At 44.4% G+C, this 144,179-nt stretch overlaps 3 protein-coding genes and 1 long non-coding RNA gene across 10 annotated transcripts; 3 read left to right on the top strand and 1 right to left on the bottom strand.

Moving 5' to 3' along the window:
- The first annotated feature begins 5,658 nt into the window (after positions 1–5,658).
- On the top strand, positions 5,659–28,248 carry CCDC92B (coiled-coil domain containing 92B). Its single transcript, XM_069542761.1, has 4 exons — positions 5,659–5,907; positions 16,406–16,558; positions 21,153–21,200; positions 24,368–28,248. The coding sequence occupies exons 2-4, from the start codon at positions 16,429–16,431 to the stop codon at positions 24,967–24,969; spliced, it is 780 nt and encodes a 259-aa protein (XP_069398862.1). The 5' UTR covers positions 5,659–5,907; positions 16,406–16,428; the 3' UTR covers positions 24,970–28,248.
- Positions 28,249–37,462: 9,214 nt separating this feature from the next.
- Positions 37,463–58,871, top strand: CLUH (clustered mitochondria homolog). 6 transcript variants are annotated; one of them, XR_011247018.1, is made up of 27 exons: positions 37,463–37,713; positions 45,022–45,224; positions 46,155–46,326; positions 47,294–47,437; positions 47,633–47,757; positions 47,839–47,993; positions 48,075–48,200; positions 48,466–48,613; positions 48,773–48,865; positions 50,212–50,906; positions 51,621–51,844; positions 51,943–52,047; positions 52,167–52,267; positions 53,028–53,180; positions 53,288–53,350; positions 53,431–53,675; positions 53,857–53,941; positions 54,061–54,214; positions 54,322–54,461; positions 55,272–55,352; positions 55,447–55,572; positions 55,655–55,776; positions 56,060–56,153; positions 56,234–56,368; positions 56,444–56,517; positions 57,400–57,868; positions 57,977–58,871. XR_011247018.1 is itself a non-coding variant. In XM_069542759.1 (26 exons), the coding sequence occupies exons 1-26, from the start codon at positions 37,614–37,616 to the stop codon at positions 57,584–57,586; spliced, it is 4,047 nt and encodes a 1,348-aa protein (XP_069398860.1). In that variant the 5' UTR covers positions 37,463–37,613; the 3' UTR covers positions 57,587–58,871. The 6 variants fall into 6 exon arrangements, 5 of the variants coding, with proteins under 5 accessions (XP_069398860.1, XP_069398859.1, XP_069398861.1 ...); XM_069542759.1 differs by having other exon boundaries at positions 51,946–52,047; positions 57,400–58,871; XM_069542758.1 differs by having other exon boundaries at positions 57,400–58,871.
- A 9,377-nt stretch (positions 58,872–68,248) lies between these two features.
- On the bottom strand, positions 68,249–130,334 carry PAFAH1B1 (platelet activating factor acetylhydrolase 1b regulatory subunit 1). 2 transcript variants are annotated; one of them, XM_069603125.1, is made up of 12 exons: positions 129,896–130,324; positions 129,068–129,341; positions 100,515–100,735; positions 82,291–82,375; positions 81,934–82,008; positions 80,834–81,040; positions 75,992–76,160; positions 74,018–74,120; positions 73,073–73,301; positions 71,790–71,891; positions 69,330–69,486; positions 68,249–68,430 (listed from the first exon to the last, which is right to left on the bottom strand). In XM_069603125.1, exons 3-12 carry the CDS (start codon positions 100,544–100,546, stop codon positions 68,357–68,359), a joined length of 1,233 nt encoding a protein of 410 aa, XP_069459226.1. In that variant the 5' UTR covers positions 100,547–100,735; positions 129,068–129,341; positions 129,896–130,324; the 3' UTR covers positions 68,249–68,356. The 2 variants fall into 2 exon arrangements, with proteins under 2 accessions (XP_069459226.1, XP_069459225.1); XM_069603124.1 differs by lacking the exon at positions 129,068–129,341 and having other exon boundaries at positions 129,896–130,334.
- On the top strand, positions 130,335–131,803 carry LOC138447364 (uncharacterized). Its single transcript, XR_011259808.1, has 2 exons — positions 130,335–130,488; positions 131,308–131,803. It is a non-coding gene; the product is annotated as an uncharacterized lncRNA (long non-coding RNA).
- The last annotated feature ends 12,376 nt before the right edge of the window (positions 131,804–144,179 follow it).

Below are 144,179 nucleotides of genomic sequence, written 5' to 3'. Positions count from 1 at the left end.
TGAGTGAATGAAAACGTGTAAATGCTTCTGTAATAAAACACAATATTTAAAAGAACTGACAGGACTTCCCTGGTGGTCCAGTGGCTAAGACTCCACACTTCCAATGCAGGGGGCGTGGGTTTCATCTCTGGGCAGGAAATTAGATGCCACATGTCACAAGTAAGAACCAGTGCTCACAAATAAATGAATAAATATGTTTTAAAAACCTGGCTGAAGGAAGTGGTACAGTTAGGCAAAATGTGGAGCATTACATGTGGTAAAACTAATACAAAATTAGGGGAAATAAAGGAAAAGAGGGGCCACAATTATACCAGATCACCAAAGAATTGGGGAGCTCATTGCCCAACATCATGGAGAGCGATCTGGAATGGAAACATTTCAGGCACAGGCAGTAGCACCTCTCAGATCCCTTCAGTGAAGCCCGCCAGCTGAGTGTCTGAGCGTTGTGCCCTAGAAGGATAGGAAGTGGGCAGGGTTGAGGCAGAGGTGGTAAGCCTGATCCTGAATTGCAGCCTAGTGTACACACACACGCACACACACACACACTCAGAACTCATTCTTGTTGCCACTCTCGTGGTTTAGGAATGGTCTGAAACTCCAAAAGCCTGCTGACATGTCAGGGACCATTTTCTCCAAATGAACAGAGGAGCCTGCACAGCAGTCCACGAGGTCGCAAAGGAGTCAGAGACGCCTTAGCGACTAAGCAACAATTGATCCGAATCAGCCATCTGAGGAGAGCGCAGCCTTGCCCCAGTTTGATCTTTCACTTGTTAGGTAAGCTGACTAAGAAGCTTATCCACAGTAACCTCTGGTTGGGTCTCCAGTCTCAGAGCTCCCAATCCTTCTAGCTACCACATCCCAAGGGCCCCAGATCGGGTAGTCTTTGGAAGTCAGGACAGATGGCCAGAGTCTTTGAAGAAAAGAGGGTATCCCTGTAACACTGCCACCTGACCCCCTGTTTGGAGCATCTTGGTGCCCACCATCGCTGGAGTATTCAGCGGGCAGCAGCCTGGCAGAGAACAGCAATTGGGACCCAAGTTGAAGAACATTGTACCAGATATCTCCTCCCTCCAGAAACTTTCCACACCTTTGTCTACTCTGCTTGTGTCCTGGGAAGTCTACCTGTACAGGCAGTGTCAATAGACTACTTTAACTGCTGGCTTCTGATTGGGATTGGCTGGAGAAGGCACCAGAAGGAGACTGGAAGCAAGAGGACAGTGAGGTTGCATATTGATTCCTTAGCTCCCTCCCAGGTCCCTGTGGGTCACACATTTCCTTTTTGAAAAAAAATATTTATCTGGGCTTTCCTGATGGCTCAGATGTTAAAGAATCTGCCTGCAATGCAGGAGAGCTGGGTTTGATCCCCGGGTATTCCCTGGAAAAGGGGATGGCAAGTCACTCCAGTATTCTTGCCTGGATAATTTCATGGACAAGAGGGGCCTGGCGGGCTACAGTCCATGGGGTTGCAAAGAGTCAGACGTAACTGAGCAACTAACACCAACACATTCAGTCTTACCTGTGGCATGCAGGATCTTTGTCACATCATGCAAGACCTTTTTCATTACGGTACACAGTCTCTCTAGTTGTGGCATCCAGGCTCCAGAGCAGCTCCAGTAGTTGCAACACACTGGCTTAGTTGCTTTGAGGTGTGTGGGATCTTAGTTCCCCAACTAGGGATCGAACCCTTGTCCCCTGTATTGCAAGGGGACCCAGATGCTTAACCACTGGACCACCAGGGAAGTCCCCCGATACTTTCTTTTAAGGGAAGCCACAGCTCTTGCCAGGTAGCCCCAAACACATCCTTTCTGAAATCTCATCACTGCCTTCTCTTGTCCCTCTAAGCCTAAGGATGGTAATAGCTCTTTGTATCCTTCTTTCCTAAACTCTGGCCATAGCCTTGTAGACAGTCTCTTAACTCTCTTCAAATGACTCATTTTAAATGTGCTGTCTGGGACTTCCCTAGCAGTCCAGTTGTTAAGGCTCTAAGCTCCCAATGCAGGGGGCACAGGTTCAGTCCCTGGTCAGGGAACTAAGATCCTGCATGCTGCCTGGCACAGCCGAAAAAAAAAAAAAAAAGGATTAAATGTGTTGTCTGTTACTTTCCAGGACACCAACCAATAGCACTGTTACCCAAACAGAACTCAGAAAGTCACTATTCCACTGTCACGAAGAGATACAGGGGAGCTCCAAGGCTTCTTTGCCAGCCAGACCTCACTCTCCCCACTGGTGTTCAAGGCTTTTGCCTTCCACTAAAGCCCATGGCAACTGTGGGTGCCTTCTGCTACAGCTGGAGTCACCTCCTCACTGAGGGGCTTGATGAAGCCCACCTCTGATCTTCATTGGGCTGGAGTTTGAATCCTGACTCTGCTGCTTACAAGCTGGATGGTGTCAAATATAACCTCTCTTGAGCTTTATTTTCTCCACCTACAAACGGGAATAAACCTTTCCTATAGGATTTCCCTGAAGTTTCTTATTTTTTAATTTTTTACATTAATTTTTTTTTTTGGTTGCACTGGGTCTTCATTGCTGGGTGCAGGCTTTCTCTAGTTGCAGCGAGCAGAAGCTACTCTCCATTGTGGTGCACAGGCTTCTCATTGCAGTGGCATCTCTTGTTGCAGAGCACAGGGTCTAGCCAAGTGGGTTTCAACGGTTGCACCTCTCAGGCTCCAGAGCTTGGGCTCAGTAGTTGTGGTACTCAGGCTTAGTTACTCCTTCGCATATGGAATCTTCCTGGACCAGGGATCAAACCCGTGTCCCCTGCATTGGCAGGTGTATTCTTATCCACTGTCCTACCAGGGAAGTCTTCTCTGAGAGAGATTGTATGGGTAAAGTGCTCAACTCAAAACTTCTGAGGCCAGACATTCAGTTTTTATACACTTTAGTTTTCTTTGACTTGGTTACAAGTTTAATTTTGAAAATAGAAATAAGATTTTTTAAGTATTTAGCAGATGACTAAGCATATAGAAATGCTTAATAAATATTGTTATTATCAACATTATCATTTGCAACATCATCTCTATATGTCATCATATATCTCTAAGTGTCCCCATAACATCAGATATAGGGCCATGCAGTTCGCTTTGCTCAATATTACTTCAGTCTATGTGCTGACTGACTGATTGCTAACCTCCCAGGAGGAACCCCTAAGTCTCCTTCCTGGCAAGCCCAAGCCCTAACTCTGCTGGTTCATCATCTTCAGTTAGTCCTTGGATGCTTTTGTGCACATCTTTTGTTGTCTCACACGTGGATCTTTTTCCAGCCAAAGATGTTGCAAGTGTCCTATGGACAGCCCTAGAGGCCCAGCTGGGAGCTTGGCCCAGGGCAGGACTCTGCCAGAAGCACTTACTATGGCAAAGCTGGAGGCCCCCAACCCAGGACCAGGCAGGGCCACCCCTCAGACAGGCATCTGGAGCTGTTCCCTCCAGCTGCCAGAGTCCCAGGATCCATCTTGATACTGATCAAGGAGAAAACCATTTGGTGTCCAGTTATAACAATTCCATCTGCACACACATTAACATTACAAAACCCTTTCACTCTCACCTCATAACAACCCCCATGATCCTGTTGGCAAAGTAGATGTTGCTTTGCTTTTCCTTTTTTAAGACTTGCCCAGAATTACCAACTAATAAGCAACAGAGCTCAGATCAGAGCCCAAGTTTTCGGGAGACAAAACACACCTTTCATCCTTCTTGCCAATATCTCAATTAGTTCATCAGAACTAACAAATCAATGGGTTAGCAGACCCATAGCCCTGCTGGAGACACACACACACACAAACACACACACACACAAACACACACAATACATGGCACAGGAATGCTGCCCCAGGAGGGACATCAAGAGATGAAGAAGCAGGACTGGGCTGGCCTTTCTGCTCCTCTCCTAACGGTTTCCTTGGAGGAGAAGGGTTGAAGAGGGGCTACCCACAGCACAGCCGGAGGCTAGAGTTCCCACAGTGGGATTTGAGATGGCTTTAAACACTCAGATGGTAAAGTGTCTGCCTACAATGCGGGAGACCTGGGTTCAATCCCTGGTTCAGGAAAATCTCTTGGAGAAGAAAATGGCAACCTACTGCAGTATTCTTGCCTGGAAAATCCCATCGATGGAGGAGCCTGGTAGGCTACAGTCCATGGGGTCGCAAAGAGTTAGACACGACTGAGCGACTTCACTTTCTTTCTTTCTTTGAATACCACTGCCTGTCAAGCCAACTAAGAGGGTGATTTCTTCAATTTTGGGGGCCAAGACCACCTAAAACTTTCATCCACTGACACCCAAGTCCAGTTAAGGTTTAAAAGTTGACTAGGGAGGGGGGGACTTTGAAGGAGGATGGATACATACATATATATGGCTGAGTCCCTTTGCTATTTACTTGAAGCTATCAAGCATTGTTAATTGGCTTTACTCCAATACAATATAAAAAGTTTAGAAAATAATTTTTTTAATGTAAAAGTTTTAATGTGAAAAAAAAAAAGTTGACCAGAAAGGAGACGGAGCAAAGAGATCCATAGAGAAAAGACAGGATGATCTTGAGGCCAATGATTTGTTGGAACCTGCCCCAAGGCCCTCATGCAAAGGTCCCACAATTCCAGAGACAAAGGCAGATTTCTCTGGACATTTGGCCCAGGAGGGTAGGGAGGAAAGGTCTTGGCTGGCAACAGAGTGGGACAAGCTAGATCAGCCCTTTAGTCTGAAGCCCCTCAGTGCCTTCCTCCAGTCCCTTAAGGCTGGGATGGAAATGACTTACCCAGAGACAGTTCCGAACCACCTGCCGCTCACTCAGTGCCACCTGGTCCCTTGCCATCACAGCACGAAAGCATAATGAGCGCTCAGCGCTGTTTCAGGCACTTACCATGTATTAACTGATTTAATTCTCAGGACAACCCAGAGATCTTATCAGCTGCATAGACCATCATCATCCCATACAGATGAGGAGACTGGGGCCCTGGAAGGAGAAAGGTATTGGTAGACCCAGAAATAGAAGCCAAGCAGTTCAGAAGCCTCCCAAGCATAGTGAAAACGGATCAGCTCCAATCTTCTGGACTCTAGGGTTTCAAAAGGATCCTCTCTCTTGCCTCTTGGGACCCGCAAATAGAGGGAAAGAGGATGTCTCATCAACTGAGGCCCGGAGAAGTGATGTGACTCACCCAAGGTCACACAGCTAGTAAGAGATCTGAGGCACAGGGTAGATGTTCTGACGCTTGGTCAGTTCGCACCCCCAATCCCAGCCCTTCCCTGGACTGGGCGCGGGGAGTGCGGTGGGGTGGGGTGGGGTGGGGGACTGTCTCAGGTTTCTACGCCTGCGGGTGGGCAGAGGGGCGGAGCGGAGCGCGGCCTGCCGGCCTGGGCGCTGTCCACGGTGCTGATACGCCCGCCGCGCCCTTGCTCTCCAAGTGGCCGGCGGGTTCCCCGGGTTTCCCTTCCAGCTTCAGTCAAAGGCGGCTCCCAGCGTTCGGCAGCCCGCCGGGGTCCTCAGGCCTGGCTCCCGGGGCTCCCGGGACTCCCAGGATTCCCCCTCCCCCGGCCGCGCTCAGCCTGCGTCCCCTCCCCCCGCCCCGCCCACGGCCCCTCCCCGCCAGTCCCAGGTCCCTCCCCTCCCCCCTTATCTCTCCCGCCCCCCGCCTTCCCCCCTACTGCTCGTTCGCCAGTTCCGGTCACGTTGCTGGGTGTTTACGCCTGGAGCCCGCCCCGGACCCCCCCCCACGCCGCCCCGCGCACTCGGCGCCCGGGAGCCCCCCGGAGCCCGGGCCCGATCGCCCGGCAGCCTCGCAGTAGCTGATGGCGCCACAGCCCCGGCGGGCGCTGCGGAAACCCGGGCGCAGCTAGCGCGGGGAAGAACAGCGCCTCCCCGGACACAGCCTGGCCCGGACTCGGGGCCCCGCTGGCCCGTCGCTCCCTTAGGTCCCGAAGGTGAGGAGGCCGGTGGGCGTGGGGGGTGGGCGCCCGGGTGGGGAACCGCACGACCCGAGCTCCTGCTCCCCCGGGAGGGCGGGCGCGGGGCTGCGCACCGCAGCGCGGGAGGCGGACAGGACCCGCGGGCTGCTGGCAGAAGTTGTCCTCCGCCGCCCAGACTCCGACCCTTCCTGGCCCTGGCGAAGAGTCCACAGCGGCCCGAGGTGGAGCGACCGCCACCTCCTGCCCTCTGCCACCGCACACATCTTTCTTTCCGCCTGCCTTTCCCTGTCCTCCCTGGGTACCTCTCTTCCCCGTCCTCCTTAGTCTCCACATCCCCCCACTGCCTTCGCTGGGAGTCATATGCGAGGCATAAGCAGGGCAGAACATTAAGACTGAGGGGGTGGAGGCTCCAGTTTCCCCGGGCACCCCACTCCCCGTGTCCCTGGATCTTCAGCTCCACCGAGGTCGGAGCTCCAGGGATCTTCAGTAGAGAGAGGAGCCATAGCCTAGAGGTTTGCGGGGAGGAAGGGCCCCGGAGTGGGGAAGATCACAGGACCTCCACCCCGAAACTGTGGCTCCACAACTGGCCAAGTGACCCCCACCCTGCAGAGAGTCCCAGACGTTTGTCAAGGGCTGACTTTTTGTTTCCAAAGCAAGTCCCCAGGAGAGCCAAGGACTTGGGGGGAGGGGGAGTAATTATTCTTTAATACGTGTACTGCCTTGGCTTGGTGAAGCCCTGCCCTCAGGAAGCTTATGGCTTAGAGCAGAAGCTAGGTTTGCATAAGCACAGGACCACACACACACACAGTAAAGTGTGATACAAGGCAAAATACCCGGGAACAGAAGGAAGGAGAGCCAGCCTGGTGTGGAGAGCCAGGGAAGGCTCCATGGGAAAGGTAGCACTTGAGCAGGGCCCTGAAGCATGGGTCAGGTTTCAGGAGGCAGCAACAGGGTGGGGGATAGTGAGGGGATGTCCATGGCTAGCAGTAAGAGGTAGAATCTGAAAGAAGAGTTCAGACTGCAAATGTGGACTGAGCTTAGACTGTGAAGGGTCTTAAATGCCAGGGTGAACCCCCAATAGGGTGCTCCCAGTTAGTTACCAGGCACTGTAGTTGTATATTTTGAGCAAACTGCTTAACTTCTCTGAGCCTCTGCTTCCTCATCTATGGAGGGGATATACTAATAGAACCTTCAGTGCAGGGTTAGTATAAAGATCAGTGAATTAGGGAGTTCGGGTTAGAACTCAGTCCTGTCACTGCAGAGGGCCTCGGTTCAATCCCTGGTGAGGGACCTAAGATCCTGCAAGCCGGCTGGTAGAGCCAAAAGAAAAAAAAAAAAAAGATAAATAAGTTAATATTCATAAAATAAAATAAGAGCAGTGTCACCCATTTTTCGTTATTATATAGGTATTATTACCTATGCACTGATTTTTTTTTCAACTTAGCCACATGGCTTGCATGGTTCCTCGACTGGAGAGCAAACCCAGGGCCCTTCCAGTGGAAATTCAGAGTCCTAAATGCTGGATACCAGGGAATTCCCCTGATGATTATTATAATAAATATTGTTACCTGTGTATCCATGTCTGAGAAAGATTTCTTGAGTTCCTGCTCTCCTTCCTACTCCAGACCTGAGAGTTGGGTAGTGAAGAGGAATGAGAGCCAAGAAAAATAAAGAACATACTAATTCATTTATTTATCCATATATTACCATGCCTATCTTATCTAATATGCCTGCCCGGACTATAAGAATGATAAACATAGTTTAACATTCTCCTCAGTTGGAAAGATCCCCTGGAGAAGGGAATGGCAACCCACTCCAGTATGCTTGCCTGGAGAATTCTATGGACAGAGGAGCCTGGTGGGCTACAATCCACGGGTTCGCAGAGAGTTGCACATGACTGAGCAACTAACATGAAACAGGAGTGCATACTTAAAGAATCTGAACAAAATATGGGTATTTGAGTGTTCAGAACAGTACAAGGATATGTGTTGACTCAATAAATATTTTCAGTCCCAAAGAGAAAAGAAGCCCCAAGTATGAAATTGAAACTGGGACAAGAGAAAAAGTCAGAGGCTGCAGCGTGGCAGACAACACAAACTCCATGTAAGCAGAAAGCAAGAGGCTTCAATTCTGGTTCCTCTCCCAGGCATGGTGTCTGCCTGAGAGAGAGATGGGGGCAGCAGAGACCAAGGGGAGCAGGTCTAAGGAAAGGAGGAAGTCAGCTGCTCAAGGAAAAATTGGGTGGTATAAGTGGTCTCCAAACTTTCGGTTAGTGAAAGCCCTTTCTCCAATGAACTTGTATGCACAAGCCCATCACATAAAGAGGAATAAAGACAGCAAAGCTTCCAGTCCTGTCTTCTGCCCTCAAACCTCTTGGCAACATCTGAGATCCCTTTACAGAACTCAGGTTCTATGGAGCAAAGTGTGAAAAACACTGTTTGAGATGATTCTTTGAGCCCTGAGTGCTATGATGCTGTACTTTCTGGAATTCTTTCAACTCAACAAGCTCTAAGAACTGAAGAGGAGAGAGAACTACAGTTTCTTCTTTGTCCAGTCTGTGGTAGGCAGATAGCTGAAGAAGGAAGGAATACCCATAAGCTCCACAAAGGTAAGCAGAAAATGAAGTCATTTTCAGAGATCAGGAGCCCTGGCCTTAGAAAGTTAGAATTGTGCCAAAGTCACAGAGTTCCTGGGCCTCACACTTTGTTGATGATTGGGGACCTGAGAGATTTCTCCCACCAACTTCACCAAGAGGGAAAAATATTTGTAACTTTTAAACAGAGAAGCATGTCAAAAATACTTGGAATCTGGTGGCTCAGATGGTAAAGAATCTGCCTGCAATGTAGGAGACCTTGGGTTCGATTCCTGGGTTGTGAAGATCTCCTGGAGAAGGGAATGGCAATCCACTCCAGATTCTTGCCTGGAGAATTCCATGGAAAGAGGAGCTTGGCGGGCTACAGTCCATAGGGTTGCAAAGAGTCGGACACAACTGAACAACTAACGCTTTCACTTTTTTGGCAGCCCAGTGGTTAAGACTCCATGCTTCCAGGGCAGGGGATGTGGGTTCAAGCCCTGGTCAGGGAACTAAGATCCTGCATGCTACATGATACGGCCAAAAAACAATTTCTCTTAATATAGTACTTGGAATTAACTCTGTAAATGATGAAGCTTGTATTACAGATCTGCTTTTATTCTTGATGGCAATTCTTAAAAATGAACTTTTTTAGAAAATCAAACTAGAAAATTCAAAGAAAGAACTAGGTGCACTAGGAGAAGGTGGGCAGCAGAAACAATGCAGGCCCTGAGCCAGTCAGGATGTTGGGCAGACGCCAGGGACCCTTCTCACCAAGCACTTTAAATCCGGGAGTTTGAGCACCTCAGGCTGGGTGTGGGGAGAAGATGGCACTGAGAACTCTAACTCTTCATCCGCCGCCACTGGCCTGGACCAAGTCCTCAGGCAAGAGCATCTTCTGAAATCTGGAGCCTCCAGCACTGCGTATCTTTGCGAAAATCTGACATTTTCCTGGCTTGGGCCTTCTGAAGCGCCTGTGATTCCCCAGCAACACAGCAATCTGTGTTGTGCCAGGTTCCTCCTTCCTCACCCTATCCCACACCCTCCCCCAAACAAACCAAACAATCACGTCTAAGAAAGAATATTTGCCAAGATCGTTTGTGACCCAAATATCTGCCCTGAGAAGAACAGCCTGCCTGGTTGGAAGCAAACACTCAAGTCCTTCTGGGAAGGCGCAGAAACAGCTGGCTGGTTCAGTCTCTCACCGTGGCCAGGGTCTGCTCTCCAGGGCTGTGTGAAGAGGGCTTTACCCTCCAGAAATATTTGCATTTCAGCAGCAGGGAACAGACATTTTTCTCTCTTCATCCTAAGCATAGATCCCCACACCTTTCATCTTCCAGGTGCATGACAGTAGAGAGACAGATGCAAGAAAAGCAGGAACCCCCCAACAAAACACACACACACAAATATGCACACATACTTGCACTCCTGGAGGCATGCACGCAGGTTCAGGTATACGTGCAGACACAGCCACACACATCACAACAGAGATATACAATAGCACAGATATAGTTCACCTGTTTCTCACCAGTTATGCACCAGATTACTGACTGTCTGCTTGACATCTATTTCTCCTTGTTTGAAGTCTCCTGAGCATGTCAAATCTAACATGTCTCGGGCTGGAACCCACCTTTTCTGTAAATCTGCTTCTCTATCAGTCTGTCCCAGCTCCACAAATTCACTCACTCATGGAGTCTATGTATACTTAGTAAGTAGCTCCTATTTGCCAGAGTCTATGCCAGGTATTAGGGAACAGGAAGAAACAAAACAGTCCTTCATCTTATATTGCCAACAATCTGGCCGGGGAAACAGATAATAAGCAAAAATGTGATATATTCTTGTGATGGTAAGTTCATGAGAAAAAAAAAATGGAGAATGACAGCGGATTCTGTTTGCTTGTTTGTTTGGGCTGCAACACACAGCTTGTAAGATCTTAGTTCCCCCATCAGGGATCAAACTTGGACCCTAACCACTGGACCGCCAGGGAATTCCCAATGGTTCTGTTATAAATATAAATGCTCTATCATTTTATTTTCCTTTTTTTTTTTGGACTGTGCCACTCCCTGTGGGAGATCCTAGTTCCCTAATCAGCAATCGAACCCACACCCTCTGCTGTGGAAGCCCAGAGTCTTAACCACTGAACCGCCAGGGAAGTCCTGCCTAACAGTTCTGTTTTAAATCAGGTAATCAGAGATGCGGCTCAGCAGTAAAGAATCCACCAGCCGAGGCAGGAGACCAGAGTTCGATCCCTGGGTCAGGAAGATCTTCTGGAGAAGGAAATGGCAACCCATTCCAGTATTCTTGCCTGGGAAATCCCATGGACAGAGGAGCCTGGCAGGCTACAGCCCATGGGGTCAAAAAGAGTCCAACATAACCGAACAACTAAACAAAAACAAGTCAGAAAAGGGCCCTGAACTAGAGTCCTGAATGCAGGGAAGGAATGTGCCTGCACATATCCTGGAGAAGCACCTTTCTGGAAGAGGGGACAGCACTGACAAAGTCCCTGCGGCTAGAGTGTGGTGGGCAAGTTGGATAAAAAGGAAGGAAGCTAAAGGGACTGGGGTGGAGCCAGCAACGGAACAGTGCGAGATGAGGGCAAACAGAGCCAGAGGCGACTGGGTTTCAGGAGAACTTTGGGTTTGGTTTTAAGTGAGATGGGAGGGTTTTGGTTGAGGGCAGAGAGATGTCATCAGATTTGCTGAAGGAGGCCATTGCAGGGGTATACCAGAGGGATGGTGGGATTCTCTGGTAGCTCAGTTGGTAAAGAATCCGCCTGCAATGCAGGAGACCCCAGTTCAATTCCTGGGTCAGGAAGATCCCCTGGAGAAGGGATAGGCTACCCACTCCATTATTCTTGGGCTTCCCTGGTGCCTCAGCTGGTAGAGAATCTGCCTGCAGTGCGGGAGACCTGGGTTTGATCCCTGGGTTGGGAAGATCCCCTGGAGGAGGGAACGGCTACCCATTCCAGTATCCTGGCCTGGACGTGTAGCGTGCCAGGCTCCTCTGTCCATGGTATCCTCTAGGCAAGAACACTAGAGTGGGTTGCCGTGCCCTTCTCCAAGGGATCTTCCCAACCCAGGGGTTGAACCCACATCTCTTGTGTCTCTTGCATTGCAGGCGGATTATTGACCCACTGAGCCACCTGGGAAGCCTCAAACAACAACAAGTGCATTTATTTATTTATTTGACTGCCCCAGGTCTTAGTTGCAGCTTGCAAACTTTTGGTTGGGGCATATGGGATCTAGTTCCCTGACCAGGGATCGAACCTGGACCCCCTGCATTGGGAGCATGGAGGCTTAGCCACTGGACCACAAGGGAAGTCCTTAGGCTTTTTTTTTTTTTTTTTGAAGGTAAAGACAACAGGATTTGCAAACAAGTTGGCTGTAAAATATAAGAAAGGAATCAAAGATGACTCCTAGGTTTTTGGCCTGACCAACTGAGTTCCCTCTATCAAGATGGCAAACACCTGGTCAGGGCAGACTTGGAGGAGGAATCATAAGAGTTCAGTATTGAGACTTGAGGAATGGTCTTGAGAGTATTGAGAGTTAAGTCTGAGGGACCTATTAGACACCCAAGTGGTGGTGTTAAGAGATTTAATTTAGGGGTCAGCATATAAATATTGGGTTGGCCGTAATATTTCATTTGGATTTTTTCATTCTTTTTTTTCACTCAGTTCATTTGGATTTTTAGTAAGATGTTATGGAAAAACCTGAACAACCTTTCTGAACAATCCAATAGCATTTACAGCCATGGGATTGAATGAGATCATGGAGGGAGATGAAGAAATGAGGAAAGATCCAGTAAATGTGCCTTCATACTTGAGTTTCCCAGACTGGAAAGCTGGGAGACATCCTGGACAACGTTCCTTTCCCCATGAGCATGATCTAATCCAGCCTGTTCCCTCATCCTGCCAGTTCTACCCCCAGAATACACCTGGACCTTCTCTCCACCTCCACCTCCATCATCAGGTCCAGGCCTGTATCATCTCTCACCTTGGCAACCGCTCCATTTGCCAGCTGACCTCGAGTCTGTCTGTTCTGCCCCCCCTAATCTGCCCTCCAATGGTCTTTTAAAAACACAAATCATATCATGTTCATTTCTTGCTTAAAGTCGTTTAATAAAGTCCCAATTCATTTAGCATTAATCCACAACTCTTAACATAGTTTACAAGTCTTTGGGAGATCTTTCACTTGCCAAACCTCGCTTCCTGCAACTCTCCCCTAATACTTTACACTTCAAAATTTCACCACCAGTGGCCAGGTCTCCATTCCTCAAGACCACATAAAACACTTAAACACAAAGCTTGGGGACTTCTCCAATGTGGTCCAGTGGCTAAGACTCCTTATTCCCAATGCAGGGGACTGGGTTCAGTCCCTGGTCAAGGAACGAGCTCCCACATGTTGCAACTGAGTTTTCATGCCTCAACTAAAGATCCTGCATGCCACAACTGACCCAGCACAGCCAAATAAATGAACCAACTTTTTTTTAAAGCTTGGCATATAATAGGCACTCAGTGAATGTGAGCTGTCATGATTATTCCACCTCTGGGCTTCACAGATGCTGTTCCCTGTTTCAGATGTTCTTCCCTTTACCCTTCTAGTTCCTCCTCCTCCTTCAAGTCTGTATTAGTGTTCTATTGCTGCATCAATTTATTATCTCACAGTTTCCAATGATAGGAAGTCTGGCACGTTCTACTTGGGTCTCACTCAGGGTCTCCCAAGCCTGAAATCAAGGTGGGCCTGCATCCTTCTCTGAAGACCCATCTAGCGAAAGATCTGCTTCCAAGATCCCATTGGTTGTTGGCAGAATTTGCTTCTTTGTAGCTGTAGGACTGGAGTCCCCGTTTTCTTGCTTACTGTCAGGGACCATCCTCAGCAACGAGAAGCCTCGCTCAGGCCCTGCTGTGGCTGCCTCCACGGGCTCTCTCACAGCTGGGCAGTTTTTCCCTTCTAGTGTGCATGCCTGCTCTGTCATTCAGCTGTGTCCGACTCTTTGTGATCCCATAGACTCCTCTGTCCATGGAACTTTCCAGGCAAGCATACTGGAGTGGGTTGCCCCTTCCTACTCTAGGTCTTCCCCTCCCAGGGATTGAACCTGTGTCTCTTGTATCTCCTGCATTGGCAGGTGGATTCTTTACCTCTGAGCCACCTGGGAAGCCTTTGCTGCTTCTAGGCCAGCAGCCAAATATCTCTCAGGCTTCAGATCTCTTCCTACAGCAAGAGCCCTTTGAACCTGCCTCACCCAGAATAATCTGATTTTTTTTTTAACTCATAGTCAACCGATTGGAGATCTCTGTAAAATTACATCTGTAAAATCCTTCACCTTTGCCATATAACCTGATCACAGGAGTGAAACCTGTCGTTTTCACAATCCCACCCATACCCAAGGAGGGGGGACAAGATAGGAGAGTGTGTCTTCCAGGGGCTGGGAATCTTGGGGACCATCTTGGAATCCTTCTTGCCACAAGGTCTCAGCCTAAAATCATTTCTACAAGGAGACCTTCCTTGACTCCTAATTTAAACTAGGGCCCACTGTATATTCTTACACATTACTCTGCAGATTTCTTTCATGGCTCTTGTAGGTTGTCGTTTTTAACTTATTTGTATTGTTTGCTTGATATTTATTTATTTGGCTGCATTGGGCCTTAGTTGTGACAGGCAGGAACTTCACTGCGTCGTACGGGATCTTTCATTGCAGTGCACAGACTCTGTGGGCTTAGTGGGTCCTTGGCATGTGGGATCTTAAGTTCCCCGACCAGGGATCAAACCTGCATCCTTGCCATTGCAAGGCAGATTCATAACCACTGGACCACCAGGGAAGTCCTTATTATTTGTTTGTTGAATGCACCTATTTATATGTTTGATTCTCTCCTCCTCACCCTGTGAGAATAGAAAGCAGGAATATTGTTTCGTTCATCACTGTGCCCCTGTGCCCAGCACAGTGGTTGGTAATGTTAGGTCACTGAATGAATGCATGATGAGCAAATGAGCGGATGTGGGCAGGGATGAACCTCCTCACACATTAGACAGAGAGGAAAAGAGATGAAGTGTTGACTGAGCCAGGTCCTCTGCTACATGCTCTAGAATTTCTATTTTCATTTAACCTTCACAGTCATCCCAGGACTGTTACTATGAGTAGCCTCATCTTATAGAAAGGGAAAGCAAGGTTCAGAGAGGTTAACTTTCTTGCCCAAAGATACACAGCGGGGAACCGAAAGACCTAGGATTCAAACCCAGGACTGTTTTCAGTGTAAATACTGGAAAATTTCTTTGGATTCAAAAGACTTGGTTGGAGAACTGGATCTGCTGTTGCTCACTGGCCGCGTGAACTGGCACAACTCACTTCCGTTCTGAGTCTGGGTCTTTGTGAAACGGAGGTGGTGGTACCTACTGAAGAGCAGTTGGCAGAAGTAAAGTCATGTGCACGACGTTCCCTAAACATAGCAGAGCGGTCAGTAAATGTAACCAGTGATTCCCACAGACCAAAGAACGCCCCCACCCAGCTGAAATGAAAGCTCACTTGGTTGGATTAGGAAAGCCTTGGAGGTACAAGGAAAGGGGGCCCCAAGAGAGGAACCTGTGAATGTGAGGTTCTCATTCTCAGTCCTGCTGGCTGTGCTTCTACCAAGGACAAGCTGGATTTGCAGAGGCTTACCAGCAGTTCTGTATGAAGGAACCGCTGCTGGACAGAACAGTCCATCAGCTGGTTCTCCTCTCCCCTGGCGAGGCATCCCTAGGGCAGGTGGAGGAAAGGCCTCCACAAGCTTTGGGAATCCCTGGCAGAGGAGGCATGAGCTCTGAGTCCTGGACGTCAGAGGTCTGGGCTTCCGCTGCCCTCTGCCTCCTGTTTTTGCCCTCTGCCTATGCTTTCCCAAGATGCTGATCATCACAGAATAGACTCACGGGGAAAGGGGCAGGGTCAGAAGAGGGAGCGCTAGAGAGCCAGGCCATCATTAGGAGTCAGGGATGTAAGTCTTCCTCTCCCACCAGAGTGTCAGAGCTTCCACCAGGGATCTACTCCTTGGGTCTCCTTATCACACTCCCCCACTCCCCTTGGGAAAAGGGCTTCTACTACCTGCCTTCAGCCCATGGAATTAGTGTCAGTGAAACATTCATCAGACCTTCCTCCTCTGTGACCTGGAAGAGCCCAGAGCCCTGGGTTGAGGTTAAGTCAAAGAAATGCAGTTGAACTGGAGGAAGGTTGTGCTGTAACCATCAAGCGTGTACTCAGTCGCTCAGTCGTGTCCAGCTCTTTGCAACCCCATGGACTGTAGCCTACCAGGCTCCTCTGTCCATGGGATTTTCCAGGCAAGATACTAGAGTGGGTTGCCGCTTCCTCCTCCAGGGGATCGTCCTGACCCAGGGATTGAACCCACATCTCCTTCATTAGTAGATGGGTTCTTTACCACTGAGTCACCTGGTAAGCCCTCTAACCATCAGTCCTGCCAACTGATGGTTGCCCTTGAACAACCATCAAGGGCAGAGCTGGAGAGGGTTCAGGATTCACCCTCTCCACAATCCCCTAATTTTACCCAAGAGAAAACCAAGAGCCTAGAGAAGGGGAGGGCTTGCCCGAAGTCACACCGCTGGTTAAGAAGCAGACTAGAACCCAAATCTCTGTCTCTCTTTACTGACTTTGCTGCTCCGTCCCTTTTCCTTGCTGAGATATAGAAGAGGCTGAAGTTTCATGGGGGCAAGGAACTAAAGTCATTCCCTCTGAGCCTCTGGTTCTTCATCTGTTGAATGGGAATAATCATACTTCCTGCCAACACACCCACTTGCTTCAGAAGTTTCAGTGAGTAAATACAGGGGGCATGACTTCAGGGGCAGAATCATCTACCTGGTACAGCAGGACCCCAGATTGAAGATCACTGAAAGGATCTGAAGGTGGACAGGGTGGATGGGCCCAGAAAATGTGGGTTCACCTTGTTATCCTCCCCAGGTGGGGCCCAGGCCTGGGTTGCCATGGACACCGTGTCCCTGGAGCATCAGATCCAGAGCGTGCAACGCCACATCAGCTTCCTGAAAAAAGAGCAGATGGCCCTGCTGCGAGACCTGCACCTGGAGATCCTGAGGCTGCAGAAACGCTGCTCGGGTGAGGCCTGGAGGGATGCTGGGGGCAACTGTCAGCAGCAGCACTGTCTCTGATGGGGTGCCCGCCCTCAGCCTCCCTAAGCCAGGCAGGTTCTCATCACCCCTTTCTCATGGTGAAGAAACTGAGTCTTGGGGAAGTGAGACACACGGAACGTTCAAGCACCTCCCAGCCCTAAGAAGCCCTCAGTCTTGAACTTCCCTGGTGGTTCTGTGGTTAAGACCTCATGCTTCCACCACAAGGGCCATGGGTTCGATCCCTAGTCGGGGAACTAAGATCCCATGTGTTGTGTGTCATGATCAAGAAATAAATTTATTAAAAGAAATACACACAAAAAAAATAAAGAAAGCTGGCAGTTCATAGGCAGGTCCATGCTCAGCTTGAGGCATAAGTGATGAGGAGGCCAAGTATCCCACACTGTCCCGAGGAGTAAGCATTTCCTCTCCCTGAGGGCTGAGTAAGATTTAGACATGCTGAGATATTATGGGGCAATGCGAATGGAGAAAACTTTGCAAAGGAACAGCATGGCAAAGTCCAGAAGGTAGGAAATCAAAAGTTCATGAAAAGTTCTATTTGACTGGATTACCCTCTACTTAAAGCTGATGAGAAATATGGCTGGAGCCAGAACATGGAAGACCTTGACCAATATCAGGATGGCTAAGAAGTTTGGCCTGTCCTCCTGGGTAGTAGGGAGCCACTGAAGGTTCTTGAGCAACCTCATGCTACCTTAAGAAACTCAATCCAGCAGTTGTATGGCAGATGAATTGGTGGGAGAGGGAGGCGGGGGAACTAGTGACAGGTCCAGGGGAGAGATGAAAGGGGATGGAAAGGGGAGTACCAGTGGGATGCAGAGGGACCTGGCAACCAATCAGATTTGTAAGCAGGTCAGAGGGAGGCAACAGGGATGATGTAAACCTCATGCCTGACCTCTACTCTTGGACCTCAGGTCTCAGCTGCATGGCCCTCTCAGAGGCTTGGCCATGGCCCAAATGCTCACCCTGCATCTTCAAGTGCAGGCCTTACAGCCAGTGATTCAGTGTCTCAGCTAGAACAGCACAATCTCATCATTGTACAAATATGTAAACTGAGGCACAGAGACAGAGAGTGAGCCTCACCATGTATCAGAGTCAGGATTAGAACCTAAGGCTCCACATACCCAGTCGTGAAGCATCTGTGGCTTTTTTTCTGGACATACCACACAGCTTATGGGATCTTAGTTCTCTGACCAGGGATCGAACCCTCGGCCCCTGCAGTGGAAGCACCAAGTCTTAACCACTGGACCACCAGGGAAGTCCCCTCTGCTGCTTTCCACCCATCCTCTTCCCAGCATACTCAGATTTCCACTTCCCTTCCCTCCCCTACTTGTGGGAGTCTCCCCCTTCCCCAGAAAGAAACTGAGGCTCAAAGGGTTTGAGTGACCCACCTGGCTTCTCACTCTATGGCACGAGAAGCCACCAGTCCTGACCTTCAGCTACCACAGTCCCCTCTAGCTCCATATATGGGTTTAGCTGCCACCTGCCAAGACCAGACTTCTTGTCATCTCCCCCAAAGCCTGACAGGCAGCAGAGGCTAGCCCTTGGGGACATGGATGCCCTCCACCATCTCACTCCTGCCCGATGCCACTTTTTTACTGTAGTAATGACATTAAAGGGATATTGACATGAGTGAACCCTAAGACCCTGTAGCTCTTTCTCTAATTTCTTTTTGCTTCATAATAATTCTGAAGACCTGGGTCCTTCCACTCAGGATGCAGGCCAGGATCCCAAGAAAATGGGTTGCTGTTGTTCCATCACCAAGTCATGTCTGACTCTTCACGACCCCATGGACAGCAACACGCCAGGCTTCCCTGTCCCTCACCATCTCCCGGAGTTTGCCCAAGTTCATGTCCATTGCATCAGTGATGCCATTCAACCATCTCATCCTCTGTAAGAAAGTGTAACGGGCAGGAACAGAGGGCCTTCAGCCCCCACCCTCCTTCTCAGACAAGTATGGGCCTGCAGCCTCTTAGTTATTGATTAAAGAGATAAAAATAACTCTGGGCTGGCCTGGAGCAGCCACTCGTGGGGCTGAAATGACTGAATAAGGCCCTCCCTCCAAGGGGTGGAGGAGAGAGTGGGAGAGGAGAGAGGACAAAGGAGATGTTTTTAAAAAGAGATTAAAGAAGGATCCAGAGAGTGCAAAAGGATAAGAGTGAGAAAGGGCTGGTATAGGAACCAGGAGGGCAGGGCTTAGGGAAGAAACTGCCCAAGAAGGGGTGATAATTCAAAATTAAAGGGGCTTGAGAGGTAGGTAGGTGTGTTCTGGTTGGGAAGGTAGCTTGGATGATGATAAGAGCTGATTCAGCTAGACTGGGCCCTTTATTTCTTTTCCCTTAGTAAAGAATCTGCCTGCAATGCCAGAGACTCAGATTCGATCCCTGGGTCAGGAAGATCCCCTGCAGAAGGAAATGGCAACCCACTCCAGTATTCTTGCCTGGAGAATCCCATGGACAGAGGAGCCTGGCAGGCTGCAGTCCATGGGCTCGCAAAGAGTCAGACACCACTGAGCGACGAACACTTTCACTTTCATAGGTGAGAAGACGGAGGCACAGAGAGGTGTTGTCACTGGCCTGCGGTCACACAGTGCGTCTGACCTCACAGTGTGTGTGCCTGCTAAGTCGCTTCAGTCGTGTCCAACTCTTTGTGACCCCAGGGACTGTAGCCCACCAGGCTCCTCTGTCCATGGGATTCTCCAGGCAAGAATACTGGAGTGGGTTGCCATGCCCTCCTCCAGGGGATCTTCCTGACCCAGGGATCGAACCCGCGTCTCCTGCATCACCTGCATTGGCAGGCGGGTTCTTTACCACTAGCGCCGCCTGGGAAGCCGGTGCCCTCATGCATACTCATCTAAACCACCGGGACTCTGGCTGGAAGAGAAGCAGGGAGATCTGATGGATGAGGGAGTGGAGCCCAGCTGGGATTCTGTCTCCCCTCCTCCAACTCTGGTGGTTAAAGGCTAAGAAGAAACAAGCCCACAGGCAGTTAGTGACAGAGCCAGAGTCCCTTGGGCTACTCCCCAAACCTAGTCCAGGGCCCCACTGGGTGTACATCCCAGGGCCGTGGAGGAGGGGCCAGGTTGGCCCCAGGAAGCCCTGGGGGAGGTTCAGGCTCTGGTCACACCAAAAGGCCCCGGCACTCCAGGCTCTCTGTCTCCTGGAAACAGCTGGCCTCCCCAGGGAAGGCACCTCCGGTAATGCCCTTGGTATCTAGAAGAGCCTGGTGAGGGCAGCGAGGAGGGGCAGGTGGAAGGCCCACAAGGTGAGTCTCTCTCTGTTGGTACTGCCAGACAGTGGACCCGGGAATCTGCTACCTTCCCCCACCCCCACCTTCACACCTTCTCCCTTTGGGCACAGACTGCGTCCCTGCAGGTACACGCAGGTGCCCCTGAGAGGTGCCCTCTGTCATAGGCAGCTGCCCCTCCTGGGCTCCCTCCTGCCCTTCTCCCAGCCCTTGAGCCCTGATGGAGTTGGGATGGAGTGGAGTGGGGAGCGGGCTGGAAAAACAATCAGACTCAGCTGGCTGAGGGGCGGGTCTCAAAGGGATGGGGACTGGGGACAGGCGGAGAAGGAGACTGCTCCTGCACTAGTGCCCTTGGGGGGCCCCTTGGCTGCTCCCTGCCCCCCCGTATGCCCTCAGCACCAGGTGCCTTTGCTTCACTAGGTGGCTCTGTCCTTGAAGCTCCTCTCCCTCCTCCATGAAATGTGGCAAAACCAGGACTTAGAAAGGGCAGGGCTTGTGTTTAGAAAAGAACCTGGGCACAGCAGTACTGGCTGTGAAACCATTGAAACACACATGTCCTATTGGTAAATAGCCACCACCCTGAATCCCCTTTTAGTGTCCCCAGGCAGCCCACCCAGGACACTCCAGCCTTCCCAGACTAACCAAACCACCACCATAGTGGGAGGTGAAAAATCTCTTGTTTTGTTTGAATTGGTGGGTCTGACTCTTTGCACTCCGTGGACTGTAGCCCGCCAGGCTCCTCTGTCCATGGGATTTCCCAGGCAAGAATACTGGAGTAGGTTGCCATTTCCTTCTGCAGGGGATTGTCCTGACCCAGGGATCGAACTAAAGTCTCCCTGCGTTGCAGGAAGGATTCTTTACCAACTATGCCAAGTCAGACCCTACCCAGACCCACCAATAGACACTGAAAGGTCTGTGCCCTGGACAGCAGGGGTCTGCCAGAATGGCTCTGATTGGTTGGCATGTTAAATATTTGTACATCACCTCTGGAAAGGGGCAAATACTCCCCCCACCACCAGCTCCAAAAGCAAGCCTCCGTCCCACAAGGGTTGAACTAATCCCCAAATTCAGGACACAGACCTTATATTGGAAAGATCTCTGGACTTAGAATCAGGCAGATCAGGTTCAGGTTATGCCTCTGATAACCTCTCTTTCATCTCTTTCCCCCTGGACTGCATTAAAATGGGTGTGGGGGGTGGTTTGAATGGTTTCTGAGCATCCTTATATTCAGTGTTACTGGGTTGTGAGTCTTAATCTCACGCACATATTCTCTCTCTGTTTCTATATACACAACTGCCTTTTCTTATCTCTGCCCCCAGAACTGACCCATGACCTGGAGGTGAGAGAGGCCCAATCGCACCAGCAAGGTAAGAGAACAACTGGTCACCATTTCCCCACCACTTAGGACCCAAGCCTTCTCCGTGCCCAGTCGAGACCTGGGGACAGCCTCATATGCCCACTCAGCTGGGTGACCTTGTGCAGTGAGCAACCCGCGCCACTGCACATGCGGGGCATCCCTGTCTCCATCCAAACTGGGAAAGTGAAAGCAGGAAGGAGATGCTTTCCAGGCAGTGCACGTGCCTAACTTCATTCCTTTGTGACCCACCTCCCCAATCTTCCCATCCTTGTGCAAGTGATTCTCACGGTCAGTGTTCACACTCGCCAAGATGCTGAATGTGAAGATTCAACATGATGGCGATAGGAGGTCTTTGACTTCAAGGAACTTAGTCTAGAGGAGGAGAAAAGAGACACGTGCACATTAGCAAATTCTTCATTTTACAGAAACAGGACTTCTTGTGAGTGTAGCAGTTCCACTAAGGTGTTTGTTTATAGATTATCACTTCATCCATAAAATGGGGAGTAGTGTGGGGAGATAGCATTCAGTGAGTGTAGAGTTTCAGTTTTGCAAGAAGAAAAAATTCTAGAGATCTGTTGCACAACAATGTGAGTATATTAATAGTACTTTAGAGCTAAAAATGGAAAAGGAAATGGCAACTCACCCCAGTATTCTTGCCTGAAAAATCCCATGGACAGAGAAGCCTGACAGGCTACAGTCCATGGGGTCCCAAAGAATTCGGACATGACTGACCGATCAAGCATGCACATCCTTAACCATTTTTAACATACAGTTAAAAATGGTTGAGATGGTAAACTTAGCTATTTGGTTTTTTGCCACAATTAATTTTTTTCAAATGGGAGGATTGCATCTTAATCCCCAGGTTATATGATCTCTGAAAACTAGGACTGGGTGTTACCCATTGCCTTCCAGTACAAGCACATTACCTGATATGGAGAGGGACTCAGTAAATGCTTGATTTAAAATGAACCACAAAAGTAGTATTTCTTTGGCCAGAAGGGTTTTAAGAATGGACTTTTTGCCATGTGAATGTGCTCCTTATAGATCAACAGCTACATGACCAAGAGTTAGGCACAGGAAAGGCTGGAAGGTTAAAGTAAAATGTTAGAAGCCCTACAAATTACCTGCATGTTCATGCATGAAGATCTAAATACTTATGAAATTGAGCTAATTCTGCCCACTATAAGTGGCAGTTGTGGGCACCCTCTTGGTGCATAGTGCTTGGAGGAAGGGGAGGCGGATCCCCAGATATCAGGAAAGAACAACTGTGTCACAGCCGTTGCTTTTGGGGCCTCCCAGGGGGCTCGGGGTAAAGAATCTGCCTGCCAATTCAGGAGACGTAAGAGACACAGGTTTGATCCTTGTGTTGGGAAGATCTCCTGGAGAAGGAAATGACAACCCACTCCAGTATTCTTGCCTGGAAAATCCCATGGACAGAGAAGCCTGGCAGACTACAGTCCATGGGGTCGCAAGGAGTCGGACACGACTGAGCGTGCACTCGTAGTAGTAGCTTTTACTCTACCTACTGTTCTTCCTCTGAAATGGCTTTTGGGATCATCTGGACCCCTGTGCCTTGGGTTGTTGTTTTTTAATTTTTTTAATAAATATTATTTATTTGGCAGCACCAGGTGTTAGTTGCATGCAAGACTTATTTTTTTTTTTAAGTTGCAGCATGCAGGATCTAGTGCCATGAACAGGGATTGAACCCAGGCCCCCTGCATTAGGGGTGAAAGAGTCTTACCCACTGGACCACCAGGGAAGAGTCCCCAGTGTCCTGGTTTTTATCCTCTCTCTCACTGGGCCTAAGAATATTTTTCTTTGTTCTCATTTTCTATGAAAATCACTTGGGGATTTTCCTATCCCCTTTAGAGTCATCTTTTACCTTCCCTTGGTCACCTTTCAGCTACTAATATCCCCATACTCACTCACATGTACCAGTCTTGGGATACGGTCCTGGCTGAGATGGAGCTTATGATTCAGGAGGCAGGAGTCCTCAACCCTGGGGGCGTATGAGAATCACCAGGAAAGATTTAAGAAGCAACAGTGTGCTGGTCCAACCCGGGGAGAGTCTGATTCAGTCCTAATTTGTTAGGGCCCAGGAAACTGTTTTTTAAAACTCTCTAGGGAATTCCCTGCTGGGACAGTGGTTAGGACTCTGTGCTCTCACTGCCAAGGGCCCAGGTTGGATCCCTGGTCAGGGAACTAAAATCTCACAAGCTACAGCTTCAAAGATCAAAATTAATAAATAAAGCTTTCTGGATGTTTCCAGTGTCTAGCCAGGCTTGAAACCGAGTGCAGTGGGCAAAGACAAGCAATAAACACGTAAAAGGGCTTCCCTGGTGGCTCAGACAGTAAAGCGTCTGCCTGCAATGCGGGAGACCCCGGTTCAATTCCTGGGTCGGGAAGATCCCTTGGAGAAGGAAATGGCAATCCACTCCAGCACTCTTGCCTGGAAAATCCCATGGACAGAGGAGCCTGATAGGCTACAGCCTATGGGGTCGCAAAGAGTCGGACACGACTGAGCGACTTCACTTTTCACTTTTATGAAGGAAGCAAGGTTCACAGCACACTGATTCCCCTTTTCCGCTCACACTCCCAGTTCTTTCAGTCCCTTGTTCCTGTGTGTCTCTCCTACCACAGGGCTTTTACACAAGCCCTTCCTTCCGTGGGAAGCATCCTTCTCTGTTCACTACTTAATCCCCATTCATCTGTCAGATCCTAGCCTCGCCATTTCTCTGCTGAGAAGCCTTCTCCGATTAGGCCACAGTCTCCTGTGACAGTCGTGGTGTTGGCAGGCGTCACTCATGCACCTACACACTCTTTTGTGATTGTGTACCGTACATCTCCCCCTGTGCTTACTGAGAGCTTCGTGAGGAACTGTTAACCACCCTATCCGCAATCCTCAACACGACGCACAGAGTCAGGGCTCAACAAATTGTCGTGGAGTGAATAATTGGTCTGGGAAGGGTTTGCTCTTAAGGGCTGCGCGGAAGAGTTAGAGGCTCGGCCACGCAGGAGGCAAGAGCTGGGAGGAGGAAAAAGGCAGGCGAAGGAGTGAGCCCGAGCGCTGCGGGACCTGCAGTCGGGGAGGTGCGGGGCTTCGCTCGGACGATTGGTGAGCGGCGCAGGTCTGGCCAGGCGGAGACCCTCACTCTCCCCTCCCTCTCCCCTACCCAGAGCTGGCGTCCCGGGAACTGGAGAGCAAGTGCCGCGCGCTGGAGTCGCAGCTAGCGGAGCGAGCAGCGGCCAACGCGGAGCTGCGGCGGGAGGTGGCGCAGCGCGAGGCGCTGGTGTCGGCGCTGCGCTGCAGCCTGCGCGCCGAGGAGCGCCGCTTCCTGGAGGAGCTGCGTCGCCGCAGCCACCGAGCCACCGTGCTGAGCACGGAGCTGCAGAAGCACACCGAGGCGGCCGCCTACCTCTCCTGCCAGCTGCATGCGGCGCGCCAGAAACTGCAGACTCCGCGCCCGGGGCCCGGCGCCGCCGCTGCCACCGCCGCCGCCGAGCCCCGGATCCGCCGGCGCACACAGCGGGCCCGCCGCCCGCCCGCCGCCGAGGCCGCCGCCAAGGGCCCCGGCCGGGACTGGGCCGCCTGGGAGCGTGCGGCCGGCGTCCCGGAAGACCTCGATGCCATGCCCGACCCCGCTCTCTTCCTCTACGCGCGGAGGCCCCAGCGGCCCGGCGGCCGCAGCCCGCGCCGGCTGCCTCCCCAGGAACCCCCGGACCAAGCCGGCTCGCCAGCCGCGCCCCGCCCGCCCAGTGCGCCCGCGGACCCGGAGTAGGCGCGGGGCGGGCGGGCGGGCGGGCGGGGAGCCGGGAAAGGCTGGCCTGGGTTTGACTCGGCTCGGGCCAGGGCGGATAGGGTAGGGGCGGGTCCCTGGGGCCGAGAGAGCCAGTCCCTCCCCCAGGGAGCGGGCGGAGGTGGCCCCTGCTCCCCCGCGCGTTCCAGCCGCCCCCGCCTTTTGTATTTCCCGAGGCTTTGAGCTGTCGCCGCAGCTTTGAGCTCTCCTCTCCCGCCGGAGAGCTCCTCCGCCGGGCCCAGCGAAGGCACTTTTTTTTTGCTTGGAGAGGACTCACAGTACCGATCCTCATCTGGTCCCCACCCTGCCACTGGGAGGGGACGGGGCGGGAGTCACGCCCTGACCCAGGAAAGTGACAATCGTTTGGCCGTAGCGGGGAGGCCGGGCTGGCCTACGGAAAGGAACCAGAGTGGCCCTTAGCATCCTTAGGCCTTCCAGCTCCCAGCTACGGCCTCCCCCAGACCTGCACGGCCGCCCTTCCCTCCCAGCCTGCCTCCGAGGGGCGGTTCGGGCTGGGGGCTAAGAGGCTGGACCTTCTCCCTCACATCCCCCCGCCCCCACCAACCTGCTAATAGATCCCTACAGGTGAGCACAGAACACTTTAGAAGACGCCTCCCCCACAGCCTCTGGTGGGGGGAGTGTGGACTTAAGGAAGTTTGAACTTCTGGAAATTAGCACCCATAGACCCTTAGAGAAGATTACAGAATGGGTTTGGTGGCAGAAAACTGTCTCCAATTCTCAGTTCTTCCCGGGTATGTAGACGCCAAGGACACGCCAGAGTCGGGCTGATGGAAGGTTAAAAACTGTGTTCAGGAGGTAGCTGGGAACCTGAAGGCTGCCCTGGGAGTTTCCCTAGTCCTGTTTATTGGTGCTAATTTTGCCCAGCTTCCTAATTAGCTGGTTGCACCCAGAGGCAGGAAGAGGGGCCCTGCTTCTTGGAAGTGGCAGCTGTTGATATAAGTTTGAGTGTGCTGGGGGCGGTGGGCGGGGGGATGAGGGGAACGCAGGTTAGGCCCCGGCCTCGCCCTCGCCAGGACTGCCCGCATCCTATCAGACCTGACAGCGGCGGGGTGTTCAGTGCCCTTTGTCTAGGTTAGGGAGTGGCAGACGAGAAGACTGCTGCCCCACCTCCTAACGCGCTTCTCCCCAGCTCCCCCTCACGACCAAAGGCGGGAAGTGCAGCTCCAGTCCGGTTCATTGCTCGCACCTGAGTCCAGCCTGGAAAGACAAATCCCTAGAACCCTGTCGTCTCGTGCCATCCCTCTTTTGTTGGTCGTGCATCAAGTCCGAAGTGCCTGTGAGGTCTTCCAGGGGCCACCAATGGAGGACATGGGGCAGCAAGAGGCCTTGACCTCACTCACGATGCCCCATCCCAGCAGGTCCTGATCCTCTGCCTGGGGCTGAGACTTCTGCTTGTTGCCCAGAGGTCTGGGAGGTCTCCAGGGGGTGATGAACCCTTTTCCCATCACGGCCCCATGAATAAAAGGGGGAAATATTCCCAGTTACACCCCCTTTCACTGTATAGGTTAGAGGGAGCAGGACACCGGTGAGCATACAAACGTGCAGCCCCCTCCCAGCTCAGGACTGCTGAGACCACTGAGCAATAAGCAGGCCTGGTCTGTGTCCGCCACTGGGGCGCCCTCGGGACGGGCAGTGCTGTCCAGTCTAAAGGGCCTCGGGAGTGGCCTAGAGTCCTTGCTCTGCCTGCTCCCACCTCTCCGCTCCCAAGCCTCTGTGGTTGGACCTCTGCCCTCCGTCTCCCCTCAGGTGTGGGTGACTCATGACCCCTTGCCCCTTGACCTGCTGCCTTCCTTTTCAGAACATGTCCGAGGAGGCCTCTTTCTCTGCTCGGGGCTGTGCTCACTTGAAGGGGCCTAGGACCCTGGGAAGGAGGAGGGAAGGGGGGTCTTCCTGGAGGCACCCACCCAAACCCTCATCTTCCACAACCATACTTTCGGGGTGAACTGGGTGGCTTTGTGATGTCAGCTCTTCTACAGAGATGGGGAAGTACTCTATCCACCCGCCCACCCGCTAAAAGCCATAGCTCCACCCAGCTGGCCTCCCCCGGCTCTGTAGCAATAGCCCTCTTCCTCCTTCCTTCCTCTGTGCCCAGGGAGCCCGGCTGGGGGCCACCACAACACCCCTGCCCCCACGGTCCTCCCTGGTGGCCTGCCCACCTCTCCCCAGGTGATGCATCAGCGCCTCCCATGCTGCTGCTCTTCCAGCAGTAGAGATGACTCTTGTTCCTGAGCTACTTGGAGATCCCTGTCCCCCGCCCCCATGAAAGGTCTTGGAGTGCTGGGGTGGCTGACTCACTGACTCTCAGCTGAGGTGTGGGGGTGCCTGGGAAAGGAAATAACGCACCCATCCCTTCCCCCCTCCACTCAGCAAGCTGGGGGAAGGTCCAAAGCAAATACAGGGTTCCAATTTTAACAGAAATGCCCCCTCCCCATCCCTCTCCTGGAAATAATAGATGAGAAGCTTTCCTCCTCCAGAACCCCCGGAGCGCCAAATAAAATGAATAAGACTGGGAATCAGTGATCTGCCCTTGGCCTCAGTGGCGGGGAACTCCCCAGCCTTGCCCTCAGCTTCTGGCCCTCCCACTCTACCCTGCCAAAGGAGAGACCCCCCTCCTCGAGCCTCTGACAAGTTTGGGTGACTAGAAAGGATATTGCCTTCCCTCTCCCTGCCCCCCACCCCACCTCTCCCCTCTTTGCTGCACGAATCCCATTGGGGGAGGGGTGTGTTGACACAGACACTCAGGGGCCCTAGTTGCAGCCAGGAGCTGCAGGTGGGGACCCCTCCCCATTCTGGAAGCCAGCCTGGGACCTGTGGGCAATACAGCCTGAGGCTTTGTGCCCTTGTCCCCACTCACAATGGCCTGCAATTTGGGGGACCAGTCCGGGGCTGAAATGGGGTAGCCCTTCCCCAAAACATGCAGCAGACTACAGGTCCCCCTGATGGAGCAAAAGGAGGTCAAGAGGGTGTGGAGCAGCACCTCCTCTTTGTGGGGAGCCAGGATTCTCTAAGCAGTCTCGCTGAGCGGCCAGCCTTGAGTAGCGGACCTGTAAGGCTTCAGAAACACCTGGCAGGAGCCCCGCAAGCACGGCAGAGGGATCCTGCTCCAAGTTCTCTGTTGGCTGCGCTTTTTAATCCAGTGCTTTTCAGAGTGTATTCACTCACCTACAGAAATAGAGCCCTGTGCTTTAGGGGTGACTGTCATATGCCTTATTCTTAATAAAATACCTGAAAAACACAGAAGTCAAACTTTTTTCTATGGGCACTCCACCCCACCCCCCACCCCCTGATTGGGCAGGTCTGTGGAAGGGATGTGGAGGAGACAGAATGGTTTGGGAGTTAGCCAGTGGAGTAGGGGGATGGTGGTGAGACTGGGAGCTGAGACTCCCGACTCCCTTCTATGGATAACCCTCACATAAGGCACAAGGCTCTCATCTGAGATGTCCTGAAGCTCAGGCTAGCTCGGTTTCTCTCCATACCACCCCAACCCAACGGAACAAGCAAGACTTTAGATCAGAGGCTCCTGGCTAGGGTTGGCAGGGGTAGATCAGAAGGGTTTTATGCCTGGAATTGCCCATTGTTCTGGCCCAGAAGCAATCCTGGGCTTCTGGATATCTTTGGCAATGCTGGTTCTCCTTCCCTGACACCCATCTCCATATGATGCAGCTACGAGAAGCCCAGCGTCCCAGAGAAGAGCCCTAATCTTATCCTCCGCTCCTGAGAGCTGTCCTGGGACTGCCATTTGGGAGCTCAGCACACTCAGCACCTTCAGGCCCACACATCTTCAGTGTAGGCCTGTGTTGTTGATGGCTCCTGGAGCAAAAGCACCAGCTCTGCAGTCTAAGGATGCAGAGGCCATATGCGTTTTGCCTGCAACCTTTCTTCTGATAACAGTACCTTCTCCCTTGTTAGTCCATGGGCTTCCTGGTGGTTCTAGTGGTAAAGAACTTGCCTGCCAATGCAGGAGAGATAGAGACAGGGTTGGATCCCTGGGTTAGGAAGTTCCCCCGGAGAAGAAAATGGGAACCCACTCCAGTCTTCTTGCTGGAGAATCCCTAGGACAGAGGACCCTGGGGGGGCTACAGTCCATGGAGTTGCAAAGAGTTAGACACGTCTGTAGCAACTTAGCATGCAGGCATGTTAATGCATGTGTTGGGGGCGGGGACTATCCCCACCCATGTGACCTAGGTCACACTAATTGGGTTAGAGGCAGGCATGCAACTCTAAGCCAATGAGAACCCATCGGCTATGGAAAGGTAACCCATACTGTTACCTTTCATTTAACACACAAGTTAGGTGTTAGGGATACAGCAGGGAAACAAACAGGACTACTGCAGGACACATTCTTAGGTGGCTAAGATGGCAGGACATCATCCTGGAAGACTGGCCATTTGCCCCAGGGATGGAGCTACCCAAGCATGAGGCTCCACAAAAAAGTAAAACCAAGAGAGACGGAGACAGGGACTTCTCCGGCAGTCCAGTGTTTAAGACTCTGCACTCAAATGCAGGGGGGTGTGGGTCTGATCCCTGGTAGAAGGAACTAAGGTCCTGCATGCCATTCCACGTGTCATGCGGCCGAAAATTAAAAAGAGAGAGACAGAGAACTCCTTTTTTTTTGTCATGAGTGTTTAATTCTACCTTTAAAAAATTTTATTGAAATACATTTGATTTACAATGTTGTATTAATTTCTGCTATACAGCAAAGTGATTGAAATATATGTGTGTGTGTGTATATATATATATATATTTTTTTTTTTTACCTTGCCTATTCTTTTCCATTATGGTTTATCACATAATATTGAATGTAGTTCCCTCTGCTATACAGTAGGGATCTTGTTGTTGGACAATTCCTGACAATTAAGTTGCCTGGACCTGGCTGTGCCTGCAACCCATATACTAGTGCCCTCTTCAGCTATATAAACCAGTAAGCTCCTCTCCCGCTTTTGTTTTTAAATGATCAGCATTAATTTGTAGGTTTTTATACTTTTTATTTTAACCTAATTTTAGACATAGAGAAAAGTTGCAATAATGATACAGATTTCCTGTATGTCTCTCACCCAGCTTCTCCTAATGTTAACATCTTCTTTTATCATAGTGCAATTATCCAAACCAAGAAATTAACATTGGTACATGGCATTATGTGAACCATGAAATTCCAGATGTTCAAGCTGCTTTTAGAAAAGGCAGAGGAACCAGAGATCAAATTGCCAACATCCGCTGGATCATTGAAAAAGCAAGAGAATTCCAGAAAAAAAAAAAAAATCTATTTCTGCTTTATTGACTATGCCAAAGCCTTTGACTGTGTGGATCACAATAAACTGTGGAAAATTCTGAAAGAGATGGGAATACCAGACCACCTGACCTGCCTCTTAAGAAATCTATATGCAGGTCAGAAAGCAACAATTAGAACTGGACATGGAACAACAGACTGGTTTCAAATAGAGAAAGGAGTACGTCAAGGCTGTGTATTGTCACCCTGCTTATTTAACTTATATGCAGAGTACATCGTGAGAAACGCTGGGCTGGAAGAAGCACAAGCTGGAATCAAGATTGCCTGGAGAAATATCAGTCACCTCAGATATGCAGATGACACCACCCTTATGGCAGAAAGTGAAGAGGAACTAAAAAGCCTCTTGATGAAAGTGAAAGAGGAGAGTGAAAAAGTTGGCTTAAAGCTCAACAATCAGAAAATGAAGATCATGGCATCCAGTCCCATTACTTCATGGCAAATAGATGGGGAAACAGTGGCTGACTTTATTTTTTCGGGCTCCAAAATCACTGCAAATGGTGACTGCAAGCCATGAAATTAAAAGACGCTTACTCCTTGGAAGAAAAGTTATGGTCAACCTAGACAGCATATTAAAAAGCAGAGTCATTACTTTGCCAACAAAGGTCTGTCTAATCAAGGCTATGGTTTTTCCAGTAGTCATGTATGGATGTGAGAGTTGGACTATAAAGAAAGCTGAGCACCAAAGAATTGATGCTTTTGAACTGTGGTGTTGGAGAAGACTCTTGAGCATCCCCTGGACTGCAAGGAGATCCAACCAGTCCATCCTAAAGGAGATCCATCCTGAATGATCATTGGAAGGACTGATGTTGAAGCTGAAATTCCAATACTTTGGCCATCTGATGCAATGAGCTGACTCATTCGAAAAGACCCTGATGCTGGGAAAGATTTAGGGCAGGAGGAGAAGGGGATGACAAAGGATGAGATAGTTGTATGACATTACCCATTCAATGGCCATGAGTTTGGGTAAGCTCCAGGAATTGGTGATGGACAGGGAGGCCTGGTATGCTGTGGTCCATGGGGTCACAGAGTCGGACACGACTGAGCAACTGAACTAAACTGACATGGCTATTAACTAAACCATAAACTTTATTTGAATTTCATTAGGTGTTCCCCTAGGGTCTTTTTTCTGTACCAGAATCCCATCTGGGGTCTCACTGCATTTAGTTATTTTTTTCTTAGCCTCCTCCAATTCGGAGCACACTTTTAAAAGCCATTTTGAGTTGGATTATAGTGCTTTGTGAACTCCGTGAGTGGGCTTCCCAGATGCCTCAGTGGTAAAGAATTCACCTGCCAATGCAAGAGACATGGGTTCGATCCCCAGGTCGAGAAGATCCCCTGGAGAAGGGAATGGCAACCCACTCCAGTATTCTTGCCCGGAGAATCTCATTGACAGAGGAGCCTGGCGGGCTACAGTCCATAGAGGCACAAAAGAGTTGGATGTGACTTAGCAAAGAAACAACAACAACAAATCCCATGAGTCCTGACAATATCCAAGAGCAATCACTGGGGGAGAAACAAGTGGACCCCAACTAATAAAGTACACTGAAGGAAATATTTGCAGAACTCTGGGGTGAGGGGTGAGGGGGAGTGACTCCTTCCAGCTGTCAGGACTGAAAAGTAGTTTAACAGACTCAGTGGTATCTGAGCTTGATTTCACAAACCTGGGACTTTCTCCTCTTTTCTCACGATGCTTCTCCCACAGAAGTTGGCACTGAGAAAAGGTAAGTAACTTACTCAAGGTCACATAGAGAAAGAATCAGGGATGGAGATAGACCAAGTCACATATAGTCATACACAGGGGATTGGTTCCAGGACACTCCCCCAAACTCCATCTCCCCCCACCCCGCCTCCTCTGCAGATACCAAATATGAGGTTACTCAAGTCCCTGATATAAAATGACATAGTATTGGGAATTTCCTAGTGGTCCAGTGGTTGAAAGTGAAAGTGAAGTCACTCAGTCATGTCCGACTCTTTGCGAGCCCATGGACTGTAGCCTACCAGGCTTCTCAGTCCATGGGATTTTCCAGGCAAGAATACTGGAGTGGGTTGCCGTTTCCTTCTCCAGGGGATTTTCCTGACCCAGGGATCGAACCCGGGTCTCCCGCATTGTAGGCAGAGGCTTTACGCTCTGAGCCACCATTCTGCAGTTCCACTGCTGGGACCCCAGGTTTGATCCCTGATTGAGAAACTAATCCCTCAAGCCCTGTGGTGAGGCAAAAAAAAAAAAAAGCCATAGTTCTTGCACATTGTAGACTGTGGACTTCCCCTGGTGACTCAGATAGTAAAGAATCTGCCTGCAATACAGGAGACTCAGGTTTGATCCCTGGGTTGAGAAGATCCCCTGGAGGGAATGGCCACTCACACCAGTATTCTTGCCATGGAGAGAAGCCTGGCAGGCTAAGAGTCATGGTGTCGCAAAGAGTCAGACACGACTGAGCAACTTTTGCTTTTTCACTTTCCCTTATGCTGGATTTATCTATTTATTCTTGGCCACACCGATGTAGGAGATAGACGGGCTCCAGGTTAGGCATTTACAACTAACCTCTTGTTTTCGTTCTCTGAGACAAGAGATAGGTGGGCTCCAGTTAAGGCATTTACAATCAGCCTCCTGTTTGTCCTCCAAAATGGAAATAATAACAGAAACAGAGTAAAGAGCCAGTGTTTGTCACTAGTAAACAACTTAAGGTAATAGTCATGGTAAGGACAAAGGAGGGGCAGAACCCTATCTGAGTAAAGGATTAAGGGATGTCCAGGCCCTCCTCTTTTAGGACAAGGGAGACACTACACATGCGCAAAAGAGGCTCCTTGTGGGTCAAAAGTCAAGGGATAACGCCAGGCCATCTTGAGTCTTGCTCCTCCCAGAAGCCTTCACTTCAAGACCCAACTTGGCTGAGGGGTGCATGTGCACCCCAGGGGAGGGTCCCAGGATAGGTCAGGTGTGGGAAAAGAAACCAGATAATTGGCCTGAAGGAAGACATAGACTCAGAAGAACTGACCTCTACAAATGTGACCTCACTGCCTCTTTACTTTGCTGTTCCCCCTCACTGGGGGGAATACCCACACACTTCCTCTCCCTCTGTGCGTCTCTGCCTTGCTCCTATCTCAACTGAACAAACCGTTTCTCCAAGTGCTCTCCCACTTGTTGTTGTGCTATGTTTATAATAATAAATTGTACCTGCATTTACAGTTTCCGCCTCCAAGATAAATGTGTTTTTCATTGGGGGCAAGGATCCAGGGAAAATTAGCTTCTAGCTCCTAGCCCTTGCTGGTCTGGTCGTTAAGATTCTTGGTTTTGATCTGGGCTACCCAGATTTAATACCTGGGAAGGGAATTAAATCTCACTTCACACCACAGCTCACTGGTGCCTCACCGAGATCAGCACCATTCAGCTTGGGGGACCTTAGTTCCCCCAACTGGGATTCAATTCAGGCCCCTGGCAGTGAGAGCTCGGAGTCCTAACCACTGGACTGCTGGGAATACTCATTCCTGCCCTATACTTTAAGTCATCTCTGCTGCTGCTGCTGCTAAGTCACTTCAGTCGTGTCTGACTTTGTGCGACCCCATAGATGGCAGCCCACTAGGCTCCCCCGTCCCTGGGATTCTCCAGGCAAGAAAACTGGACTGGGTTGCCATTTCCTTCTCCAATGCATGGAAGTGAAAAGAGAACTCGCTCAGTCGTGTCCAACTCTTAGCGACCCCATGGACTGCAGCCCACCAGGCTCCTCCGTCCATGGGATTTTCCAGGCAAGAGTGCTGGAGTGGGGTGCCATTGCCTTCTCCGAATCATCTCTAGATTACCAATAATTCCTAGTACAATGTGAATGCTATGTAGAGTTCTAAATACAAAGTAAATGTTGTGAAAATAATTGCAAGTACAAACTAAATGTTGTGAAAATAATTGCAAATACAAAGTAAATGTTGTTAAATAGTTATAAATACAATGTAAATACTATGTAAGTAGTTGCCAGTGCAGCAAATTCAAGTTATGCTTTTTGGAAGTTTCTGGAATATTTTTAATATATATATATATATTGAAGAGTTCTCTGGATTTCCCTGGGGGTCTGGACTTCCCTGGTGGCTCAGACGGTGAAGAATCTGCCTGCAATACAGGAGACTAGGGTTTGACCCTTGGATCAGGAAGATCCCCTGGAGAAGGAAATGGCTACCCACTCCAGTACTGTTGCCTGGGAAATCCCATGAACAGAGGAACCTGGCAGGCTACAGTCCATGACCACGACATGAGTGACTTTCGCTGGTGGTCTAGTGGTTAGTGTTTGCAATTTCATAGCTGTGGTTCAGTCCCTGCTCTGGGTATTCCCTCAAGCCTCTTGGTACCTCCAAAAAATTTATTTATTTATTTTTGATCCACAGTTGGTTGAACCTGCCTGTTCAACCAACTCACAGATGTGGAAGGGCCTACCTGCATATTGATTCCTACCCAGTGTATCCCAGAGGGGGAGACAGGCAGCTCTGGCCACCCCATCTCAGTTCCTAGCTCCAGCCTCTGAGGATCAGATTTGAGCCTAGGATGAGCTAAGATCAGACCTGTCGTAAGTACAGGAAGTATGGCCCAAGCCTCTATTTGTCCCTGGCCTTTTATCTCCCTAGACAGCTTGGGAAGTGACGGCCCCCCGCTGTGTAAACATCTACCCGGGACTTAGGGATCCCCATGTTCAAACAGAGAAAAAGGAGAGAGAAAGAGGAAGGTGGAGAGGGATTGGCCTTAGGGTCCTCCCAGACTACTCTGGGGCTGCTGGGCTGAGCCCAGAGTCACACCGCAGAGCAGAGACATGCAGTGTCAGCACCAGATAAATCCCAGATCATTTTTTCAATCCTTTCATTTCATAGATCTGGAGACTGACTGTCACCCCTTTCCTCCAGGCAGCTCTGCCCGCACAGGCTGGGGTTAAGGGAGATGGAGCATTTCCTCTCTTATGGGTTCCTAGAATCAGGCCATTGAGCTAGGGGACTCCTTCCTGCAGTCCAGTGGGGCCGGGTTCCAGCTCATCTCTCCACCCCCTTGGGAACTCTGAAAATGATGGGGGGAAGTAGCTATGCCCAGCTGAATGGGCCCATCCATTTTAACAATAATTAGGGAGGTGGGAAGCTTCAAACAGATTAATTATATAGGCTAGATTTCAACCTTGATAAACCTCCCTCTGTATTTACTTAGCATCTTTACCCAGGGGCCATAAAGACAGAGACAGGGAGTGCCACCCGGGCAGGCAGCCTTGAGGATGGAGAGGGAGTTAACAGGAGCCTGCCAGGGAAACAGGAAGAGGATTCATTAAAGCCAAGTTGCAGGTTCTCAGGCTGCGGGGACTGCTTAGTCACTAGGCCCTGGACTGACTGGTCATTAGCACTCTCACTGACAGCAGGCACTCACAGACCTTGAGCATAAGGAGGACGCAGGAGTAAGGCTAGGGCAAGGTAGAGGCTTGTGCTCTGTCTGGTGGGTCTCAGCTAGGCATCATAGAAATAGTTTGAAGCTCTGGATACAAAGGTCAAAACACACAGCCCATAAAAGGAATATCTGCATGAAAAGCCCAGATATTATAAATAATAAAGGGGTCGAAGGTTAAACCCCATGGAGGCCTCTAAAGGATGGCTTGATTGCCTATACCCAGGTCCTCCATTTAACCAACTACTGTGGATTAAACGCTTACTATGCAGCAAGCTCTGGAGAGATGCTGGGGATACCCAGATAAATAAAGGACAGTCCTTGACTTCAAGAAGTCCCCTGGTCTAGTTCATCTCTGATCTTCCTGTAGCATTGAGCTCTCGAAACCTTCGCTTAAAAGATACAGTGAATCACCAAGTATTTTACACTGTCTAAAGTGCTTTGATAACCATTATCTCCTCCCAACAACTAGGTGAGAGGCTAAACAAATGGATGTTTTTATTTGACAGAGGCATCTCCTGCAATTCAGAGGAGTGAAAGTCAAATGACTTGCTCAAGTTTTCTAGAAAAGACAAGGCAGAGGTTGCAAGATGCAGACCACCAATCCTCTGTGTCAGGTTCAGGTACCACCTGACTGCGCACCTTCCATGTGGTGGGCTGTAGTCAGGTCTTGCTTTTATTTCCAGCCTTCTTGTGTAATAGTCCAAACTCATCTCCCTCTTGTCTAGCTCAGTGCCCCTTATCCCTCACACCAAAGCATTTCTCATCTTCCTTTCTCTTGGTTAAACACTTAATGCCTCTCACTGGTTCCTCTTCCCATCACTGGTACTCCAGGACGAAGTCCACTTTCCTTTGCAATTTTTAAGAGGCCCTAGGCCTGCCCCAGCCCACCTCTGCAGCTGCAGCTCCCCAGTTCCCAGCAGTTCTGGAATATGTCTCAAGGGCTTCCCCCATGGCCTCCTGGGGGAAGGAAGACCCTTCCACTCTCTACTTGAAGAACTTCAACTCAATGGCAAGACCTGGTAAAATGTCACTGGGCAGCATTCTCTGACCTAACTTCTCAGTCCCCACGAGGTCGCAAACATCTGAAAACATGAACGACTGTGAAATGTCCAATCTGTGGATTTAGCCTAGCCCAGCTAAAGTCCTTCTCTCCGTGTGACCTTGAGCTTAGCTTCCTCCACTCAAAACTGGGGATAAGTACCAGCCCAGATGTGAGGACTCATCTGGTGGAGGGAGGGGAGGCGTCCAGGCTCCTGAGCCTGTTGTGGCTCAGCACAAAGTTTCGTGGGCCCTGACACTTCAATTAGCCACCTAACACCTTGCCTCTTGTCACCATGCCCTAGGCTACCTTCCACGCCCTCCTAAAGAAACCTTGGGCACCCTAGCCCCACCCCTTCGAGGGACTACGGGAGGCTCGGTGAGGGGTCGCTGAGGGTCAGGTTACCACTGCAGATTACAGACCGCGTGGTCATTTGGCAGACTTGCAACAGGAAACCATTGGGGGAGGAGACAGTATGCAATAGCAGTCCTAGACTTGTCTCCACCCAAGGTCAAGGCGCCCGCCCGACGGGCGGCGAACCGCAAGGACGCCTCTCCGCAGCCCCGCCCCTCGAGGGTGCCGGATGCCTATTTCTCGCCAAAGACAGGGCGCGTTCCCTTTAAGGCGTTCCAGAAAGTCACCGCGTTGGTACCCAGAGAACGAGGCGTGGCATATTTTGTCCCTCGCGGGCCTTCGTGGGCCGGGCCGGGCGCGAAGGCGGGGCAGAGAAGCGGCGGCGGGGTCAAAGGCTACCGCGCGCACCACGTGGGCCGGTGACTCCGTCCTTCCCGCAGCGGCAGCGGCGCGCAGGGCACTTGGGTTAGTGGCGCGGCGGGCGGCGCGGATAGCCGAGGCGGACGCCGGCTTCCGCCGCCATGGTCATCAAAACGGACGAGTTGCCGGCAGCAGCCCCGGCGGACAGCGCTCGGGAGCCCAGCTCGCAGGCCGGTGGCAAGGGGCGGCCAGGCGCGGCGGGTGAGTGGGGCCGGGGCCAGGGGGCAGCCGGGCTGGAGGCTGGACTGGGCCGAGTGCGCGCGTGGGTTTGGGGTGGCGCGAGGACCGCTGCCTTTTCTCCGCACCTGACCGGGTCGCATCTCGCCGAGCCCTCCACCGGGCGCCCCCGCCCTGAAGGTCACCTTCACTGTCGCCCCCGGCTGCGGCCCGGACTTGACACACGTGGGATCCCGGGGAGGGCAGCGGCGGCGAACACACGCGTGCCAGATCGTGGGGACACGTGCGCGCACACGCGGTTTCGGGGTGCGCCGGCTCCGCAGATAGGTGGACTTGGCGGCCCCACCCCCTACGCGCCCGGGCTTGGGGAACTCCCCCGACTGGGGTCACTTGACACTTGCTCCGTCTAGCTCCCCCTTTCCGTCAGGATCCCTAGGGTTCCCTGTGCACCCGGCTGCAGCCTTGCGAGTTCGGCTCAGCTTGGGACTTCTGAGGCTTGGTCTGTGGGAAGACCGCAAGTTGAGAGTGTGTGTTTTGAGAGGGGGTTTCTGTGGTTCATTCCCAGAGGCAAGGCTTTAACCCCTGTTATGCAGACTCTGATCTCCGCCCTGTTAGATGTCGGCCTGGTGGGCAGACTTGGAGTGGGGGGTGTCTACCTATGTATGGGGACAAAGCCGAACTCCTTGGCAGGAGGTAGTGTTTGTGCCAGAACTTGATCATTAACTCGCCTTATTGCGAAAAGTGGGTCAGCCCAGAGTTGCTGTTTTTAAGACAAAGGTCGTCAGCATGGAGTTGATCTCCCAGCTCTTCCCCGTGGAGACTGTGTGGCATTGACTTTGGGAGTGGCTGCAGTTTTTCTCTGGTCGTGTCTGCTTCTCTCCCAGGTTTCTTCTGTTCCTTCCATCACATCTTTGACTCCAGCTCTGAGGCCTGGGAGCCCCTCCCCAGCCCCTGGGCTATCTGCTTCAAATCTTTCTCAGAGCCTCAGAGCTGTGTTCCTTTCTGCCCTGGGTGGCCGTGGGAGTGCAGAACTAACCCTGCCTTCCACTCCCACAACTCTCCTCAAAAGACACTTGTCATCTTCATCTCCCTCTCCAGCTTCAGTGAGTCAGGATCAGAGCAGGGCTAGATGGGCTCTCTGGCCCTATAACGGGCCACAGCCAGGTTCGCTCGTGGTGGGGCATAGGTACTGTGGCAGCCTTGCTGATTGCCTGAAGAAGGCCAAGGTTTGGGCAGAGTGACAAATGCTGATGACTCCAACCTGCCAGGCTTCACCCCAGTGAGGCTCTGTCTGAATCAGTGGAGCAGGCTAGATAAGAGCAGGCTGATTTCCTCTCCAGCAGAGACCTGAAGAGATGAAGCGACTTGCCCAAGGTCACACAGCCATTTAGCATTTGGGTTTCCAGCTCCTGGCCAGATTGCCAAGGCTGCCTTGGCTAAGCAGGCTGACCCAGAGGAGGCTGGGAGAGGCATATGGGGTGGGCTGGGATGCTGAGAACTCAGGGCTCAGGAGAGAGGAGAATTGGAGAATTTCTCTGAGGGACTCTGTTTGCCACAACCTGGGTCAGGGACGCATCCAGCTAGCTGTTCATTTAGGGGAAACTAGAAGCCCACAAGCAGGTGGAACGTGGGCTCTCGAACCCTCTGGGAAACTTGTATAGAGCCAGGACTTGATTTCAGCCAGCCTGAATTTATTCAAAGGAGGATGGGGCTTTTATGGAGACTCTTCCCAACAGACCCTCTCCCAGGTTTCTGACCTCAGCACCCAGCTCTGGAAGACTCTTAGCCCCCTTGAGGAAGTGATCAAGGCCTTTTGTGGAGGGAGGTGGGGGGACCAAGGGTCAGTTGCCTTCTTAGGAATAAAGCTGCTTTTAGGGGTTAAGAGAACAGGCAGGTTTTTCAAGTTCATGGTGGTGTGTCGAGTTCCTTCTTCCTAGGGGAGGATTGCTTGGAGTCCAGGCCTGGAGCAGAGGGACAGGGGGCTGGCAGACTGGAGAGGAGCTTGGGGGCTTACGGGAGCTACTGGATGGTACCCCCCAGAGCTCTTCTTTTGGGTGGGCCTGAGCAGAGCAATTCAGGGAACACTAGATCCTTCCCAGGCCCCACAGACCTGATTCTGGCCTGGGTGGGGATAGGATGGAGGCAAGCAGATGCCTCCTTCCTTGGGGCTCTCCTTAGGCTGCCTGCCCCCACCCTTTTCTCTTGAAGCCCCAGGTTCCTGGGATGATCCCTTGTGAGGCCTTACTTCCTGCCCGGAGCCTTACCTGCAGAGGTTTTGGCTGGGGCGGGGCCTGGCCCTGGCACAGTCTATTGAGTGAGGCCATGCCAGGCTGGAGAATGCACACAGGAGCCACTTGGGATGGCTTACATTTCTTTTCTAACTCCTCTCTGCTGCCCATTGGATCCATTTTCTTCCAGGCCAGGGCAGGGCTGTGCTTTATCTCGTCATTCTGGTCTGGCCAGTGAAGACTTGGGGTGGGGGGTGTGCCATGCTGTTTGGGCAACCCCTTCCCCTTCTGCAAAGGATCACTGATCTCCTTCCCTACAGCCCAGATCCTGAGGGGTTTCTCCCTGGGGTAAGAAGGCATGGTGTGGAGGCTTGGGTATGGATAGAGGAAGGGGGTCCTGTTTACCTGGTGGGGGCTATAGCCTAGAGGGTGGCATTCAGGCCTGGGCTTGGACCTCTGACAGACCTGCTCTTTTCTTGACCTGGCCTGGCTGCCTGTTGCCTCTGCAACCTTGGGCAGCCTGCTCGCTCTTAACATTTTGGAGTCTCAGTTTCCTCAAGTGAGATGGGCTGGTTGAGCTAATGGAGGGACCTGCCGTGAACCGGGCCTAGAGTGAGCCTTGGCTCTGTGGTAACCAGGATGGGGGTGGTGGAAGCAGCTCCTCAGGGGTCATTGCCAGGCTGCCCTGCCCCGCCCTCCTCTCTAGAGGGTTAGGGCGTGTTTGGGGAGGGTAGTGGGAGCAGAGGGTCCCTGCCTGGCCCTCTACCTTCCGCTCAGAGTGTGCGAGCCAGAAGCCCTTGGTGGGGGCTGCAGGGAGCCAAGGGCCTGCTGCGTGCCAGCCCTTCAGGGCTGTCTGGACAGGACTGGAGGGGAGGGAAGGGGGCCAGGGAGGCCTGACTCCCCACCCCCACTCTGGTTAGTATGGATGCCGGAGCAGCCCTGCCTGGGTCCTGGCAACAAGTCAGAGGCCCTGGGAAGGCGTCCTGGCGAGGCTGGGCATGTTCCTCCTCCACCGCCACACGGCCTTGGGTCTCTTGCTGCCAGCTCTGTTTTCCCCAGGGGAGAGACTTGGTTTTCTCCTGGCAGCACAGGGGCTGCTGGGAAGGGAAGTCAGAGCCTGCCAGCTCCTTGGTGGAGCTGGAGGCCGGGGCACCGGTGCAGTTGTCCTCTGGGAGTCTGGGGGCCCCTCCCCCCTCCCACCAGAACGGGTGTTTCCCAGGAAGGGGAGAGCTGCCAGGTCACCTGCAGGGGGCAGCATGAGCCAGAGGCCCCCACCGGCCACTTGACCCAGGAGGAGGCAGGCAGGGCGCTCAGCGGCCGCCAGTGGACAGGGGGCAGCCACCTCATGGCCTGGGCCCGGGTCTGCACCAGCTGTTGCCGGCAGCTGGCGGAAGCGGTCCTGCCCACCCCCACTGGAGTTGGGGCAGAGGAGAGGACCCCCTTGCTGGGCCCTACCCCTGCCACCCAGTCGCCGGGGCCCTCGATCCGGAGGGTCCCAGGTAGCCCAGACTCCGGGTTCTCCTGCCCCACTAACTGCTTCACCAGCAGTGACCCCCTTTGGGGGGGATCTGGGGAGGCGGGCCTGAGCCCTGGTGGCAGCTTTACCCGGGGTCCCGGAGCCACCAGGGCCTCCTGGCCCACAGCCGTCCTGGCCGACCTTGAGCAGGATGCAAGGCAGGGGGAGTGTGCCCTTCCCAGGGCCGCCCCGGCAGGCCTGGTCCCGCTGAAACCCGAAGCCAACCAGAGCTCCAGCCCAGGGCCGACCAGCTGCATGGGGGCCAGGGTGGAGGCACAGCCCGGAACAAGGGACACGGGCAGTGCCGGGCCTGAGCTGCAGAGCGGTGGGCCTCACTGCTACAGAGGTCCCGTGAGTCCAGAACCCAGGAAGGGGCAGCGGCCGACCACACCAGGTGGGCTGTGGGGGCAGTGAGCTGGCCTCTTGTGGGGAGGTCACTGGGCCTTGATCCGTCGGTAGGGAGACCCTCAGGGTCCATTGGAGGAAAGAGGAAGGGCAGGGCGGGCTGTCCTTAGGGGAGTGGAGGCCCCTGGAAACCAGCCGCATGCCTTTGAAATCTGGTAGGGCATTGCATGCCCCCTGAGGGGGAACCTGTGTATGGTGCCTGCCTCCTGGGCAGGGCCCCTGGCCAGGGAGGGGGAGCAGGAGCTATGACCACCCTGGCCCTCGTCTGTCCTCACGACCCGGACTCAGGGAGCACAGGACACCTGTCTGGGTCCAGGTCTCTGGCTTCCCACCTTTGGGGTCTCAGACCTCAAAGTGGCTGTGCCGTACTGGGCGGGGGCCCCTCGTCCCAAAGGCTCGTCAGCCAGCGCAGCCTTTCTCAAGGACTCAGTGGGCGAAGGCTGTCTCAAGCCTGTCACGTCTCTTGCTGCATTTTGAAACCTGACCGGCCGCCACCCGTCTCCCACCACGCTGTTCTGTCTGCATTGTCGCGGAGCTGGCCAGGTTCTCCTGGGCTGGCTGCTCACTTTCCAGGGGCTGGGGGTTCACTCAAAGGAGAGGTCCTTGTGGTTCTTCGGGGGAGGAGGATGGGACTGTATCAGAGTGCCTGGCGGTTCTGTTTATCACTAAGTTGAGGGGACATGGTAAGAGGGAGTGGCGTTTCTCCACGTCAACCTCTGCCCACCCGCAGTGTGCCCTTATGTGCCAGGCTTACCTGGACTTTTCTGCTCTTTCCCGAGGCGATGGTGGGTCTGGGTAGAGCCCACACAGCCCTATGGCAATGTGCCCCATCTCCGCTCCTCACAGCAGGGTAGGGACGAGGAGGTGGAATCCAGAGGGGATCGCTGGGGTCTGGAGCAGGCCCGGCGAGCTGGTCTATCTGGAGCTCACAGATAAGCACAGGGCCAGTCTGGCTGCGAGGTGGACCCAGAAGGGAAGGCCCCGCGGGCCAACGGGCCTCCAGGCAGGCCTCTGTTGTGCTGGAGGGCTTCTGTGAGTTTCTCCTCTGTGCCCCAGGGTCAGGGTGGGGGGTCTCCTCTGCTCCCCCTAGTTCCTGGGGGAACTGTTCACCTGCTCCTCCTCTCCCCACATGAGTCCATTGCTATTCACAGATGTTAGGCTTTTACAGTAATTAATTCATTAGCTCAGTGCCTTTCTGTTGAGTGGGCAGGATAGAAGGAGGGAGACAGAGCTGCTAGTGTGAACAGCCACCCCAAGTGCTGTCAGGAGTCATTGGTCAGGCTTCCAGGAAGGAGATTTATTTCACCTAGGCCTTGACGGACGAGTAGGAGCCTGCCAGGCAGAGTGGTATGTAGGGGTCAGCACACCAAAGCACAGGTGGGAGGCAAGATGTGTGGCCTGTTCTGAGATTCCTGAGTAGTCTGGGGTAGCTTCACCTTGATGGAGAGAACGCAGGAGCTGAGAGGGACTTTCGACCCAAGACGTTTGGATCCTGTAAACAGTGGAGAGTGTTAGAACATTCTAAGTACCTTTTTATTGTTTTTGGAAGAGGCAAAATGGCTGTGTTTATTTGATTCTGTGGGTTTTCATTTGCTCATATTAACCATTAATTATGCAGGTTTACCATTAATTGAAACATTTTATGTTTTTACTATGGTCACATTTAACATCAACTTAAAAAGCACTGTATTTTAAAAAGCGATTATCTCTAGTGACCAGAATTTCATTCGTGGAAGCACAAGTGTTGTCTTTGGATCACATTTAAGCTACTCATCTGAGGATATGGTCATACCATGAAAATGTAGATTGCTTGTCGATTTCGAATGTAAAATATGAACAATTCACAAAGTTGCTCAGAGAGTTTGCTCCCTACAGTTTCAGGGTCCTAGTTTTCTCAAAAAACTCTTCATACATTTTTTTTTTCTAAATCATACCCTAAAATAAACACTAGTTAAACAATTGTGTCATACAGTAAGGAAAGTACAGACTTATAAGGAAAAGGTTAAATCACTCTTAATCCTATTCAAGGAAAGCCACTGAATTCTGGATCTTTTAGTCTTTCTGTTGGCAAAGATGTAAATGTGCCTATACACACATAGTTAGGACTGGTACATATACTGGGTGTTTTTGTTTTTAAGTACAATTGACTTACAGTGTTAAGGGTTTTTGTTTTTGTTTTGTTGCACTGAGTCTTCACTGCTGCTCTTAGGCTTTATCTGGCGTGACATGTAGCAGACTTTATCTTGCGGGCAGGGGCTACTCTCCATCGTGTTGCACGGGCTTCTCCCTGTGTTGGCTTCTCTCGGTAGCGGAGCACAGGCTCTAGATGCACAGACTGCAGTAGCTGCAGCTCATGGGCTTGGTGTTGTGACACACGGGCTCAGCTCTTCCGCAGCATGCAGAATCTTCCTGACCAGGGATCGAACCTGTGTTCCCTGCATTGGCAGGCGGATTCTTATCCACTGCACGACCAGGGAAGTCCCTGCAATGTTATATTAATTACAGGTGTATAGCAAGTGGTATTCTTGAAATAGGGAAAATGGCCTGCAGTCGTCCTATGATTAGGTTGGGGTGTGGTGAGGGGCATTTGCAGAGCAGGGGCTGGTTAGTGGAAGATGGTAAATTCCACGCTGACGAGATGAGTCTGGCAAGGCCTTGGGGATGGCCACACGTTGAAAACCTGGATCGAAGCCTGGATGGGTCACATGAGCTGTGAGGTGGGAGGGCATTTAGAATCACAGATAAGGGTGAGATGGAAATAAGGAGTGGCTGGGGCCCAGGACACCCACAGCTGGACTGCGGGAGAAGTCAAGCTGGAAAGGAAGGGACCAGAGTGTCCATCAGGGAAGAGGGGGAAGTGGATGTGGGGAGTGTTGCTGAAGCCACTTGCATTGGTGACTCTGGGGGAGTTGTCTGAGGAGCCTAATCACATGGATGCCAGACGGGGGTCCTGAGGAGAGATGGGAAACAAGTGCCCGGGGTGTGGAGAGTGCAGGCAGGAGCCTGCAGATGGCCAGAGCGGGGGTGCCGGGAGGAGTTGTGTGCTTGGGGTATGGTGGGCCTGGCACAGGGCCAAGTCTGGGGAGGACAGGCCAACGCCATTCTGTAGGGCGCTGCCCACCCTGGCTGGAGGCAGACCTCACCAGCAAGGCCCATCTGACTCAGCCCCCTTGTCCCCTGCAGAGCTGCCTTCAGTCATGCTGTTGAATGGGGACTGCCCAGAGAGCCTGAAAAAGGAAGAAGGGCCTGCTGAACCACCCCGGGAAAACGGGCTCGACGAGACGGAGCCGGGAGAGGAGACCACCGGACAGGAAGTCATCGTCATTCAGGACACAGGCTTTTCAGTGAAGATCCTGGCTCCTGGGATCGAGCCCTTCTCCCTCCAGGTAAGATAGCGGAGGGGTGCTGGAGGCTGGGCTTGTGAGGCGGGATGACTGTGGGGTCGCAAGCAGGAAACAGGGTCCTCTGCCTTCCAAGGTCACTCACGTGGTAGATATGGGAGTCCAGGTTCAAACTGTTGCCCCATTGCTAGAGGCCAGATCCCAGTTGGGACTGCCAGCCCTGTCTAGGGAGGAGTACAGTAGTGGCTGGCTAGTACTGGCGTCCCAGGGCTCCCCAGCTTTGGGTATGTCAACTCTCTGGCTGGAGTTTGTCTGCTTGAGAGAAGAGGGGTTTCCCTGGTGGTTCAGGGTTAAGTCTGCCTGCAATGCAAGAGACCCTGGTTTGATCCCCTGGAGAAGGGAATGGCTGTCCACTCTAGTATTCTTGCCTGGAGAATTCTGTGGACAGAAGAGCCTGGCAGGCTGCAGTCCATGGGGTGCAAAGAGTCAGACACAACTGAGCAACAAAGACTTTTACTTTGGGAGGAGAGAGGTAATGGTCGTCTCCAAGAGCAGAGCCTCCCCAGAGGCCTTGCAAATGGACTCCTTGGGGAACCAGATGAGGCCTCTTGCATCTTCTGGACCCACAGGCTTGAGCCCCAGGTCACACCTTCCTGAAAGAGGAAGTCATAGGGAAGAGGCAAGATGGCTGTTTTCTTTTCCTTGTTCTTACACCTCTGCTCAGAGTCTGCAGGAATAGTTGAAGCCTGTGGGTAATGAGGCCAGGCTCTGTCCTACACATGTATATACAGCCTGCATACATGCACACACACAGGTGCGGGTGGGCACAGTACTTATGGGCAGGTCCTGGACTTTAAAATACAAGCCACAAAGGGGAAAATGGTATTTGAAGCACTGATTTTAGGGACCCAGGTATCTGGCGCTGGAGAAACTGGTATGTTTTCACCAGGGTGGTGGGGGCCCTCTCCCTGGCAGGTCTCCCCCCAGGAGATGGTGCAGGAGATCCATCAGGTGCTCATGGACCGTGAAGACACATGTCATCGCACCTGCTTCTCATTGCATCTGGATGGCAACATGCTGGACCACTTCTCAGAGCTGCGCAGCGTGGAGGGGCTGCAGGAGGGCTCGGTGCTGCGCGTGGTGGAAGGTTTGTCTGGAAGTCGAGCAGCTCCCCGGGGGGGCCGGGACATGAGAAGGCGGGGCCAGGTGGCACTCTCCCCACCCTGCCCCTCCCACTGGCATCTCGGTATGTCTGTGTCATGGATGAGCATGTAGAGGCTTGGGGCGGTGTTGGACTTGTGGCAACAGGACAGGAGCACAGGTCTGCTTCTCTGGTCCTCTCTGGCACACCCTCCAACTTCAGGGTTAAATATCAGAGTCATGATTTAAAAAAAAAAAAACAACCAGTAGCAAGCAAGTGCTTGGAATCAGCCCATACAAATTTTATAGCGATAAAAGTTCAGTCTCTTAAGAAAACTGAAGTTTCATGGCTCGTGAAAGTTAGGCCCCTTGAGGAGCAATCAGCTGACATGATGAGGCTGGTCTATTTGTTAAAATAAAAAAGAAAAGATCCCGTAAACTTAGGTCACCTGGGGAGAGTGGCGCAGAGGTTCTAGGCATGTCACCCAAAGAATGAATGTGGGGGAAAAGTAACTCGGCTGTGCCCAGACTTATCCAATTACAGGTCCTCCCACCTCCCTCTGAAGAGCCCTCATGATTTCCTGAAATGTGAGTTGGGGAGCAGGGTTGAGCCTCTGCTGCCCTGGGGGAGGCCTGACCCAGGAGAAATGGACTGAGCATGTGGGGACAACCTAGCCAGTGTGACACTCATAGACAGAGAATTAGGGGGCTTCTGTGGGCTGCCACAGCCTGTGTGCACTTCCAGAGGTACTTCTTATGCCCTTTGGCAGAAGGTTCTTTGCAAACAAGGATCCCTGTTGATAGTCAGATATGTGTGTAGAAAGCAGATTTCCAGCCTAGGTGTTCATAAGGGAATCTGCAAGTTAAAGCCTAACATTGAAAATCAGTGCTACCCTTGCTTGTGCTCAGGCTGACTTCTCTCCACTGGGGAGGCTGTTGCCCTGGTAACGCCCTGCCCCTCCGCCTCCCGACAGAACCGTACACAGTGCGAGAGGCCCGCATCCATGTGCGCCACGTTCGAGACCTGCTCAAGAGCCTAGACCCCTCCGATGCCTTCAATGGGGTTGACTGCAACTCCTTGTCCTTCCTGAGCGTCTTTACCGATGGCGACCTGGGAGGTGCGGGAGGAGTTGGGGCTGGCGGTTGGGCAGAGGGGCTGGGAGCAAGTTGAATTGGGGCTGGTGAAGGGGGCTGGAGGCCTCAGCCTTCCCACCGGAGGGAAGTGGGAAGCACCAGGCCAGGGCCACTTGAGCTGGGGAGGGTGTTGGACCCCTGGGCCATCGTGTGCTGACCACCAGCCTCGGGTCCCTCAGACAGTGGGAAGCGGAAGAAGGGCTTGGAGATGGACCCCATCGACTGCACACCGCCTGAGTACATTCTTCCTGGGAGCCGGGAGCGTCCGTTGTGTCCTCTGCAGCCCCAGAACCGGGACTGGAAGGTGGGAGCTGGTCTCTGGGGACGGGGGCAGGGGACCGCCCACCAGGAGGCATGGCACGCTCACACTCAGCCCTCGCCACAGCCCCTGCAGTGCCTGAAGGTGCTCACCATGAGCGGCTGGAACCCGCCCCCCGGGAACCGCAGGATGCATGGGGACCTCATGTACCTGTTCGTGATCACAGCTGAGGACCGACAAGTCAGCATCACGGCCTCCACCCGGGGATTTTACCTGAACCAGTGAGTCCCTATGCGAGCCCATGGGGAGCCCGTGGGCAGCCGCCTGGGGGGCACCTGGCACAGTGATCGCCCTCTCTGCAGGTCCACGGCGTACCACTTCAACCCCAAGCCTGCCAGCCCCCGCTTCCTCAGCCATTCCCTGGTGGAGCTGCTCAACCAGATCAGCCCAACCTTCAAAAAAAACTTTGCCGCCCTGCAGAAGAAAAGGTAGCGCCTTGGCCTGTCAGTCTCTCATCTCCCAGGGTGGGTGATCTGGAGGCCTGGGATCTAGCACTTCTGTGCTAAGAAGCTGGACACGCAGCACCCAGAACCTCCCCCCTGAGGCAGCAGCCCTGGGACAGGTGGCTATGCGCCCCTGCTGGACTCTCCAGGAACAGAGCATTAGTGAGGAGACAGTGTGGCCTCGAAGAACAGGCCCGGGGCAGAGCTCTGGGCTCATTGGGCCACCCCATCTCCCCTCTGCTCGCTGCAGGGTCCAGCGCCACCCCTTCGAGAGGATCGCCACCCCATTCCAGGTGTACAGCTGGACAGCCCCCCAGGCAGAGCATGCCATGGACTGCGTGCGGGCAGAGGATGCCTACACCTCCCGGCTGGGCTACGAGGAGCACATTCCTGGACAGGTGCCTGTGGCCATCCCCGGCTCCTCTCTCCCTTCCCCTGCGGGGCCCAGGCTGGGTTCTCGGTGCCTATAGGGCTGCACAGGGTGGCAGGGGGGCGGGACTGCCCCAAGCAGGTGGTGGGGGCTCAGGCTGAGCTGGCCTATCCCTCCTGGTCTCTAGACCCGGGACTGGAACGAGGAGCTGCAGACCACACGGGAACTGCCTCGGAAGAACCTGCCTGAGCGACTGCTGCGAGAAAGGGCCATATTCAAGGTGCCCGTGGCCCCGCAGGCCTGACCACAGCCTCAGGCCCGCCAGCTGCCTCCCCACTGGTTTCCTGTGGATAAGAGGGAAGCTGGACAAGGGCTTCTGTGGATAAGGGCCTTTGGGGACCTTCCAGGCCATTCTGCTACTTTCTGCCTCCCAGCAGACAACCCCAGCCCCTTTTCCTGGCCTCTCTGAGATTTTAGAGTCTGGAGGTAGGGGTTGGGGGCGGGGAGCCATCTCCAGAATGGGCTGAGTGATGCCCACGCCCATTTCCCTCCCAACGAAGCCATATGGGGACCTGGGCACACGTGTCCTCTGATGTCCTCAGTGCTTTTGCTGACAGAGATGAGGAAAAAGCAGTGCTTTCAGGGGAAAAAAAGCTTTAAAATCGCCCGTAATTTTACTAGAGATGATAACAGTAACTATAAATGTCCTGGGTGCTCACTTTGCCAGGAGCTGGGCCAGGTGCCATGCAGGCTTGTAATCTCCCGACACCTTATAAAGGGCGATGGCTTTGTTTTGGCTGCACTGCTAGGCATATGGGATCTGATTTCCCCAACCAGAAATGGAACCCCTGGCCCCTGCGGTGGAAGCATGGACTCTTAACCAGTGGACCACCAGGGAAGGCCCCTGAAGGTCGATACTTTTATGTTATCTATAGACTGGTGGCTCAGAGGTTAAAGTGTCTACCTGCAGTACTGGAGACCTGGGTTCAATCCCTGGGTTGGGAAGATCCCCTGGAGAAGGAAATGGCAATCCACTCCAGTATTCTTGCCTGGAGAATCCCATGGACGGAGAAGCCTAGTAGGTTACGGTCCACGGGGTTGCAAAGAGTCAGACACGACTGAGCGACTTCACCTTCACCTTCACCATAGACACGAAGACAGATCTGAGAGGTGATCCAGCAGAGATCACCTGGCACATAGTTGGTGGATCCCAGACCCACCCAAGTCCTCCTGCCCCCCGTAATCACTGAGCTCTGCTGTCTCTCCAAGTATTTGATAAAAGTGAAAGTCACTCAGTCATGCCCAGCTGTTTGTGACCCCATGGACTATACAGCCCATGAAATTTCTCCAGGCCGAGATACTGGAGTGGGTAGCTGTTTCCTTCTCCAGGGGATCTTCCCCAACCAAGGGATGGAACCCAGGTCTCCTGCTTTGCAGGCAGATTCTTTACCAGCTGAGCCACCAGGGAAGCCCATAGGTGTTACGTTTTTTCTGAACTGGGGTTTCTGGCGCTTTTCCAAGTGTGGGAAACCTTCGTCCTGCTTACCTCCGCCAGCCCCGGTGAGCTTGGCCAGGTGAGATGCACCGACACCGCGGCTCCCTCACCCTCTGACCTCCGGCCCCCAGGTGCACAGCGACTTCACGGCGGCAGCCACACGGGGCGCCATGGCGGTCATCGACGGCAATGTGATGGCCATCAACCCCAGCGAGGAGACCAAGATGCAGATGTTCATCTGGAACAACATCTTCTTCAGCCTGGGCTTCGACGTTCGCGACCACTACAAGGACTTCGGCGGGGACGTGGCGGCCTACGTGGCGCCCACGAATGACCTGAACGGCGTGCGCACGTACAACGCGGTGGACGTGGAGGGGCTGTACACGCTGGGCACGGTGGTGGTGGATTACCGCGGCTACCGTGTCACGGCCCAGTCCATCATCCCCGGCATCCTGGAGCGGGACCAGGAGCAGAGTGTCATCTACGGCTCCATTGACTTCGGCAAGACAGTGGTGTCGCACCCGCGGTACCTGGAGCTGCTGGAGCGCACAAGCCGGCCCCTCAAGATCCTGAGGCACCGGGTGCTCAACGACCGGGACGAGGAGGTGGAGCTCTGCTCATCCGTGGAGTGCAAGGGCATCATCGGCAACGACGGGCGCCACTACATCCTGGACCTGCTGCGCACCTTCCCCCCCGACCTCAACTTCCTGCCCGTGCCCGGCGAGGCGCTGCCCGAGGAGTGCACCCGCGCCGGCTTCCCCCGCGCTCACCGCCACAAGCTGTGCTGTCTGCGCCAGGAGCTGGTGGACGCCTTCGTGGAGCACAGGTGGGGCACGGGCTTGCGGCTGCAGCCTCAGGCAAGGAGGGCGGTGCTGGCGTCTGACCCCAGATCGGGGAGGCTTTGGGAAGTGAAGAGGAACGAGCTCTGGGCCCATCACTGTGGCATCCAGCTTCCCCCCACAGACAGACGCCCAAGAGCTTCATGTAGATGGCAAAAAGTGAGAGCGGTGGCTTTCTGCTGCAGTGGCGCTGTTTCCTCGAGAAGCGTGTGGACATCTGCTTAGGCGTTTTTGAACCTCCCAGTGCTGTGGCCCTTGGGTGGGGGGATACAGGTGGGGTCCCCACTGCTGGTGGTCAGTGCTTAGGAGTTAGCCCATCAAATGTCCTGTGCCAGGAATAATTCTCCCTTTTAAAACGCCAGCAGGGTCCCTGGTGCTCTCAGGAGCCCTGGCCTGCATGGTGAGCCAGCCTCCCACCCCAACAGACACACCCAGCTGTCTTCCTGTCTAGGAAGATCCCCATTTTTGCTGTGACCTGCCACCACCTGGTAGGATGGCTGGGCTGGCACGTGTACACACGCGTGGACATTGCTCCCTGGACAGGACAGGACGTGTCCCCGGCCCCAACGTCCTTAAGCCCAGCAGGGCAGGAGCTGGGGCCTGGCTCAGGTCCCCCCACGGCCAGCAGGAAGCTGTCAGACCGGTGGCCTCCTAGACGCTCCTCTCCCGTCCCCTGCTCCACCCAACCCACTGTGCCCTAGGTACCTGCTCTTCATGAAGCTGGCGGCCCTACAGCTGATGCAACAGAAGGCCAGCAAGGTGGAGAGCCCCACGTCCCTGGAGAACGGCGACGCCCCGTCCTCGGAGTCCAAGCCTGAAGATCCCCCAGCGCCCGAGGCGGGGGGCGAGGCAGAGGGCAGCAATGCTAGTGGCCTGGCCAAGGTGAAGGAGCTGGCAGAGACCATTGCCTCGGACGACGGGACAGGTGGGGCTGCTGGGGGAGCCCCAGGCCAAGGGAGGCTCGGGCTGCTACCCAACCCGTGGGGGAGGCGGGGCAGCTCCTAACAGGCCATGTCTTCACAGCAGACCCTCGGAGTCGGGAGGTGATCCGCAATGCATGCAAGGCAGTGGGTTCCATCAGCAGCACGGCCTTTGACGTCCGCTTCAACCCTGATATCTTCTCGCCGGGTGAGTGGTCCTCAGGGGCCCCAGTACTGGGGGCCTGCTTGCCTACCTGAATGCTGCTGTCTGTGTGTCTGCCTCTCTTCTGCCAGCTCACACCTCCTTGCTCTCCCTCCCACCCACAGGAGTGCGCTTCCCTGAGTCCTGCCAGGAGGAGGTTCGGGACCAGAAGCAGCTGCTGAAAGATGCCGCTGCCTTCCTGCTCTCCTGCCAGATACCTGGCTTGGTGAGGGCAGGGTGGGGCAGGGGGTGGCACAGAGGAGGGGCAGTGGGGGTTACAGGCTCTGGGGCCTCATTCGCGTCTGGGAACTTGTGGAGCCTTTACCTAAGCCTCCTGACGTGCGAGGCAAACGGGGAGTTCTCGTTCCCAGAATAGGGCCACTGACACAAAGGGCCAAGGCAGGCATCAATTGTGCCCTGGGTGCCCTCCCTTGGGGGCTGGCAGCGGGGGTATGGTCCTCCAAAGACCCCGTGTGAGGGGATGGCAGACAGAGGGCGTGGGAGCATCTTTGCCCCCCCGCCCCCACCCCTGCAAGAAGCTTTGTACGGAGTACCTGTGTGTGTACAGAGAGGGCTTGCTTCCTGCCGAGGCGGCCCTGAGTGCGGCTGTTGTGATTGTTCCCCGGTCTTTGAGACGAGCCTGCCGTGCCCGCTGCTCCAGGGCCCACAAGACAAGGCTCAGTCTCAGAGTGAAGCCATGGCCCTGCTCCTTCCAGTGCGGTCACAGGGGAGCCTTGCTGCCCCCCACTGCTGTTTCCCTGCCAGTGGGCCCAGCAGTCACAGGGTGACGGTGGGCTGTGCAAAAGGCCGGGGATGAGAGCTCACATCCCTTTCTCTGCTTTCCTCTTCCTGACTGGGAGCAGGGGGTCTTAGTCCCTTCCTTCCTCAGGGCCCCAGAATAGCGGGAGCCCCCATTGGCAAGACCTGGGGCAGGAGGAGGTAGAGGGCCTGGGCTGGGGAGGGGCCTGACCTGCTGCAGCCCGCAGGTGAAGGACTTCACAGACCACACGGTACTGCCCATGGACGGGGCCACGCTGGCCGAGGTGATGCGCCAGCGTGGCATCAACATGCGCTACCTGGGCAAGGTGCTGGACCTGGTGATGCGAAGCCCGGCCCGTGACCAACTGGACCACATCTACGTGAGTGGTGCCCAGGGCGGCTGAGAGATGGAGCAGGGACGGGGGACTGGGCTGGAGGCCTGGAGCCCAACCCAGACACCCCCCCCTTTTTCTCTGAACCCGTGCAGAAAATTGGCATCGGAGAGCTCATCACCCGCTCTGCTAAGCACATCTTCAAGACGTACCTACAGGTACTGCCGCTCCCTCCAGCCCGGCTCAGGGAGGTGTCGGGGGAGCCCGGGTGGTGACAGCGGTCCCACCTCCCTTGCAGGGGGTCGAGCTCTCGGGGCTCTCGGCCGCCATCAGCCACTTCCTGAACTGCTTCCTGAGCTCCTACCCCAACCCCGTGGCCCACCTGCCAGCCGACGAGCTCATCTCCAAGAAGAGAAACAGGAGGAGGCGAAACCGGCCCCCAGGGGCAGCGGATAACACAGCCTGGGCCATCATGACCCCCCAGGAGCTTTGGAAGAACATCTGCCAGGAGGCCAAGAACTACTTTGACTTCAGCCTCGAGTGGTGCGTGCGTGAGTGGGTGTGGCAGTGACAGTCTCCGGCGGAGGAATGGGAGAAGAGAAAGGGGCCTGCGGGAGACCACTTGCTGGGGGAAAAGGGAGAGGGGCCCCCGTGCCCAGGGGCTCAGGTGGAGGGGTGTGGATGGGTGCTGGGCTGCTCGGTCCCACCCTCCGCTCCTCCCCAGTGAGACGGTGGACCAGGCCGTGGAGACCTATGGGCTGCAGAAGATCACACTGCTGCGGGAGATCTCCCTGAAAACTGGCATCCAGGTGGGCTGGGTTCGGAGCGTCCTGCAGGGTCCCCGGGGCCTCGGGTGAAGCTGGTGGGCCAGTGCTAGCCGTGTGAGCCTGGGCTGAGGCTCCCTGTGGGTGTTGGGTGGGGTCCCCAGATCCTGCTGAAGGAGTACAGCTTCGACAGCCGCCACAAACCCGCCTTCACGGAGGAGGACGTGCTTAACATCTTCCCCGTGGTCAAGCATGTCAACCCCAAGGCCTCGGACGCCTTCCACTTCTTTCAGAGTGGGCAGGCCAAAGTACAGCAGGGTGCGTGCCAGGTGCGGCTGCCGGGGGGGGGGGGTGGGGGCGTTGGAGAGGGACCCCCAGCCCAAACCCAGGCCAGCCCTGACCTTCTGCCCCCGGGTGCCCTGCAGGCTTCCTAAAGGAGGGCTGTGAGCTTATTAACGAGGCCCTGAACCTGTTTAACAACGTGTATGGGGCCATGCACGTGGAGATCTGTGCCTGCCTGCGCCTGCTTGCCCGCCTCCACTACATCATGGGCGACTACGCCGAGGTGGGCTTGTGCACCTTCTGAGGGGTGGTCAGCTGGGCCCTGGGTTGTGTTCTCACCCCGCTGGCCCAGCAGGATGGGGGGTGTCCAGGCAGGCAGAACTGGAGCCCTGTCATCCCAGAGATACTGCTTACCTCCAGGCCCCCCAGGAGGAGCAGGTGGAAAACCTGGGATGTGCTTGCTCTGCCTGTACACCCCTCCCCCGCCCCCAGTTCCCCCTGCCCCAGCAGCTGTGTCCTGGGGGAGCTGCGGTGCCCGTGGACACAGTGGGAGTGATGCCAGGGCCTTCCTTCCCTTCACAGGGACAACGAGGGGCATGTTCTCACTCAGTGCCTTGTGAGCGCCCTGGAAGCTGCCCAGGGACTGTGCTGTTGGCTGTACTGGCCAGGGGCCTGGTGGTGGTCACCCGCCTTGTTAGCCCCCGGGTTTGAGGCTGCCTCGGTGTGGGCACACTGCAGGTGCTCCACTCGCCTCCAGCCATAGGACTCCTTGTTTTTTTTCGCCTGTATATGCCTCCTTGTCGTAGTATGAATATTTTATTTTTAGTACAACTTTAGATTGCATATGCAAGTGTTTGCATAGACTAAGACAGTCTTTTAAAATGTGAAGCAGCCTCGGGGTGGGGTGTAGACTTCCCTGGTCACAGCAGCTGGATTCTGACCACTTCTTTGCCTCCTTGGTGCAAAGTAAAAATAGAAATTGCAGCCAGAGATGAAGAGTCCTGAGCTGCCTAGAGGCTCATGGGCGAGACAGACAGACAGACGGGGTGTGGGGCGGTGCCACCTGGGGATGACAGCCCCTCACCTCTCCCAGGCCCTCAGTAACCAGCAGAAGGCCGTGCTAATGAGCGAGCGAGTGATGGGCATCGAGCACCCCAACACCATCCAGGAATACGTGAGTAGCCGGCGGGGGCGGGGCCGGGGCGGGGCCGGCGGGGCCGGGGGCGGGGCGGGCGGCCAACCTCACCTGACCCGGTCTGCCCCTGCAGATGCACCTGGCGCTGTATTGCTTTGCCAGTAGTCAGCTGTCCACCGCCCTGAGCCTGCTGTACCGCGCCCGCTACCTCACACTGCTCGTGTTCGGGGAGGACCACCCTGAGATGGCGCTGCTGGACGTGAGTGCTGGGGAGGGGCAGCGGGACTAGCCTCCATCCCAGGGGAGTGGGAGCTGACCAGGGCCCTCCCGACTGCCCCCAGAACAACATCGGGCTGGTGCTGCACGGAGTGATGGAGTATGACCTATCGCTGCGCTTCCTGGAGAATGCGCTGGCCGTCAGCACCAAGTACCACGGGCCCAAGTCCCTCAAGGTGGCCCTCAGGTGAGGCTGTGCTGGGTCAGGGGGCAGGGAGACCCCGGGCCACAGGGTCCCAGGAAGCACTTGAATCGAGGGCGGGCGCGGGATCCAGCATTCTGCCCTCCATCTGACTCCTGAGGAAATTTCTCTCACCTTCCATCTTTTCTCTGAGTCCTGGACTTGACGTTTTACCCCAGGAGAGATCCCGGGGTGGGATCTAGAGTACCCCGCACACACCGCCATTAGTGCCCACTGGCCCGTTGACGTCCCTCCCTTGCCCCCCACCCCGCGCCCTGCCTCCCTATAGCCACCACCTGGTCGCCCGCGTCTATGAGAGCAAAGCCGAGTTCCGCTCCGCCCTGCAGCACGAGAAGGAAGGCTACACCATCTACAAGACTCAGGTGGGCCAGGGCGGGGCGCAGGGCGGGGTCAAGGGCGGAGCTGAGGGCGGCCCTCATCTCTCCCCGCTCGCGCCCTGCAGCTGGGCGAGGACCACGAGAAGACCAAGGAGAGCTCCGAGTACCTCAAGTGCCTGACCCAGCAGGCCGTGGCCCTGCAGCGCACCATGAACGAGATCTACCGCAACGGCTCCAGCGCCAACATCCCGCCCCTCAAGGTGGGTCTCCGAACGGGGCTGGGTGGGCTCCCCTCCTCCCTGGCCTCCGCAGCTCATGCTCCCCGCGCCCCTCAGTTCACAGCCCCCAGCATGGCCAGCGTCTTGGAGCAGCTGAACGTCATCAACGGCATCCTCTTCATTCCTCTCAGGTGAGGCCCCACTTGGACGGTGGCCTTTCCTTTCCTGGTTTATTAACCACGGGACTGAGGTGGCTGAGACTGGGAAGGACCGCCCTTAGTGACTCCTTCCAGAAATACTCTGCATTATGGTGCAAACGCAGCTCTGTCATCTTTCTTCCCCCGAAGGCACAAAATTGTAGCAAACCAGGCACATATTTTTCTCCTGCATTTAATCGATCTTGGCGATCATTTCATGTCAGTATGTAATAGAGCTAATGGTAAAGAACCCACCTGCCAATGCAGGAGACTTTAAAGAAATGCTGGTTCAGTCCCTGGGTTAGGAAGATCTCCTAGAGAAGGGCATGGAAACCCACTCCAGTATTCTTAACTGGAGAATCCCATGGACAGAGGAACCTGGGTGGCTCCAGTCCATAGGTTTGCAGATTTGGCCACAACTGAAGCTACTCAGCAGGCATGTAAAGAGCAGCTTCATTCTTTCACTGAGCTCCTGCTCTGTCCGTGTAGGGACATGCCTTAGCGCTGGGCCCTGGGGGTCTCTTGCTCTTGGACAAGCAGCCACAGCCCTGCCCTCGAAAGCCCCGCACCCCGCCTCCCTCTCGCCTGTCTGGGGCCTGGGTCTGGTCCGGTCAGCTTTAGGGCGTTTAGAGCAGACCTGCTGCACGTTGCACCTGTGCTCTGGCTGTGGCCGACGACAGGAGCGGCCAGAGTGCCCAGGGTTTAGGCGGGATGGGGGGCAGGCCTTCCCTGGAGGCTAGCAGGTATGTGGAGCTCTTACTTTCACTGCAGAAAGTGCAGAGCCTGATCTTGCCCTAAGTTGAAGCAAAGCCAGGAAGGTGACGGAGGGCCCAGGCCCACCCTGATGCCCACCCTCCACCCCATCCTTCTACTCAGCCAAAAAGACTTGGAGAATCTGAAAGCTGAGGTGGCACGGCGGCAGCAGCTCCAGGAGGCCAGCAGGAACAGGGATAAGGCCGAGGAGCCCATGGCCACCGAGCCGGAGCCCGTGGAGGCCTCAGAGGATGCGGCCACCCAGCCCCCGGCTGCCAAGGACCCTTCCTCCCCGAGCTTGCAGGGGTAGAAGGGGAGAGACGGACAGTCAGTCAGCTGCCCCCGGTGATCCAGACTCCAGGAGAAGGTGGCACGCCCTGCACATCAGGAGAGGAATCAAGTCCCTCTTCCTCCACGTTTCCAACCCCATCCCCACCCCTAGCATCCTCCTGGGACCCGGGCCTGCCTGAACCCGGAGATGTTCTTGCACTGGTTCAATGAACACACGCTGCAGGGGCCTCATGGAAGACATGTGAATGGAGTGTGTGGGCATCCCCCACAGGTGCCTCTGCAGGTACCCATCCACGAGCAGGTGTGTGCGAGTACCTCTGTGCCCACGAGTGCCCTGATCCATCCTTCCTGACTTGTACATAGCCCCGAGCTGGTCCCCAGTGAGTGACGCGCGGATGGGATTTCTCAGGTCGTTTGTATATGTGACATGACGGCTGCTGCTGCTGCTGCCACGGCCCCTCAGTCCGACGTGGCTGAAAGTCCAGGTCTGAAGCCAAAAAGAGTGGCACTTTCCTGTGTTCTGGGATTGAGGGGGCGGCCTGAGCTCTGCGGAAGGGCTGGAGGACTGGGGAGCACTTTAGCTTTGTGGCGGGGTGAGGGCCGCAGCAGCTTTACTGATCGTGGTTGGGGCCTGGCCTGGCTGTGCTGGGGGTGGGGAAAGGGGTGGCCAGGGGCAGTTCCCAGACATCCCTGTGCCCAGCCCTGGTTGTTGGCCCTAGGCCCCAGCAGGAGGTGCTTCCTCCCTCTCCCTGCACCCCAGCTGGGGCTAACCTTGGGGTCTAGTCTGAATGTATCCTCCTTGTTGAACCTCAGCTGCCTAACGCACAGTGGGGTGGGGGTGGGGGGGCTAGGGGAACTAGGGCTGAATCATGGATCCTGGGGGAAGAGTTATAAATTCAGGAGTGATTACTTGGTGGTGGAGCCTAGCTCCCTACCTGGACCTCGGCCACACTGGCACCTTTGACAGAGAGGAGCCCTGGGGGTGGCAGGGAGGGGCCTGCAGAAGGCTGCGGCCCCCACAGGCCCCAGCTCCCCCTCTGCCACTGGCCTGTGCTGCTGCTTGGCGGGTGGGGGGAGACGGCCGTCCTTCTGAACTGGAGGGAGCTGTCCCCATGCTGGGGCCTCTGCCTGGTGGCTTGGCGGGGAGCTGCTTATGGGTATGGTCTGTCCGACACCTTGTTTCAAAGGGAGTGGGTGGGAGCTAGCAAGCGAGGCATCCCCACGGCTGATCAAGAACTTTTTCTTGTTTTTAAACCATCACGTCTTCATTTCACATTGGAATAAAGTGAGTTTTTGAAACCTGCTGTCCCAGCCTCTCCTGCGTGTTTTGTACAGTCTTATTCCATGGTGAGGATTGTTGCCAGAAGTGGTACCTAGTAAAAAGAGTTGAAAGCTGTTTAGGTCAAATTCGGGGTTATCCTTATAACGTCACTTAAGTGGGAGGAAGCGGGTGGACAGAGCCGCAGGCGCCCAGCTGGGGTTTACCAGTCTGCTGGTGACTAGACCCCTAGGGCACATGGATGAACATCAGAAAGGAAACAGACTGTCTCCTTTAAGAACTCTGTGGTGCTGGCTGGGGTGAGGGGCATTTCCAGGTGAGGCCCCAGGCCCTGATGGGCTGTTGCACACCTAACTGGGCATTACCCTTGTCCCTGTGCTTGTCAGGAGGACTGGGTGCCAACCCCGCCTCCCTGCCCCAGAGGACTGGAGTAGAGAGATGTCCAAAGTTTGGCATCCTATGTAGGCCCTTGAGATCTAATGTCCTGGGGGAAGCAGAGCCCACCTAGGCGGGCTTGAGGGGCAGGACCTGTGAAGAGGAGGGAAGGGTTGTGGGGAGACGTGTCCCAAGAAATGTCTACAGCCATAGTTCTGAGCAGACAGGCGCGCAGCCTCGTGCGGAACTCGAATGCCTCTGAATACTTGGAGAGTGCTTTGTGTGTGGCATGGAAACAAAAATTCCAGTCCTGATGTCTGTTAGTTTTCTTGAGCCAACTGGAAGAAACGTCCTTGACATCCATGAGATTTCCTCCTGAGCGCTGCTTAGTGATGCTCCCTCCCGCCCGCTTCCCACCCCTCTACAGGCTCCCGGTTGTGTTCTGAACATGCGCCCCTTCTTGTAGCCTTTATCCTGTGAACACTAGTCACGTGGCTCACAGCAGGTGAACATGGGGGCATCACCTTGTAAAAGCTGAGAGGGGATCAGGTTTAATTGCAGTTGTCCAGTCACCTGAGAGGCCCATTTTTCATGGTTGATCCCTTAATCTTATTAGCGATGGCCCAGTACCTCTTGATAAGCCAAATGACAAGGGGTTGTTTTATAAAAGATGGAGAGGTGTGAAATCTACGCTTTCCCCTATTGGTTGATAGGGTTCGACGTTTTATGACAGGGTGAACAGTGGCATCCAGGAAGGGTTAGTGTGAGAACTGGCGTGCAGGTCTTCATGGAGATGAGGTTGAAGGTGTGTGAGCCACGCCCACCTGCGCTTCCTCGTGGCCCCCAGGCTGGCCTTGCACTTTCTGCTGTCCTATCCTTCCCTGGTTGCATTTCTTTTAACATGGTGTTAACTTTTGCAACTTAAAAAGTAGTTTTAAAAGACTTGTTATTAAGTTCTATCATCTGTCTCCACTCACTCCTGTCCTCCAAACTCAGTTATTTTTGGCCGCACCAGGCTCCATGGAGAACTCCCCCAGGGATCAAACCCGTGCTTCCTACAGAGGAGGGGTGGAGTCTTAACCACTAGATCACCAGGAAGACCTGTTTGTTTTTTTTCAATTGAAGTATAGTTGATTTATTAATACAATGTTGTCTATCTGGTGTACAACAAAGTGACTTATGCATAGATCTATGTATTTTTCATATTCTTTTCCCTTATGGTTTATTAAGGATATCAAATATATAGCTCCCTGTGCTACACAGTGGGGGGCTTCCCTGGTGGCTCTGAATCTGCTGGCAATGCAGGATACCTGGGTTCCATTGCTGGGTCGAGAAGATGCCAATAGGACCTTGCTGTTCATGTATTTTATTTATGATAGTTTGTATCTGCTAATCCCAAGCTCCTGATTTATTCCTCTCCCACCCCCCTTTCCCTTTGGAAACCTTTGTTTTCTATGTCTGAGTCCATTTCTGTTTTGTAAATAAGTTCATTTGTGTTGTATTTTAGATTCCACACAAAAGAGATATATGGTATCTGCTGGATTTTGTGGCAACTGTTTTACCTTTTTAATTACCACCCTGCTGTTTTCCATACTAGCTGCACCAATTTACATTCCCACTAATAGCATGGGGTTTTTTTCCTTTTCTCCATGCCCTCTCCAACATTTATTCTTTTAATCTATTTATTTGGCTGCATCAGGTCTTAGTTGCAATGCACAGGATCTTCACTGTGTCACATGGGATCTTTCATTGTGGCACACAGACCTTCTGGTTGTGGCTTAGTAGCCCCTCGGCATGTGGGATATTAGTTCCCCCTCTAGGGATCGACGGAGAAGGCAATGGCACCCCACTCCAGTGTTCTTGCCTGGAGAATCCCAGGGATGGGGGAGCCTGGTGGGCTGCCGTCTCTGGGGTCGCACAGAGTCAGACATGACTGAAGTGACTTAGCATCTAGGGATCGAATCAGCATCCCCTGTGTTGCAAGGTGGATTCTTAACCATTATACCACCAGGGAAGTCCCAGTAATCTTTTTAATGATGGCCATTTTGACCGGTGTGAAGTGATTATAGTTTTGATTTGCATTTCTATTAACTTTGTTGAGTATCTTTTCATATGCTTGTTGGCCATCTGTATGTGGGAAACTGTCTATTTAGTTCTTATACCCCTGTTTTGATTGGGTTGTTTGGTTTTTATGTAACTGAGTTGTATGAACTGTAAATTTTGGAAACTAAGCCCCTGTCAGTGGCATCATTTTCATTTTAAATGTGAATATTGTGAGAACTGGTAGACTTATGAGTAATTCCTACTTAGCCTAAAGGTGAGAATAAGGTATCCTGATGTGGCCTGAGTATTTTCTGGTCCCTACTTCCAGTGTCAACACTAGCAATCAAACAAGGCATGCATGATCAGGATACCTTATAGAGGACCAGGGGGCCTCCTCCAATGGAAACAACTACATTAAACAGGCAAACCCATTGATTAAAGAACTCACTGAGATGCAGGCCATTCAGGGCACAGTTACCCTAAGAATAGTCATTTCGGATAGAATGAATGAGGAGCCTTTCTGTGTTGCCAGTGTGGGCAAGTTGTTATCGATTCCCAGCCTCTACCTACCCCATTCCTAATGGTCACCCCACAGTGGAGTTGGCTGTATGGTGACAGAGAGGGCCTCAGGGGTGGGTGGGATGAGGGTCTTTCCTGTATTACTAAAAGTAGGTTAAAGAATGTTTGTTTGAAAGATGTCAGAAGGCCCTCCCTACACTTAGTTAATTAGATGCTTATGCTTAATCTAAGCATAACCAGTTAAGGGAAAGAGCTAGTGCATTTGGGTTCAAGTCCTAGTTCACTCTTTAAATAGCTCCAGCTCCATACCCTTCGCACATGTAAGGCCTCACCCTAAGTGAGCCTCTTTTCTTGTAGGTAAAAATGTGCTAATATGCACCAGCAGGGGGAGGTCTATGTGAGGAAGAGGGTGTGTTGAGAAGTGTTGCCACCTGACAGGCATTCAAATTTTGGATATCGTCACTTCAGAGGACTGGTGACCCGGTGGGGATGATGACAAAGTGTTTTGAGAAAGTAATGGTTTTTTTATTCTTAGTAAGAGTGATCTCAAAACATTCCTAGGAGTGTCTGCATGGTATGTCTAAACAGTTTCAGGAAAATGCAGTCTTTAACTGTGAGTATGGCAAAGTGTTGAACTTATTCACTCAAAAATTCACTTTTAGTTATGTTTCTGATATGGTGAGGAAAAAATGAAGTGTTTCCATTCAGCCCCTTCATTTACTGGATTTATGTATAAAAGATCTTGGAAAAGCAGTTCTTTACTTTGGTGTAAGAGAAAATCCTTGCCCTTTTTCCTTAAATATAATTATCCTGTGTTTACATAAGAAATAATAAACTGGAGATGGGAATGGGAAGAAAAAAAATACAAAGGAACAAACCCATGTGTCAAACCGTCAGTGAAAAAGAGGTCTGAGTTCAAACCCCAGCTGGAGGGCCCATGGACCACCAGTGACTTGTCTTAATGTTTTCTTCAATGAAAATTTCGTTCAGCCATTTAGATCAGTGGTTCTCAAACTTAGCAGAATCAGAATCATCTGGATGGTTTGTTACAGTAGATTTGCTGGATCTCACCTGTCCATTGGCTTCCCAGGTGGCACAGTGGTAAAGAATCTGCCTGCCAATGCAGGAGATGCAAGAGATCCGAGTTCAATCCCTGGATTGGGAAGATCCCCTGGAGGATACGGCAGCCCACTCCATTATTCTTGCTCGGAAAATCCCACGGACAGAGGAGCCTGGTGGGCTATATAGTCCATGGGGTTGCAGAGTTGGGCACAACTGAGCACACATACACACACCACCACCACACCTGTCTAGAGGGCCGCAGAGTCACACAACGGAAGCGACGAAGCGTGTACCCATGCACCGTCTCGGATATAGCAGGTCTAAGCTGGAGCCTGAGAACTCCATTTGTGATGAGGTCCCAGGTGACACTGGAATAGGGAGCGCAGTCACTTTCCTCAGCAGTGAATTGCCCATCTATTCGCAAGACAAGGTTCACCAGACTAATAGACAGAGCTGCCACACCCAGGATACAGCACCAGTTCTCCACCAAATCTTCCTGACCTCATCCTATGTCAGGAACACACGCAACCGTCAGTCTTGTTAAGCTTGGTGTGTGACAAACCAGTAGGTTTTGAACAGCTAAGTGCACTTCAGGATAGTTACACTCAAGCTGGAACTCCACCTTGAGGGAATGTGGTCAGGCTCATCTGAATCTGACTAGGGGAAAAGAACCCTGTGAGGAAATTGAAAAGCTGCAAAACCCAGGAAACTCTTATCTTCAAGCAAAGTTCTTGGTGCTCTTGGCCCAGCCTCTCATTTGGAGGAGCAGGGGGTAGAGAGGCCACTTTCCTAAAAGGCAGGATGACAGCTGGGGTGTAAGAAGCCACTACATCACCAACTTGTCCTTTGCTGAGACCTCACAGGTGCCCTAGACACTATGGATGCTAGCTGGGCAGTAGTACAGGGATGAAAAGACAGCGCATAGAAAGCCGTGGGGCATCTGGGGGAAAGGGTGGGGATTCTTGGTACATTTCGACCAAACTTAAACAGCATTAGAATAGACCCTCATGCTGGGAAGATTGAGGGCAGGAGGAGGGGGGTTACAGAGGATGAAATGGTTGGATGACATCACCCACTCAATGGCCAGGAGTTTGAACAAACTCCAAGAGATGGTGAAGGACAGGGAAGCCTGATGTGCTTCAGTCCACGGGGTCACAAAGAGTGGACACAACTGAGCAACTTAACTAGTTATCTCCAAGAATCCAAGACCACTGGACAGAATAAAAAGGCCCACTCATTAGCAAGCAAAAGGCAGTCGAGTCACTTCTCCCAGGGGGCCCTGACCGCCACTCCAGGACCAAATCCTTGCAAGGGGGTTTTAAAATGTCCTTCCTGGCCTCAGCTGTAGCCACTGTCAGAAACAGCTGCTGGAGGGAAGGGCAGAGCCTTAGAAAACGGCCTGAAACTGCTCAACCCAATGGGTTGTGCGAGCCGCTGCAGCTGCACTCCTAGCTCCCTCCCACAAAGCGGGTGAAGGAGGCAGACAGCAAAGGCAGAGCTGGCTCCGTCCTAAGGCAAGGCCCTGCTGCCCTGCCAGCAACTTGCTTTTTACTCTCCCTGTGACTGGTGCTGAACACAACCCTGCTTCCTACTGGGACTCAATTTAAAAGGTTTTTAATCTGTGCACAAAAAGACCGGAAAAATAAAAATCACATCTAGTTTTATAGGCATTTAATAGTTTACCAATTGGTACAATAAGATTTTTTTAATATGCAGAAAACATGAATAAATCTTGTTTTACACAGTCTGAGAGCAACAAATCTTACTGTAAAACACAAGAGCAATATTATATACATTCCTTTACTGATTTTTTTTTTAATTGTGTCAATATCTTCAGTTAACTCTTACAATCTGGGGAACGGTTTTCTCCAATCACCACCTCTGTAACTGTTCGTTCGCATGAGATCAACGTTCGCCTTCATGTCAGTGTCGGGATCAACTTCTAAACTCGAAGATTATGTGTGTGTTTCTACCATCTTCAGAGTGAGCTTTAGGGACGCCTGAAGTATAGGCAGGACAAGAAAGCAGCTACTTACATGATAGAGTGAAAGATTAAAAGGCCAGTTCAGTCCAGTTGTGACTTGTAAATCCAGCTTGCCCTCCCCCCACCCCACTGGAAAAAACTGAAACCTTTTTCACCGATTTTGTACATGTTGCTTCTCTTACCAGGTGATTCTTCTTTGCATCACCTAGATTAGTTAACACACTGGACTTATATACAGCTGGACAGAGAATAAACTATCTTTTCAGTGCTGTTTCCTTCGACAATTTTATTTTCAGTTGCTTAAGGATTATCAAGCCACCACTGTCAACAAAACGAAATATTCTTCTAAATAGTTTTTCTTTAAATAAATTAAAAAAAAAACTATTTAATGAGTGATATTATCTGGAAGTTCACAGAGAAACAGAAAGAGGCAAACAGGAGAGCAGGGCACCGACAGTAGGGAGACTGGGCTTGGCGGCCTAGAGCCAAAGCTTCCGGGGAGACGACAGCGAGCGCCCACAGCCGGACGACGCGCTAACACCAGTGAGTTCTACGGCAGTGCTCTGGGCACACAACTGGTCACACCACAATGGACAAAACAGGACAGTCTCAGTCTCCTACTAAAGTGCAAGATGCCGTGTCAACAAGCAACTATTCTCCAAGCCATGTCTAAAACCAGCTTCCGTGGCTCACCCGGTCAGGGGTGCGGCCAGCACGTCTTGGGCACGCTATGTCAGGGTGGCACTGGAATGTCTGTTTTCCACACACACAAAAGGTCAGTCATCGTTGGAGGATGCAGTTCTACCAGCTTTTTATTTCTTAAATAAGTGGCCAATCTGATTGAGAAAGTGACAAAGCAGCAGTGAACCTCTAAACCAATTAATAAATTCCTCTACTTACAATCCAAACCAGTAACCTCATCATTGTACTTATCCCAGGCAAGGCACAGGGTTAGACAGCAGACAGAGAAAACACAGGAAACAGGAAGAAAGGGCATCAACAGGGCAGTGTCAAACAACAGTGCAGGAAACCTCTGCAAATCTGCTTCCGGATTGTGGATGGATCACTCTCCCCCTCCCTCATTATTCAAACAGGGCTCGTTACACTTGGATCCAGTTGAGGACCATCCCTGAGATTCGACGTTCGCTGCTTCGGAAGTGGAGGGTGTCTGGTAACTCAACTAAGCAGCAGGCTGTGGCACTCTCCCAACACGGATGACTTGGTTCACAGCGACAGTTTCTCCTCGTGTGTCAGAAGTCACTGCAGGCTGCGCAGAGAACCCAGCGACAGCGGCTTTGTTTCCTCCTACATCGGTACCATTTTTTTTTCCTTTATTGTTCGTATCTAGGAGTGATTTCTAGATGTTGTGGCTTACCCTTGAACAATTCGTGTTGCTACATGCTAAAGACGAATTAAAATACAAGACATTTATACATGTACAAACAAAAGTTAAAGATGCACCATTTCTATGTATTTATATTTCTTAAAGTAGGACAGGAAATAGCAGCAAACGAGAACAAAGATAATCTTCCATAGCTTCTGTAGAAAAATCCAGTCAGAACAGCTAAGGGGAAACGAAAAAAAGACCTCTCAATGTGAGCAGGGTTGTGAGGCAATAATGTCCTGAAAGTTATCCTACTGTATTTAAGAAATTAGCTTAAGTTGTCATTTTTGTCCTCAAAAATAGTCATTAGTTTTCAAAACACTTTTCCTTCCAGAGACATCTCTCAGGAATTATTAAAAACAAACAAGCCAACAAACAAAAAGACACAAGCTGGACATAAAGCTGCTTCTAGTAAATATATGGCCTATTCTCTGTGTGTGTATCTACAGCACATTAACTCTAACCCTTTGTCTTTTTCAGGAACCAAATTTCCACTGAATACTAAAAAGAATATTTAAAAAAAATCATGTATTACACAAATGGATAAATACAATTCAAGATAAATTTCTTTGTTAAACTTTGTTATTTCATTGTTGTTAACTTTTCAAATGACCTTAAGAAAAAAATGTTGGTTAGCGAAGCAGTGGGATTATTTATTAATCTGCATTGGAATATTGTTTCCAAAGTCACAGATAAAAATTCTCTTAAACCTACTTGTAGTAACTTTGGATCACAATATACAACGTATCAGGGATGTGTAAAATGCTCAACAGCCAAATTGGGGGTGGGGGTGATAACGGAAGTGATTTTCTTTAGCTGGGAAAAATTCCCACAGAGTCAGACCTAGTTTTCAGAAGCATCAGGATCAAAAAGGATTTGTTCTAAAGCATGGTATTTCCACAGCAAGATTTATTCTATTTATATGTTTTAGCACTTCAAAAACCCAGGACCCAAGGACATGGAGGTTGTATGTGTGTGTGATATATATACATATACAGACTTATCCACTTATAGATAGGCCTATATACTCATAAACATTTATATATAAACAAAAGGTGAAAACACAGTACATTTTTATGCACGCTCCATTAAACCCTGTCTTTTTTAATAAACTTGTAAAACACAGTTCAAATTGATATCAGATTCATGTTGAAGAACAAACTGCTGTTATTTCTCCCACTCCCTTAAAATGGGCAAACATAACCTTTTCAAAATTTCTTTGTCATTATGTTATGCACATTGCACATCCCTAAAAAACATCAAAAACAAATAGTGATTTGTACCATGACACACTCAATGGGAAGATTAAAATCTACTTGGGAATCACATCACTATACAGTCTAATAGTATGGAGAATACAACTAGAAGTGTGTCTAGTGTGGAAAAGAGAAGCTTAGAGTATTACAGTGTTTTTTTAACCTGTTTACAAAGCAGTAAGACCCAAATGAAATAAATGATTTGTTATTAGTTGCTGAGATTTTTCTTATTTCAGATTTACCGTCATTTTCTTACATAAAGATACCACTAGCCTTTGCTTGATAGGCTGCCAAAACAAATGTATCCCATTGATTTGGCAAATGTGTCATGACAAAAATTCCAATATGTAATCCCCATTAATTACATAGATGGTTCAGAAGATTTTGAATTGTAACCTTATTATCTAACATCCTTAAAGAAGATTTATTAAGCACACTTAAGTGATGTTACATAGATACACATTTCAGAAAAAGCCCTAATAACCACCACTTTCCCCCAAATGAGGCCATCAAGTCAGGCACCAACAGGACAGCAGAAAGAAAAACAGGAATTAATAATCCAACATAAAATGACACTGTCAACTATTCAGTTTAGTGCCCTAGTTCAATTTATTCAACTTCTGCCTTCTTAGGCCTGGTGTGACCAATGCCAGCCCAGGTTTTTAAACCCTATGGTACTTCTAGACAACGTATGTAAATTTACAGTATACAATTTGGATTCACCATGCATGAATACTTTGTGTGTAACATTTAATAAGCTCAATCTACATCCAGAATAATTTACATGAAAGGACAATATTTATTTAAACAGAGCTCGATGGGGTAACCATGGTATCATCAGAGTGCATCCAGAGGAAAAAAGGGAGGAGGGGCCAAATGAGACTCAATCAACGACACTCCCACACCTTCACTGTTTGATCTACACTGCCAGTAACCACATATGGGGCCGTCTTATGGAAATCTGAAAAAAAAGAAAAGGCTTACTTTAAAATCAGACTGAGCCACAAACAATGTTTAATAAGGCACAAATAACACATTCAAATGCCAGGAATACCCATTTTGTCCCTCTCTTCAGCCACACATCCACCCCAAGCAGATGTATCACAAGCTTACCAACTAGGTAAGGGAAACCGAAACAATGAAATCTTGTATCAAATCTCTTAAAAAAAAAAAAAAAAAAAACAACCCTCCCCCACTATCCTCTTTCCAACTGACGCTGAATAAACACTGAATTCTAACAGCAAGGACAGCCTCAATGCAGCCACTTACTGAACATTTACTATGCTCAAGGCTTAGTACTAATGCTTTATATTCATGTTTAATCCTCCCAACAATTCTGTAAGGTTTAAACATTAGCCCTATTCTACTGCTCCATCTTCATTATTAGATCCATAATACTCTAGTATATTTACTATCTTAAATTCTAAATTCAGGTTCAGATGATATTGAGGATGTTTATTAAGTGTAATACAATTCTGAGTTCCCGGTACATGGTAGTACATATGTGCCAAAGGAAAAAAGTTAACATTTCCTTTGAGAAACTTACAAACTAGTAGGGAAGAAAAATTACCCATCAGAGTGGTAAGTAAGCATCCTCTTCATAATTCTAGTTTCCAAAACTAATATTGTGCAATGGAGAAAGTAACTGTTTTATTATAAGGCTGATGATGGAGAGAGTTAAGGAAAGGAGAATTTCAAACAAACAGTAGGAATCCATAAGATTTTTTAACCTGTCTTCTCTATTCTGCCCTGAAAGCCCATCTTCATTTCTTACCTGGAAACATCCATAGGGTCAGATTAAATTGTTAGGTCTGGCACTCCAAAACCTAACTGCTCAGAAACCACGTAACTCGTACATACCCAAGGAGGTAACAAAGTGTTCATGCGCATTGAGGGTCTTCATGCATCGCTTGTTCTTGTAATCCCACACACGCAGGGTCTTGTCATCAGCGCAACTCAAAATAAACTTCCCCCCAGAATGGAACAGAACTCCACGTACCCAGTTATCATGACCCACCTTAAAAACAAAAAGGTGTATGACTTAATAAAGGGATAAATAGTTTAAACAGCATCTATGAAAATAGTTAAGGCATTACTCAAAGTGGATTGAAACTACATGCACTAAAAACATCAATGCCAAAAAGGCAAAAGGGGGAAAAAGTCTAGGGAATCCTTCTAGATTAAAGGAACCTGGAAATTAACAAGATATGACCAGTAAATGCAACACATATAATACTTAACTAGCTCCTGGATAGTGGCTAAAGTAGTTATAAAGGACACGACTAGGGTAACTAGAGAAAATTTAAATATATAATGTATTAAATTTCTTCAGTGTGACAACTTTATTAATGTTTTATAAAATACTTAGGAAATACATGTTAAAATATTTGGGGTCAAGTATCATGGTGTCCACAGGTAACTTTCAAACTGCACAGCAAAATCTATAATACACACATGGAGAAGAGAAACTGTTGACAACTGGCAACTCTAGATGAAAGATATGTAGGTATTTACTGCATATCTTTATTCATCCATTCATCTACCTATATCCCCTGTCCAGCAGTTCCATTTCTTACAATTTATCCTAAGAAATAATTAAGAATGTGTAAGGTGACTAATGAGTTAACAAAGATGTTCAACAAATCACTGTATGTACTGAGTACATCTAATGACTGAGCAAATGCCACACACCTGCTAGGTTAAAAGTCTACTGCAAAGCAGCATGTATACAATGTTCACATGTTTTTAAAAAGCCACCATATGCATCTATAGTAATTTAAGAAGAGTTTAGAATAGTCCAGTCCAACAGGATAGCCATTAGCCATGTCTGGCTATTTAAATATAAACTAGCATTAAATTAAATAATTCAGTTTTTCAGTCTCAGTAGCCACATTTCAAATGCTCAATAACTGTGTGCAGCTAGTTGCTACCATGCTGGACAGTGCAGAAGCAGAACATCAACACACGAAGTTCCAATGGACAGCTCTAATCTAATATAGCTGGTAGTTATTAGTAGGTATGGTAAAGTGATCTGAGGGTAATTTTCTTCTTTTTTCTTTCCTTTTTCTGTTTATTTCTCAAATTTTCTACAATGTAAATAAACTATACTGCTTTTGTAAAAGAACCCCCCAAAAGAGCTAAGTTAAAAAAAAAAAAAGATGACCAAGGCAATACATCTTAGGCCTTGGTTTACTTTTCCTTCTTTGCTCTCACTTAAAACACTTTGTTATATTACAGTGATCTCTAAAAGCCACCCACCAATCACTAAAGTTGCAGAAGATTCAATAAAAGTCAAACCATGTTTCTTGGAGCCACACCAAAATAAAGCAGAAAAAAAGAATCCTCTTTCAGTTGAAAAACAGGAGGCAGAAACCTCTAGGGAAATTAATGGTGACCTGTGTTGTTCCAGAAGAAGAGAGCACATGCTTTCTGATTTTTAAATGCAGACATGTTTTCAAACAGCAAGATAGTATATTTGAACTCAGCTCAGAATACTAAGAGGAAAGTTTAATTTTTTAATCAGTTCTTCTTCTTTTTAAAATATACTACATTATCTATTTTTTTATTAGAAATCTAACATTCTAAGAATGCCAATCAGTTCCTGATGATACTTCCATACATGTCTACCATATCCCATAGACAAGACAGTTGCTTCAAGATACGATTAACACCTAAGATTAACACTTCAAAACAAACATGCATGCCAAATTATACAAGCTGCCACTGGATTAATGTCCATGGGCCCCCTTAGAACTCCTGAAGGCAAACAAGAAAGTCCATAACATCTTCTTATAATTTATATATCCTCATACTAAAAGCTGGATGAGATAGGCTCCTAAATGAAATAAAGATTTCCAAGTCATAGAGCTGCTGCTGCTGCTAAGTAATACTATTCATTTCTGAATGCTTAAAATAACCAAATAAAACTGGAACATGAGAATAGATAGTAAGTTAAAGGGATTCATTTTAAAAGTAAATATAATGAGATCAAGAAGCACAGTTTCAAAAAATATACATGAGTCTGTAATATTTGTTTTCTACATATTTCACAGGCGATATTACGTAATTTTAGAGATACAATGGCTAGAATCTCCCTCCTAGCACTGACTGGCTTTGCAGATCCACTGTAAAATGTAATAGTCTATAGAAATAACCTCCATATCACTGTAACCATGCTCTTAACCAAAAAGTATCTTTATAAAGAAGTTATTTTAGAACATCAAGTAATTCAGATTTACTAGGAAACCACAAGGCACCTGACCCTAAAAGATATGCACAGAGTAAAAATGCGAAAGCGGCAGTGAAATTATGCAAACTCACCAGGGTCATAAGGCACATGCCAGTACTGACATCCCACATCTTGATAGTCTTGTCCCTGGATCCGGACAGTAAGAATGGCCCAGGTTTGCCACTTTTTTTAGTCTATAGAAAACATAAAAATCAAATTTCCTGGGCAAGAAGTTAGGTGACTTAAATGACAACTACCCAACAATGATCTGTATTTCTAATTTTGTAAAAATGCATTGTTTGACAAAAAACGATATGTATTTTAGGCATACCACTGTTCTGAGCTATGTATACAAATGGTTACTACAATCAAGCTAATTAACACAATTATCACCTCACATTACCACATTTGTGTGTGTTCTGTGAAAAGAACACTAACGATGTACCCTCTCAGCAAATTTCAAGTATACAATACGGTACTGTTAACTACAGTCACCGTGCTGTACATTAGATATCCAGGACTTATTCATCCAAGGTCACAAAGAATTGGATATGACTGTTACTACCCCAGCTACAATGAATCTATGATGTGGTAAGTAACCACCACCAGGTGGCAGTAAAAAAAAAAAACCCAACAAACCTGAAAATGCAATGAGCCAGCCAACTAGGAAGAGATTACCAAAACAGCTTCATTTTGAAAAATAATTGGTTGGGGGTAGGTGAGGGTGAGAGTGTCTTCATTTATTAAAATTAAAAAAAAAAAACACACACAATAGGAATGTCACTATAAAAAAGAATTTTGGCTCATACAATATTTACAGAAGTAATTATTCTGTAATTTTAAAAGTATTAATTACAAAGAATGAAATCATGAGGAGCACAAATGATCAAGACTATCAGAGGCCTCCATATGAAATATTCTTCACTTAAAACAAATGCTATTCTTGTTTTTAGTTTTTGGCCACATGGCATGTGGGATCTCAGTTCCCTGATCAGGAAGCTGAGTGTTTCAACCACTGGACCACCACTGAAGTCCTGAGAAAAGCTACTCTCCTAGAAGATGACTTTAACTTCTCCCATAAGTTTTATTTTGTATTGGTATACTCTTAAAACAGGAACAATAATAATTAATTTCTGATTTAATGACCACTTCACTTACCCTAACCCTAGCACACATCAAGGGTCAACTGACAGCAACAATAACCACTGGTTAAAAAATATAAACACATCTATCTGCAAGTTGGAAAGAATTTCAAGACTCAGAATTCTGGATGTAGATTTTATAATGGCATGAAACAGAGACTCGGGGAAGGTCATTAAAGGTTCTCAAATAGTAACAGCCACAAAATCATGAAATAACACAAATCATACAGTACCTCAGATCCTGTTGCTTCAGAGATGGAAGAATATGAGCTTTCGGGAGCCCAGGAAATGCATTCTACCACATGCTCATGTTCTCGAAGCTCAGCCTTGCATTCCTTTGTTGCTACGACCCACACACGCACAGTCTGGTCATTGGAACAGCTGGCTATCAGAGTGCCGTCTTGATTTGGCCGCACCATACGTACCCATTCTCTGTGTCCTGTGAATGTCTTCACACAGTAGCTGTAAAAATACATAATAATTTACACTGTGAACAGCAATCACTGGGGCCCTTCCCAGAAGCGATACAAGACTAGCTATGCACTGGAACGAAGAGAATTGGCATCATATGCAAGTCAACAGAATACACGTACATTCCTGGTTAATAAAAGAGGGAGACAGGCTGGAAAGTCAAACATCAGTTAAAATAAGCTGATGGAAATATCATTAAAGAGCTAACCAAATCAAAATCTAGAAGGAAAAAAATAGAGAGAAATATAATCTTTTAACTAAGCACACACAGTAAACCTAACAAAAATATTTCTAGCCATGTTGGGGAAAAGGCATGCTCTTACTAATCTGGACAAAACCAGTAGGTTAAGGTTTTATTATAACAGTCATGTAATTCTAAGCACAACCAAATTAAGCCTAATTGGGCATACCTGCAAAAATGTTATTTACATTTTAATTCAACTCAGAGAGATCACCTAAAAGAAGACCACAGAGAAAATAAGCCATTACACAGAAAATGGCTCTCAAGGATATAGAGTTTCTTCCATAATTTCTCTGTTCCTTTTGGGTAGACATTTAAAGATTAAAACTTAAGTTTTAAAATGTAACTGTCATGGTAATCATTCTGGGTTACAACCAAATTTACAAGAACAATCAGAACACAGTTTTGGATTCTTTGTTGAATATTATTTCTTTAAGCTGATGCCTTTTCAACTAAATCTACTTACCCAGTTTGCACTTCCCACATTTTTATAGTTTTATCCCTTGAGGCAGACACTATATGATCTCCATTGGGCATGATGGCTACTGAAGAAACATTGTGGTCATGGCCTAAAACACAAAATGCAGTTACTATGTTAAACAATGTATCACCAAGAGCAATTAAACCTTAATTTACCATGAGATTTCATCAGGGATTTCAAGTATCACAGCTACTTTAAATACAATGGAGTTCATATAAATTTAATAAGAAACTTGGATTTACACAAAAACATAAGGGACTGTTAAGGAATTAGTAACTAATAAAACAATTCACAATGAAATAAGTAGCCAGCTCAATTTACATTTCAACCTGCACAACTATTTTAACAAGTTATTAACTGAAGACCTATTAATGCCATACTGTGTTCATTTCTGCAAATACGTCCCAGCCAATAATGTGTTAAAATCACGGTAATCGGTACCATCAGCATTTGAATATATTAACACATCGGATGTTTCTGAGCACTAAAAAGCAAAACAAAACAAAAATTTCCATGGTTGCTATTCTAAGATATAAAACAGAAATAAGATTTACAGAGATGAATAGAATGGATAAGAAAAATGGGCATTTGGCTCTATGTAGAAACTAGTGGTTGAAAGCTTTTTGTGTTGATGTGCACAGGAGCAAAAAAAATAAAATACATTATTCATAATGCTAGTTAGCTATCCTATGGCAAAAAAGCCCCAGAAAATTCTCTTAAGTATCACATCATTTAAAGGAATATACAATGATTGGAAAGAACTCTTTAAGTCAGAGCAATAAGACACAGGCTACCTAACAAAACAAATACAGATTTTACAAAAGGATTCAATAAAACTCCTTTAACTGGTAAACTTCCCTAATGCACTTAAATTGGGGAGTGGGGGACATATTATTCAAATTACACCATCTATGTAATTGCATAGCCTTCTCAAGTGCTAACATCACTGGATAATGTATTTTAAAACAGTTTATTATTAACACAGTTAATATAAAATCCAAACATCCATATTTTATCATGTTTTAAAAAACAAAAATCCTTATTTAGGAACCACCTCCTATGTACCAGGTACTAAACCAGATGATTCAAGCATACAATCTCATTTTATCCTCACAAGCCTTATGGCTTCAATTCTTAATTCAATATTTAAATTTTATTAACCTTACAGATTAAAGAGGTTAAAATTTCCTAATGCCGTAAGTAAACAAGTAGGACTCAGAATCCAGGTATCTGATTTCAAAGCCCACGCTCTTTCCAGAAAGCCAAACTGCTTCAGAAAATAATCTCCAGGACAAGGAGAAGATAACAATGAGACTACAGTGCATGTGGGATATTAAAAAGTGAACAAGGGAACCTGGGTTCCAGCTTTTACTGTATTTACTCTCTAACTTCAGTTTCCCAATTGAGAAAAATGAAAAACAGAAAGAAAAACCACCTCAGTAACTTCATTTTCTCTTTTTCTCAAGAACAGATAGATGCCCTAGCAGTTTTTCTCATCCAAAAATATTTGTGAAAGTAAGTATTTTATAACCACTAAGAGACACTTCCCCAGTGGCTCAGTGGTAAAGAATCCACCTGCCATGCAGAAGACACAGGAGACGCAGATTCAAACTCTGGCTCGGGAAGATCCCCTGGAGAAGGAAATGGCAACCTATTCCAGTATTTCTGCCGGAGAATCCCATGGACAGAGAAGCCTGGTGGGCTCCAGTCCACAGGGTCGCAAAGACTCGGATACAACTAAAGCGACTGAGCACGCAAGCACAAAGAGATTCTTAAACCTCAAAACAAAGAGACAACTCTCAATGACCATGACTATCCATGGACTGCCTGTATCATATGCTCCTGGCACAGTAAGGACCGAATGAAGGGAACCTGCACCCTGTAAGAAAACATTATCCTTCTTCTCCCTGCAATACTATGTTAGAAACCAATATCAAAATGCTATCCTCTACTCCTTACCATGCATGGTTCTGATGCATTCAAAGCCCTGAAAATCCCATAGCTTAATGGTCATATCTGCAGAACATGAAGCCAGAAGCTTGCCACTGTGGTCGAATGAAATATCCTGTACAGAGTCTGTATGCCCCTTAAGAGTTCGTTCAAAATCTCCAGTCTCATAATCCCACACCTGTCAAGTGAACAGAAAATTGGTTAGCATCACATCATTCCTTTCTCAGTTCACATTTGCACTCGACAGGCCAGTCTGGCGCTATAGTGACTAACCGAGCAACTAACAAAGGATAGCTGTCTTAGAATCATCACATCTTCAAGCATAAATTGGTCTTTTCTCTATAGAGAAAAACGATTATTAAATAAACCTCTAAAACCACATTCATTAAGTGTCCACCATATATCTAATCATGCTAGTGACTGCCACAGAACAATCTCGTCTCAGCCTGACATCAGGCAACAGACAAGTTAAAAAGTAAATATAAGTGCCAAAAAAAGAAAAAAAATTCATGAGCCTGACGTGAATTTATATGTAGAATATTAGGGGAATGATGAAGGAATACCCAATTCTACTAGACAAGCAGAGCTCAGACATCTAAGAAGCCAAGGAAAGACTTCACAAGATGTAACTGTCTTTAAATAGCAGATTAACAGAAGCATATGGTCATTTTGATGTAAAAGCACTGAGCCACAGTCGCATTTTTAAAGAAAATAATAAACTCTCAACAATAATTATTATTATAAACACATCTCAAGAACACACTGAACTTCTGTTCTGGTGGTCAAATGCTAGTCTTAAGTCTGTAACTAACACTAATTACGTACGTGCTCTAAAATCAAATGGCTGATTCCATTCTTACCATAATAAAATATATCTGTGATAGGGTGTATTTCAAACAATTTAAAGAAACTTAGAAAATGCATTTTGAAGTCTAGAAACAATTTAAACATCCAATAGTAGGGAAATTGCCACATAGATGTAAGGAATCTATGGCATGTATACAATGTTACATAAAAAAACCCACAAAATTATACAACTATGCAAAAAAATACAAAAATATCCTCTAAAAACATTTCTTTTATGGAAAATTTATGTATGCTCCCCAAAACAAACATATAAAAATTTTACCATTTAAATGTTCAACTACTTCCACACTGAAGTGATTACCGTATGTTTAGCTTTTTTCACAGTTTGTTAATGTATTTTTTTTCTTTAATGTATTCTTAACTATACTGGGGGGGGTTTTGATGTTATCATAGCATTTTAGAATTTTAATTTTCAATTATTATAGTTTATAGAAATAATTACTTTTTATATATTGACCTTGTATCTTGGCATTCTGTTTAAATTCAGTCATAGTTCTAGCAAATTTCTGAAGAATCCTTGGGATTTTCTACACAGAAAATCATGTTATCTGTAAGTAACATTTGCAGGTAATAGTTCTTCCTTTCCAATCTGTATGCCTTTTATTTCTTCTCTACTGCATTGGCTAGCCACTCTAATACAAACGTGGATTTAAGTGGTCATTGATCCCTGAACTCGAGGGGGAAGAACTGCTTTCCACCGTTAAGTATTAATATTTTGTCCACTGTGGGTTTACCAGATACCTTTACCTTTTACCAGTCTATGGAAGCTCCCTCCCTAGCTTGTTGAGTTTTTATCATGCTTTTCCTGAAACTATTACGCTTTTTTAACTGATATGGTATATCACACTAATTAATTTTTAAATATCAACCAAGCTTGCATTTTGGGATGAACCCTACTTGGTTATGACATACTAATTACTCCTTTTATGAACTGCTGGATTCAATTTGCTTATAATTTGTTAAGGATTTTGCATTTATGTTCATGAATGTTATTGTATCAGTCTATAGGGGTTTTTTTTAATATTATCTTTACCCATTTTGATATCTAATTGTTTCAACACCAAGAGTTCAGGTGAATACATTCTGAACGGTAGGTATGACCTTGAAGTTCACTTCCATTTCAGTTAACTTTGTTTCCTGCATTCATTAAAGAACACTGAAGCATCTTCCTCTAAACTATTAATAAATATACCCAGAACCGTGTCTCTTCATAAATGGTAAGCAAACATGGTAATGTAATGTTTATAAATGTTAGGAATTAAAGATAATCAATTTTTTCTCTACTGGGTATTTACCTTTTGTATGATTATAAAATAAATGCTCATGATTAAAAAATCTATAATGTACTGATATAAAGGCAATAAAAATATTCACTATCCTACCAATGGCATGATTTTTCCATTTTTTCTATGCTCTTTTTTAAAAAAAGTACAGTACCTGTGTATACATCATTAACCTGTTTTTCCCTCTGTGTCTTATCATAAGAATTTTTCCATGCCATTAAAAAGTTACTAGCAAGCATTCTTTTAGAAGTAATTCCTATTATTTTCTAAACAAAACGCAATGTTTTTCATTACTATACAAAACATTATATTGAAAACCTTTGAATACTGAAAAATATCCATCCTCATTCTGCAATATTTAGGTCAGACAGTGATGGTTGAAAAAGAATTTGAGTCAAAAACTAAGTTTTTTAGCCCTTCATATATTGTGCTAAAATTGTTCTCCTGTAAGACTGTATCAAATGTAATTACAATGCCTGCTTCATCAAATTCTTACCACAACTGGGAATTCTCATTTAAAAAGTAAAATATTGGGGGCCTCCCTGATAGCTCAGTTGTCAAGTATCCACCTGCCAACTCAAGAGACACAGGTTTGATCCCTGATCCAGGAAGATTCCACAGGCTGTGGAGCCAACCAAGTCCGTGCGCCACGACTAGCCCGTGCGCCACGACTAGCCTGTGCCCTAGAGCCTGGGAGCTGCGACCACTGCGCACACATGCCGCAACTGCTGCAGCCTGCACTCCACAGCAAGAGAAGCCGCCGCAATGAGGAGCCCGCACAAGGCCCGCAGCTGCAGAGTACCTCCTGTCTGCCACAACTGAGGAAAAGCCAGCACAGCAATGACCACCCAGCACAGGCAAAATAAAAATAAAACAAAAAACAAGTAAAACATAAGAAGCAAAGCAGCTTGCTAGATTTGACATGTATTTTAATTTACACTTCTTCTACTCTTAGTAATGAGGCTAAAGCTCTATTGTCGGTTCTACTGAGAATTCCACAGACAGAGGAGCCTGGAGGGCTACAATGCATGAGGGCGCAGAGAGATGGACATCCCTGAGTGACTAACATTTTCTACTATTAGTAATGAGGCCAAAGCTCTATTGTTGGCTATTTTTCCTTCCTCTATGAATTACCTGTTCATGACCTATACTCCATTTTTCCTATTGAGATGTTACTGTTTATCATACTTGTTTGAACTCTACAAAGTTGGCAATCCATCCTCTGCTTTACTAATTGAAAGTATTTTTTCAGTTTTTTGTTTGCTCTTTATTTTTCTTAATATTTAAGAACTAATTCTAAGTGACAACCAGAAATGTTTCAGATATTTAAATGATACAATTAAAATACTGTCATTAAAAATGACAAAAAAATGATGATTTCATTAGAAACCAAGAGAAGTATTTCTAAAATAAGTTTAATCAAAAAAGGAAATAAAAAATACAAATGCTTGTCATTAACAAAACAGCCATGTGTACACATTAAATAAAGACTAAATGGAAGAGAGAATTTTAGTAGTTGTTGAGATATGTGTTATGGTTATATATCAAGCTTCTAAAACCTCCATTTGTAATATTTTAAAGCTGACCCAATAGATGGGACCTTAGCAGTTCTGTTTATGTTTTTATACCACTGCTGCAAAATCAAACGTTAAGACTGAGCTTTCCATCTATTTGACAAGCTGATCTTAACCCCACGGTTCATGACAGGAGTGCAGTTTTTAGTAAACAAGACTATCATGAAGTTAATAAATTAAATACATGTCAACATAATTTGAAAGACAGCAACGTATCAGTGTATTAGATAGGTAGTCATCTCAGCCTACAGAAATATGTAGTGCAAGTATGTATATAAGACTCTCTTCAAATCACTTGGCAGCACGCCCCATCGATCACCAGCCCACAGGAAGAAAGAAGCCATTGATTTAGAAACTAAAGAAACCACAAAAGGAAAACATACAACCTGTTTAATTTGAAGAATGGGTTAAGTACATACATTTAAGTCATGCCTGCATTATATGCTGACTGTTGCTATATGATACAAACAATCTTGGCAATCTACTCACATTTGCTTAGCTATACCTCTACAAATGAAAGTTAAAATCTAGAACTTAATCTGAAATAATCTTTAGATAGAGAAACCTACTTAAAATTTTAAAACCATGTTTTACTTATCTTTCTGTACATGGTTATACAACTTTCACTGTATTGTGTCTCAATCAAAGGAAACTATAAAAACAACTTTTTTCCTGACTAAAAAAGTCCTCTATTGAGTTCTTTTGCATAATATGTTCATCCCCTGAATTACTAGTTTTATAATCCTATACTTGCATCTATCACTTCTGCTTATCAGCTCAGTTCAGTTCAGTCGCTCAGTCGTGTCCGACTCTTTGCAACCCCATGAACCGCAGTACGCCAGGCCTCCCTGTCTATCACCAACTCCTGGAGTCCACCCAAATCCATGTCTATTGAGTTGGTGACGCCATCCAACCATCTCATCCTCTGTCATCCCCTTCTCCTCCTGCTTATAAATAAGGCAAATACTTATACTTCCAGTCTTCAAGAAGACAAGTTATTCAAGCACTAGATGACCTATTATTTGTCCAATGTTAAACTGATGACACCCAATTTTCTCAAATTAACATTAAAGTTGCTTTTAACAATTATCCTATTGTACATCTTTCAATTTTGAAAGAAAAACTACCTTAATTGTAGCATCCTCTGAAGCAGAGACCATAACACTGAACACAGGATGGAAAATGACTCGAGTAACTGGACTCCTATGACCACTCAATGCATATTTTTCTGGTGGACGGGGAATCCATTCTTTTGGGTCTCTTTTCTGACCAAGAGGTCCACCCGACGTAAATTCTTCTTTTGCTTCATTTAACTTTGATTCTAATTCCATAACCTTAAGAAGGAACACACAGCAGTTATATACAGATAGATTCTGATAAAAATTGTATATTTGGTATTTTTTAAAACTGCCTTTATTTTGCATCCATATATGCAGAATAAAATTTTAGCAATTTACAAAGCATTTGTTAGATTTAACTGAAAATTATCTATATTACATATCGCTAAAATCTTAGTGGGGTGACAAAACTGCACACTGAGAAAAACTCAATACAATTGTGCCTGAACCCCTTAACTTGAAGAATTTGGAAGGTGCTGGATGCAACTTGAGGAAGAGTAGGAAATCTATCTTGATCCCTTCTAATTCTGCCACCCTTAGTAAATTCTTTCCTAACTTCGTTTGCATTGTACCTGTTCATCAGAATACTCATAATAAAAGCTAACACTACTGACATCTATGTGCCAGGCACTTTCCTAATAAGGGCTTTTTATGGATTAAATCATGTTATAACAACATTATTCATTCTAACTTTGCCTACTGAAAGTACAAACATTAGGACCTTAGAATATTACTTACTGCGCTCACTTAACAGATCAAAGCTCAGAGAAGAAAATGAAATGTCTAAGAGCACATTTTAGTGCTCTCTTCCTAGCAACATATTGGTTCCATGTGTTCTTCCCAATAAGTATATAAATGGGTTCTTCAGTACCAATTCCTTGAAGTCAGGGCTGTGTTACGTTCAACCCAGCCAGTACTCCTGTTTGCCTAAGTTAGCAATGTATCAGCAATGGTCCGTATATGCCATAGTACATAGAAATGTATTTTTATTTACCTTTTTAAGGTTAATCGTAACTGCTAATGCAGAAAAAAATTTATTATGTTGATACTTTCAAAGTTTATATTTAATATAATACTCTGAATACAACTAAAATAAAAGATTTTGTTACCTTCTTTTGTAATCTAATAACAGATGTCCATTTTTTTTCCAAAAGCCCAGCATATTTCTTATCTAATTCTTCATTCTAGAGAGAGGAAAAAAGATTTTAAAAAAAAGAAAGAAAAAAGGGCTCAAATACAAAACCTCACATCATACACAGCATTCAATCTCTAGGCCCAAACATCACTAAAATTATCTGATTATACAAAGAAGGTGTGTGTCGGTGGGTGAATTTCAGGTTTAGTGCCAAGTAAAACCATAATAACAAATGACAAGGTTTTGAATAACTGAAGTGACTGCTAACTACTGATACTTCAATAAAACCTACTCATCAACTACATGAGTAACTGTAAAAAGTCAAACATACCATATCTAATTCAGCTTCCTTTTTAAAAACTGAATATGCTTCTTCGTAGCCATTTGAACGAAGATAATCTGCTATAGCTCGATTTCTGAAAGACAACAAATTCAAATGACTCTTAATATTTTCATTCCTATGTTGAAGAAAGTATTTTTTTAAAATCTCCTAAACCTTAAGACAACTTTTTTTTTAAAGAGGATTACCCTTCCAATCATACAAGCATTTCACAAGAAAATGAACCACCCACCCCACAAAAGCCTCTAAAATAGTTAACCCTTCACAGCATATGCATAAGATTGTTAATACTATTCTTGAACTTTTAGTTGTATTTCTAATGCATTGTTTACCTTACAAGTTGTAAGATCAAGACCTGGCTTATATAACTAGTTATCATTTTATGACAGTAATTAGCAATTTTGTTCATGTTTACACTTAGCCCTCCTTACTATGAATACTTGTCATTCTTACAGACACTCAAGGACTAGCAAATGAAATTTAGTTCTGTAAGGAGAATTGTTCTGGTAAAATTATAATTAGCATTTTAATATTAGAGACAACTTTAAACCATGAGAGTGGGTGGGGAAAAGGCACAAGCTACAAACAGTACAGTGTCATAGATGAGAGATTAATTTAGAATTACAAGGTCAGAACATCACACCTGTGGGCCGTGGGACTGAAGAAAGTATAGGATTATTATTGTGAGTCTGTGTGTGCTTCTTACAAGCCTGTACCTTCTGGCCTGTTTTATTAATGGATAATTTGATTCATTCAGAAATAAATTCTTTACATGAACCTGTAAATAGTACTACTTTGTAATTTCCAAGCAGTTCTACTTGGGCCTTCTCAAGTAATACAAATAGGAAGGCAATGGCTCTCTCAAAACAATTTCATCAAATACTGTGCTGTCAAAGCCTATATTACAAACAAACTAACCTTCAACAAATAAATTACCCTTTGGTAAGAATATCCCAAGTGGTAAGGAAAACAAAGACACTAAAAGACACCTATCTATCACTTAGCTTTATTTCCTTCTTCAGGCAACAAAGGGAAAAATGTCAAGGGTTTAAAAAATCTTAGGCAGTATTTGTAAATATTCACTGTTCCTACACAGCTCTACTCCTTCCTCAGAGTCAAGCCTGAGTGCTGGAACTTTGCCTGAACACACTACACACAGCTTACAATTCTGAAGCTCATATAACAGACAATATGTACACGTAACATGTATAAATTATAGCAATAATTATCTTAATGGACTTTTTTTTGGTAAAGGAAAGACAGATAAATGATGATACTTTTCTAGGTAAGAATATTAAAAGAAGAAACTATATCCTTTTCCTTACTAAAAAAATCCCAATATTTTGAGATTAATACTAACATAGGTCAGCACAGGTCACTCATACCATGCTCTTTGCCTATACATTCACACGTATGCTTTAATCAAGTCACATATCTGTTCATTTCATTCAGTACACTGAAAACCGGTCAGTGTTTCAATATTTAAAATAATGTTACAATAAGTATTCATACAGTCAAAGCTTTTCAAACATCTTTACATTTAAGTCAAAAGATGCTACAGACTGATTATTTGTATACCCCACAAATTCTTATGTTGAAATTTCCTAACCCCTCAAGTAATGGTGTTTGGAAGAGAGGCCTATGTGAGGACGTATAACTTGTATAAAAACTTTTTATAAAGTTTTACATCTAAAAAACAGCATTCACTGCCTCTTTTGATCCTAAAACCATGCTGTTAAATTAGGTAGGAAAGTGTATAACCCCTATATTACATAATTGAGAGACTGATACATTCAAGGTCATAAAACAGGTAGTGAAGCAATTTAGGATAATAATTCCAATCAACATTTACTGAGCAGGTGGGGAAGAAACTGGCCAAGTAGGTGGAACACTATACCTCCCTCCTTTAACTAGAGTTGTTCCATTTTCATATACTTCCATATACTAAATTTCTTCATAAAAGTTTTTAAAGTGAATCTATACTGCAATTTAAAAAGTCCAACACACAAACTTTTAAAAATTCAAATACAGCTGATTTATAATGTTGTACCAATCTCTGCTGTACGGCATAGTGACTGAGTTATACATACACACACACACTTTTTTTAAATATTCTTTTCCATTATGTTTTATCCCAGGAGATTGGATACAGTTCCAGTGCTACACACTAGACCTTGTCGTATATCCATTCTAAATGAAACAGTCTACATTTACCAACCTCCAAGTTGCAGTTCATCTCTTCCCCCCCAACCCCGGCAACCACTGTTTTGTATATAGGTTCATCTGTGCCATAATTGTAGATTTCACATATAAGTGATACAGTGTTTTTCTCTTTTTGACTTATTTCACTTAGTATTATAATCTCTAGTTGCATCCATGTTTCTGCAAATGGCATTATTTTGTTCTCTTTTATCACTGAGTAGTATTCCATTGTATATATGTATCACATCTTCTTTATTCATTCATCTATCGATGAATGGACAGGATATTTCCATGTTTTGGCTTTTGTGAATAGTGCCGCTACAAACATAGGGGTATCCTCTTTTTGAATTACAGCTTTGTCCAGGTATATGACCAGAAGTAGGATTGCTGGACTATACGGTAATTCTATTTTTAATTACTGTTAAAAGAAACTCCATACTGTTTTCCATAGTGGCTGCACCAACTTACATTCCCACCAACAGTGCAGGAGGGTTCAATTTCTCTACACTCTTTCCAGCATTTGTTATTTGTAGACTTTTAAATGATGGGAATTCTGACCAGCCTACACAAAGTGGGACATGGGAGAAAACAGTTGATTCACAAGTTTTTGGTACATGGTAATAACATTTATTTGTACAGAACAGGAGAAGAGGAGGGGGAAAAAAAAGGGGGAGGCAGGAATATAATTAGTTCAGTTTTAAATCTTTTGACCTGAAGTGGCTATACGACATTTAAGTAAAGATATATGGTAAAGAAGGTAACTGAACACAAAGATCAGAAGCTTAAGAGATGGATTTGATGTAATTAAAGAATTGGGGAAAACTGGTGAATAGGTAGCAGTGTTTCAAACCATAAGTGGTGAAAAACACTTTGGAGCAAGGAAAGTAGAAAGTAAATGATAGAACTTTGACAGATATCAAACTTTTTAAGAAGTCATCAGAAAGTGAAGAATCCTGTTATAGTACAAAAATTAAGAGATGTCAGCAAGCCAATGGAGAAGAACGTTTCAAAGAAATGGAAATCGCTACCAATGACAAAGATCTGAGAGAGGTAAAACATAGTTTGAAAAGTGTCCAAGCAATCTGGCTATTCATAGGTTGACTTTAGCAAGAACAGAACGTAAAGCAGCCTCAGTATTCCACTCTACAGTAAGGCTTAAAATGAACACTGTAAAATACTGGAGTTGGGGAGGAGCAGTGAGACTTGAGAATATCAGGCATGTGCTCTCTATCCAAGGAAAGTTAAATATCTAGTTAGTAACCATATTTACACTTAACAGTTTAGAAAAAGAGAGCTATTACACGGCATTCAGTTCAGTTCAGTTCAGTTGCTCAGTCGTGTTCGACTCTTTACAAGCCCATGAACTGGAGCACACCAGGCCTCCCTGTCCATCACGGACTCCCAGAGTTTACACAAATTCATCACCATTGAGTTGGTGATGCCATCCAACCATCTCATACTCTGTCATCCCCTTCTCTTGCCTTCAATCGTTTGTAGCATCAGGGTCTTTTCAAATGAGTCAGCTCTTCGTGGCCAAAGCATTGGAGTTTCAGCTTCAGCATCAGTCCTTCCAATGAATATTCAGGACTGATTTCCTTTAGGATGGACTGGTTGTATCTCCTTACAGTCCAAGGGATTCTCAAGAGTCTTCTCCAACACCACAGTTCAAAAGCATCAATTCTTTGGCGCTCAGCTTTCTTTATAGTCCAACTCTCACATCCATACATGACCACTGGAAAAACCATAGCCTTGACTAGATGGACCTTTGTTGGCAAAGTAATGTCTCTGCCTTTTAATATGCTGTCTCGGGGTCGTAACTTTTCTTCCAAGAGCAAGCATCTTTTAATTTCATGGCTACAGTCACCATCTGCAGTGATTTTGGAGCCAAAAAAAAAAAAAGTCTGACACTGTTTCCCCACCTGTTTGCCATGAAGTGATGGGACCGGATGCCATGATCTCACTTTTCTGAATTTTGAGTTTTAAGCCAACTTTTTCACTCTCCTCTTTCACTTTCATCAAGAGGCTCTTTAGTTCTTCTTCACTTTCTGCCATAAGGGTGGTGTCATCTGCATATCTGAGGTTATTGATATTTCTCCTGGCAATCTTGATTCCAGCTTGTGTTTCTTCCAGCCCAGCGTTTCTCATGATGTACTCTGCATATAAGTTAAATAAGCAGAGTGACAATATACAGCCTTGAGGTACTCCTTTTCCTATTTGGAACCAGTCTGTTGTTCCATATCCCGTTCTAACTGTTGCTTCCTGACCTGCATACAGATTTCTCAAGAGGCAGGTCAGGTGGTCTGGTTTTTCAGAATCTTTTTCAGAATTTTCCAGTTTGTGGTGATCGACACAGTCAAAAGCTTCGGTATAGTCAATAAAGCAGAAGTAGATGTTTTCCTGCAACTCTCTTGCTTTTTCAATGATCCAGAGGATGTTGGCAATTTGATCTCTGGTTCCTCTGCCTTTTCTAAAACCAGCTTCAACATGTGGAAGTTCACGGTTCATACATTGCTGAAGCCTGGCTTGGAGAATTTTGAGCATTACTTTACTAGCATGTGAGATGAGTCCAACTGTGTGGTAGTTTTAGCATTCTTTGGCATTGCCTTTCCTAGGGATTGGAATGAAAACTGACCTTATCCAGTCCTGTGGCCACTGCTGAGTTTTCTAAATTTGCTGGCATATTGAGTGCAGCACTTTCACAGCATCATCTTTTAGGATTTGAAATAGCTCAACTGGAATTCCATCACCTCCACGAGCTTTGTTCGTAGTGATGCTTCCTAAAGCCCACTTGACTTCACATTCCAGGTTGTCTGGCTCTAGGTGAGTGATCACACCATCATGACTATCTGGGTTGTGAAGATCTTTTTTGTATAGTTCTTCTATGTATTCTTGCAACCTCTTCTTAATATTTTCTGCTTCTGTTAGGTCCATACCATTTCTGTCTTTTATTGTGCCCATCTCTGCATGAAATATTCCCTTGTATCTCTAATTTTCTTAAAGAGATCTCTAGTCTTTCCCATTGTATTGTTTTCCTCTACTTCTTTGCCCTGATCACTAAGGAGGGCTTTCTTATCTCTCCTTGCTATTCTTTGGAACTCTGCATTCAAATGGGTGTATCTTTCCTTTTCTCCTTTGCTTTTCACAGCTATTTGTAAGGCCTCCTCATACAGCCATTTTGCTTTTTTTATTTTCTTTTTCTTGGGGATGGTCTAAAATATAATACTGAATTATCAAAGAGAAAGGGAATATAAACAAAAATACAGTAAATAAAGCTGAAGTTTAAATGTGTATGATATCATTAGGGGAGGTACAACATACTGATGATGTACAAAGTCTACAAACCCATCCCAGAACAGTCTAGTCAATTCTATTTCCACATCAAATACCAGGTTCCCATGGCCAAGTAACTCTCACCGCTGCCTGTTACCTCGCCACTCAACATCTATGCCAATTGAACTCATACTGAGAACACAGAACCTCTAACGCAGGCAAGGTGTACCACCATCACATAAAGAAAGAATAAATAAGATTGAAGAACCTGCTGGTTCTAACAAAAGCCTAAAGGGTGCTTCCAAAGTTTGCTACTAATTTCAGTTGTTGACTCAGAGTTGATCTTCATCACTTTATTAATGATGGAAGATGCATACCCTTGAAAACAGGAGGGCATCAAAGCACAAGTTTATAATAATCTCTCAAAGAAACTTCATACACAAGTTAAGTAAATCTACTAAGCCTTTGGAGATTAAGAAAAACAAGTATCACTAGAATCAAAGAAAAATTCACACAGAAGTGCAACAGGTCACTCTGAGTAGAACCAAAATCAATAAAGCCGTGCAGAATCACAGAAAACGGCTAAAATCAAAAGAACAGACTGAGGTGAAGGATTTTACCTATGAATTCTCGCTGACATATGGACAGTGCCATCCTGGACAGAGTCTTCTGCTCACCTGTAGGACTGCTACAGTAACAAATGAGACTTTGCTTTTCTAAACTATTCTTAAGCTTATTAAAAATGCAAGGATTGTATTTTAAGCACTTTAGCTGACTTCCTACATGCCCTTCATTCTTATGGCCCCAAGACAATTTTTGTAGCTGTAATATCAGTAGTATTTGTAGTATGAGTCATACATAACATCCCACCACTACCAACCCATACACAACCTCACATTCTTATAGAGATAAGAGTATCAAAATGCTATGAACTGCTAGTTAAACAAAAATGACTCTAAAAAGATTAGATAACACGAACAATAAAAGCAGAATACTTCAGGGTCCCCAGCATTTCTTACCAACAAAACTGAAGCAGAAAGAATTACAGAGCATGCACTACAGGGGACTGAGGTAGAAGCTGTTTTTCAAAGGTAAAGACACCGAGGCTCATAGAACTTAATTGATATTTTTTTGGGGGGTGGGGGGCTAATAAATGGTGAAGTTGAGAATCAAAATTCAGGTCTGTGAAACCAAAATGACAATAATAGTGTTTCTTCAAACTCTGTACTCTAGTACTCTAAGGCTGAATAAACATGTTCTAGGAATTCTATAAACACTCAAACTTTATTGTTTATATGAGGAAAAACTAGGGTAAGTTAGAAACTGACAAATAGATGTCTTCTCACCAGGTCCATTACAAAAACACACTGATCTCACCTATTCAGGAATGAGGAAAGCAGTGGGGTTAATGTGCACTGCTCTGATAGGCTGCAGTGGCCCTATGAATGTGGGATCCCTACCGGGTTAGGAGGGCACACCACCAGGATAATGAGAAGACCAGAGCAGCAGGATCAAGCATGCAGGTTCACGCCACCAGGAGCAGCACATCATCATCTCTGGTGCCCTGCTACAGAAGACAGCCCACACAATGACCCAGGCAATGCCATTTTAGACAAACGCCAAGATGAATTACACAGTCCTGCTGAAGATGTGAAGAAAGTTCACTGCAAGTGCAGAGACACTATTGCGGGTCATTCCACAAACTGCTGCCATACATTAGCCAACTCTCAGACAGGTAGGTAACATGGTTTCTTAAATATGCTACAGTCACCCACTGAGACTTTGGGGAAAGGGCAGTACTGATAAGGTAAGTTCTTGGCCATAGGTCTTACACCTCTCCAACCTCCTGTGCCCTGACGAAGGATTGTAATAATCAACCTTCATCATCACACTTGAATATATTTCAAAAGGGTAGGCCAGGATTCAACTACTACCAGTCCTGGGACAAGTAAAGCACAGCAAGAGGTTACAATGAGACCTAATTCTGGCAGTGGTGAAGTAAAGGAAAATAAAATTTAGGTAAATCATGGTAAGTGGACTTGTATCTTCATCATTAAGTAAAAGAACAGGTACCTGGTATACTGAGGGGAACTGGGAATGAGAATATGATGAAGATCTCAATATCTGTATGATCAAATGCTTCAACATTCTTGATTTTAGAACATCCCTTTACAATAGAAAGGTCTTCATTAATATTAAAAAAGATATCTTATTAATATTTTAAAAAGAAATCCTTCAAACTTTCAACCAATAAATAATACTGTTAATGGTAAAACACTAGAAATATCTGCATTAATGCCAAGAACAAGAAAAGAATGCCTATTACCATTACTTAAAATTGTTCCAAAAGTGATCCACATAAATAATAGATATAAATACTGGAAATGAGATTAAGGTATGACAGAAATGGCTGAAAGATAGGACAGAAACATTATGAAGGACATGCAAGGCAAGAAAAAGCAGTTTAAGTAGAATTTTTAAAAAGGCTTACTTATCAGAAGCATATAGGAAGATTAGATGGGATACCAACTAAATAAACAAAGAGCATCATAAATAAGCCCTAAAGCATAAAAGTAAAGATCACTTAAAATCAGATATTTACAACAGACATCCCTAGAATTACCTGGCTAAAAAAACTTGTATGGGTCAAGTCATAATACATGGTTGTCATTCCAATGCTTCCTGATGAATCATTCACTTGTCCCTAGTCTCCTTTCTGTACTCTCAAATATCTAACTGTATCTCACCTTTCAGCTGACCGTCAACTTCACCAAAAAAAAAAAACAACCAAAAACACAATAAACCAGGAGCCACTCAGCATACAACTTTCTCAACTTCCTTAATTGTATTTGGGGCACTGCCCTCCTCTCTTTTCAGTATGACTTCTCTTTTAATACAGTCTTCTAAAATACAATCAAATAGTTCAGGGAAACAAAATGTCATGACACAATAGAAGTTCTGCAGCTCTGTATGAGTTTAACAGAAAATCAACAATTTTGACATTGATGACCACATCTTTATTACCTTTAGAAATGCCTACATCTCACTCAATAAATGCTGAAATGTATATCTTGAAACATTAAGCAATTTTATAATCTTGGTTCAATTTCACAAATGAAGTATGTTTATTTACTATTGCTGTTTTGACAAGTCTAACATTAACAACAGAAAATACCAGTACCTCCTACAGTATGTGTGCTTAGTCTCTAGGTCATATCTGACTCTTTGTGACCCCATGGACTACAAGTCATTATTTGTTATTTTGGAATGATCAGAATATGATGCATTCTACTGAATGAAATATTTCAATTAAAAGCTTTCAAAGAATAAAAAGATTAAATATAACACAAACTGAGAATAACTTTAATCTTCCTTTGAAGACTCAGAAGGGCTCATACTCTATCACCCCAAGGAAATATAAAGGCAGCAGAACCTCAAAACAAGCTAGATGAAAGCAACATATTAAGAAGTGTATGTCTAAATATATACTTATATTTATAGCCAATGAAAATAGTTTAACATAAAAAATTTGAAATTGAAAGGGTATGAACTACAGTTACAGCCTCATTTCAGTCCCAGCACTCAATTCATATATTTTGCCTTTGTTGCCAAGTATTAAGAGATTCTAATTCACACAGGTAGCAGTGTATTCCTATGTACAGATACAATTTTAGTTTGTAGCAAAGTACAGATGTTTACTTTCTTTTTTTAAAGGCCAGGACAGAGTCACTTTCTAATAGACACTAAATATATACAATGTTAAAATACATGCACAGGAAAGACTTGAATCCCTCAAATAACTGAAGAGGTTTAGTTTTCTAAAGCAAAAGTGAGAGTGAAAGTGAAGTCGCTCAGTCCTGACTCTTTGCGACCACATGGACTATAGGCTACCAGGTTCCTCCTTCCATGGGATTTTCCAGGCAAGAATACTGGAGTGGGTTGCCATTTCCTTCTCCAGGAGATCTTCCCAACCCACGGATTGAACCCTGGTCTCCTGCATTGTAGGCAGAAGCTTTACCGTCTGAGCAACCAGGGAAATCTTTTCCAAAGCAAAACACAGCTTAAAAATATAGTAACAAAAAGACATGAAGGAACCTCAAAATGCATACCAAAAAAAGTCATTCTGAAAAGCCTCACACCATGTGATATCAACTTTCCAGAAATGGCAAAACTAGAGGAAAAAGATCAGTGGTTTCTAGGAGCTTTGGAGAGAGCAACAGACAAGCAATCACGGGGGAGTTTTAGGGCACTCTCTACAGGTAAAGGGGGATTTAAGAGAAGGGTTAAGGGAATTAGCTTTACATGTGCCAGCCAGAATTAGCCAACAAAGACAAACAATTATCCAAAAAAGGCCTGAGATGACTTGAAGAAGATTTAGCTCACCTAAGAAGGACCTGGAAAACTAAGAGGTATAATGCCCCAAGAGCAAAGGACTATATTAATTAGGTAGAAAGGTGTACTAAGACAGCACATTCAATTTCAAGCTATTCCAGCTACATCACTCTTTCCACAAAACAGAACTATACTCAAAAATGCCACATAGGACCCATGCAAACTTTCTTAAGAGAAGAGGAAAAGCAGCAAAGCAAGTAAACTAGAGGAAAGCATGCTATAGAGAGAAAGAATAACCCCTGGAAGCAGCAGAAAATTATAGATGAACACTCTATACTTCCCCCCCCAAAATCTAAGATGACATAAAACTGAAAATAAAAGGAATCCAAAAGACACAATACAATATAACCAAATATACTAAGAGAAAAAAATAAAGAACATCCAGGGACTTCCCTAGCAGTCCAGCGGTTAGAACTCCCATGCTTCCACTGCAAGGGGATAGGAATTCAGTCCATGATCAGGGGAACTAGGATCCTTCATGCCATACAGCCAAAAACACACAAAACAAAACAAAACCTAGCTTGGGAAACATGAACAAGTATACAGATACTATGGGTACCTAGGCAGAAAAGCAAAAAGAAATAGGCTGACCTAAAAAGACTCTGATGCTGGGAGGGATTGGGGGCAGGAGGAGAAGGGGACGACAGAGGATGAGATGGCTGGATGGCACCACTGACTCGATGGACATGAGTGAACTCCGGGAGCTGGTGATGGACAGGGAGGCCTGGTGTACTGCAATTCACAGGGCCGCAGAGAGTCGGACACGACTGAGTGACTGAACTGAACTGAACTGAACTGAACACTTCTCCACTGCAACCTATAACGTCAGAGAATAATCATCATCTATAGTTACTTTGTTTAGAAGAAAACACATTAAACTTTTACTTTTTATTTACACAAAAAATAAATATATTTGTCTTCTAAAATAATGAAACAATACTGGCACATATCTTCATTCTACATTTATCCAATTTCATTCTTCTCTTCAGAAGTAACCATGCTTAACACTTCAGGCCTTTATCTGTGCATCTACACAGATACAGGCACAAAAGAAATGCACAGCTGTGTGTGGGAGGGGTATTTAACAGAAACGTATTATACCATCTTATTTAGCAACCAGATTATTTGACTTATCAAGAGATCTTACAGACATCTTTATGTATAGAGACACACAAAAATGTATTATATTTTTAAGCTACTGGTGACTCTGTTGGATTTCCTATGCAGACGCTATCACCTACAAACACACTTGGTCTCCTTCCTTTCCTATAGTTCTAATAGTTTTTGTTGCCTCCCTGCACTGGCTAGAATCTCAAATACAAATATAAATGGTAGCAGGAGCATAGAACTCTGAACTTGTTCTAGACTTTAACGGAAATGCACTTGGTATTTCTAATGTCTGCTGTAGATTTCTGGCAACAAGCCTTAATCAAATTAAGTAAATATTCAATTTCTTATTTTCTAAGGAATTTCTAACAATAAGGATTGGGTATTAAGAATACAATTTCTATATTCTCTGGACTGACCACATTTTTTCCTCCTGTTTATTAATACAGTAATTGTACTAACAGGTTTCTAAACACTGAAAAACCTTTACATTCTGGCAATAAATCATATTTGGCCATAATTAATTTTTTTCATATACTACCGGCTTCAGTTGTTATATTTCTTTATATCTGAGTTCATTTAAGAATTAGCATGTAGTGTTCTTTATTATTTTCCTCTTGCCTGCTGTTGCTGTCAGGGTTACTCCACCCTACTAAAATGAATTCCTAACTTTTCCACCTCTTCCTATGTTTGGGAAGAGACCTCATAATCTGGGAAGTTACTGGTCCTTAAAGACTTGACAGGAAGTCTAGGCTAGAAAATCACCTGAACGTGGTCTGTACCTGTTTTTACCATTTCCTCTATAGTCAAGGTTCTATTCAAGTTTTCTAACTTCTCTTAAATATGATCACATATATTTTCTTAGAGAATCACTCAGGTCATTTAGATTTTCAAACTTAAGAGAACATTCTCATAATTTTGAAAATCACCTGACTTCATTTTATGTTGCCTTTTTCATTATTGTTCATTTGTGTCTTTTCGCTTTCATTTTAGTCTCTTTTTAAAGCTAGTTTTTCATTTTACCTGTCAAATTACCAAGCTACATCTTCTATTTCATTAATTTCTGCTTTTATTTATGAATTCCTTTTTCTTGAAAGTTCATTTCTCTTTTTTTTAAAGATTCATTAAAGACTATCTAATTTTCTGTATGCTATGAGGGCTATATATCCTAGGGGTTTTTGATGTGAGTACCATATTATTGATTTCTTCACTTCCTAAGGTTCATTTTGCTCTCTTTATTCCAGTTACTTAGAAGTATATATTTTAAATGCTCAGATGGATAGATTGCATTATTATAGTGTTATGATCAGCAAATGAGGCCTATATGATTTCTGCTTTTTTGGAATATGAGATTTTTTTTTGCAATTTAAACATGGCAATTTTCCCCCTAATACTTATAATTGAGTGAGAAAAATGTATAATCTAAAAATTCTTCACTTTTTACTTATTCATTTTGGGAGCAAAAAAATGTATTCTCTGGCATGCAAAGACCCATAGAGGTCCATCTATAGGTCCATCTTGAAAAGGTACATAATGACAAAATCTACCCAACAACTCTTGATGGAAGTAAAAGAGGAAAGTGAAAAAGTTGGCTTAAAGCTCAACATTCAGAAAACTAAGACCATGGCATCCGGTCCCATCACTTCATGGGAAATAGATGGGGAAACAGTGGCAACGGTGGCTGACTTTATTTTTCTGGGCTCCAAAATCACTGCAGATGGTGACTGCAGCCATGAAATTAAAAGACGCTTACTCCTTGGAAGGAAAGTTATGACCAACCTAGATAGCATATTGAAAAACAGAGACATTACTTTGTCAACAAAGGTCTCTCTAGTCAAGGTCATGTATGGATGTGAGAGTCGGACTATAAAGAAAGCTGAGTGCAGAAGAATTGAGGCTTTTGAACTGTGGTTTTGGAGAAGACTCTTGAGAGTCCCTTGGACTGCGAGGAGATCCAACCAGTCCATCCTAAAGGAGATCAGTCCTGGGTATTCATTGGAAGGACTGATGTTGAACCTAAACTCCAATACTTTGGCCACCTGATGTGAAGAGCTGACTCATTTGAAAAGACCCTGATGCTGGGAAAGATTGAGGGCAGGAGGAGAAGGGGACAACAGAGGATGAGATGGTTGGATGGCATCACCGACTCGATGGACATGGGTTTGGGTGGACTCCAGGAGTTGGTGATGAACAGGGAGGCCTGGCGTACTGCAGTTCACAGGGTTGCAAAGAGTCAGACACAACTGAGCAACTGAACTGAACTGAACTCAACTCAACAAGAGTAATCAAAATAAGAATATAAGAATGGACCAAACTCATCAAATTGTACATATTAAATGTGTATAGTTATTTATGTATCAACTATACTTCAATATAAGTGTTAAAAAGATACAATAGGAAAGTTGTTGCACCAAAGAATTAGGGAGTGAACATCAGATCAAACAGTACAAATATCATCAACCAGGACAATGTAAAAATAACAGACTCCCTTCATCTTCCATGGAGGAGAATCAATGCATAAAATTTGATAAAGAAATAGAGGTATAAGATGTACAAAAGTTGCTATTAGATGAACTAGCAACAGATAATAAAAATTTCCAAACTCACAGAAAGGGTGACAAAAAATATTAAAAGCACTTTGTAAAGCATAATTCTATCTTATAAATCTTAAGGAGGAAAAAGATGTTCATGCAATTTTTGTAAACATATGAAAAATGTCTTCAAAAAATTATATAGGGGTAATGGTGGCCACTTCTCGAAACCGGGACTGAGAAAATGGGGGGTTAGGTTTACATTTTGACATACATTTCTTTTGGTAACAGAATTTTGTTTAATGAATAGTGAATTTAAAGTCAGAAAACTACCTCTGTTACTAGTTGTAAAATTGGATCATTTTAATTTCTCCCACCCTTGATTTATCTAAAAGATGCTTGTCATATCCACATAAATGGTTTCATATTATTACTCATGTTTATATGCCCCAGAGTAGTAAGAACACACAAGGTAGGCAATACACATTTGCTAGGTTGAATCACAAATTATGTTTCAAGTTTGTAAAAAAATTAATTTCATTTCTATTCCAAAAAAGCCTAAAAGAATTTTATAGTTTAAACTGCTTGCCAACCTTTAGAAATGCTAAAATGTTACAAAGGCCAACTGAGGTGCCAAAATTTATCTTACTTGTAAGAGGCACATAAACACTTATTTCTTGCTATCATAGTAAATATGTGTTCAGATCATTTTCAAAAACAGGAAAAAAAGCAAAACCCTTCATTTTATTTCCTTCCTAAAAACTGGAGGACACTAAATCCATATCCTAAATGTATATTTAGATCTGTGGGACAAATCTGCTTTGCTTGATGAACACTTTTAAGTCAGTTATCTCAAATTCTGTAAAAATTTAGCCACCTGAAATTAGGTTCTTCCCTTCTCAACTGATTTTTAGACAAATTAAAAGCTCTATTCTTGGCCATAATTTAAATATTCATCCTGATTATGAGGGTGATAAGCAAGACTTGCAGTCAGCTCTCACAAGTTATTTAGAAGCAAAAATCTATCTAAAGAAAAGACAGAAACAAGAATGATTAAAAACCAGATATGCCTTCTATAAGATAAAAGTACATATGCAAGGTCAATCATTACAATATTCTTTGCAATTACAAAATAGTGGAAACTACCTATATGTTCAAACATGGAAGGAAGAATGGTTCAAACATTGGTGTATAAACAGCGGAGTACTATCCAGCTATTGGAGGGGTGGGGAAAGAAGAGGATTTCTATGAACTGACATGAGTGAGTTCCAGGAGACACTGTTAAGTGAAAAAAGTAAAATGCAAAAGAGAACATACAGTATGCTGCCTTTTAACTGTGAAAGAAGCAAGAAACAGGAAACATACATAATAAAGATGAGGAGCAGGTGCAATGTAAAACACAAGAAACTGGAAAAGCTATTAACAGAACAGATGTACCCAACTGTATTTCAAATGAATGATGTAACTACATGAAGAGGGAGAGAAAACACAAAATGAATCTATGTAACTTACACACTCAGTATTTCCTTACACACTCTGTCTTCAGTAGAACGGATGGGGGAAGAACTGCATTCAAACTCTGGACCCTTTCCAGGAGAGTTTTCACTGGTAGGAGCATAGTAATAATTCTGAAACTATTTTAGAAGTATTACAGTCCTCCCAGAGGACAGCAGCAACGTCTGGAAATATTTTTGGTTATGGCATATAGTGGGCAAAAGCTAGGGATGTTGCTAAACAACCAAGCATGTACGGGACAACCCCCAGAGCAAAGAATTACCCAGCCCCAAATGTCAACTGTGCAAAGACTGAGAAACCTTAGCACAAATATGAGCTAGGGAGTCTGTATATGTGTTAACACATATATGTATTTCCTAGTTCTGTCTACTTAAAGGGCCCTAAAGCAAAGACATCCCTAGTAATGAGTACACTTAATGCCCATATCTTGATCTCAAATACCACTCAGCTGGTAAAAAATCCGCCTGCAGTGTGGGAGACCTGAGTTCGATCCCTGGATTGGGAAGATCCCCTGGAGAAGGGAAAGGCTACCCACTCCAGTATTCTGGCCTGCAGAATTCCATGGACTGTATAGTCCATGGGGTCGCAAAGAGTCGGACACAACTGAACGACTTTCACTAAGAAGAACCAGGGCTTCTCGGAGCAATGGCTGACTCTATGGTTAAGGCAAATCCTTGTTAAGGTAAACAAATTGTTGAGGTAAACAAATTGTTAAAGTAAACAATAAGCGTGGAACATCCTATTATCCTAGAAAGTAAGGAATTGCTTACAAAAAATGATAGGGGCACATAAAAGAGCAAACTGAAGAGGCTCCTATGTGAAATCTGTGACAATTCAAGCACCCAAACAGTACAATAGTAATGAATGATAAACAACTGGAAATTTAAGAACCCATGAATTAATACCAATAATGAAAAGACACAGACATAAAAGAAAGAAAAAGAAGATGCACTGATTACAGTAAAATGCTGAGTGCTGACTAATAAATACAGAATGAGCAGTAGTGTTAGAAAATCATCACTTTACAGCCGTTGTAGTAAAGAATCATTCAGGCAAGAATAATCAATGGATGTTAAATCTAGGGGAGAAATATCGATAGGAAGAAGAATGTCTGCATCATCTTAAAGTGTCTCCCCATTTATTTGCTGAAGAGGAAATAACGGTAACTCTATAATGGAGACAATAGGCACTGAGACTTGAGGGGTCAAAATTAACATCATCATTGAGGGACGCGCCTAGATATGATATTCTGACAAGAATTCAATATTATTTATGTAGCATTCTGTCCAAGAATGCATAGACTGGCTCTAATTATGAGGAAGAAAACAAAATGAGAAACACTCTATTTCGAAAAAAAAAAAGACTTCCCTGTTGGTCCCATGGTTAAGACTCCATGCTCCCGACACACGGGGCATGGGTCGACGCCCGGTCAGGGAACTAAGATGCCACATGCCACAGGATGCAGCCAAAACAAAGAAACAATCGGAAGACTCACAAATAACAAATGCTGGCAAGGTTATGGAGAAAAGGGAGCCCTCAAACACTGTTGATGGGAATGTAAACGGGCACAGCCAATGAGGAAAACAGTATGGAGGTTTCTCAAAAAACTGAAAATAGAACTATCACATGACCCAGCAATTCCACTCCAAAAACACTAACTCAAAAAGATATGTGCACTCCAACGCTCACAGTAACATTATGGACAATTGCCAAGGTATGGAAGCAACCTGTCCACCAACAGATGAATGGGTAAAGATGATGTGGTATATATACAATGGAATAATACTCAGCCCCAAAAGGAAAACCTTGCCATTTGCAGCAACATGGACAGACTTGGAGGGCACTACACAGTCAGACAAATACTGTTATGATATCACTTATATGTGGAATCTGAAAAAATACAGCAAACTAGTGAATGAAAGAAACAAAAAAAACGGAAGCAGACTCACAAAGAGAATAAGCCAGTGGTTGGTCATCAGTGGGGAGAGGCAAAAGAGGTTATCATGGAAGTATATGAAATTGTATGTGTGAAACATCTGAAAATTGTAAAGCACTACAAAATTTAAAGAATCTCTCATTCAACAAGAAAAAATTTTAAATACTACTCAAAAATATTAATGCCATGAAAGACAAAGAAAGGTTGAGGAAATGTTCCAGATTAAATGAGATTAAAGAGACATGACAACTAAATAAACCCAATCCTGGACTTCATGGTATATCATAGAGGGGGAAAAAATGCTACAAAGAATATTACTGGCCCAAGCAGTAAAACTGAAGTACATTTAATAAAAAGTGACAGTGTTAAATTTTACTGAAGTTGCTGTTCTATAGAAGAGTATAGTTATTCTTAGGAACTGCACAATGAAGTATCTGGGAGCAAAGGTCCTTCATGCATGCAATTTACTCTCAAATGGTTTTTAAAAAACTACACATGGCTAGGGTGCAAATGATAGAGCAAATGGTAAAAAAAGTAACAGGTGAATTTGGATAAAACGTATAATAAGTATTCTCTGTACTAATGCTACAACTTTTCTAGAAATCTGAAATTATTTCCAAATGAAGTTTTTTAAAACCTACAGGAAAATCCTTAAGAAACCTAGAATATGAAGTTAAAATGTCCCCTCAATGCTCCTCATCTATAAAAACAGAATGCTATAAAATATGGGATGCTTTAAGACACTATAAAATAGTACTAGTCACATAATTTCATGCTGTTTTCATTAATGCTCTTGCATTAACTATATTAGCCACTTCATAAAGTTCATATACAATAGCCATTGGATGATCAAAGATGAAAAACATAGTAAGACAAAAAGGAAAGGCATTAGCAGTGACAACAACATAAAAGATTTCATTTTTCTAATACATGGATTCCAGACAAAAAAAAAATGTGAAGTGCTTTGAAGCACCTACCTTCCTATTGAACATAAGGTAGTTAAGACAAGCTTAGAATAAAACCTATCCCAAATAACTTACTTATTTTTTCTGCTTCAAAAGTACACATGATGTCAAAAGGGTAAGTAACACCAAGTCAAAATAAGACCCAGTTCTAACAGTCAGACCAAATAGCCCAAACCAATATTTGAACCCTCATAACAGTTTTAATTTAGAATACATCTCTCAAAGCTGTATTTTAATCTACTACTTTGCCTTTTATGAGAGGATTAAAAAACAACAACACAAAACAGAGAAACTTACAGTTCATCTCGTTGTCTCTGGGACAGCACCATTTTGGCTGTAATATCAAGCTTATTCGATATAGTGGTATGTCCCTCTTCTGGAAAATCAAAAAGCTTTGCAATCCCTGGATTTGTAATTAAATAAGCCACTAAGTGGCTTCCACGCAGGGGAAAATGATTCTTTCACAAGTGAATCCAACGTGTAACCAGGAGATATTCAACAAGTAAGGTTCATTCCACCTAAGGGGAGAGAGAGAGAGATTATTTCTTTCACTTAGAATTTAAATTATTACTTGCTGTATACACTCTCAAAGGTGAGGTTTACTATGATGGTAATATGAATACCAGATGATGTTTTTTAACCTACTGTGAAAATCAATGCCAAAACAGTCATTTTATGTATTTTAAATGATCTTTAACAGTTAACTGAGCCAAAACAACACTATTCAATTTTATTGAATTTCAAATATTAACATATAACTTCTAGAGAAGAAAACAGTTTTTCCTTAATGACAAAAACAAATTTTCTAATTTACAAAAAGTATTATCTGAAAAAAGTAACAATGTAAGTATTTCACAAACTGTCGACAACTCAAAGGTTCTAACCATAAATAAATTCAAGATTGAATGTTAGCAACTAGTAATCTTACAACAGCTGGTATTATTTATAATGTAAATAAACTATTTAGCTAATCTAATGCCCTCTTAACCAATACATTTAATCAAGAAATAATTTAGCATTGTTCAATGCTTAAGAAGTATGTATTTAAACTGAATGGAGTACATACTTCTTTGTACTCAACCCAATCCTCTAATCTTGTTAATATTTCAGAGCCCTTTGTAACTGCAACACATGATCGGTTCAATGAGAATAAATGTAGGTAAAAGAAAAATCGAGAATTATTTCTTAAGGAATTATTTTTCAAATCTCCTCTACTTTGTAAAAGTTTAAGTACAGTTTGTCTTATCACACTATATAAATATAGCTAGAGAAAACAATTTTCCTTCAATTAAAAATACGTTAAGTCTGGAAAAAAAATTAACATGGAAGAATCTCATTATCACACCAACTATTTACTATCAATCTTACTATGATAAAACATTAGAACAAGCATATGAAAACAAAAGTACGTGATATCCTGAAAAAAAAAAAAGCTAGACAGAATTTGCACTGTAATTGGAAAATATAGTTGACACTTGAACAACACAGGTTTGAACACTTAAAATTTTAGCCTCACTTTTCTAAGTCTTAATTGTCACACCAAGCCAAACCACCTAGGAACTCATATACTCTAACAAGAAGGTTCAATAGGATTATCTTATGTTGGTGACTATGTGAACTGTCTACAGATTTCTATTACTGGGACAATAGTAACCCACTGACAGAGCATTAATCATATAAATCAGAGTGAAAAAGAAGCAACAAAAATGAAAAAACTCCACAATATTATGTACATTACAAGGTTCAGTTTAACTATGGAGAGACTACCTCTAGACAAAAAAAGCAAATTAATGTACAAGAATTACTATAGTCATAGAACATTAGCATGACCTAATCAGGATAAAACTAAGATATAAAGAAATCATTGAATATAATAGTGTACTGCACAAATTTATCCATTCAACATACACTAAACACAATGAACCAGACATCATGTTTAATGAGGGCAAAGAAAAGACTTCTTGGTCTTTACACTGAAGAAGTTACAGTCTTCTGGAAGAGTCAGCCAAGCAGTTAAAACTGTGTGAAATGTGTGACAAGGATTTCCAAAGAGCAGATGATGATGATTCAACATAAAGCTGAAGAGATAATAAGGACAGGCTAGGCCAGAAAACAAGCTCTGGTCTTAACAATTTATCCTAGGAATAATGGGGAGCCCCTCCTTTTTTTAAAAGAAAAATCACTCTCATTTCTATAGTGAAGAAAGGACCATAAAGACGGGAAAGGAAGAAACCAGGTAAGATATTTGCAGCAATGAAAAGGGAGACCTACACTAGAACAGGAGCTGTAAAGAGAACCCGTAGGGCGAGAGCAGAAGGTCAGCCAAGGGGTCAACTCAAAAACCTTCTAGATTAGAAACAAGCTGAACTAAGTAGAACTACACGTGAAGAGATGAAGAAGTGTGACTCATTCCATCTTTAGATATGTCAGCTCTAAAAAGAACCAACCTAAGCGGGAAAAAAAAGTTTGTTACTTACCTGCTCAGAGATGGTATAATTAGACTAGAGCCAGGCAGAGCAACACTAACACTTAAAGAGTCTACAACAGAGGCTGAGGAAGCAATTAAAGAAACAGAAGTAAAAAGGAGAGGGAATATGTCACAAGTCAATATGGGAATATTTTAAGGAGAGACAATCAACAGTACCCAAAGTTATCCAACTGTCAAGCAAAATAAGGTATGAAATGGGTCTGTTTCATTCATTATAGAGTTCACTGATAACCCTGATGAGAATAATTTCAGTAAAACGGTATAAGAGCATGGTTCAGCATTGCAACACCCATAATCAAATGGGCTGATGAGTGCACCAAGATGAAGATGGTTACCATAAATATCTTAGAAACAGATGGAAGTATTGAAAAGCAGTTTTTATGGATTGTTGTTTTTCTCAACTTAGCAAGATGCTTAAATGTTAATGGTGGAAGGAAAAAAAGACACAGGAGAAATAAAGGAATGAATTATTTTAGTATCACCATTTTCACCACCTCATTAACCAAAGACAAACAAACAACCAGACATGATGTATCCCCTGACAGAATAACACCACACACCTATAAGGTATTGTCACAAAATCAAATCTGAATCTGTTCAAGTTTCTGGCTCCAACTATCAATTACCAAGAAGCATAAAGGGCCGAAGAATATGTGAAAAACTCCACAGAGATATAACCAGTAAAATCCAGATTGTGAAAAACCCTATAAAATAAATGACCCAATTTCTTCAAATAAATTCAAAGGAAACTGAGAGACAGAGAGAGAGAGCTGGAAAGGGAAACCTATAGATTAAACGAGATAATTGATATAACCACTGGAATACACTGACCTTACTTAGATCTAATTTTTTTTTAAGTATAAATAATTTTTGTGAAACAAACCAATTAAACATTTGGGGATATGTGAACACTGACTGAATGTCTAATGATATTAAAGAATAACTGTGAGTGTTTCAAGGGATAACAGTACTGATTATTTTTAAGTCATTTGAAAATATACAATGAAAATTTTATCAGTAGAATGATGTCTAGGATTTGCTTTAAAAAATTTTGGAAGAGTGGATGGAGGGATATATATGAAAAAATATTAGCTTTGAGTTGATAACTGTTGAAGCTGGGTAATGAGTACATGAATGGTTAATTTTCTCTACTTTTGTTTATGGGTCTAAAGTTTTCCATATTTAAACAAAAATCAGAATAGAGAAATACTCAATGGGAGGAGGAGGAAGAAAACGGAATGAGAGATCTAGATACAAAAATGACTTACCTCTTCTACTGTTATTATGGAGAAAAACGTGAAATCTTTTTATTTCAGGAAAATAGGAAATGAGGTCACTTGCTGGGTAGGGGGAGTAAGGAAGAAGGCATTAAGAGCCTTGAAATAGCTGCTATGAAGAAAGAGGACAAAAAAAATACAACAGGAAGTACAGGACGGACATTTTTAAGATTGGAGACCACGAACTTTTGGTGGTGACAATCTTACAAACATGTGACTTTTCTTTGGCAGTTGTCTGGCTACAGAAACAGAAAAGTCACACATTTAGAGATCTAGGATTGGGTTGAAGGTTTACAGGGTATGTGTGATGAATGCATAATGAGGAGATTGGAAACAATGGATCAAAGAGCCTCAGTGCCATTGTGCAGAAAGTGAAAACTGAAAAGGCAAACAGAGTAGAGGGATCAAGAAAGCAGCGTTTTCTATTTCCCAGGAGACCGCTTGAAAGGTGGTATGTCAGAGAGTAGGATGATTAAATTTGAAACGTCTCGATTTGCTAATTATATGTTATTATTTACTACTATAGGTTAATAATGTTTTCATTACAACAATTTATTATCAATCTATATTTATAACCAACAGTACAAATTAACTAGGCAGTATTTTCATACCACCTGGGGAGGAGTCCTAAGTCTTTTGGGGAGTCACTAAATTCGTTTGACAAGGTGATGAAGAGGCAAGACCTCTTCCCTCAAAAAAGCACATATGAAGATAAAATATTAATACATACATGCATTTTAAGGGGGGTTCACAAATCCTTCCAAAGTCAACATAATGAGCGAAAAGACTTCTCATTTTTGAAATATATTTTGGCAGTACTCCAACAATCCCCTCTAAGCTACTTGCATGTATCACAAACATATTTCAAAGAAGAGTTTGGTTTATCCATTAGCATGCATGTCAATATCCAGACATTCTCAGAGATCAGATCTGTGTTGCCTGAGCGCTAGAAACAGAGGCTTCTTCAGTATGTTTTTTGGAATGCAGAATTCTTAAGCACTCTACATTCTAATACAACATACAGTTTCCTGCCACACCAAAGCAACTCTCCTAGACAACATCGTTTATTATGGCTTAGGTAAGTACCTCACCACAGAAAGAGAAAGGGGAAAAGTAAAAATAGAAAACAGGAAATAAACAGAGTATTAAAAAATAATCTTAGTCAGTGAATTACTAATTTAAGTTCCTCTCATTTTGTTTCAGTGTGTTAATAACATAGGTTTCACACTTCTCAAAACTTTTATAAAATATCAATAATCTATTTTGTACACTGTTTCTTGCTAACTAGGAGTTTATGAAAGAGGGGAAAACAATATAGAATATAAAGGATGTACATGAGGGAAACATAAAGAGGCAATTACATGTTAGCAGTAGAGGTGTACTGACATAAAGAATGCCAACTGGCAGGTTTACTTATCATTAACATTAGATGTAGAAGACTTTAAGAAACTCACCTAAGACTTTTACACTAATGGACTGCCAATGGCTCCTGGTCTCATGAAACTGTCACTCAACAATGCAGATTATCTACCTTCCTTGAACAGCAGGTTACAGCTCCTAGCCCTAATACAAATAATACAATCCAGATATAGCAACGAGGAAAGGCAGAAGCTATTGTCAAGGGTTACTGAGTACCTTTCCATACTACCTTACTAGAGTTAAATAAAAATCTCCTGTTTGCCAATAAACTATGTGCTTCATGAGAAACGAAAACTGGTCATCTCCCAAAACAAGGTCCTGGCTCCTTGGATAAAAATTTTTTTTCACTTGTTCTGTCTTCTCCTCCCCTCACCATCCCCAAATTGTGTGCACCATCAAAATCATCCTGATTTCTGTATAATAAACCCAACAGAATATACACATATATGTTCTGACTTGCACCGTCCTCACTGAACAGAAGTAAAAAAGGAGGACCATCACTCATCCATTTAAATAGTGGTGGACATATTGGGTGTGCCAGCGAATTCTTCCTCACTTCACCAAGTAATGCTTGGTATCATGGCACGAAACATGAGGTTACTGGTTTCTCTAAGTTCTCAATATTTGACTTTGACTATTATTATATGTAAAAACAGTTTTAAACTATATCATTAATGCTATACTGCAATGCAGTCAAATAATAAAAAAAGTATACTTACCTATGAAATTAATGCATTGCCTATTCTGAAAAACACCCCAGTCAAATTTAAATTTTTAAATTTACAGTTTAATTCTGTAAGACTGCATCAGACAACAAAGTACCCTCAAGAGCAACTTCATTTCCTTTCATCAATTTTTGTGATTTCCTCACTTCTCCACTTACAGAGATAAGCTTCTAGAGTTTTGAGGTTGTTTTCTAATAAAACAAAGATGTCAAAAGTAATTAAAACATTAATGGTCCCTGCAGTATCCTGTGCCACGTGATTAATTAATATTAAGAAGTTAGATTTTCCCCACCCCCACAATTTGAAAACACTAGATCACTGAAAGTTCTTCATCAAATACCTAGGCTTTAGTGTCCATCTGTTCCCATTCTCTTTCAGCTTGAAGGCCCACGATTCACCGGGACCTGCTGCTGGCAAGCAATAACAAAAACTAAAGCAAAAAAGGACCAGGTTGGGTCATCAGTGAGGGATGGACTAAGTGAAGGCACAGTTCATCTTCTGTAAAAGCAAAATTCTTCCAATAGCTGCACCATTTCCTCACTTCGCTATTAGCTACAGCTGTCTACTATATCTCATTTTGCAAGATGTAAGTCACTCATCCAAAATTTATATTCAAAATATTTTGCATTTTTTCAATTAGCTTTGGGCCAATGATTAAGATACCACCTTTTCTACTGAGAATTACTCATACCAATATCAAGTCTAGTAACTCTTAGTATTAAAGGCAAGTGTTGCAAATAGATGCTCCACTGCTTTAAATTATAATGAAGAAAGTAGAAATAGTATTTTTTTTCTTTCTCTCTTTTAAAAACTCTTAGCTGCAGCCTATGGGATCCAGTTCCCTGACCAAAGATCAAACCTGGCCCCCTGCATTGGGAGCGCAGACCCTTAGCCAGTGGACCACCAGGGAAATCAACATTTAAAACAGTAGACTCTGAGTAGAGCAGATTACCCTCCACAGTGTGGCTGGGCCTCATCCAATCTGTTGAAGGCCTGAAAAGAAAGCTGTGCAAGGCCAGCAGACTGCCTCTGGACTTGGGAGTTGCAACATCAACTCTTCCCTGGGTCACCAGCCAGTTACATTTTGGACTTGCCAACCTTCACAACCACATAAGCCAATTCCTTAAAATCTCTCCCTCCGTTCTCTCCCTCTCCCAGAGATTGACTGTAGTCACTTTTTCTTTTCGATATATACATAAATCCTACTGGGTGTCTGGCTGGAGAACCCTAATAATATGCCCCCAAGCCCTTGGTTCTGTTATAATAATGTAGCAGACATTAATATTATAGCCTTAGCCTATCACTAAACTCTACAGGAATGAATACTCTTCACCCCTCATACTGCTTAAATTCTACTCCCTGGATCCTCACCAGGGAAATCAATGCCCTTAAGGATTATCAAATATAAAAAACTGAGTCCTACTTAAAATAGACAAGAGAAACGTCCTGAACAAAAGGCTTGTTGTTCAGTCACTCAGCATGTCCGAATCTTTGCAACCCCATGGACTGTCGCATACCAGGCTTCCCTGTCTTTCACGATCTCCCAGAATTTGCTCAAACTTAGGTCCATTGAGTTGATGATGCCATCCATCCAACCATCTCATCCTCTGTTGCCCCCTTCTCCTTCTGCCCTCAATCTTTCACAGCATCAGGGTCTTTTCCAATGAGTTGGCTGTTCGCATCAGGTGGCCAAAGTATTGGAGGCTCAGCATCAAAAAAAGGCTACTGAGGTGCAAAACAGATAACTGAGAACTCGCCTATCCTCTGTTTCATTGTCACTCTCTCCACTGCCACTGCAACTTATAAGCAACATCTCATTACTGCGGACTTTTCAGCTCTTCTTCCTATCCTTGTTTTTTTTCTTGGCCTGTCTACCTCATCATTCTTGACTTTCCCTTTACGGACATTAATCAGGATGCCTTCTCATTCTTATAACACACCCACCAAATACATGCAAGATATAATCTTTGTCCCCACAGTGATCACCTGTTGACCGATGATCAAAGATCGCTTCTTTGTTGACTAAAATCTTTCTCTTCTTTGACTTAAGGCATGAAGCCATTTTGAACACCTGAGGGTTCCAAGTGGAATTCTGACCCAGTTAGATTTGACTGTATGTATATCCCTTCCTACTGCTTTTTATCTCAAATCAGTTTTCTGTGTGATACAACTGTTGGTGTCTATCAACAGTGAAACAGAATGTGAAAAAGGACAACTATTTGCTGTTTTAATATGCTTTTAGAAATTGCAGGTCACTTTTTTCCTTTTAAATTCACTCTGATGTCAAAATATACTTAAATGAAAACGAGGAAAAGATCTATTTAAAAAGTTGTTTTACAGACATACAGCCTGACAGAACCACTGACAAAACAAAACAGTCCTGGAATATAAACTATTCCTCCTAAAAATATTAAGTCTCCTATAAATTGTGTTCTACTTCACTGAATCCATTATTTCTAGGTTCACTGGGATTCTATGATGCCAAATATGTCTCTCATAAAAATAAACAATACTGAATTATACTACCTGCTCTCTAACAAAAATTCCAACTTGCATTCTATTATTATACTGAATGACATCAAAATAAAAAATGAATTCACCAAACTGATGCTGATGACCTCTACTATGAGTTTCCATAAATTTAGGCAATGATTCTTTAGGCTAAGAAACACCTCTGGGACACAAAACAATGAATGCCACATTTGTATTTTTTCCAATTAGATTTACTAAAAGTAGTTGAAGGAGAAGTGGGTTAACTATGGATTTTTACCATGAGTCTACATTTGAACCACTAGAGAAAATTCCTGAAAATAATCATGTTAGGCCTTATCCTAGCAATTCTGAGGTGCCATAGAGATTTTAAAATTTTCTCCAGATGATTCTGATGCACATCCTCAGTAGAGAACCATATAGTCAACATTACAGACTGTAACCAGTCCTAAAGGGCCAAAGGCAAAATTATAAAAGAAGGGGAAATCAAGAAATCTTCAGCGTCAGAACTCAGAGGAGTTCCAAGGGCAAAAATCAAATCAGGAGGCCAAGGTACTCAGGTTTCAAAGGTAACTGCACAACTGTCACCCAAATTCAAATAAATATTTACAAACCCTTTCAGATATATCTTGAGGAGGCATCTTATACTAACAGGAAAAAAAGGTCAATACAACACTTTGAAGTAACTAAGCATTTTTCATTATAGTTAGGCTGTTATTAAAGGTTTGTTTTTTTTAATCCTTCAAGAAGAAAATACTGCTGGCTTGTTCATTACACAACTCTATCTAGCCCTAGTCTTCCTGGAATGTTCTAATAAAGGTACATTCTTTTGTTAACTGTATTATTTTGTGCTTTTGTCTCATCCTATCTCTTCTCCTTTGTATCTAGACCAGGGGTCAGCAAACTTTTTATAAATGGATAGACAGTATAGATAAACATTTTAAGTTTTGCTGACCTTATGGTTTCTGCAGCAAGAAAGCAACAATAAACAATATGTGGACTATCTGTGTCTCCGTATCAATAAAACTTTTATAGACACTGAAATTTCAATTTCATGTAACTTAAATTATTAATTTATAAAATTAAAATTGGAAATTATTTTAGAAGCGGAATTGTATAAAAATGTTTACAAAACAAATTTTTACAAACTTCTTTCCCACCACTAAAAACTGAAGGGAGGATCCAGCTTGTCAGACATAGTTTGCAAACCCCCTTATCTAGACAAATGAAGTTACCCAGTACAAGCTACTTTAAATGTTAATAACAGCAGAATCTCTTTCATAGGGCTGTCAAATGATTTGACATACATAAAGAAAGTGCTTAGAACAGTGCCTGGTACACAGTAAGTGCTATATGATTTTACACACACAGAGGAAGAGATAAAGAAACTGAAATAAATATTTCCATATCTCCTCTACTTTAATACCCTTTCATTCGTTATCACACTGAAATGTTTTACCTAAAATTTGACTGTTATAAAAAAGAAAAATCACTGTTGAGGCAGAAAAAGTATCCAATTATGAATTTATCAGCTTTTCCTAGAAACTAATTTTCTAAGTTTTTTTTCCCCTCAAAAGTCGAAATGCATCCACCTGAATTTATTCACAGCAATAATCTCATTAATCTGAATCTCAAGCAAAAAAAACCCTCACCTACCTACTGAAGTAAATATTTACAAAGATCTACATTAAGACCTCAAAGGAGGACATAGGAATCTAATTTTCAATACACTAATGCAATTGCTTCCCTGGTGGGTTTCCCTGGTAGGCCAGACAATAAAGAATCTGCCTGTAATGCAGGAGACCTGGGTTTGATCCCTGGGTTGGGAAAATCCCCTGGAGGAGGGCATGGCAACCCACTTCAGTATTCTTGCCTGGAGAATCCCTGTGGACAGAGGGGCCTGGTAGGCTACAGTCCATGTGGTCACAAAGAGTCAGAGATGACTGATCAACTAATCACAGTACACACTGCAACTGCAGTTAGGAAGAACTTGTCTATAAATGCATGACTACATTACAACCAAGACATGGCTTACAAATTCAGGTTTAGCATACTTTTTCCTTTACCTAAGCAGCCAATTTAATTAACCAAGGAAAGTCAGCAACTCTCACCCTGGCTTGCTGCTGCTGCTGCTACATCGCTTCAGTCGTGTCCGACTCTGTGTGACCCCACAGAAGGCAGCCCATCAGGCTCCTTCTCCAGGGATCCTCCAGGCATGAACACTGGAGCAGGTTGCCATTTCCTCCTCCAATGCATGAAAGTGAAAAGTGAAAGGGAAGTCGCTCAAGTCATATCCGACTCTTTGCAACCCCCATGGACTGAAGCTTACCAGGCTCCTCCGTCCATGGGATTTTCCAGGCAAGAGTACTGGAGTGGGGTGCCATTGCCTTCTCTTAAGCCTGCTTAAAACTAAAGTGTAAAAAAAAAAACAAAAAAACTAAAGTGTGAATCAAAGAATGTAAGGAAAAGTCAGGCTGAACTCAGGTGAGGCCATTTATCTCCAGAAAGGTATAAAGAGGCAGCATTCCTCATGCCCAAGTCTTCATTATAGAAATATTTCATTTTGGGTATCTGCCACCCATATGTCTTGCAATTTTCCATTTCCCTTCAAGATTCACCCCAAAGGCAACTCATCACCACCTCTGTGACTCCTTCTTTGGATAGACTGTTCTCACTGGAGCAGCTTACTGCCTAGTCTTTAATCTCACTGTGCCATATACATATAATCCTAACAGCTACCATTTACAGAATGACTTTATAGGTTAGGCTCTTTTCCTGAAATATTTAATTCTTGCAACTCTCAGAAAAAAACAAGAACAAAAACATGAATACACTTATTTAACAGATGAGGAAACAAGTTCACTAAGGTTAGAGCATGTATCAAGGTCAAAATGTGAAACAGTGGCCAGGCCAGGATTCAAATCCGGTTTGCCTTTTACTTCCACACAAAAGGTTTCAAACAGTAGGAATGAGGACAGAGGGGAGGCCAAGAGGGCAGGATTCTGTTTTTTAATCTGTTCACATACTGGATTTCTGCACACAATTTTTTTTGGAGAAGTTTCCACTGTTAAGATAAATTTGAAAAATCACAGATTTTACGCTGGGCTGCCTCCCACATTCTTTATATACATGCCGACTCTGCTGCTGCTGCTGCTGCTGCTAAGTCACTTCAGCCGTGTCCGACTCTGTGCGACCCCATAGATGGCAGCCGACCAGGCTCCCCCGTCCCTGGGATTCTCCAGGCAAGAACACTGGAGTGGGTTGCCATTTTCTTCTCCAATGCATGAAAGTGAAAAGTGAAAATGAAGTCACTGAGTCGTGTCCAACTCTCAGTGACCCCATGGACTGCAGCCTACCAGGCTCCTCCGTCCATGGGATTTTCCAGGCAAGAGTACTGGAGTGGGGTGCCACTGCCTTCTCCAACATGTCGTCTCTAGTACCAGACTTATTTCCTCAGGGGCAAACACTGAACTGAATCTGCCTCTCTAGTGTTTGAACGGAGTCAAGCCTTGAAAACAAAATTTTCCACATCAAGTAAGTGTATTTCCACAGTTATAAGCAATTATACAATAATTTATAAGTCCAAAGCAATTTAGTCAATAAAATTCTTTCATATATGATTAAAAAAAACCAAGTGAGCTTTAAAATGTTTTCCAAAAACATCACATTTCTTCAGTATTCTTCAACATTCAAAAGCTTTATTTTAATAAAATATCAATTATATAGCCACTGTCAAGTAGTATTAGCAAACGGTATTAACTATGTTTTTTTAATTGCCATACATATTAGAATTAAACCATATAAAACTGTTGATAATGGCAATTCCACAAATTCAATCTAACGCTTATCAATGATATTTAAACACCACTAACAAAACTCTCAGCAACTAGCTGAGGGACTTAGTTTTGACAAAAAAAAAAAAAAAATTAACCAGAGTAACTCCCTCCTTCTCTTGAGATTTCATAGTTCTTTGTACATACACATATTTAACATTTCTCACAGCACACAGTAATTATCTTCCTTGATGTTGTCTCAACAACACTCCTCCAAAGCTGCAAATCTGACATATTCCTCATTGTGTGTCTACCAAATATTATGGTAATCCACACACAGTAGGGATCGAGTAAGCATTTCTATGTCTGCTACAGGAATCACAGTAAAACTGAGATTAAAAATTTACCATGTCCTCAGAAATAAAAGATGTATTCTATCACTTTATTCCCATCACTCTTTCTCAAATTCTGAAATATGGGCAATAAAATACATTTAAATCCAGCTGCTTAGAGCTGGATTTGATGTAATTTTTTTCTTTTAAAAGATTTAAAACTAATGTCATAAAAGTAAACCAATTTAAAAATCCTGTAGAAAATCAATGGCCTGTCTCAACTTTATAATAAAACTTTAAAAATTAAAGATCATTTAATCTTCTAATGCGCATATTAATTACTCTTCTGGTTTTGTTTAAAAATGCAAAGAACAAGTGACAATTAGATAAACTTAACCAAAGTCACACACACAAATCCATTACCTTAAAACTCAGAGGAAAAAGTTCACTAATCCTTCTAAGCCTACAAACAATAACAGAAAACATATTGTTCTGTTGCCTTTTTTTAAAAAAAAGTACAAGTTACAGTCAATACTGATGCAGATAGCCCAAAGAAATTATAACAATGCAGGAATCACTGCAATTCTTAAGAACAGAGCAATGTTCTAAAATTGATGTTCCATGATGATTGCTTTGGAGATAACGTACAGGAGATAAAAGAGAAAGGGCAGGCTATAAGTAGAAAGTAAGAGAGGGCTGAACTAGGATGGAAGCAGTTAACAATGACTTAGGGGAAAAAAAGAGCTTTATAGTCAAAAGGGAATTATGCAAAAGTGCGATTTTTCTTTTTGACCTGGTCTACTACTTGCTCCTGGTTTTAAAGATGGATTTCTCAAGGATATGATCTTGGTCCTAAAGGTGGATCCCCTTTAGAGGATCTTTACCACCAAAGACAACTGGCCACAATCCACTTGGAAAACTTTCATTTTATCTCAACTGAACTGATTTCTAGTTTACTACTATCCAGATTCAATGCTTTCCTCCACTGCAACACTGAGAAGTAACTATATTCTTAGTGTCAATTATTCAGTTTTTTTTTTACTGAGGACCTACCAAGGCAGGTTTTAGAAGAAAGGAAATAATATGTTGACTATAATATGAAAAAGATAACCAAATGTAAAATTATTTTAAGCAATTAAAAAATACAGTACTGCTAAAAAGCTGAGGCATATCTATTACCTGACATAAATAAAAACAACACTTCCTTGTATTTACCAGGAGTCCACTGTTATAGGAATGGTCTGCTGAAGCAACTGGTTTTCAGCAGCATAAAACAGAGCTGTGTACTGACCCCCCTTTTTCTTTAACTCTATTTCTTAATGACTTTACCAGTTTGGGATATTATGGAAGAATGCTGCTCCTTACACCTTCAAATAAGGCAGGAATGTAGCAGATAGGAATCTACAAGCACTCCCACAAAGTTTATTTGGGTAAAACTAAGTTTTCACAAAACTACTTAAATCCTACATAGAAATGGTTTGTGCCTGAAGTATGGAACACCCGCACTTCAGGTACTTGCCAAGAAGCTTAATCTCAATATGTATCAAAACTGGATTGAGGGAAACGATATCCATCGGTCAAACAATCCACCCACTCATTCAGACTTGACTCATATGACGTGGTTGGTATTCCCATATTGAGTGTTGTTAAATACTAGACATGTATCTACCTTAGAGATGTTGATGATGGAAATGATAATTACACATAATCTTCTTTATGAGGACCCCTATGAGAAATTACAGTCTGAGAGTACCAAATGTTAGTGACCTTTCTGAACTAATTGGTTCACTTTTATCTTAAGGACATTGTGAAAAATAACCTAACTGGTATTTTTTTCCTCCTGCCACCACATAGAAAGTTCAGTCAAATCTGTGCTCTCTGCCTGCAGGAAGACCGCTGTGACAGACCTTTTTGGCCTAGATTCTGATACTGTTTTATCCTTACCCTTTGTTTCTTTTTTCTCTTTGTTTTTAATTTGTGGTATTTTGTAGTTTATGCATCTTTATAAACTGCTTTAAATAGATTACAAATCAAATACAGAGACTAACTAGGCAGGTAAAAGTGTGAATCAGCTAGAAATAAAGCAACAGTGGTAGAACTGTGTGGTTTTTTTTTAAAGTAAATCTAATTAAAAACAAAAATCTGAGCAGACAAAACACATTTCTAATCTGAATCCTGGACTATCCATTTGCAGCCTCTGAATAGGTACTTTTTCTTGACGACTGCAGTTCTCTAGCTATACCTTTCCCCCATTGTTTATAAAGACATCAATAGGAAAGTATTTCTTCACTATAAACAGTACAAGGGCAATAATAAACAATAACGGAGTGGTAGGAACTTGTTTCACTGGAAAGTTTATGCCCATCTAAAGGAGAGCAGCTGTGACTCAGCTTAGGCCAACTGCTGCCACAGGAAAATGTGGGCCCAGCTGTTGCCAAAGCTTCCAATTTTTCATGATAATCCAAAAAAACCTAATTCTAAGATAATGACTCAAAAAAAATTTTTTTTAACTATGCAAGGACAAGAGAAATGCATTTACACTTAGTTCATCATAAAGGCCACCAGTGTGGCCCAATACTGAATTAAACATAGGTTTTCTGAACAGACTGAGGAAAATGCAACAAAATTTAGGAATTTATGGTCTAAAATCAATGTCAACAATATTATTCATTCTATTTATTCAATTCAAAGCATAAAATTTACTAAAGAACAAATATTTAATCAACCTTAAGATAAAACTTTGTGAAACAAAAACAAAATTTATCATCTGCAGACACCTTTTTCATGTTCACTGCAACACTGTACATGTAACAGTGAAAATCTGAAAACAATTTAAAAGCCTATTTCTGTACTATAGGTATAACAAACTAGAGATGATTTTATATATAAGAAATTATTTATCACAATAAACTAGATCTACATACATCAATATATCTAGAAAACATTTTTTAGGTGAAAAAAATAAGTTGCAGAATATACAGTATAACATTCATGTAAACTCTAAACTTGATTATACATTGTTTATGGATACATTTATGTATAGAAAAAGTGTAAAAACAGAATAAAAGAATATATACAATCTTTAGGCAGAACTTATCATTAGAAAGAGGGAGGGTGAGTAGGACTGGAAAGTGGGTGTCAACTCTAACTGTAACAAAGCCGTATTTCTTTAAAAAAAAAAACAAACTTTAAAGCAAAATGTTAACATCTATTAATTCAGGTAGTAGTTATGTGGATATTTTGTTATATCATCACAGGTGTTTCTCCTGCATATCTGACATTCCATAATAAAAATAAACTGCAAATATATAAAATAAAATTTAAAAGAAATGACATCTAGATCCCATGATGGGCCCTCTTACAACAAGCTGAATATATAAATGGTATGAAAGCCCTGAAGGAATCAATCCTATACTTTTGAGGTCCTACTGTGTAGAATTTTGAAGTCAAACAGTGGAGGTTCAAATATCAACTACAAACTGACCTTAGGCAAATTTTCAAAATTCCTAAGCCTGCTTGTCCACATAAATCAAACAACTGTGGTGAAGCTTAAGGAGTTAATCAGTGTTAAGGGCTTCTCTACCATTTTACTTCCCTCCACAGAGTTCTAGAATAGTGAAGACATACAAAGAGAAAATTATAATTTCACTTTGAAGATGACATAGCGTAGTACCTTTTACATTCTTACATACATCATCAATGTAAAAAGAGATACTGCTTTTCTAGTGTCAAGGACAGAACACAAATCAGTTCTGCCACCACAAGAAGGCAAAAAGTAGACAGCCCTATTGCTACTATATCAACTTGTCTTAATCATCTTCACATCACCAAATATCAAGCACCACTTACTGGGCAAGGTACTGTTCTAGGCTCTTGAGTAAGTATTTACTTGGTATGTCAGATAAAAGTTTATATAAGCTACAACAAAACTAGTAAAGGAGTATGTCAAGGCTGTATATTGTCACCCTGCTTCTTTAACTCATACACAGAGTACACCTTGTGAAATGCCAGGCTGGCTGACTCACAAGCTGGAATCAAGACTGCAGAGAAATATCAACAACCTCAGATATGCAGATGATACCACGTTAATGGCAGAAAACGAACAGGAACTAAAGAGCTTCTTGGTGAAAGAGGCGAGTGAAAAAGCTGCCTTAATATTCAGCATTCAAAAAACTCGGATCATGGCATCTAGTCCCATCACTTCAAGGTAAATGGGGAAAAAGTGGAAACAGTGATAGACTTTTATTTTCTTGGGCTCCAAAACCACTGTGGACGGTGACTTGCAGCCATGACATTAAAAGACACTTGCTCCTTGGAAGAAAAGCTATGACCAACCTAGACAGCGTATTGAAAAGCAGAGTCATCACTTTGCCAACAAAGGTCTGTATAGTCAAAGCTATGGTTTTTCCAGTAGTCATGTACTGCTGTTGAACTATAAAGAAGGCTGAGTGTCAAAGAATTCATACTTTCGAACTATGATATTGGAGAAGACTCTTGACAGCCCCTTTGACACCAAGAGATCAAACCAGTCAATCCTAAAGGAAATCAACCTTGAATATTCATTGGAAAGACTGATGCTGAAGCTGAAGCTTCAATACTTTGGCATTGGATACAAAAAGCCGATTCTTTGGAAAAGATCCTGATGCTGGGGAAAACTGAAGTAAAAACAGAAGGGGGTGACAAAGGATGAGATGGTTGGATAGCATTACTGACTCAATGGACATGAGTGAGTTAACTGTGGGAGTTAGTGAGGGACAGGGAAGCCTGACATGCTGCAGTTCATGGGCTCACAGTCAGACACAACTTAGTGACTGCACAACAATAACAAGAAAAAACACTTGTAGATACCTTAAAATTATGAATTCAAAGAAAATTTCTTTCAGGTGAAAAATAAAATTAGAGGTTACCTGGAAAAGAAGAACCTGGTATGCAAATTTGAAGGATATATATGTCAGAAGATACACAGAGAAAAAGAGAATGGTGGAGTGGTAAAGAGTGAAAATGCCATAAGGAAAACAAAGTATCTTAAGGCTGAATCACCAGATACAAGGCAGGCAATAAGAAACAGGTGAAGCTGCTGAAATGTGAGCTAGGACACAAAAGAAAGGTCCCTGAGTGTCCATTTAGGATTAAAAAAATATGTTTTTGGCAAGGTACCCTTTGCATTTTCATCTACAAAGCTGACTAAATAAATACAGTAAAAAGCTGGCAATGGGTTTGTCACAAGAAAGCAACTTGAGAACTATGGTTCAGGAAAATTAATCTGACACTTTATGTAATATTCCACATAATTCCTCCTTTTATTCTCTGCTATGGATGGCTAATGACACTCAGCTTCTCAATTTCACCCCAACACCCAAGCCACAAATCTGAGATGTCTTCTGATACCTCCCACTCCTCATCACAGTGTGTGTGTTCTTCTCAGTTGCCCAGTCATGTCCAACTCTCTGAACCCCATGGCCTGCAGCCCTCCAGGCTCCTCCATCCATGGAGTTCTCTGAGCAAGAATACCAGAGTGGGCTGCCATTTCCTCCTCCAGGTGACCTTCCCCACTCAGGGACTGAGCCCGCGTCTCTCTCTCTCTCTCTTTTTTTTAAGTTCTACCAGTTTTTGCTACCAACCCATCACCCTCCACCCTCATGCACACATGCTCAGTCATGTAACCCCATGGACTGCAGCCCGCCAGGCTCCTCTGTCCATGGACTCTTCCAGGCAAGAATACTGGAATGGGTTGTCATTTCCTTCTCAAGCCCGTGTCTCTTGCATCTCCTGCATTGGCAGGTGATTTCTTTCCCATTGCAGCACGTTACACCCTGCTGCTGCTGCTGCTGCTGCTGCTAAGCCACTTCAGTCGTGTCCGACTCTGCGACCCCATAGACGGCAGCCCACCAGGCTCCCCCGCCCCTGGGATTCCCCAGGCAAGAACAATGGAGTGGGTTGCCACCTTCTTCTCCAATGCATGAAAGTGAAGTCGTTCAGTTGTGTCCGACTCTTAGCGACCCCATGGACTTCAGCCTTCCAGGCTTCTCCGTCCATTACACACTATCCATTCACAATTCTACCTCCTAACCTTTCTCCAGTCAACAACCTTCACTGTCACTATTTCAAGCATTAATCAGCCTTTCCTGAAAAAAAACCTCTTAAGTGACCTTCAAACTCCAATCTATATTCTTCACTGCCATCTAAACTACCTAACTCTACAACTGATTATAATATTCACCTTGCTTGAGACTATGCCTTCCGAACTGCCTAGAATTCGGAACAACCCAGAATCCCTAAATCCCACCTATCTGGCTCGTATGGGCCTTTTCAGTCTCATGCTCACATGCACTCTCCAGTTCCCTCTGCAAATTACTTCCCAGCCTTCACATAATAGTTCCTCATGCTTCTGCACCTGTGTATGTTGCTCTTCCCTTTACCTAAAATGACCTTCTCCCATGTCCACTCCAATTACTCATTCAAGATTTGGTTTAAATATCATTCTCAACCATCTTGGAGATTTGATGAGCCCTGAAACAGCGTGACACATATCATACGTGATGTTCACGACTATCACCCAGGACCCAGATTTAAAAGACTACAGAAGGATACTGCATTTCCCACCCATTTAATTATTTCATCAAGACTCTGGAGAACACTCTAATTTCAATCAAGTTTTCCTATTTTTGTAAAACTAAATGGCATGAAAAAATATTCTTAGAATTTGACAAATCTAAAAGTAGCGAAGACAGAAGTAAGATTTATCAAAGGAATGAGTATGTGGTGAAATATTGTACCGATTCAAGTTTATTTATCATATATGAATAAACAATGAAATACTATAGCTGTAATAGAATTAACAAATTTTAACTTCTTTAATGATTCAGCAGCCACTTTAAATTTTTACAGCATTACTATGATGCTATCGTTTTATAATCACAAATTTTAATATAAAGTTATAACATAAAAACAACATAATAAAATCATTATTTAAGCTTTCTGGCTCTTTGGACTTGGGTTAAATGAGAGTTTTACACATAGTAGTGGATCTTTAAAGAGAAATTTCCCTCCATCTACTGAAAAAAACAGCAAAGGCCTATACATTTAGAGAAATTAAAAACTGTACCAAGTCATTGGTTCTCGTTTTTATGGAAGCATCGTAATAGACACCAAAGCTTCAAATATCACCAGCATAGAGGATATCTAAAACCCAGAGTACTTTAACGAATATTGGCCGGGGGTGGGGGGGGAGGGTGGGGGGTCAGCCTTGGTTTTCTTTTTTCTATATTCAATTACCTGTATCTGCCAAGTTTAACGCTTCAATGTTTATTCAATTTTTCTGTCTGTCCTTAATAGTACCACCACAGTTCACACCATCAGCTCTCACCTGGACTGGCCTGATTTACTCATTTATTCTAAAATATTTGCCTGTTTGGCTACACTGGGTCTTAGTTGCAGCATACAGGATCTTTGATTAATAGCTGCACAACTCTTACTTGTGGGATGTGGGATCTAGTTCCCTGACCAAGGATCAAACCCGGACCCCCTGCACTGGGAGTGCAGAGTCTTAGCCACTGAATCACCGGGCAAGTCCTTGGACTGGCCTAATTTTAACTCCAACAGGTCTTTCTAAAATCTAGTCTTGAAAATAAAATAAAATAAAGTAAAATCTAGTCTTGGCCTATTAACATTTATCTTATACTCAGCCCTAGAATTATCTATTTAAAATACAATCTGACCATATCACTTACTTAAAAACTATTGTTCATTGGCACACTAGTTTTTACTTAACAAATATTTAAATAGCACTTACTGTACGCTAGTCACTGCTTTAAGTGTTTTAGAAGTGTTCATTTACTCCTCATAACTACCTATGAAAATTTAAATAAGGAGCTTCTCTACTCTGTGTGTGTGTGTGTGTGTGTGTGTGTGTAATCCAACAGAGCTATGTAAGTAGCAGAGCTGAACACAAGCATCTGGTCTCCACAGCCAGGGCCTTTGATCATTGCATTACGCTGCACCTGTTTCCCAAAGTCCACATGCTTAGCACAGTGTATAAGGTCTTTGATTAGTACCTGGTCCCTTCCCACATTTCAAGTCTTACTTCTAATCAAGCCCCACTTTGCTCAAACTCTAGTTAACACTGAGTACCTTGTAATGTACGCCTTCCCTCTCCTCACTTCGATACCTTTATTATTTTACTACTGCTTGTCCCATGTCTGGAGTGCTTCCCAGCACCTCAGCACAGTTCTCATAAGAGTGCACTGAATACATTCTGACGAAAGAATGAATTTTTAATACCTCATAAGGTTAGTGGGCAAAGATTTTTAAAATATTCTACTATTAATTATACTGATAGACAGATAAAACATAAAAATATCAAATATTTTAGAACTTAAGTCTCCAATACACCTAATGGTTATCCTGTTAAAACATACACAAACAACAACAACCAAAAAAACTTCCCCCAACCTTGGTTCTCCTTCAACTCTTCCTCATTGCTTCCAAACTGCAAACCAAAACAAACAAATCTCAATTCTTCACCTTCCTCATTCCTTGTTTGTCTCACTTCCCATATCAAATCGGTTAATAATTTATACATACTCAATCTCTCTCGAATCCATTCTTTAAACCTTCACTGTCTCTAATAGTTATCACAGGTCTATCTGCCTCCATCCACTCCATAGCTGCATTTCCCACAATGCTGACAGCTGCCTTTTTAAAAGGGAAATCTAATGATGTCACTTATCACAACTTAAAATCACCCTCTGCCACCTCAAGGACAAAAACAGTTCTTCTCAAAAACAATCAACTAGGAAGCTTACTGAAAATGCAGATACCCCCTGAGGTCCCCCCAACCATGGAATTCGTATTGCGTGATTTAAGACAAGCCTACAAATGAAAATGGTCATGTCACCCGGCTTTACAGGTCAGATCAGGGCAGTGTTCTCTATACTCACCATCTCTCCAGCCATACTGAACTACAACTACATGTAACTTCCTCACCAACTAAGGGGAACTTATGAGACTAGGTACAAATTAATTCCCCACACAACATGACAAGATTTCTTCAAAAACGTTTAACCAACATCTTTGTAAAGATCTCCTTGAAAACATCTCGCCAAGTATACATTTTGATTTTAGCATTATTATTCTACCTTTGCACGTTAAATATGTTTATAAATTCTAAGATCATTGACGGCAACGGCTGACAATAATGTTTGCATCACCAATGCTTAGGATATATCTAAATAAATGTTTGGTGGACAGAAAAATTGATGAAAATTTAGAAGAGAAACAAAAATAAGTAATGGTATTGAATAAGGGTTTTAAAAGTTGAAACCCAATGATATTCTTTGTACAAGTAATACAGTGGAAGGGCAAGATATAAAAACAACTGCCAAGTGGGATAGGATGGGAGGTGGGGGGGGAGCAGAAGAGGGAAGGGACATATATATACCTATGACTGACCCATGTTGTATGACAGAAAGCAACACAGTATTGTAATTATCCTTCAATTAAAAATAAATTTTAGGGAGTTCCCTGGTGGCCCAGCGGTTAAGATTCTGAGCTCCCAATGCAGGGGGTCTGAGTTCAATCCCTGGTCAGGGAACTAGATCCACATGCTGCAACCAAGAGTTCGCATGCCACAACAAGGGCCTGGCACAGCCAAATAAATATTTAAAAAATAAAATAAAAATAAATTTTAAAAAACTGCCAAGAACTGTAATAACTGCAATGCTCAAGAATTATCTTGCACTCAAATTATAAATTCTCCTTAATATAAAATAAATCTCCTTCAGGACATAGATCTTAGTTCTGTTTTTAAAGAGTCCAGTCAGTCAAAAATATTTTGTTTTCCACTTCAGTATTTACAAGTTTTCTGAGGGAAAGGGAAGAACAAGGAGGATTCAAATACTAGCACAGCACAGATGAATAAGATGCCCTATTTGCTTTGCTTCTCAGATCACAGCAGTCTCCCTCCAAACAAGTCCCAAAATGTGGAGCTCTTCTCTAAAATCCCATCACTTAACTGTACTCTCAGAATAATTTCTACAGGGATATATAACTCACTTAAATGTAGCTCCTTCAAAGACCTTCTCTAATCTTTATTCTTCAAACCACCGTTAAAATGTTTTAAACAATATGTGACTAAAACAAGGATTGCTTAAATTAATATTCAAAATCCTAAACAAAATTTTCTTGATGGACGTAAATGGGGAAGAGGAGGTAAATCTGCCTTACTGAAGAATTCCAAATGACACGTATAAACTGATACTCCCCCCGCCAGAGCAGTAACTGGACTCATTTCCAAAAGGTAAAGGAAAAATAATAACTTTAAAAGACAACCGACAAACACTACATTAACCAAGTGATGAAGGTTAGCATCACCAGTGATGTTTTGCGGGCATCACGCAGCCTCTGACATGATGTGATGAGACGTGCACTTCACCTCTGTGGTATTTGTTTTCTGAAAATCCACAACCGTTCTAATCATGAAAAAGCACCAGACAAACCCAGTTTGGGAGACATTTTACAGAATACCTGACCAGGACCTCAAGACTGTACAGGCCACGGAAAACAAGGGAAGACTGAGAAACTGTCACAGACCAGAGGAGACTGGAGATGCGAGACGACCAAATGCAAGGTGGCACCCTGGACTAAACCTAGAACAGAAAGAGGCCATCAAGGGAAAACCAGCGAAACTCAAATCGAGCCTGGACTTTAGCTAACAGGAAATACCAAGACTGACAAATGTACCACAGAAACATAAGATGTTAACAATGGAGGAAACTAGGGGCAGGGTATATTCAAGAACTCTCTGCACTACCTTTACAACCTATCTACAAATCTAAAATTATCCCAAAGTAAAAAGGTATTCTAAAAAATAAAACGGGAAAAATGTGGGGTTATTTAATATTTAACAGCACAAATAAAGGACTTCCCTGATGGTCCAGTGCTAAAGAATCCACCTTCCAATGCAGGAGACATGAGTTCAATCCCTGGTTGGGAAGCTAAAATTCTACATGCCTCAGGGCAACTAAGCCAACAATGCCCCAGTACAGTCCAAAATAAGCACATTACTTTAAAAAAAAAGCACAAATAAAAGCTTTGTTAAAATAAAGATATAAATACACTTTCCAGTTTAAATAAAATGCTTGCAAGCAATATAATTTTATATTAAAAAGTGGAATTAGTCCATTTGGCACTGATTTACACAGTACTTCTTGCCTACTATGAAATTTTGAAAATTCTTAAGAAATATACTTAAAACTATAAGAGCTATATTATTGCTTTTATGAGTAAACAGTATGCTAATTATCTTACTTAAAGTCTCTAACAATAAAAAATATCTACTGAAGGCTTTAGAGGCCTTTTATCCAGTAATAGCAACCACCCTATGAGTTAGATACTGTCAACATTATCCACTTACTGGTAAAAAATAGGCTTATTGCTCAAGACTGTGTCACAGAGATTTCCCTAGTGGTTCAGACAGTAAAGCCTGTACTGCAGGAGACCTGGGTTTGATCCCTGGGTCAGGAAGATCCCCTGGAGAAGGGAATGGCAACCCTCTCCAGCATTCTTGCCTGGGAAATCCCAATGAACAGAGGAGCCTGGCAGGCTACAGTCCATGGGGATCACAAAGAGTCAGACATGACTAAGCGACTAACACACTTTCATAGCTGATAAAAATGATGGAGCTGGGATTATAATCTAAAATATTCATTTTGGTTTTAGTCAACAGCTTTATCTAACTTTTTCTGCTAGTGTTTTAACCCTTTAAAAATAAAATAACAAAAATAATAGTAAATAATAATCAATATAATTAACTTTTTTTCCTTTGGCCACACCTCACAGCTTGTGGGCTCCCCAATGCTCCCCAAACCAGGCCCTCAGGAGTGAAAGCTCAGAAGCCTAACCACTGGACCATCAGGAAGTTCCCAATACAACTGACTCTGAATCTTCCCTTCCTTTCTTCAGCAGTCAGCATATTTTTCATAAAATGAACAAACATGGAAGGAAAGATGAAGAGATAAAATAGATGCCTTACACACACAAAACACTAATATCATAAAACATATCCTTGTATCTTTATCATAGAGTAAAAGTGAATTAAATCTACAACATACAAATCCTTAAAAACATAAGCTTTCAACTAAATTCCTTAAAAATTTCCCAGACTCTTAATTTCACAGTTATCAAGAGAGTCTCTCAGAAAATTCTTATCAGCCTCAGTTAACTGTCAGTAATTCTGGTGAGCACACAAGAGCTCCAGGAACAGATATCTGAAATGCGAAGAGCAGAAATGCAAATGCAATTTCTCTAGTTGGGTAAGCTCACCTCTTAAAGATGAGTGTTCTGTGGCCCTGAAACAACTATGTCGGAAGTGCTACCTTGTTCCTGGGACAACATAAAATCTCTATAAAGGAAATATGAACACTTCTCCTTTATTCACCTTAATTCCAGAGAGATCCCTGGAAGTTAGCCACTACAAAGAACTACAGGATAGCACATTTCCTTTCACAGAACCCCATACTCAATCAAATTTAAGAAGTATTCATTTACTTATTAATATCCCTTAACTAAATGTAATAAATATTTAAATGTACTTAAATATTGATTTAATATTAATGTATTAATATTACTTGTATGTATGCAGCATTTATTATAAACATACTATGATAAAGCAGTATTAGGCATTTTCTGGAAGTTCCTATTCAAATGCCTTATATAAGCAAAACAGCAATATAAGATCATGTGAATAAATGCCAATTTAAATGATACAGGCAATAAATGCTACCAATTCTCACCATTTTAGAAAAGAAATTAGCAAACATAAAAAGTTATGAAGAGTCCATTTTGTCAAAAGAAAAAAGAATGTTTGATAATGCAAGGCAATACGCAAATAGTTCACTGACTACAGTATTTACCTCATTCTAGCTACTAACCCAACTTGTGACCTTGGGAAAAGAAATTCTCTAAATTTTAGTTCTCTTATCCATAAAAATACCAGTCTTTCACAAAAAGTACCTGACAGAACAAATGAAATGCCATGTTCAGTACGTTTACAAACTTCTAGGAAAATGTTCACAACGTTAGATGACAGTAACTTCAGAGGATACTTTTCCAGAAGTATCTTTGACAAAAGCACAGATCAACCTAACTAGATAAGTTTCAACTAAAAGCCACCATCTTTTAAAGAGAAAACAACAGATCAAAATAGCAAGCCCTTACAGTATCTGCATCCAAAGACTATAAAGCATTTCACAAATAACAATTAAAATTTTTAACTGCCATGACAAGATTAAAAATTATACACACAGCAGAAATTAAACTAAGGTCCTACTTAAATGACTAGCCAAAGTGCCATGTCAAACCAGCAACAAAGCTAAAACAACTCAGAAAGCCTTCACTGCACTTACCTAGTAGTTATATAATACAGCATCTTTCTTCATGAAATACACATTTCTCAAAACATTTGGCCTTCAGCAACTAAGAGTCACTCTACAGCTAAGCACTAGGAGAACAGGTTTGCTTTTTCTTTTCACAAGTCATATATCATCAGTTTCTTGTTTTCGTACAGTTTTTAATAGAGCAACTTTTTAAGTGAGATTAAAAAAAAAAGCTGTACAGTAAAAGTGGCAAAGAATTTCTACTTTAAACTATCTCTCTTTCCAAAGTGTATGAAAACAGATTACCAGTCATAAAGAAATATTTTCACAACAGAAAGTTACAGGCAAATAAAGAAATCTCTTTTAGGACCACAGCAGACATGACAGGCGTGGTTAAACCAACCAAGCCTCAAGTCCCTTTGGCAGAAGAGTGCATGACTCACTGCTTTAGAACTCAATGGGAAGAATTGGAAAATTCATTTCAATTGTCCTAAGGTTTTAATTTGGGTTTGTTTTTTAAGATATCTGCATCCTAATAATGATAACTTCCATAGTTTCTATGGCTTACTAATTAAGAGGACAAACTGTGAATAATACAAATCACAGGTAAACAAAAAGATCCTTTTTTCTTGGACACTGAAAATATGAGCTGTAAGATAAAGTCATATATACAGTATCATTTATTGCATAAGAGAGAGAAACATTTACACTGAAAAAACATACATAAACAATGAAACATGTATGTTCTAGCTGGAAAACCAAAAATTATTATACTGATTTCTCCCTTCCAGAAACATCTATAAATTTTTTATATACCAGAATAACTGTATCTGGAAAAAAAGATGCCAAGTAATTCTACTAAAAAATTAATCCATCCCAATCTCATTAAAAGTTTCATAAGTATAGGATTATTAAGAATTTTAAAAACTGATCTCCAAATTAAGCAAAAGATTCTGCCACATGTATCAGAAACATATCCAGATACACATTTGGAAGTAAAAGCTCTCATACTTAAGTCAAATTATTTTAAACTCCTAATCAACTAGTAATCTACTGAAAAATCTCGGCTCTTAGTACACTCTTATAGCTACAAACACTAAGGGTTAGGATATGTTAGACACATAACACTAACCTCATTCCTTGCCACATGAACCCTTCTACTTTTTAATCACGTTAAAAATAACAAAAATATAAAACTGTATCATACACTGACAAACAGTCATAAGGCCCATCAAAACTACATTTACAACATCAATTTGACATCCTTCTGAGAACATCTATTCACATGAATGCTTGATACAAGACATTATAATGACCTACCTTCTCTTAGGGCAGTACCTTACTAAAAGATCTCTTCCAAACGACAACACAAGATAAAGGGTCTTGAAGAGCATTTAACACAAATTACCTTATCCTCTCTTACTCACTTTGATGTTTCATTATTTAAAAATCAGATTTTACTGTTTTAATGCAAACTAAAGTTAAAGAAAACATCTATAATGTTCTCATTAGATTTTCGCAATATTTCTACTATTTTTTGCCAAATATTTCTGGCATTCGTTAATTTACATTTACTTAACTAAAACAATAAAAAACATTAAGAAATGTGTACATATGTATATGTATGTGTATGTATATATACAGGTAATATACAGACAATAAGTATTTGCTTTAGAGCAGGGACACTGCTTTTTACTCCACCTTGCAAAAAAAAAGGTAGAAACTAAAAACATGAGATTTTAAGATTTACTACAGAGAAATGCCTTTGTTGTAGCACAAATTAGCATCAAATAACCTTACAAAACATAAGCAAGAGAAAAATGCTATGAAAGGGCAATCCAGCATTTCACAGCTTCTGCTCTCTTACTCCACCCAGTCTCCTCAGCTCAATGGCTGTTCACAGCATCCACAAATATTAGCCCATTTTTAAAAAAAGAGGTGGGAGAGGCACTGAAATAGGGCTAGCTCCATCAAAATAAAGATAAACAGAAATATTTTGTGAAAAATTAGGTTCCATTCTGATTTATAAAAATAACAGCTTTGTTTTAGGAGATAGATCTTCCCCTTGTGAACAATCCAAACAATGATCATTTATAATAGAACATGAAAGAGTAAATCACCCTAAACAGAGATCATGCTTATGCTTTAATAAAAACTGCAATTTGCAACTGCCAATTATTTTGCAAAACTGTGTCCTGAAAGATACCCACGAGAGATTAAAAGGCAGCTAATGTCTTAGACCCAAATCAGAATTCTTTAAGTAAAAGCTTTTAATATATTCAACATTATATCACTATCGACCTACCCAACCAGGACATTTTTCCTGATTAAAAGACTGAACCCCGCAGCAATCAAGCTCCGCTGCAGCAAAAAAAAAGGAATTAAAAAAAAAAAAAATTCAAGCAAATACTACCGTGGCAAAAGGGGAGAGATGACATTACTGGTATGAAAGGCCCAAGCACGGTCTCCTCCGCCCTAGGCTCAAAATGAAATTCACACAAAACAACCCACCCCCCAACAAAAATAGAATTACCAAAAACGGCACAATTGTTTTGTTTAGCCTTTAAAACCTTATAAATCTCAAGGATTGTGTGTTAAAGTAGAGGTCGGAAGAACAGTAACATCTTTCTTCTCTCCCGATTGCCTCTTAAGGAAAGGGGGAGGGGGGGACCTTGGCATGACATCGCCCATTGAGAACGGAGACCACAAATCTGGTTCTTCGCTTCCAAAGCACAATTTCTTAACCAAAAGACTGATATAGATTGGACCCAAACGGCAACCCCAAAAGAAAATTTCCCGTCTTCCTCCCAAGGAGTTTCTTGCTAAGTCACGGAAGAAAGGCAGAACAACAAATAAAGCCAAGCCACCTTCCTCCCTTGTCTCAGATGCTGAAAAACCTCCTCCTCCTCTCCACTCTTCTGTTTAGAGACGTACTGTTAAAATTTGCCCACCACCTCAAAGGCATTTTCTCACCTGGGAGGTTAAGGCAGGCACTGCGTTTCCTATACGAGTGGGGAGATTCGAAGGAGAATGGCTGAGGGCCTCGAAGCTCAGTGTTACAACGTCAAAAGGCAGCTCCCGTTGAAGGAGCCGACGGCAGAAAAGAAAATCCTGCCGGATTTGGTGGGTGGATGCTGCGGATGGTTCGGTGGGGTCAGGCCGCTCCTCCTCAGTGGGTGCAGGGGCTGAACCACCGCACAGGGGAGCCAGGGAAAGGCTGGACCATCCTTCTCAGGTCAACTCCATCCTAAGGACAGGTGGGGGACGGAACGCCTGCAGGCCGGTGGACAGTGCCGAGGCGGCTTGAGCCCGCTCCCTGAGCGCCAGCCGCGGGGTGGGGTGGGGACTGCGGAGCTTCTCTTCCGCGGACAGGGAGAGGAGAGCCGAACCCTCTCCCCAAGATCTGAGAGCGACCTGCTCTCCACGCCCTTCCTACCCAAGAATACTTTTCTTGCTAAGTCACCAAGGGAGGAAGGCGATCCCTTCCCGGGGAAGGCCGCGGGTGGAGCCGCGGCGGCCCTGGCACCCCCAGAACCCGGGCCAGGGAGGAGGGGAGCGAGGGCAGCGCCCTACCCGGCCTGTCCCCCCCTCCTCCCGTGTCTCTCACTCAACGGCCGTCGCGGCCGCCATTTTGAGAGCGAGGAGAGAAGAAGAAGGAGGAGGAGGCGGCGGCAGGGGGAGGGGAGAATGGGAGGGAGGGGACCGGCGCAGCCACATCGTCAGGCCGCCGGGCCCGGCCCGCAGCCGCCCGAGCGCGGTGGAGAAGACATAAGGGAGGGCGCAGACCCTTGCCCGCCTTACCGGAGCGCTGCACCGCCGCCTCCGCAGGGCCTCTTCCGTCCTTCACTCCCATCCACCGGCGGGGGAGGGGGAGAGGGAGAGGGAAGGGAGGAAGGAGGGAGGGAGGGAAGGAGGGAGGGGGAGGATGGCGCGCTGGGCCCGGTCCCGGGGAGGGGGAGGGGAGGGGAGCGGGCGGGCTCCTCAGCCGTTCCGGGGCTCGAGCCTAAGCCCGCCGCTCGCGATGGCTCTGAGCTCGCGCCCGAGCGCTCCCCTCCTTCTTCTTCTCGCTCCCTGGACCCCGGGGTCGCTGCTCGTCCGCTCGCTCACTCGCTATCTCGGCCGCTGGACTCCGCCGCCGCCCCGCCGCTCCAGCTCCGTCTGTCACAGGAGCTGCCCCAACGCCCTGACGTCACCGCGCCGCCGCCGCCGCCGCCGCCGCCCCAGACCCGCGGGGAAGAGGGAGGGGAGGGGGGCCGGGAGCGGAGGAGGGGCTGCGGCGCATGCGCCGGCCAGGGCCGGGCCCTGAGCCGGGCTGCCTTCCGCTTAGCAGGCTGGCGGGCTGATGCTGCTTGGCGATGTAGAGAGCTGGGGCGGGGGACAAGTGTGCGCAAGAGGTACTTTCGCTCAGCACGCATCTCCAACCTGTGCAAAGGCTCTCAGTAACCTTTTCCTAGACCCTCGTCTGACTGCTGCGGCCCCTGGTGAACTCCGGCCGTCTTCACCTCCACGCCCTGCTCTTGCTCGCGAACGGAGAGCTCTCCGTTTTCCCCGGCCAACAGCAGGGACCATCTGGCACCGTGGATTCCGGGCCCCAGTGGGCTTCAGAAAGCGGAGCCCGGGCCAGGATATCGCCCCTTCTACCTTTGGCCTTCGGGTTTATTTCTCACGGACCGGGGAGAGGGACGGGGAGTAGATTGGGTTAGTCTGGGGAGAAGAGCTGTTGAGGTTAAAAGCCTGCTGGGATGCCTGGTTGTTAGAGATTTTTTAATTTGAGAAAATTTGCTTTCAGATGTGATTCAGCTATTCTTTTCCTTAGTCACACGCAGGCATACACACATCTGCGACTCTGGAAGTCTCGAAACTGATGCCCAAAGAAACACCTGGAACTTTATCCCTACAAGGCTTGAGCGCGCGCGCTCACGTGTGTCGTGTGTGTGTGTGTGTGTGTGTGTGTGTGTGTGTTTACTGTTTGGGGGAATGAAATAGATGGCAGATGAAATCTTGGAGATTTATAGGCAAATGTGTTCCACACAAACATTTGATTTAAAAGATGCCAGATTTGAGGTTCTAGATTATCCTACGTGGAATATTCTTTTATTAAGAGTTACCTAGTGTGATCATCTCATCACTAATTTATATTGTCCAAGGAAACTCTTTGCCTGAAACATAGGTTTAGGCTTGTGTTTATTGATTTTATTGTTTTCCTTTTGCAGGTAAATACATTACCTTTGAGAAACTACTGGGTTAATGGCAGAACCTGAATGTGTATCCTGGACCAGCAACATAAAGGAAGTGTGGCCTTGGTTAAATTACTGTGTCTAGCCCCGTTTCTCTGTAAAATAGACGTATAAATTATAAAGCTTTTGTGAGAATTAGGAAATGCTGCATGTGTATAGTATATGGCTTTAGTAGGGAGTCACAGGCAACTCATGTAACAATTACTTTTACTTGATAGCAAAATAAGTTTCCTTTTAAGAAGGTTTTAAGTCTCTAACTCTGCAGATGTTCAAGAAAAATATGAATGAATTGCCTGGAAGTTTTGGGTTCTACCCTTCCTGAAGGCAGGGAAGGAAATCAAATGGTCTCTGGTATGTCTTTTCCCGGTTTACAGTTCTGGGATTCTCTGGTTGGGCAAGGACAACAAAATGAGGCACAAAAGTTTGGTCTGTGCCACATCCAGTAACTGTCAATAAAGCTGAAATAAATTAACATCCCTTGTTCTAAGAATCCATCTTAAGTTCACTTTTACCTTTTAAAGTGCATGTTATTGCCTGACATCACAGTATTAAAATTTAATCACCTGAGTATATCAGTTCTTTATTTCTTAAATGAATAAACTAAAAGCCAACAAAATTGCCCAGAAATCAGAATCACATTTATAAACACTGATTTAATACAAATAGGTAGCACTAACCCCAATACTTTGAGCTCATAGACTCAGGTAATCAGAATACTTTAAAATGTACATTATGTAATTATGAATTAAATTGAGATCAGGTTTTAGTTTTATAGCAATCCTTCAAAACACAATAGACTCACTTGGGAGGAATGCGTAAAAACTGTCCCTGGATTATAATTTTTCTGAAAACTGTGTGTGTGCTTAACTTAATATGGAGAGATGTGTTCTGGTTCTCTGCACTTTCTTTTCAGTTTCTAAAGTGATAGATTCATCTTAATAAACACTTGTCTGTTGAGAATGGAGAATTAGGCCATCTATGCTATTAATCATAATTCATAAGAAGGACTTCTACAGAACCTACTGCATCCATTCAGGAAACATTTAATAATGAATAATTTGGGTAATGTTTCTTGAAAAACAGTGAGTGTAAACATCCATTTTACTTACCACAATCTAACAATCTCCCCATTTATTTGAATTGCAAATCTTTATTTTTCCAGCAGACATTTTCAAAATGGAAACATTTGTTTCGGTTGCTGCAGTAAAATTAGTGTTAGTTTAAACAATTCTGCAAATAAGCGGACTGGAAGAAGCACTCTAAAAATATTACTGTTGGAGAGAGGACAAAATGTCTTCTAAAAGTAGCTCCAGAGCAAAAATCTGTTTACAGTGGGCACAGATGTTAAAACATTATGTTGAGAATGAAACTGTCCTCTGTTTATGGGCAAGCGTACATTGTTGTATGTGTGTACTTGATAGAAAGCAGTTAGCAATTTGTGAGAGGACAGCTTTCAGGCATACAGGTTACATGTATCAGTGTCTTGTCAGGCATATGTGTCCCATTTGAAAGAAAACCATGACCCAACTGGGCAAGACTCTTTTTGGCTAAAAAATTGTGTACCTGCATTTCCCCAAAGCATGAACATGTCAGTGAGGGTAAGTACAACTAAACCAATCATTCTTCATCTCAGCATCATGACACCCTCATGTGTCATGAACACTGGGAGGCCACAGAAACAAATTACAGAAACAATGGAAACAGTGGCTGACTTTATTTTTTGAGGTTCCAAAATCACTGCAGATGGTGATTGCAGCCATGAAATTAAAAGACGCTTACTCCTTGGAAGAAAAGTTATGACCAACCTAGATAGCATATTCAAAAGCAGAGACATTACTTTGCCAACAAAGGTCCATCTAGTCAAGGCTATGGTTTTTCCAGTGATCATGTATGGATGTGAGAGTTGGACTGTGAAGAAAGCTGAGTGCCGAAGAATTGATGCTTTTGAACTGTGGTGTTGGAGAAGACTCTTGAGAGTCCCTTGGACTGCAAGGAGATCCAACCAGTCCACTCTGAAGGAGATCAGCCCTGGGTGTTCTTTGGAAGGAATGAAGCTAAAGCTGAAACTCCAGTACTTTGGCCACCTCATAGGAAGAGTTGACTCATTGGAAAAGACTCTGATGCTGGGAGGGATTGAGGGCAGGAGGAGAAGGGGACGACAGAGGATGAGATGGCTGGATGGCATCACCAACTCGATAGATGTGAGTTTGAGTGATCTCCGGGAGATGGTGATGGACAGGGAGGCCTGGCGTGCTGCTATTCATGGGGTCGCAAAGAGTCAGACACGACTGAGCGACTGAACTGAACTGAACTGAACTGAAAGGAGGTGAAACTCACAGCCTGGACATAGAAGAAATATTTAGAAACAGTACTTCATAATCTGAAATCATATATATACATATATGTATACATATGATACATACATACATATATAATAATTGTTAAAGTGCTAACATAATACAAAAAATGCATCAAATTCATTCTAGATATCACCACAGTAGACCAGGCAAATTTCTTACCCTTTTTGCTTGTTTGTATACCTTGTAAATTAAAAAATTAATTTTCACCTAGAGGACTCAAAGCTTTATGAAGGAGGTGATGTAAAGCAAACTTTTAAAAATGACTACAATTTTTATTAATTCATGCAACAAATATTTAACTGAGTATCTTCTATGTACCAGACCGTGTGCTGGATGCTGAAAATACACACTGGATACAACAAACAGAATCCCTGAATTCACAGTTTCTTTCTTTAGAAGACAGAAAAAAGATGACAATATGGAGAAAAATGGTACTGATGAACCTATTTGTAGGACAGCAATAGAGACGCAGACATAGAGAACAGACTTGACACGGTGGGAAGGAGAGGGTGGGATGAATCGAGAGAGTAGCATTAAAATATATACATTGCCATATGTAAAATAGGTAGCCAGGGGAAATCTGCTGTACAACACAGGGAACTCAACCTGGTGACCTCTTACAGCTTAGAGGGATAGGATGAGGTGGGAGATGGGAGGGGCATTCAAGAGGGAGGGGACATATGTATATGTATGACTGGTTCATGTTGTTGTATGACAGAAACCAATACATTATAAGGCAATTATCCTCCAATTTAAAAAAAAATTTTAAGTGAACCCTAAAGTTAAAAAAAACAAAGGATGACAAAGCGATGTAGGCAATAAACAACTTTGGGATGGAGAAAAATAGAAAGGATCACGTGAGGGAGGGTGGTAAGAGAAGATATGTCAGAGGAATGAGTGAGAGACTTATGTAGGTAAAACATTCTAGATTAAGGAACAAAGACAAAGACCCGGAGACAGGAAAATGATCGCTGTGTCCCAGGAAATTAAAGAAAGTCCCGGCAGGTGGAATGGAACGAGGGTGAAAAAAGAGTCCTCAACTGCTATGGTCCAGGGCATGCCCTTGTCAATTACAAACTGGCTCTTGCCAGGGGCATTTGCCATCTGCCTCTGTGGAGATTGAACCCTGTGCTGCAACAGCTGTTGACCTTCAACATGCTCGGAAGGGAGTCCAGGGTGGAGAGTGAGGCACCCTGTGCTCCAAGGAAGCTAGTAGAACAGGTCTTTAGAAATTAGATATTTCCAGGAACTGCTTTCATGATCCCAATCCTTGCATCTCCTCATATCCGTCACTGTTGCTCAGTCATGTCTGACTCTTTGTGACCTCCATGGATTGCTTCCCTGTCCTCCACTATCTCCTGGAGTTTGCTCAAACTCATGCCCACTGAGTCAATGATGCCATCCAACCAGGTCATCCTCTGTCAAGCCCTTCTCCTGCCCTCAGTCTTTCCCAGCATCAGGGCCTTTTCCAATGAGCTGGCTCTTTGTATCAGATGGCCATAGTATTGGAGCTTCAGCTTCAATATCAGTCCTTGCAATGAATATTTAGTGTTGATTTCCTTTAGGATTGGCTGGTTTGATCTCCTTGCTGTCCAAGGGACTCAAGAGTCTTCTCCAGCAACACAGTTCGAAAGCATTAGTTCTTCGGTGCTCAGCTTTCTTTATGGTCCTCATATCTAGAAAAGCACTAAATCTGTTCATGATGATATCAGCTCCTCATGACTAGAAGAAACCTCTTATAAAGTAAGCACTTGATTGAACTGATCTCCCCCTTTGCCAAAACTTTATATTGACCTTCCCGCACTACCTCTTTGGAGCAGTTCCTAAGAACTATCTGAGGTGCTGTCTCCCAGGCTGCAGTCCTCATTTTGTCCCAAATAAAACTTAACTCACAACTCTCACTTTGTGCATCTTTTTAGGTTGACACCCTTCGCGTTTTATTCCCTGAAGAGTCCAGAGAAGAAAGTAGCAGGAGAGAAGATCACAGAGACAGGTAGGAATTAGATAGGTCAGGGCCTTGAGAACATAGTAAGGAGTTTGGATTTCATTTTAGAAGCTGTTGATAAAAGTAAGGACCCAAAAAAGGAACACATTTTGATTATGTCTTCTGACCATAAAGACTTTAAAAAGTCCTTACCTTTTCACATATTATCTTACCTTTTTAATATGTAAATTTTCAAATATATGAAAGACATAATGATATATTAACCCTCATATAGTTGTCACCAGGCTCTACAGTTATAAACTATGGCTAATATTGTTCTTATTTCATTTATACACTCACTCATTTCCCCTTCATATTTTGAAGCACATTCTGAATACCACATTATTTTACTCATTTATCACATTATTTTACTAATTGACGGTTTAGCTTGTATCTTTAAAAGAAAAAAGACTCTTCTTAGGATATTTTGACCCTGCCCTTTGGTTTTTTTAAATATTTATTTCCCTTTCAATATTTATTTTATTTATTTGGGTGCATGGGATCTTCAACCCAGCATGTGGGATCTCTTAGTTGTGGCATTTGGGATCTAATTCCCTGACCAGGTATCAAACCCAGACCCTGTGAATTAGGAGCGCGGAGTCTTAGCCACTGGAGCGCCAGTGAAGTCCCCCTGCCGTATGATTTTTGCTCACCAAAGGCATGGAGTAATTAAAAGTTCTAGAGAAACTGGGCAAGCAATGCAGTCAAGCAACCTTTGACAGTAGAACTATCCTGGATTATTTGAGATCTCCCACTATTTTCTCATGAATGGTCCTTGATCCAGTTAAAATGAATATTACTAGTAGAAATAATTTGCATGACATATACACAGAATGGGCTTCCTTGGTGGCTCGGATGGTAAAGAATCCACCTGCAGTGCGGGAGACCTGGGTTCCATCCCTAGGTTGGGAAGATTCCCTGGAGGAGGGCATGGCAATCCACTCTAGTATTCTTGCCTGGAGAATCCCCATGGATAGAGGAGCCTGGTGGGTCCCAATCCATGGGGTCGCAAAGAGTCAGACACAACTGAACGACTAAGCATAGTATAGCAGATACCCAGGATGGCTAAAACTGCACCCAAGAGAATTGCATGTAGTGAAAATCATGGCCACAAAAGGATACTCATAGGAAAAAATAAACAAGAGACTGAAAGAAAAACCCTGAAAAGTAAATCAAATTTCCTTTGTAAAATTACTAGAATTTTTCCCCAGTGGAGATAATTTTATTAAAATAAAAGTGAAAATACCCTGGAGAAGGAAATGGCAACCCACTTCAGTATTCTTGCCTGGAAAATCCCATGGACAGAGAAGCCTGGTGGGCTACAGTCCAAAGGGTCAAAAAGAGTTGGACACAACTGACTGACTTCACTTTCACTTTTTCATGATCATACATTAACTTAAGCAACATAAGAAAGTATATAATTCAGTTCTATTGTATTCAAATGATTAGGCACATAGTGCATTTTTAATTCTTCTAAGGCTTTCAAAATTTGAATCTGAATTGGTTCACACACCTGCTGCTGTGTGAAAGAAATTGATACAATATTGTCATAAAATAAATGTTAATAAAAACTGAGTAAAGGAAAAAAAATAAAATAAAAGTGAAAATAGAAAAATTGGAAGTGGTTTAACTCTGCAAAGTAGGGAATAGATCAGATAATTAATTTGACTAAATAGTCTTTCCTAATAAACACATTTGCCCTAAAATTCACTGAAGTTGGTATAATTCTGATTAAAATACTAGGGCTCACAAACACTGAGGTAACATGTCCATACATATATTTTTTAAATTTTGTGGTGGCCACATTTTAAAAACTTTAAGGAGGTGAAATTAATTTCTGTATTTTCTTTGTACTCTTTGATATCCAGTGAATATTTTTTAAAAGATTTTTTTCATGTGAACCATTTTTTAAGTCATTACTGAATTTATTACAGTATTGCTTCTGTTTTATGTTTTGGTTTTTTGGCCCGTGAAGCGTGTGGGATCATAGTGCCCCAAGCAGGGATCAAACCCACACCTCCTGCATTGGAAGACAGAATCTTAACCACTGGACCACCAGGGAATTCCCTCCAGCGTGTATTTTATGCTTACAACATATCTCAGTCCACACTAACCACATTTCAAGTGCCTAGTAGTCCATGTGACCCGTGGCTATCATACTGGACAGTACAGGTCTGAAGGAAAGACAATCCTAGGGTAAAAAGTGGTTTAAGCAAAGGCATGGAATTATAAGCGTGGAAGGCAAGCAAGTTCTGGAAACAAGTATTTCCAGAGTAGATGAAAAGGAGTGTATGGGTATGTGAGAGAGGGATAGGAGGAGGGTGAAGGGTTGGAGAGGGAAGAAGGTAGAAATGTATGGACTGGAAGATTTCAAGTATTTTGATCACTAGTTTGCTAATGGGATGCTTATAGTTGTCTTTGTGAAGTCCATAAGGGCCTTCCCAGGTGGCTCAGATGGTAAAGAATCCTCCTGCAACGCAGATCTGGGTTCGATCCCTGAGTAGGGAAGGTATCCTGGAGAAGGGAATGGCTACCCACCCCACTATTCTTGTGTGAAGACTCCCATGGACAGAAGAGCCTGGCCGGCTACAGTCTATGGGGTCACAAAGAGTCTGACACTACTGAGCGAGCGAGCACGCACCGACCATAAACCAATAACCTTCATCTTCCAGAGAGAAGTTTTCTCTCTTCAATGGTGTCCTCTTTCCCCGGCCCAGATGCTCTTCCTACTGTCCCTTCTTCCCCTATTGACAGGGCAGAGAAAGGCAGAACTGAGTTCCAGGTCTCTAAATGATGGTCCAGGAAAAACCACTAATCCTAAGTTACATCAAGACAGACCCTACATCATGATCTTTATGCTTTCTTTTTTCCAAAGCTTTTTTTTTCTCAAACAAAATATGGTAGAGAATGCACATATACATGTAAACTAAAGCAGAATTTCCCTGTTTGAAATAGGAGTTTGGGGGCACACACTGACACCCCTCTGACATACTATACCGACGGGACGAAATGTCTGTCATCTCACTGTGCATCTGGGACAGCATTCAGAACTCATACAAGATTCTTCATTTTATTTTATTTTTTTTGGCTGTGCTGCATGGCTTGTGGGATCTTAGTTCCCTGACTGGGGAACTTAACCCCTGATCCCCAGCCCATGGCAGGGAAAATAATGAGTCTTAACCACTGGACTGCCAGGGAATTCTGTATTTTCTCACTTAAAAAAAATTTAGTACATTTACTCCATCTTTCTTTAAAGTGAACAGATTGCAGCTACGTATCCAGAACTTTCTATTTTTTCCTGGACCACAGGGCACAGTCCTTAGATAAAGATAATATTCTTTTCTGTATAATCACTTTTGACACATGTATATTTAAAAGTATGCAAAATTTTGTTCCAAACTTCTTCGTTATGAACTGGAGATTGTTTTAAACACCTGTGCATATTCTAAGACTGCAGACAGGTTAATGGGAGCACTCTCACAGATGAGATAGTAATTCATATAGAACAGAAGGTCCATTTGTCCCACAAACCTCCACATGTTTATTTGTGAGTCTACCTTTTTCTGTGTCATTAGATATATGTTTATTTCTTTATTTCATTTCTTTATGACTTATGCCATAACAAAAAGAAAACGGAAAGTTCAGAAAGCATGTAAAGAGAAAGTCACAAGTAATCCCACAATTCAGATATAAGCACAGTGAAAAAATCATATTCACCTTTCCATTTTTTTTGCAGAAATGTAAGTCATATTTTTTACAAAATTGGTTTAAGTGAAGTTTTGAATCTTAATCATTTTTAATTGAAGGTTAAAAAATCAACATTTTCCCATGTCATTAAGCAGTCTTTAAAACACAGTCTTTTCAAAATTAATTTTTATTGGAGTATGGTTGATTTCCCTGACAACTCAGCCAGTAAAGAATCTGCCTGCAGTGCAGGAAACATAAGAGATGCAGGTTCGATCCCTGGGTAGGGAAGATCCCCTGAAGAGGAATTAGCAACCCACTCCAGTTTTTTCGCCTGAAAAATTCCACGGACAGAGCAGCCTGGTGGGCTACAGTCCCAAGTGTCATGAAGAGTGGGACGTGACTAAGCAACTGAGCACATACACATAGTTGATTTACAATGTTGTATTAGATTCTGCTATAGGGCAGAGTGACTGTCATACATATACATATAGCCCCTCCTTCTTAGATTCTTTTCCCATATCAGTCAGTTCAGCTTAGTCGTTCAGTCGTGTCCAACTCTTTGAGACCCCATGAATCGCAGCACGCCAGGCCTCCCTGTCCATCACCAACTCCTGGAGTTCACTCAGACTCATGTCCATCGAGTCAGTGATGCCATCCAGCCATCTCATCCTCTGTCGTCCCCTCCTCCTCCTGCCCCCAATCCCTCCCAGCACCAGGGTCTTTTCCAGTGAGTCAACTTTTCGCATGAGGTGGCCAAAGTACTGGAGTTTCAGCTTTAGCATCATTCCCTCCAAAGAATAGGTATTGAGTGGAGTTCCCTGTGCTACAAAAGCACCATCTTTCAGCGGTTGCTAAATTGCCTGTCATTTAGTGTTTCTCAGTCTTGGCATTTTGGATAGAACAATCCCTCATTATTTTTAAATATTTTATTAAACTTTTTATTTTGAAATGATTGTGGATTGACACATAGTTATAAGAAATAATAGAGAGATCCCTTACACCACTACCCCTTACTCCAATGGTAACATCTTGCAAAACTATAGTATAACATCCCAACTAGGATATTGACATTGATACATTTCCATCAATAAGAGAACCCTCCATGTTGCTCTTTTATAGTCACAGCTACTTCCCTTAAGTGTCAGTTTAAAGAATGTTATATAATTGGGGACTTCCCTGGTGGTCCAGTGCTGGATTCAGTCCCACATGCTACAACTAAAAAGGTCCTCCATGCTCCAACTAAAGATTTTGCATGCCACAACTAACACCTAGTGCAGTCAAATAAATAAGTAAATAAATAAATAATATTTTTAAAATTAAAAAAAAAATTAACGAAATCTTAGATGAGATTTTGGTTGGAATTGCATCAAAATATATACAAAATTTGGAAGAACGGATATCTTAATATTAGTCTTCCAACCTATAAAAAATGGTGTATATCTCTATTTATTTGTGTCTTCTTCAACTTCTCTCAGTAGTTTTCAGTTAGAGGAAATTACATATCTTTCATCAGATTCATTAGATTTATTTTTCCATATCATGTTTTTTGTTTGTTTGTTTTTGTTTTGGGAGGCTGCATGCAGGATCCTAGTTCCCTGACCAGGAATCAAACCTACACCCCCTGCACTGAGAGCACAGTCTTAACCACTAGACCACCAGAGAAGTCCCCATATGATGTTTTTTAATGCTATTGTAAATATTGTTTCATTTTACAATTGCTTAATTGTAGAACAGTTCCTCTGTAAGTATACAGAAATGCAACTGATTTGTTTATATTGATCTTGTGTTTAGTAATCTTGCTAATTTATTTATTAGTTCTAGTAGGGCTTTTTTTGGGTAGATTCCATAGTGTTTTCAACATGCACAATCATGTCATCTGCAAATAATAACAGTTTTACTTCTGTCTAATCATTATGGCTTGTTTCCACTATTAGGGGAAAATGGTCCACTATTAAGTACTGTGTCAGCTGAAGTTTGGTTCAGATGCTCTGTATCAGATTAAAAAACTCCCTTCCATTTCTAATTTGCTGAGGTTTTTAAAAATCATTAGTGTATAGTTTTTGAATTTTATTAATGCTTTTTTGGGGCATCTATTGGGATAATCATGTCATTTTCTCCTTTATTTTACTAATAAAATGAATTACATTTTTTTTAATGTTAAACCAATGTTGCATTCCTAGTATTAATTCCCTTGATACTCTAAATAGTTTGTTTAGTTTGAACTTTTTATCATGGGCATATATATACATATTAAAAATTAATCATTTAAAAAAATTTAATGTATACAACTGTAAATGAGCAGGGCTAATTCTGGTCATTTATCCTAAAGGAAAAATGGGATAAATGCACAACTATGTGTCTATTCCAGGATATTCATTGTTGCTTTTTTTATAATAACAAAAAAAGTATAAACAACCCAGCCACCATTAAGGAAATGGTAAATAGATTAATTTAGATCCAGGCAATGACATAGTAGTCATCCATTAAAACTCATAACTTACATCCATACATGAGCATAGAAATATGATTAGAATAGTTTTTTAAATTTAAAAAGCAGATAATAAAGCATATGTATAGAGTAATACTAGTTTTTAAATACATACACAGACACATAGACACATACCCCAAGAAAGAGATCTAGAAGAATGAGGTAGGTCAATAGAAGAATTGACACTGAGAAATCTCCAAGACATGTAAGTAAGTGAAAAAAATTAAATTGCAGAACAATATATGTAGTATAATCCCATTTATGGCAAAACGAAAACATTGTATATAAATATACAGTTCTGTGTGTCAGGCTTCTTTGCTGGCTAACAACACAAACAGATTGGCTAATTTAAGAAAACAACAATAGAATGAGTTTATTGAGTAATCAGGGTTCCCCCAGAGACTTAAAGAAAATGTTAAGAATTGGGTCTCAGAAAAACAGAAATCGAGCTGCCCAAGGGAACTGTTGAGAAACAACCAATGGGGTAGGTTCATCATGTTACAGCTTTTGGAATGAACACACTCCAGTAGATGTTTTCATTTTCCAAATCAATGTTCGAATTATAGGGAAAGAGATTTTTGATTGGCTGAGCTTGGGGTCGTGAACATACCCATCCTTTGTCTGACAACCCAAGAGACTGTATCCATTATAGATGGCTCTTTGAACAGGCAAAAATGGGATGATCCCTTTGGAATACAAATACACACTTTTCTCTGGGGAGTGCATAGCCTTTCACATAAACTATGAAGAAACGGCACTCCCTGAATTTGTGCAGTTCAGCTGGTATGGAAAGGAAATTTACACTGATTACTTCTGAGCTTCTATGTTATCTGAATTTTATTACAAGGAGAACGTATCCTTGTGTTCTCTGTGCTGACTGGGGCCAGAGCTGCCTGTGGCTCCTGTCTATGACAAATGCCAATAGGAGAAAATGAGTCCCACACAGGAAAACCGACATAGACAAGAAACAAAGAGAAAAAAGAACCTGATGGACTCTACATTCTAGGTCCAGTCATGACTGAGGTCAAATCCATCCCTTCTCTTTTAAAGATTTAGAAGTGTGATTTAGAAATGTTGGCAAGTAAATCATTACCCCCTCCCATAATTTTTCCTCTTAAATTAGTTTGAATTTGACTTGCAATTAAAAGAATTGCAAATGGGAATAAGGAAAGATATCAATGATGTTAGTATAAGTACAATAGCAAATAAGCTTGTCAGAAATAACATTGAAAAAATATAGGCCAATATTATATAGAGATATAGTTATGTATATAGTGAATAGTAATTATATAGTGAAAAGTTAACCTGTGAAATAGGAGGAAATATTTACAAATCATAAAGAGACACAGATGTATAGAACAGTCTTTTGGACTCTGTGGGAGAGGGAGAGGGTGGGATGATTTGGGAGAATGGCATTGAAACATGTATAATATCATATATGAAACAGATCGCCAGTCCAGGTTCGATGCATGATACTGGATGCTTGGGGCTGGTGCACTGAGACAACCCAGAGGGATGGTATGGGGAGGGAGGAGGGAGGGGGGTTCAGGATGGGGGACACGTGTATATCTGTGGCAGATTCATGTTGATATGTGGCAAAACCAATACAATATTGTAAAGTAATTAACCTCCAATTAAAATAAATAAATTTATATTAAAAAATAAAACAATCAAATATAATGTTTAAGAAAAGGGGTTAATACCTAAAATATATAAAGAACTCCTGTAACTCAGCAATGCAAAATCAAATTACTTGAGTTAAAAATGAACAAAGGAGGACTCCCCTGGCTGCCCAGTGGTTAACACTGCAGGGGGTGAGGGTTTGATCTCTGGGTAGGGAGCTAAGATCCCATGTGCCTTGTGGCCAAAAAAACAAAGCATAAAACAGAAGCAATGCTATAAATTCAATAAAAGACTTTAAGAAGATGGTCCATATCTTTAAAAATAATGGACAAAGGACTTGCATAGACATTCTCCAAAAGTTATGTATAAATGGCCAAGAAGCATATGAAAAATTGGGCAACATCACTAATCATCAGAGAAAAGCAAATCAAAACCACAATGAGATATCATCTCACAGCTGTTTGGATGGATGCTATCAAAAAAAAAAAGAAAGAAAGAAATAATTAGTGTTGGCAAGGCTGTGGAGAAATTGGGACTTGGAAACTGTGCATGTTGGTGGGATTATATGGTGCAGCCACTATGGAAAATTCTGCAGTGATTCCTCAAGGATGCTCAGTCACTTAGTCCTGTCTGACTCTTTGTGAACCGATGGATTATAGACCACCAAGCTCCTCTGTCCATAGGATTTTCCAGGCCAGAATACTGG

The sequence above is a fragment of the Ovis canadensis genome, chromosome 11 (assembly GCF_042477335.2).
Source record: "Ovis canadensis isolate MfBH-ARS-UI-01 breed Bighorn chromosome 11, ARS-UI_OviCan_v2, whole genome shotgun sequence".
Lineage (NCBI taxonomy): Eukaryota > Metazoa > Chordata > Mammalia > Artiodactyla > Bovidae > Ovis > Ovis canadensis.
Note: the sequence above shows the minus strand (reverse complement) of the source record. Positions and strands in the feature narration are given on the sequence as shown.

Excerpts from the sequence above, each read along its gene's own strand:
- CLUH (XM_069542755.1), top strand. The coding sequence starts at position 41,263 with ATGGCCTGGGCCCGGGTCTGCACCAGCTGTTGCCGGCAGCTGGCGGAA. Across the intron at positions 53,351-53,430 it reads TCTTCAAGACGTACCTACAG|GGGGTCGAGCTCTCGGGGCT; the intron begins GTACTGCCGCTC and ends CCTCCCTTGCAG. Across the intron at positions 54,215-54,321 it reads GCAGGCCAAAGTACAGCAGG|GCTTCCTAAAGGAGGGCTGT; the intron begins GTGCGTGCCAGG and ends GGTGCCCTGCAG.
- PAFAH1B1 (XM_069603124.1), bottom strand. The coding sequence starts at position 100,546 with ATGGTGCTGTCCCAGAGACAACGAGATGAACT. Across the intron at positions 76,161-80,833 it reads CAGAGGATGCTACAATTAAG|GTGTGGGATTATGAGACTGG; the intron begins GTAGTTTTTCTT and ends TTCACTTGACAG. Across the intron at positions 68,431-69,329 it reads ACACTTTGTTACCTCCTTGG|ATTTCCATAAGACGGCCCCA; the intron begins GTATGTACGAGT and ends CTTTTTTTTCAG.
- CCDC92B (XM_069542761.1), top strand. The coding sequence starts at position 16,429 with ATGGACACCGTGTCCCTGGAGCATCAGATCCAGAGCGTGCAACGCCAC. Across the intron at positions 16,559-21,152 it reads GCTGCAGAAACGCTGCTCGG|AACTGACCCATGACCTGGAG; the intron begins GTGAGGCCTGGA and ends CTCTGCCCCCAG. Across the intron at positions 21,201-24,367 it reads GGCCCAATCGCACCAGCAAG|AGCTGGCGTCCCGGGAACTG; the intron begins GTAAGAGAACAA and ends TCCCCTACCCAG.